The sequence below is a fragment of the Schistocerca americana genome, chromosome 4, assembly GCF_021461395.2.
Source record: "Schistocerca americana isolate TAMUIC-IGC-003095 chromosome 4, iqSchAmer2.1, whole genome shotgun sequence".
Taxonomy (NCBI): Eukaryota; Metazoa; Arthropoda; class Insecta; order Orthoptera; family Acrididae; genus Schistocerca; species Schistocerca americana.
In genome coordinates, this window is record NC_060122.1 from 429,608,198 (window position 1) to 429,752,376 (window position 144,179).

The 144,179-nt window shown below is 40.2% G+C and overlaps 1 protein-coding gene across 2 annotated transcripts; it reads right to left on the reverse strand.

Moving 5' to 3' along the window:
* Nucleotides 1-14,760: 14,760 nt before the first annotated feature.
* Nucleotides 14,761-76,106, reverse strand: LOC124612506 (pinin). Of its 2 annotated transcripts, none has more exons than XM_047140750.1 (10): nucleotides 75,826-76,106; nucleotides 68,252-68,323; nucleotides 53,894-53,983; nucleotides 42,416-42,479; nucleotides 42,220-42,317; nucleotides 39,684-39,759; nucleotides 39,446-39,601; nucleotides 24,853-24,991; nucleotides 24,478-24,654; nucleotides 14,761-15,289 (listed from the first exon to the last, which is right to left on the reverse strand). In XM_047140750.1, the coding sequence occupies exons 1-10, from the start codon at nucleotides 76,011-76,013 to the stop codon at nucleotides 14,934-14,936; spliced, it is 1,416 nt and encodes a 471-aa protein (XP_046996706.1). In that variant the 5' UTR covers nucleotides 76,014-76,106; the 3' UTR covers nucleotides 14,761-14,933. The 2 variants fall into 2 exon arrangements, with proteins under 2 accessions (XP_046996706.1, XP_046996705.1); XM_047140749.1 differs by having other exon boundaries at nucleotides 24,478-24,657.
* Between the last annotated feature and the right edge of the window lie 68,073 nt (nucleotides 76,107-144,179).

Here is a 144,179-nt window from a genome sequence, read left to right on the forward strand (position 1 = left end):
TCTCCTTTCCAGAGCTGAAGCAGCGAGTGTACTTAGCACTGACCCCACTTTATGTGTTTGCCAGTTGAATACCATTTACAGACTTGCACAGTGTCCAGGCTTGGCATCTTCTGAATAGACATTTTATTGAAGAGTGACAGGTTTCTAAATCTTTTGTATCTGTAGGGTTTCAATATTCAAAGTTACTGTTAGCAAATGGTGCAGCAAATACAGTAACAAAGTTATGTATTATTTTTACTATTTGATGTTAGATGTAGAATAAATTAATAACTGAATTCTCTGTTCATGAACAGCATCTGTTCCTTGTTGTGTATCCACTAAAGAACCACAAAGTGTGCAAAGGAAGACATAACAGACTGACGATGAGTGACAGGAGAGTGGAACAAGGAGCTTTGGACACCAGAGCAGGACAATTTTTTCTTTCCACTGCATACTCTTTTGTGTATGCACATGTATTAAGTTGAAATACATACTATGAAATATTTAAGTTGAAACCATGAACCTTGCAGTTGGTGGGGAGGCTTGCGTGCCTCAATGATACAGATAGCCGTACCGTAGGTGCAAGCACAAAGGAGAGCTATCTCTTGAGGGGCCAGACAAATGTGTGGTTCCTGAAGAGGGGCAGCAGCCTTTTCAGTAATTGCAGGGGTAACAGTCTGGATGATTGACTGATATAGCCTTGTAACACTAACCAAAACAGCCTTGCTGTTGTGGTACTGCGAACGGCTGAAAGCAAGGGGAAACTACAGCCGTAATTTTTCCCGAGGGAATGCAGCTTTACTGTATGGTTAAATGATGATGGCTTCCTCTTGGGTAAAATATTCCGGAGGTAAAATAGTCCCCCATTCGGATCTCCGGGGGGGGCTACTCAAGAGGACGTTGTTATCGGGAGAAAGAAAACTGGCATTCTACGGATCGGAGCGTGGAATGTCAGATCCCTTAATCGAGCAGGTAGGTTAGAAAATTTAAAAAGGGAAATGGACAGGTTAAAGTTAGATATAGTGGGAATTAGTGAAGTTCGGTGGCGGGAGGAACAAGACTTTTGGTCAGGTGAATACAGGATTATAAATACAAAATCAAATAGGGGTAATGCAGGAGTAGGTTTAATAATGAATAAAAAAATAGGAGTGGGGGTAGGCTACTACCAACAGCATAGTGAACGTATTATAGTGGCCAAGATAGACACGAAGCCCATGCCTACTACAGTATTACAAGTTTATATGCCAACTAGCTATGCAGATGACAAAGAAATTGAAGAAATGTATGATGAGATAAAAGAAATTACTCAGGTAGTGAAAGGAGACAAAAAATTAATAGTCATGGGTGACTGGAATTCAACAGTAGGAAAAGGGAGAGAAGGAAACGTAGTAGGTGAATATGGGTTGGGGCTAAGAAATGAAAGAGGAAGCTGTCAGGTAGAATTTTGCACAGAGCATAACTTAATCATAGCTAACACTTGGTTCAAGAATCATAAAAGAAGGTTGTATAAATGGAAGAATCCTGGAGATACTAAAAGGTATCAGATAGATTATATAATGGTAAGACAGAGATTTAGGAACCAGGTTTTAAATTGTAAGACATTCCCAGGGGCAGATGTGGACTCTGACCACAATCTATTGGTTATGAACTGTAGATTAAAACTGAGGAAACTGCAAAAAGGTGGGAATTTAAGGAGATGGGACCTGGATAAACTGACTAAACCAGAGGTTGTACAGAGTTTCAGGGAGAGAATAAGGGAACAATTGACACGAATGGGGGAAAGAAATACAGTAGAAGACAAATGGGTAACTTTGAGGGATGAAGTAGTGAAGGCAGCAGAGGATCAAGTAGGTAAAAAGACGAGGGCTAGTAGAAATCCTTGGGTAACAGAAGAAATATTGAATTTAATTGATGAAAGGAGAAAATATAAAAATGCAGTAAATGAAGCAGGCAAAAAGGAATACAAACGTCTCAAAAATGAGATTGACAGGAAGTGCAAAATGGCTAAGCAGACATGGCTAAAGGACAAATGTAAGGATGTAGAGGCTTATCTCACTAGGGGTAAGATAGATACAGCCTACAGGAAAATTAAAGAGACCTTTGGAGAGAAGAGTACCACTTGTATGAATATCAAGAGCTCGGATGGAAACCCAGTTCTAAGCAAAGAAGGGAAGGCAGAAAGATGGAAGGAGTATATAGAGGGTTTATACAAGGGCGATGTACTTGAGGATAATATTATGGAAATGGAAGAGGATGTAGATGAAGATGAACTGGGAGATACGATACTGCGTGAAGAGATTGACAGAGCACTGAAAGACCTGAGTCAAAATCAAAACAAGGCCCCACGAGTAGACAACATTCCATTAATAATAATAATAATAATAATAAAGATTTTATTGTCTTTAGGCCATTACAGCAATTGACAACGTCAAATGAAGTTACAATTTATAATACAGTGTGATAAGGTATTGACTACTGAAATATTTTAGCTTATATTACAATAAATGTACAGTGGGTCATCTGTTGGATTACTGCATTTTACAGTTGAAGAATTCATTGATATCATAGAATGGGTGGGCAATAAACCATTCATGCAGTCTTTCTTTGAATGTATGTTCAGGAAGATCCTGTATGGCATGTGGCAGCTTATTAAATAGCTTGTGCCATGTGACTTCATAGCTATTTATTGATTTTGATAGTCTGTGGTAAGGCGTGTATATGTGTTTGATGCTTCTTGTGTTGTAACAATGTACATTTTCTCTATGTTTCACATCTTGTAGGTTCTTCTTCGTAAAGATTAAGACATTGTATATATAGAGGTTTATTACAGTCATAATTTTTTGTTTAGTAAATAAGGGTTTGCAGTGAGCCTTATGTGAAGAATTTGTAATTATCCTAATGGCTTTCTTCTGCAATAATAGGATGTCATGTATATGACTACAGTTACCCCACAAGATAATGCCATAGGATATTATACTCTGGAAAAATGCAAAATAAGATGATCTGATGTATGTTTCAGGTACACAATTTCTGAGTTGTCTTAATAAATAAATTACTCTAGATAGTTTACTACTAATATAGTTTACATGTTGGCCCCAGGATAACTTTTCGTCTACATAAACTCCCAGGAATTTAACAGAACTAGGGTATTCAGATAGTGGCTTGTCTCTTAGAGTGAAGATTATCTGCTGAGTTTTATTTTCATTTAGCAGGAAACTATTTGCTCTGAACCAATATGCTGCATGAGTGAGTGTATTTTCAGCACAGGTTTTAAGATCATTAAGACTGTTACTGCTATGGAGAAAAGTCGTATCATCTGCATACAATACAGTGGTGGATCTAATAAACGAGGGGAGGTCATTGATCATTATCAGAAACAGGAAGGGCCCCAGTACAGATCCCTGAGGCACACCTACTTTAACATTTTCTATGTTTGACATTTCCTTACCAACACAAACTACCTGTTTACGGTTGTTGAGATAAACTTTTTAGCAGGTTGCATGATATGCCATATATATCTAAGCTATCAGATGATTTCAGTTGTTTTATGACCCCTTGTACATATCTAGGCGATACTTCGGAGAAGGTTACCATGCTTGTTTTTAGTGACTGTCTACCCCAATTTTGGGAGAGTGACTCTGATGGACTAATGTCTGGTTTGATAATTGCGTCTCCTATTTCTTTCACTGAATTAATAAAAAACTCATTGAGTGTTTGTGGTGGGATATTAATTTTGTCCTTTTTAGTATCTCTGGCAGCACTGTTAATTACTTTCCAAGCAGTTTTGCATTTATTGGTGGAATTATGTATGCCGTTGGCATTGTAGGTTTTTTTGGCTTGCAGGATGGCTTTTTTGTATTCATTCCTGCATTACACATAGGCTGATTTGGCACAGTCAGACTTCATACTATTGTATATGTTGTACAGTAACAAAACTTGTTTCTTTAGATCTGTCAGCTGTTTAGTGTACCATATATTTTGTCTGTTTTGAGATCTGGATTTGTGGCTGCTGTCCATTATTTTGATTTTCTTTGTGGGAATACTATGGTTAGATAGGGTCAAGAATGCATTAAAAAATCTATCAAATATTATTTTGGCTGGCAGATCATTACTTGATGTGTAATGTCCATCGACACTACAATGGCCAAACCAGTCTCTGTCAGCAAGGGAATTACGAAATGTGTTAATTTTATCCTCAGTTATGGGTCTGGTAATCACAACTGTTGGGACAGGTCTGTTTGCATTGCTCCTATTGAGGGGAATTTTACTTGCATAATTTAGAGATACAGAGTCATGGTCAGAGAATGGGAACACTACAACTTCGCATGTGTTTTCAGTGGTCTTGAAGTTTACAAAGATGTTATCTAAACATGCTTTGTTTCTTGTGGGCCTGTTATTAACATGATGTAAATTGTATTGTCTTAGCAAGTTTTCCAGGTCTGCAACACTACCCTTACATTTAGTAACATCAAAATCAGCATTCAAATCACCTCCTATTGCAATATCATAATGTAGCCATTTAATATTACTTAATTCACTCAACAGCATGTCCATTTTTTCTAAAAATATGTTAATGCTTCCCTTTGGTGATCTGTCCATGGATACTACTATTAGCTTATGACTATTAATGATTATACCCATAACTTCAAAGTGCTGTTCATCACACAAGGAATTTAGGTCTAGTTTGGTTATTGTACAATTGAGTGACTGATTGGAATAAATTGCCACACCACCTCTAATGTGCTTTTTCCTACAGTAGCTATTTACTATACTAAAATTGTCAAATTTGGCAACTGCAAGTTAATTCTCATTAGCCCAGTGTTCACTCAGACAAAAAATATCAAACTGGTTATCAAGTCCAAACTCATTTATGATAAGTTCTTTATCTTTCAGTCCTTGAACGTTAAGGTAACATATTTTAAGATCCATGCTCTTATTGCTTACACACTGAACACTATGGTGATTGGTTTTCAAACGTTTTTCAGGGCTTATCTTTTGGATTTCTGCCTATTGTTGCCTTTTACTAAAAAATTGTTCACTTGGAGTGGTAGCACATCTACTGTTGTATACCTGCTCTTCCCTCCTTGTGATGATACTGTAGATGAAGCTGCTACTAGAGGAATTGATGTAACTGCTGTTATGCTGTCTGGAGGCACTGTTGTGGCATCTGGTGACTGAGGAGATAAGGTGGTTGCTTCTTCTTCTGCTGCTGTTGAATCTTGCTGGTGAAGTGTGATAGGTACTGCTGGTGCTGCTGCTGTAGGCATTGTTGTGGCAACTGGTGACAGTGGAGATTTGGATGTTGCTTCATCTTCTGCTGCTGTTGAATCCTGTAGATGAAGTGTGGTAGGTATTGCTGCTGCAGCATTTGTTATGTGTGTAGGTACAATTGCTGCTTCCACCTCTACTTCTACTGCTGCAATAGAAGTAACCATTTCTTCAGGCTCTGCTTGCATCAAGCAAGGAACTGGAAGAGCAGCAAAAACTTCTTGGTTGTCAGATGCTTTCAGTATCATGCTGATGTTTTGGCACAGAATCTTCTTGCCTCTGTTATTAAGGTGCATGCCATGTCTCGTGTAACAGTCTCTTTGCAAGGAGTCCATACTTATAAAATATGCATTTTGGTAGGCCCTGCAAATCTTTGAGTATTGCCTGTTTGCTTTTATGATTTCCACGTTCACACATGACCATTCCGAAAGGTCATGCCTATGTGGAATTCCAACTACAAAAACTGATTTCTCTCCTGTTGAATTTAGTATTGCTTTAAGGTTTCGTGTTGCACTGTGGAGGTCGCTTTTATATACATTATTGGCTCCTGCTATGACGACAATATGACGATCATTTTCAGTTTCTATGTTTCTAACGAGTTCTTGGATGGGTGTACCTGGTTTGACAATACTAGTTGCTTGTATACAATGACTGTAACGTAGTATTTTTGCGATCTCACGTCCATGGCTATCAGAGAATATTTTCACTTTGAGTTTGTCTTCACGTTTATTGCGGAAGTTTCTGCTCATGTGCTTGTCACTATATACATTCGGCATGTTGTTGTTGTCGTCACAGTTTTCCGTGGATTCCACATTTATATCTGAATCTAGTGCATGAAAACGGTTTTTTGTTACCACAGTAATTCTACAGTCACTGAGTTTCACACGGCCAACCCTTTTTGGCCTAGTAAACATATGTTGCCTTGTTGTTTCTGCCTTTAGGCCTATATCCACTTCAGAGCACTCGTTTATTGTAGGTAGGACACTGAAACTGCTTTTATTGCCGCAGTTTGTTCCATTCGTTGTATTTCTCACCTTTTCGCTTCTTTCTTCCGTGATCATGCTAGTCCTGTGCTCCCAGTTCCGTGTTTTACTTGCTTTGGCGATCGGGATATTACGCGCCTTTTTCAGTTCGGCATTTTCATTTTCTAAATGCGCAATGTCCCGCCTTAGTACATCTACAATTAATTGCAGGCTTGATACACGTTCATTTAGCTTCACTATTTCACTGTTATAATTTATGTATGTTCCGTTTTTCACCACACAACTATAACTTTTGTTCACTTTCTCACTATAAACAACTGTACCGGACGCCATGTTGAGTGCCGGCCTTCGGAGAGCCAGTCCTGACAAAACTCTACCATCTGCTGAGCAGGATGTACAAGACAGGCGAAATACCCTCAGACTTCAAGAAGAATGTAATAATTCCAATCCCAAAGAAAGCAGGTGTTGACAGATGTGAAAATTACCAAACTATCAGTTTAATAAGTCACAGCTGCAAAATACTAATGCGAATTATTTACAGACGAATGGAAAAACTGGTAGAAGCCAACCTCGGGGAAGATCAGTTTGGACTCCGTAGAAATGTTGGAACACATGAGGCAATACTGACCTTACGACTTATCTTAGAAGAAAGATTAAGGAAAGGCTAACCTATGTTTCTAGCATTAGTAGACTTAGAGAAAGCTTTTGACAATGTTGACTGGAATACTCTCTTTCACATTCTAAAGGTGGCAGGGGTAAAATACAGGGAGCGAAAGGCTATTTACAATTTGTACAGAAACCAGACTGCAGTTATAAGAGTTGAGGGGCATGAAAGGGAAGCAGCAGTTGGGAAGGAAGTGAGACAGGGTTGTAGCCTGTCCCCTGTGTTACTCAATCTGTATATTGAGCAAGCAGTAAAGGAAACAAAAGAAAAATTTGGAGTAGGTATTAAAATCCAGGGAGAAGAAATAAAAACTTTGAGGTTCGCCGATGACATTGTAATTCTGTCAGAGACAGCAAAGGACTTGGAAGAGCAGTTGAACGGAATGGAAAGTGTCTTGAAAGGAGGATATAAGATGAACATCAACAAAAGCAAAACGAGGATAATGGAATGTAGTCGAATTAAGTTGGGTGATGCTGAGGGGATTAGATTAGGAAATGAGACACTTAAAGTAGTAAAGGAGTTTTGCTATTTGGGGAGCAAAATAACTGATGATGGTCGAAGTAGAGAGGATATAAAATGTAGACTGGCAATGGCAAGGAAAGCATTTCTGAAGAAGAGAAATTTGTTAACATCGAGTATAGATTTAAGTGTCAGGAAGTCGTTTCTGAAAGTATTTGTATGGAGTGTAGCCATGTATGGAAGTGAAACATGGACAATAAATAGTTTGGACAAGAAGAGAATAGAAGCTTTCGAAATGTGGTGCTACAGAAGAATGTTGAAGATTAGGTGGGTAGATCACGTAACTAATGAGGAGGTATTGAATAGGGTTGGGGAGAAGAGAAGTTTGTGGCACAACTTGACTAGAAGAAGGGATCGGTTGGTAGGATATGTCCTGAGGCATCAAGGGATCACACATTTAGCATTGGAGGGCAGTGTGGAGAGTAAAAATCGTAGAGGGAGACCAAGAGATGAATACACTAAGCGGATTCAGAAGGATGTAGGTTGCAGTAGGTACTGGGAGATGAAGGAGCTTCCACAGGGTAGATTAGCATGGAGAGCTGCATCAAACCAGTCTCAGGACTGAAGACCATAACAACACAACATTTAAGGAATCACAACAAATCAGGGAAAGCAACATCTAAGTGCTCTGAGCAGCATCTAAAATCTCTTGTTCAGTTTCAGAGTCAGCAAATAACAGAACTGCTGTCAGCAGTTTCTTGCCGCACACAAGTTGTTCATGAGACCCAGAAAATATTAGATACAGGCTCCCAGGTAGATGCTATTTTTCTCGACTTCCGGAAGGCGTTCGATACAGTTCCGCACTGTCGCCTGATGAACAAAGTAAGAGCCTACGGAATATCAGACCAGCTGTGTGGCTGGATTGAAGAGTTTTTAGCAAACAGAACACAGCATGTTGTTATCAATGGAGAGACGTCTACAGACGTTAAAGTAACCTCTGGCGTGCCACAGGGGAGTTTTATGGGACCATTGCTTTTCACAATATATATAAATGACATAGTAGATAGTGTCGGAAGTCCCATGCGGCTTTTCGCGGATGATGCTGTAGTATACAGAGAAGTTGCAGCATTAGAAAATTGTAGCGAAATGCAGGAAGATCTGCAGCGGATAGGCACTTGGTGCAGGGAGTGGCAACTGACCCTTAACATAGACAAATGTAATGTATTGCGAATACATAGAAAGAAGGATCCTTTATTGTATGATTATATGATAGCGGAACAAACACTGGTAGCAGTTACTTCTGTAAAATATCTGGGAGTATGCGTGCGGAACGATTTGAAGTGGAACGATCATATAAAATTAATTGTTGGTAAGGCGGGTACCAGGTTGAGATTCATTGGGAGAGTCCTTAGAAAATGTAGTCCATCAACAAAGGAGGTGGCTTACAAAACACTCATTCGACCTATACTTGAGTATTGCTTATCAGTGTGGGATCCGTACCAGATCGGGTTGACGGAGGAGATAGAGAAGATCCAAAGAAGAGCAGCGCGTTTCGTCACAGGGTTATTTGGTAACCGTGATAGCGTTACGGAGATGTTTAGCAAACTCAAGTGGCAGACTCTGCAAGAGAGGCGCTCTGCATCGCGGTGAAGCTTGCTCGCCAGGTTTCGAGAGGGTGCGTTTCTGGATGAGGTATCGAATATATTGCTTCCCCCTACTTATACCTCCCGAGGAGATCACGAATGTGAAAATTAGAGAGATTAGAGCGCGCACGGAGGCTTTCAGACAGTCGTTCTTCCCGCGAACCATACGCGACTGGGACAGGAAAGGGAGGTAATGACAGTGGCACGTAAAGTGCCCTCCGCCACACACCGTTGGGTGGCTTGCGGAGTATAAATGTAGATGTAGATGTAGATGAAGTGCCAGCAGCCCAGCAGCAAAAGGTGTCTGAAGCTAAAGAAGGAATTCAGCTGCCGCCTGCACCATTTCAACAGTTCGTGAAACGAAGGAATACTGAAAGAATATATATCACGGCTGCATCAACATTTTGCCTACAAAATTGCAGATGAATCACGTCCTGTAGAAGTGTACACCTACTACATCCTACTGAAATTGTTTCCTTTCAGTGAGCCCCAAACACAGACCTACGAGGTCATAATTTTAAGATAAAACAAATCTTTTGAGAATCAAATACATGTTGCTGTTGCACAGTATAAATTTATTATTCATAATCTATCAGATCAGTGATGGAGAGCTGAAATTCTAAATTGTGCAATCCTAGCCTGAGTGAAATGCTTAAAGTTATTGATGCACGCGAAGTTCAAGATGTAACCAAGCCAGGTTTCTGTCTACCAATTATCATTTCACTTGAAACAAACAACCTATGCCCCAGACATGGATCCAGACCCAAACCCAGCCCCAGTACTCGCAAGTCTGCTTCACGTAAATAAGGCCAGAAAAACTACATACAGTGTTTGCTGCACCAGCACAACACTAATTACACTGCTCCAGCTCCACGCAAAGTGAAGTCGTGTGAAATGCTGTGTCACCCATGATCAGATGAACTGCTTCTTCAGACAAGCTGAATGCAAATTTTGTCATTGCACAAGATATACAAAACCAGTCTGCCTGCAAAAGACTAGAAAGCCCTCCTGTGCTTTGTGCAGGAATAAAGCAAAACAGGAATGGATTGAAATCAGTGTCATTTCATTTTCAAATTATTCACCTCCTCCTGCTCAAAAATCAGATAAGTGAAGGAGCAGAAAACATGCACCCATATGTTCAAAGCGAATACCACACACTTCAAAAATGCTCTCCCAGTCTCAAAATTCACAAAAGTGCTTTGTGCATATGCAGAAACAAAGAACAGTTTTTCACATCATGGAATGGACAATTGTATACAGAGAACACACCACAAACTGTGGATTACTTTGCAAATTTTTAACCAGTCAAACAGATACCAGAGCTTCTGTCACACTGCTTAACCTAGACACATATGAAAATTGACAAATCGTCTTTGCAAACATCAAGTCCGCATGTCACCATCTATAATGGCAACGGCATTTCAGTGCCTGGAACATGCCGCTTACCTGCAAAATACAAAAACGTGTCCAAGGAAGTCCCTTTCACTGTAGTCCACTCACGCAAGAGCCCAAATATGCATGATTCCTTCAGATTACACATACAGGACAATGTGGATGCCACTTACACAAAAGTTTCCAGTGCTGCAATTCAGCAACTCTGTGACAAGTACCAACGATAGTTTGATGGTACTCTTGAATGTGCAAAAGATTTTCATGTTCACACTGAACGCTAAGGCACAACCCAAATTTTGCCACAAATGCCTAGTGCTGCATGCATTATGTGATGATGTGGCTACAGAAATTGAAAGACTGGAATCCATTGGTGTCTTCAAACCTACTTCAGAAAATCTGTGGGCATCACCCTTAGTCATCATTGATAAGTCAAATGGGAAGATACATCCTTGTGCGGATTTCAAATGCCTGGTAGGTTCACAGACAGTCATCGATACCTGCCCACTCACACGTCTAGAGGAAATTTTGGATGAGCTAGTGGGAGGACAGTTGCTCACGTTGGCTAGTCTGAATATCAGAGCCTATCTTTCAGAACTGCTTCCACACTTGCATTGTTTCAAAAATTTCTCAAACAAATAATGTCCAAGGTGCCTTTTTGTTTTAATTATCTTTGACGACATCACTGTCTCCAGACAAACACCAGAACACCACCTTAAAAATCCGGACTGTCTTTTTCAATTTTTAACTAAGGTGAGCCTCAAATGTAGCTTGCAGAAATTTTAGGAGATATCATCGACGCCACTGGTGCTTGTCCTTCGATGAAACGTTTGGAAGCAGTTCAGCAGTTGCCATCTCCTAGGAATTTACATGAACTGCAGGCTGTTCTTGGAAAACTGACTTGCTACATAAAGTTCATTCCTAATGCAACATAAATTGCCCACATCAGATGTAAAGATTTCCACTCCACTGTACAAAAGACTGTGACCAAGCTTTTCAAAGATTGAAAATGCTGTGCTTCATCAACCTCGCCCGATACATTACGTCCCGCTCAAACCACTTGTGCTTGGAGTCAATGCCTCGTCCCATGGCACTGGGGCAGTTTTATCTGACAAAATTGACAAACACTCCCATCACACTTGCTTCCAAAACTTTGAACAGTGCTCAGATAAATTACAGTCTGCTGGTGAAGGAAGCCCTGGCTATAATATATGGTGTTACCAAAATTAATTATTTTCATCAGGATCATAGGTACAATTCTATGCCAGTTTTTGGAGTCTTTTCTTCCCCCCCCCCCCCCCCCACTTGCCATTATTTTTGCCTCTGGCAATGTCTGTCAGTGTACAAAATGCTGAGCTGTTAAAGTTTAGGACTCAGAGTAAAACTACATCCTGTGGCAGTTATTATTGCTGCAGCATTTGACCTGTATAATACAATACAGCTGTCTATGCATTGAATCAGGAGCCTGAAATGGATGATACTATCTGTTTATCTGGTAGGAGAACAGCCTGTGAAGGAATTCCAGTACCAACAGAAAATGGTGCTAACAGCAGTCACACTGCAATGAGGGTGATATTTAGTAACAATATATTTACACAAAAAAATTACAAAATTAGAATGAATTTAAACAGTGTCAGTTTAAAAGCCCGATTTATCTGTTCATTTCTTTTTGTTCCAGTTCTTTAGTTTCTCTATTTTCCGTGTTACCATTTTTATTTGCTGGTCTCCATGCAACACTGTACTTTTATTTAACATTTGCATTCGAGGCACTGTAAGCAAATTGGCATTTCACATGAAGGACGTTTTCTATTTTTATTTTTGGGACATGACTGACAGTGCAAATTCTACAACAAAATCCTAGTTCTTGTTCTGTGCATCTGCCTGTAATTAGAGGTTATTTTTAGTTCAAAATAAGTGACATATTACCATTAGTTAACTGACATTTTCATTCTTACTGACCTAACAAACACACACTCTCCTTCATCTTCACTTTCAGACAATCATAAGAAGTTACAGCCGTCTACTTATTTGCTGATGTTGTGAATGAACTGCAGGCTTCAGCATTATTAAAATCTCTATTACAACAAGAACATAATGAGTAATAATATAAACTACCTTTTATGCAGCAAACTGGAAAATCTTCATTGTCATCCTACATGTTGGAAATAGGAATAAATTGTGGCTTCAGACCTGCAATTAACTTCCACCCCTTTTCTGTATCAGTATGTCTGACAAAAATGTTTCCAGTTTTAAGCATTTCAACACTGAAAACTTCTGACATCATTTTTGCTCCATTTACACAGTACATGTAATTACACAGATATTAAATGTAGTTAATTGTAAAATGTGACTTAAATTATACTGTGTCCTGTCCATGCACTCTCTTCATCCTTTTCAGAATGCAGTCATAAAACATTTTCAAACATTTCAAGTCACAATTTGTCCCTATGCTCTGTGAATTAAAGTCAAGAGGATCTTCTTTCCATAACTTTCCTTCACTGTGTATTTGCAATGTATGATTAATATCTGCTGCTGTCCAAGTGTTATAATCATGTTGATAGCTGATTTATGCTAGGTTGTCAAGCATGTTTCGTGCTAATGTAGAACAACACTGAACCTCTGTAAGTGGACTCAAGATATAGAATTATATAATAGCTTGGCATCCTGGACAGAGTTCAATTTCAAAACTAAGATCAAAACTGACATGTAGTCAGCGATTTTCATACAAGTGGCACTTAATATTATGAAGCACGAATTATATAACTTGGCTCAAAGTACTAGTCCAAAGAAAGTAAAAGCTATTCTATATGTTGCGTCCACATGACAATACAAAGGCAAATGGTGTCATTTCTAATGACTTTCTGACCTCTCTAAGTATAATGCTGAAGTACTCACTGAGCACTGGAAACATAGTTATCTATATACAGTGACTGTGTTTTTAGTCTCTTACAAAAGTGTCTAAAATATACTTTTGATCACATTGCAAGTGCAGGTAGAAAAAATTTGTACTTGCAAATCCACAGAATGGAGTGGGGAAGGAAGGTGGATAGAGCATATTATTAAGACGAAAAATAACCAAAACACGCCCAAATATAATCACAATATACCTTAAAACTTTTATTTCAAAAAGTAGCAATATGCATGGTTTTAAAACAAAAAATATTTTTTCTTGAATATAATGTCCAGCAGTTACAAATCATAAATGATTAGCGTAAGATGAACATTACTCATATCCAAAAGTAATGAATTTTTTTGCAGTTAAAAACAAATTACTATGCCAGTGAATTTGAATATTTAACAAAAATTTGTATATTCCATTATAATGGCAACAAAGCATAAATACTGTTTCAAATACAAAAATTTTCTGTTAAGTTCTGTGAAAATAACAAAATCATATAAAACTGAATCATTAGAATAAAATTTAATGTAACGCCTTGCATGAACTTTGTAAAAAAATTTACCATTATGGTAACAGCAGCATGATAAGACAACAAAAGTAAGGACTGTAGCTTGAAGTTGTTCAGTCAGTTTGACACATCGTCATTGTACCACCAATATGGTAGAAAAGACTTCTGTAAGGCATAATTTAACAGGTATTTCCAATAATACCTAAGCTGAAAAATTTCCCCTCCCTGTCCAAAGATGGCAAGGAACTGCAACCTCTCTCATAAATCTAGTTAAGTTCTATTTTAAAATCATCTTGCCTGCTGAACTGTGCAATGTAAGATTCAACTGGTCATGAGAGTGTATTGTAAAAGTTTCCTGTGTACAGTAACCACAAGGAACTGATACATGAACATGGGCTATTTGTTCCTGAAGTGATTGTTGCACTGGAATCTACAATATTTCGTTGTTACATGCACTGTACTCAAAAAACTCACCTGAATCATTCACAGCTCAACATACGGACAATATTCAGTTAAAAAATTGATGAGCACCAAGGTGAACATGACAAAGTAAATTCTGAATTGATATATCTTATACTTTGGAAATAAGTTTTATATTCAAAACAAAACTGCACTAATCTCACACTCCACTTGTGCACAGAATATAATTTTATTTTCTTTCCACTATCATAACAAAACAAAGGACAGGAAGCAAGAATCAACTCAACTACTGGAAAAAAAAGTTTAGAGGTAAATATAGGAATGATAGTCCATCAAAAACTCACACACAAGCACCTTACACACAAACAATTTTCACACTCCACCACATCTTTGTAACTACTGCACCCTCACACGATACTTACCTTTCCTATTCGTCAATTTTCTTACTTAATAAGGGTGTATAATTTGCAGAGAATAATTTTGAAAGGCAACATTACCCCGCCAAATTTGCTCAAAAATCTATGGAAAATTAAGACTGAAATTTAATAAAAATCCACAAATTTGTCAATTTATACATAATACAAAACTATCAAAAGAAATTTGTACAACCCATCTTTATTAATACATCTCGCAGCTGCCCTGACTGCAATTTTGGACTGGTGTCTTTCCTCAATAGCTTTGAGAAATCAGCCTTAAATTTTTCTGCACAAACACGAATATTTTACTCATTTGTTGTACTATTTTCCTCCACTGATTTTTCTCTTTTTATAACTGTCCTTATTTCTACTTCACCTTCCTCAACTTCCCCACTAATTTCATTTGATTCCTCATCATCCTGATCATCTTGATCATCTTGATCATCTTGATCATCCTGCTCATGCTCAGACTCAGCATCCATAGGCTCCTCCCTTTCTTCCCTCCCACCTTCTTTTTTGTACTGTATATCTACCTTTTTAGATTTTGAGTCCCTTGAGCCTAACTTTTCATTATCTTTACTCTTACGGTAATGTTCCCCTTCCTTACCTGATCCTGGTACCTTGACCACACTCTCAATTATACTAACATTCATTTCACCACCTGCAAAATAAATGTCAGATTAAAGTTGCAGTAACAGTTACACTGGTAACAGTAATGTCAATAACAGTATATATGGCTATAATCATTCATATGTATAAAGAATGGCAATGGATTATATAGTTTAGCTGAACAGGATAAAGTTAAGTACAACTTGAGACTTCTGCCTAATGAAATCAGTCTGTGATGGAAAGGGTTCATAGGGCATTCAATGCAAAAATACAGTTATAGTAAATTTGGATGCACTGCTTTTTGTACATGAACTAAGGCAGCATTTATCAAATACTATTGTAGTATTTGATATAAGAAGACTAGCATATGAGCTTGCTACTTCATCTGGGAATTTGCACACAAGTAGAAATATTACACACTGAGATTTATGGCACCACTAGTTTCCAAGTTTAGATATTAAATGTGCTGTATGTTAATATATTCATACAAAATGCTACATTTTGTCTACACTTACTGGACATGGTTAGTCAAAAAGCAGAAATTACACATCATCTGTCAACAACATATGGAGCTCAACTCTTTTTTTAATGTTTTATCAATAGATAAACTATTAAGCTGATGATGATACAATTCACAGCTTCTAATGAGAGTATAACACATAATCTCGCGCTAAGGGGCCCTGGAATCCTAACTTCAAGGATGGTGATGGTTATTGTGTCAGAATGAAAGCATTACATTAAGTTAACACAATAGGAAACCTCTACATCTTATCTATACTCCACAAGCCACCTTACAGTTTGCGGTGCACGACACCTCTGGTTTCATTACCACCTTTCCCCCTTCTCTGTTACATTTGAAAATGATGTGGGTGTAGGACTGTTGATGAACAGCTATATGAAGTAGACTTTCTGGATTTTTTTTCCATCAAAATCATGTTCAGAATGTATGCAGGAGGAAGTAACATGTTACCCAATTATTCTGCAAACATCGGCTCTCAAAAGTTCAACAGCATTTTCCCAACGATACATAACACCTCTCTTGTTGCAACTGCCACTGGAGTTTGTTGAGCATCTCCAAAATGGCTCTCATGCTTACTAAACAATTCCATGACGAACATCTCACTTTTAGTAGAATCTTCTCTTTCTTTCCTGTTAATAATACTTGATGAGGGTCAAAGCAAGGGGAAACTACAGCTGTAATTTTTACAAAGGGCATGCAGCTTTACTGTATGGTTAAATGATGATGGTGTCCTCTTGGGTAAAATATTCCGGAGGTAAAATAGTCCCCCATTCGAATCTCCAGGTGGGGACTACTCAAGAGGACGTCGTTATCAGGAGAAAGAAAACTGGCATTCTATGGATCGGAGCATAGAATGTCACATTACTTAACTGGGCAGGTAGGTTAGAAAATTTAAAAAGGGAAATGGACAGGTTGAAGTTAGATATAGTGGGAATTAGTGAAGTTCGGCGGCAGGAGGAACAAGACTTTTGGTCATGTGAATACAGGGTTATAAATACAAAATCAAATAGGGGTAATGCAGGAGTAGGTTTAATAATGAATAAAAAAAAAAAATAAGAGTGTGAGTAAGCTACTACCAACAGCATAGTGAATGCATTATTGTGGCCAAGATAGACACGAAGCCCATGCCTACTACAGTAGTACAAGTTTAAATGCCAACTAGCTCTGCAGATGACAAAGAAATTGATGAAATGTATGATGAGATAAAAGAAATTATTCAGGTAATGAAGGGAGCTGAAAATTTAATAGTCATGAGTGACTGGAATTCGAGAGTTGGAAAAGGGAGAGAAGGAAGCACAGAAGGTGAATACGGATTGGGGGAGAGAAATGAAAGAGGAAGCTGTCTGGTAGAATTTTGCACAGAGCATAACTTAATCATAGCTAACACTTGATTCAAGAATCATAAAAGAAGGTTGTATACATGGAAGAATCCTGGAGATACTAGAGGGTATCAGATAGATTATATAATGGTAAGACAGAGATTTAGGAACCAGGTTTTAAATTGTAAAGACATTTCAAGGGGCAGATGTGGACTCTGACCACAATCTATTAGTTATGAACTGTAGATTAAAACTGAAGAAAATGCAAAGAGGTGGGAATTTAAGGAGATAGGACCTGAATAAACTGAAATGACCGGAGGTTGTAGAGAGTTTCAGAGAGAGCATTAAGGAACGATTGACAAGAATGGGGAAAAGAAATACAGTAGATGAAGAATGGGTAGCTTTTAGAGATGAAACAGTGAAGACAGCAGAGGATCAAGTAGGTAAAAAGACGAGGGCTAGTAGAAATCCTTGGGAATTTAATTGATGAAAGGAGAAATTATAAAAATGCAGTAAATGAAGCAGGCAAAAGGGAATAGAAATTGTCTCAAAAATGAGATCGACAGGAAGTGCAAAATAGCTAAGCAGGGATGGCTAGAGGACAAATGTAAGGATGGAAAGGCTTATCTCACTAGGGGTAAGATAGATACTGCCTACAGGAAAATTAAAGAGACCTTTGGTGAAAAGAGAGCCACTTGTATGAATATCAAGAGCTCAGATGGAAACCCAGTTCTAAGCAAAGAAGGGAAAGCAGAAAGGTGGAAGGAGTATATAGAGGGTCTATACAAGGGCGATATACTTGAGGACAATATTATGGAAATGGAAGAGCATGTAGATGAAGATGAACTGGGAGATACGATGCTGCGTGAAGAGTCTGACAGAGCACTGAAAGACCTGAGTCGAAACAAGGCCCCGGGAGTAGACAACATTCCATTGGAACTCCTGACGGCCTTGGGAGAGCCAGTCCTGACAAAACTCTATCATCTGGTGAGCAAGACATATGAGACACGCGAAATATCCTCAGACTTCAAGAAGAATATAATAATTCCAATCCCAAAGAAAGCAGGTGTTGACAGGTGTGAAAATTACCGAACTATCAGTTTAATAAGTCACGGCTGCAAAATACTAACGTGGATTCTTTACAGATGAATGGAAAAAGTGGTAGAAGCCGACCATGGCGAAGATCAGTTTGGATTCCGCAGAACACGTGAAGCAATACTGACCCTACGACTTACCTTAGAAAATAGATTAAGGAAAGGCAAACCACATTTCTAGCATTTGTAGACTTAGAGAAAGCATTTGACAATGTTGACTGGAATACTCTCTTTCACATTCTAAAGGTGGCAGGGGTAAAATACAGGGAGCGAAAGGCTATTTACAATTTGTACAGAAACCAGAGGGTAGTCATAAGAGTGGAGTGGCATGAAAAGGAAGCAGCGGTTGGGAAGGAAGTGAGACAGGGTTGTAGCCTGTCCCCTGTGTTATTCAATCTGTATATTGAGCAAGCAGTAAAGGAAACAAAAAAAAATTTGGAGTAGGTATTAAAGTCCATGGAGAAGAAATAAAACGTTGAGGTTCGCCGATGACATTGTAATTCTGTCAGAGACAGCAAAGGACTTGGAAGAGCAATTGAACGGAATGGACAGTGTCTTGAAAGGAGGATATAAGATGAACGTCAACAAAAGCAAAACAAGGATAATGGAATGTAGTCGAATTAAATCGGGTGATGCTGAGGGAATCAGATTAGGAAATGAGACACTTACTTAAAGTAGTAAAGGAGTTTTGCTATTTGGGGAGCAAAATAACTGATGATGGTCGAAGTAGAGAGGATATAAAATGTAGACTGGCAATGGCAAGGAAAGCATTTCTGAAGAAGAGAAATTTGTTAACATCGAGTATAGATATAAGTGTCAGGAAGTTGTTTCTGAAAGTATTTGTATGGAGTGTAGCCATGTATGGAAGTGAAACATGGACGATAAATAGTTTGGACAAGAAGAGAATAGAAGCTTTCGAAATGTGGTGCTACAGAAGAATGCTGAAGATTAGATGGGTAGATCACATAACTAATGAGGAGGTATTGAATAGAATTGGGGAGAAGAGGAGTTTGTGGCACAACTTGACAAGACGAAGGGACCGGTTGGTAGGACATGTTCTGAGGCATCAAGGGATCACAAATTTAGCACTGGAGGGCAGCGTGGAGGGTAGAAATCGTAGAGGGAGACCAACAGATGAACACACTAAGCAGATTCAGAGGGCTGTAGGTTGCAGCAAGTACTGGGAGATGAAGAAGCTTGCACAGGATAGAGTAGCATGGAGAGCTGCATCAAACCAGTCTCAGGACTGAAGACAACAACAACAACAACAACAACAACAACAAGGGTCAAAGTCTGATGAACAACATTCCAAAATTGACCGAACAAGTGCTTTGTAAACCGCTTCTTTTGATGATGAATTATATTTCCTTAAGATTCTTGCCATGACTCTCAGCCTGGCATCTGGTTTGCATACAATGTGTCTTATGTGGTCATTCCACTTTATGTCACTTTGGATGGTCACACTTAGATATATAACAGCTGTTAATGTTTCCAGTGAGTTCCCACAAACAGCATAGCTAAACAGTGATGGACCTCTTAACACACTTACATGCAATATGTTACATTCATTTACGTTCAGAGTCAACTGCCAGTGCCTGTACCAACCATCAATCCTTTGCAGGTCTTCCTGCACTTTGTAGACAATGGTGTTGTCTATAGGAAGGTTGCAACACTGAAAGATTTTAACCTTCTGGTGTTGCAAAATTCCTATTGACAACAGTATTGTCTGCAAAAAGCCTCAAACTTTCTGAGGTCATCCACTAGATCATTTCTACATATTGGGAAAAAAAAAAAAAAAAAAAAAAAAAAAAAAAAAAAAAAAAAAAAAAAAAACACTGAATCAAATACCCAAAAACAAAGCATATACGGTATTGAGCCAAGTACAAGGTGACCTTGAATATAAGACAACTTCCCCAGTTTTAAGCAGCACCTTGAGTACAGTTTATTTTTTAACATATTCTGACTAATTAAAATTACGAACTTTTATTGAGGTAAGGTTTCTGTCTAAAAAGTTAACATTACACCTATTCTAAACTTATGCCATTTACAAAATGTAGACAGTCAGGTCTATATTTCGATAATACAAGGAGAAATAAAATAAACAAAAAGAAATTTTTTACATTAATTTTTATCTTCACTGCCTTTCTTGTTTACTTAATAGACTGTTGTCTGTGATGTCTCTATTTTTTATCATCATACTAACAAGACAGCTGTGAAACTTAGCTGTCACAGATATTTAGCTGATTCTTTTGAATATGTTTCCATTTTCTTTTTCTGAACACTTTAAGGATTTCACTTCTCTACTGACGTGAGAATGTTACAATGTCTTTTGTTTCCAAATATATTATCTGCCCGCCACTCTTTTACTGATTGTTTAGAACCAGTAGCCTACACCACGTATTGTTCCACTCATACCTCATGGTGAGCATCAACAACATTGCTGCACCTTAACACTTAAGTATGCCACTGGCCCCAATCTAGGCTTTTAGCCTCTCCTGCAGAAATGTATGCTATTGTTGAGTATTTGCCCAATTTTACAGTCAGTCTGATTCTGACTGCAAACTGGTTCAAGCACACCAGTTAGAAATGTACAGTACGCCGTACATACTTTAAAATTAACATGATGCAGGTGGGCTCACTACAGTATAGATGTTACTACACAACCAATGACAGTACATACAACACTTTTCAGCCAATGTTGTAAAAGGTGTACTGTATTGCTACTTAGGCATACTGTATTTAACAACCACTATTGCTAGTCAGCCAGTACCAATTAGTGAATGGTCAACAAAGAAAGTGCAAATGCACTCCTAGAAATCTAATGGTACCTGTCCATCTGTAATAAAAATGCATTAGCAGTCAGAGGTCAAAGTTATTTCTGTGCATTATGAACAAAAACCCTAAGTGGGACAGTTTTACCTGCACTGTGCATGAAAAATTGAACGAAAGTTCGAAATGTACCGTATTTACTCGAATCTAAGCCGCACTCGAATCTAAGCCACACCTGAAAAATGAGACTCGAAATCAAGGAAAAAAAATTTTCCCGATTCTAAGCCGCACCTGAAATTTGAGACTCGAAATTCCAAGGGAGAGAAAAGTTTTAGGTCGCACATCCAAATCGAAACAAAGTTGGTCCACTGTAATATGAGACACAATTTAGGTCGAATTAATGACTATAAAGCTACAGTAGTTTGGTTCGAGTCTTAAGCTTAGCAGTTAAGCTTTACCATGTAGCCATTGCTATACGTCAGGTGCTCCGTACATATTTATACGGGTACCATTCCTTTTTCACGTGCTTCGTCTGGTTTGAATTGATTGCTTATTTTTCTTTGATCTGGTAAGTGTCGTTCTCTTTGTTATAGATGTTTACGTCACTCTAAGCTGAAAATGCATTACTGTACTGTGTCATGCATTGTTTGTCGCATTCTGATACTGAGTGTTTACAACCTGTCGCCGCTCGCGGCATGGCTTGCTTTTGTGCGCGCTACCACCACTTACAAAAAAAAAAAAAAAAAGAATCGTCTCATTAGTGAAACAGTGGCAAGAGACTGCTTGCTATTTGCTGTTACTTACACTGCTGCTTTCTTTGATAATGATCAACAAGAACCAAATAATAGACTGTGTATGATAGAAGATGTTCTGAACGAGAGTTTAGCGAATATTTTTCTCCGGTTGAAAATCTTTGCAGACGCCTCTGTAGTACATTACATTCTGCACAGAAATTAGTCATCTTAGATTTAAAAATCTTGTCAATTGTCGTGCTTCATTTCTGACTGTATCACTATCAGGCATAAGAACAATACGAATATAAACATGGCATGATATGTATATTATTCCGCGTTTGCTGTAGTCTTACCCTAGTTTCGTAGTTTATTAGGCAGACAGGATTTAAATGAGATAGCAGCAAACACGAAAGAATACATGGCAACATGTTTATATTCGTACGGTATTATTCTTATGATGAAAAGAATACTGCATGCGATTCACAATTCATAAAAGTTCTTATTAGCAACGATCTCTTGTCACAGGTAGGAAAAAATTCAGAATGTAGATTTGGCCATATTGACAAACATCCCAAACAATCTTGCCAGTCGGATTTTCGTAGTACGTTGAAATGCTGCTACATTCGAAGATGAACAATACGGAATTTGTATTTACTTCGTTGGATAATGTATGAAAATGCAGTGGTCGAAACTCGGGGCGGTGAAAAAAAGCTCTTGTCGCCAGTACCTTTGTGCCTGCAAAGCATGCCTGTGTGGCGCTACATAATTCGACGCCAGAAGTTAGTTGTGGTGGCACCTACCAACATTTTTCAGAACTTCCACTTACTTTGCACTCGATTCTAAGCCGCAGGCGGGTTTTTGGATTACAAAAACCAGAAAAAAAGTGCGGCTTAGATTCGAGTAAATACGGTAAAACATTCAAAGTGCATAAAATGTACATGTGGACAACATGAAAACTAGTTTTTACTGTAGTTTTATGTATAATTATAATTTTCTTAATCCCAGCTTGAATTACATTGAATCTCGAAATACCAGGGCTCAAATTACCAGGACTCTACAATACTGCAATTTATATCTTAGCCACTGCCTTTATTGAGGGTGAGTGGCTAGTGTGGGTAAGTGTCACCCCACAATACCAAGGGTTCAGGATTCAACTGTTGATTAATCCTGCACTTTCTACTGCAACTTCTTGGCCGTTTTGACATGGCAAAAGCTTTGAATATCTGTTAAATGCAAAAAATACCATGGTGATGACTTCCTATTAGGCTGCTGTAACCTCTACAACTGAACACCTTAGTACTATATTCATTCCACTCCAGTAGCAGTAGCTACAAAACTGATATTCCACATCACAGTGTGGTTTACCATTAAAATTTAGAGAGCCTACACTCCTAGAAGAGTCAACCAATATACTATTCCATAAAATATCAGATGAACTGTCAGCTATCTGCCACTTCTTGTAGCAGATATATGGCAGTCACCCAAAATTTTATTGAAAAACCTGTACACCCAGTCAGTTTCAGATTTAAACAGTATATCGCTTCCCTTCTACATACAGGGTGTCCCAAAACAAACTCCATAAAGCTTTAGGGACAGGCCCCTTACACCAAAAACAAGAAAAAAATGTCTAGTACACATGGGCTCTAAAAAACATACCTTAAGAGTTATGAGCACTTTTTCAGTAGAAGGGGTATGTTTCACACTAGTGAAGATGAACATATGCTCAGACCTCTTAAAGTATGTGTTTTAGACCTCATGTTTACTGGACATTTTTTTCCTTGGTTTGGTCCTTCCAAAATATGGAAAGCAGAAGTCACTTCAGTAGAAGAGATCTGTTTCATAGTATTGTAGAGTAATAAATACTCACAGTTCTTAAGGTAGACATTTTGGAGCACATGTTTACTAGACTTTTTTTCTTATTTTTGCATAAAGAACCGGCCCCTAAAGCTTGTCATTTTTATTTTTTTTTTTGGGGGGGGGGTGAAAGGGGGGGGGGGTGAAGGAGGACAATACCCTGCATATTACACGAAGATCATGAACACAAAATAAGGCATATCTGAGCTCACACAGAGGGTTACCAACAATCGGACCATTTGCGATTGGAACAGGAAAGCGGAGGGGGGTGGGGTGGGGGTGACTGGTGCACTAATTACCTTCCACCACAAAGAAAAAGGTGGTTTGTGGAGTACAGATGTAGATATTAGGCCAAATGCCACTCAACACAATTATTGTACATTTTGGTACACGTACAAGTACACAATTTACTGCAGAAAGTATTATTTCGTAAAAGTCATTTGGGTATGGCTACTCTATTCTCCTCCATATGCTATCTTCTTGGGATGGTCAACAAGTGAAATCTGCAGAGTACACAGTGGGCAGATTTTGAGATAAGCTAGCAGACAGCAAACTGAAATTTCACATATGTAACGTCCCAGTCCACTGTTCATCTCAGATTTCTCTCACCCACACTTCTCTACCATTTCATATCTTTATTATTTTGAGCATTTCACATTCCTACAAACATCTGATTCTATTATCTTTTTCATGTGTAAGACTTTATGTTGTCCTTTAGTTCTTCAACTTAAAAAATTACTTGCAATCACTAAATACCATTTAAATATAATCAGTTCCTCAAATTCAACAGCAACTGCATCAACATACTGTAGGTCAGATCTAGCACAGCAGACATGCATCATTTACTTTCATAATTAAGATACTCAACTCATATGTATTGTATAGTGAAAGACTGAGGACTAAAACAACAACATAAAACGTACATAAACTCAAAGCACTGATTAACTTACCCACACTCTGCAAACGGTTTTCCTTATCTCCTACTTCAAGGCTATCCATTTGCTCATCATCACTTGCCTCTTGGGCTAACCCTCCCTCTTGATCCCCTAAGCCCTGCCTCCACCTCCCACGCTTCTCAATTGCTTCCAGTTCCAACCGCACTTCCTCCCTTTTCTTCTCAATCATTTCTGCTCAAAAAAAGAAGGAAATGCACATACAGCACTATATCACTTCACATTTTAAGCATTGTAGTTAGACAAAACACTCCATTCACATCAATTATATGCTCCTGATAAAAACTATGTCTGTTACAACACAAAACTGAAAACGGTCTACATGGCTTAGAACACATACAGCATTAGCATAATAAATAATTATTTACTTACTTGCAACCAACTTCTGGCTAGCTACAAGCCTCTCTTCTGTTTTCGTATTGTGTGTACTTGGAAGGTAGAAAATGTGAGGTTTTGCCTTTGTTTGGATAAAATTTAGAAGATGTCTATGTTTACTTTCCCATTCATCTTGCTAAAAATAAAAATAAAAATTATTAAGATATCCACAGATATAACATGTTTGATAAAATTATACTGCGGTGTGGGGAGGGGGGGGGGGGGGGGGGGGACACATGAAGGACACTGATGCTAAAGCAGGATGGCAAAAATGTTTGAGCAAAAGATGTCCCTGAAATTTCCAATTTCTCTCAGCCAATTTTTAATGCAAGTGAGAGTAACTTTTATTTTACCAATTTTCATTGACAGAAAGGAAATTTTTTTGAGGTTCCACCTCACTTATAAATAATAATTCCATGTTTAGCAGGAAGATTTACAATTTTATCAAGAATTGTGTAAGCTCTTGTCATTTGTGGAAATTCCTCCATTACTGGTGTCTGTCAGCATTCCATGCCAGGTCCTGTCACTACGTGATAACTTCCAATATATGAAAAACCTCCATGGAATCCAAACTATTGTTGCAGGAATGTAACGCCAATAGAGGTTGATAGTAATTATACATATTGTTTCAAACTAGGTGGTCTTCACACTACAACCACTAAACTTTAAACAAGACACTGCGAGAAAGTCTGCACAATACTACTTTGCTTGAAAGTAGCAAAGGAAACAAAACCTGAATATCTACGTGTGTTTAAATGTGGACTGAACTCTCTCTCTCTCTCTCTCTCTCTCTCTCTCAACATGTGACTCTACAACCAATTTTATATGAAGCAGAAACTGAGTTATTTTTAACAAAATGACTCTGAACATGTATTTCCATCAATCAACACTTCAACTAACTTTAATGTCTCTCAGACAAATTCCAAGACTTTACGAATTCCTTGACACTTCCCTGGCTTTTACAGTGTACTTGCTTCCTCTGAGAATCCTAGTTTCCATGTTTACCATAAAAGTTCCTACCAAGTAAAAAATTAAATTTGACACAATGAAGTGAGTTGCACTTAGTTCCTGAAGAAGCTAAAAGTAGGTCAAGCAAACATAAGAACATGGTGCATTAAAACATATTACAATGTTCAGTATTTTCTTACAACAAATGGGAAATCGAAAATGAAATTGTATTTCAGCTGTTAGCTGTTTTCATCAAAATCCTTAAAAATACTGCAAACTGTTTATTCTTATGCGAGTTAAATTAAATTTGGCAGATCTAATTGTCAAAAAGTACCCTGTCAGTTCAAAAAGTTTTGGACTGGCTTAATGAAAACTAGAAGAAAATTAAGATGGTGGTTTTAATGCTTCAGTAGTTGTATATAATCTTCCCTACTCTAGTGCAGTGCATAGAACATTCATACAACCATGTGAAATTGTCGGAGAATCAGAAATGATGTTCAACTTATGCATCACATTCACTTGAATGTTGGTTATGTCGTCAAAGCATTGACCTTCATGTGAATTTCGGCACTTTGTCATTTTGTGGTAGGTTTGTATTGGTAACACAAAGCGTCATCACCTTTGACAATTTTTTCCAGACAAGAATCGACTGCAATTTTCACTTCAGCCAAGTCACAGCAAGTGTCCCTTTGTATCATTTTTGTTCAGAGGTCAAATTATGTGGGACAATCTTTGCACAAAATTGTCCTCTTTTTCGCAACATTCTGGAGATGTTAAGTCCAACTGACAGAAGGAAAGATGACTAAAAACAGGGACTTGGAGAAAAGTCCATAAATAGGCCATACAGAAATGGAGGTCCTGAACTAAAAATTAAATGTCCTTCACCATATTGGTATGATTAAAAAGTAAAGCGCAATCAACAGTCCACACTTCATTCGCTAAAACGGCCGTTAACTCAGAGGCAGCAAACATAATTGAGAATGTAAGTGGTTAAAAAAAGGGCATTCTGTTAGGAAATGGCAAACCATCAAAGGTTGAGGGCAATGAGCACAAAGTGATGGGGGAGCACCACTTAACAAATGCTAATGGCTAAAAAGACAGTGTATAATATGCAACATAGCTAAAATGATCTCTTCATGGTGAGTGCGCCAAGAGCAAGTCATCCAAGCCACTGGAAGAGGCTTAAATTCCCTGAGCTTGTTTCCCTGAAGAGAGAACCAGTGGTGATGCCAAAGTGACACAACCCACTAACAAGGGCATTTTCGGCTCCCTTTCCATTGACAATTTTGCAGTCTGTTGCAGTTCTCCATGGACTTGTCTCCTTGGGTGGCGTCTTCAGTGATGTCTCAATTGTCTTCACTGATGGGGCAGCGACAATGGCTTTCATTTTTCCACTGACAAAACCGTTTGTATGAATTTCTAACAGTGCAATTGGTTTCTTTCACCATCTTTACACCTTGGTGCTGTTGCTCTTCCGGAGCAGATGACACAACTGAAAAGCCTGTGCCTGATACTGGCAATCAAAGGAGTCATCGAAGAGGAGGTATGGGATGCGTGGCTAGGAATGGCACACAAATGGCATGTGTATCTGCTGAGGAGAAAGTCATAGTGGTACGACAGCAGTGGTTTGGTATCCTCTGCATACAGACTCTCAACTGGGGTAGCGTGAAAGGTCCCAGTGGTCAAACGGGTGCCACAATGGTGGATAGTATTGAGACAGCGTAAGAGGGACGGGCGTGCAGATGCATACACAAAAACACCCACAGCCCAGTTTTGAATGGACAAGGGACCGGCAAAAACGGAGGAGCCTGATCTGATCCACTCCCCTGGAAGTACTACTGAGGGCACGTGGACACTTAGGAACCATGTACAGCCGGTGGCCAAGTACGATAAGTGGGAGCAGCAAGGAAGTTTCCTATCAAGCATGAGTCCCAGGAACTTCGTAGTTTCAACGAACGAGCAACAGCACTAAGGTGTAAAGATAGTGAAAGAAAACAAATGCACTGTTAGAAATTCATCAAACGGTTTTGTCAGTGGAAAAACAAAAGCCATTGTCAATGCCCCATCAGTGAAGACAACTGAGACATAGCTGAAGACGCCACCCAAGGAGACAAGTCCGTGAAGAACTGCAACAGACTGCACAATCGTCAATGGAAAGGGGGGAGCTGAAAATGCCCAGCAGGAGACAGGCCATAAAAGGGTTAATGGTGACAGCAAAGAGGATGACACTCGGGACAGAACCCTGAGGCACTCACTTTTCCTGGATAAAGATCTGGTGAGACAGAACCCTCACATACCTTGAAAAATAGGTCTTTTAAAAATTCTTGAAGGAAACAGGGCATGCAGCCATCGAAGTCCCAAGTGTAGAGAGTACGGACGATACCAGTCCTCCAGCAGGTGTCGTAGGCTTTCTCCCACTCGAAAAACGTGGCCACAGTCTGGTATTTCCACAGAAAACCATTCATGACATGGGTTGATAAAATGATGCTATGGTCAACTGCAGAATGGCGCACTCAAAATCCTCACTGTGCAGTTAGTACATTACGAGACTTGAGCCACCACACCAGCCATGCATGAATCATACATTCCATCACCTTGCAAACACAGATGTTGAGAGAAATGGAGGATAACTAGAAGGAAGGTATTTGTCCTTACCAGGCTTAGGTATGGGTATGACAGTGGTTTTACACCAGAGTCTGGGAAATGTACCCTTTGCCTAGATCCAATTGTATATATGAAGAAGAAAGTGCTTGCCCGCAAGAGAAAGGTTCTGCAACATCTGAATGTGAACAATGTCCCGCCCTGGAGCGGAAGATCAGGATGAAGTATGAGCTTGATCCAGCTCCCTCTTAGTACAGGCGGCATTATAGCACTCACGATTTTGAGAAGAGAAGGGTATCACCCAAGCCTCCTCCACTCATATCTGATGGACAAAGGCAGGGCGATAGTTGGCAGAGCTCGAAATCACCGCGAAGTAGCAGCTAGAGGTGTTGGAGATAGCAACAGGGTCCACTATGACATCCGCTACTATCAGGCAAGAAACTGGGGAATGGACCTAGGTCCCAGAGAGCCATCTAAGGTTGGCTCATACAACAGAAGAGGGAGTGGAACTCTTAAAAGAACTAGTAAAGGAAACCCAGCTAGCTTTTTTGCCAGCCCGAAGAATGCAACTGTTTATAACGAATGTAATTTGCCATCATAGGATGACGATTAAAATCGAGGAGAGCATGTCTCCGCATGTGAATTGCGTCACGACATGCCTTAGTGCACCAAGGGACAGAGACATGCCACAGTAAAAAGGAAGTGTGAGGAATGGAACGTTCTGCAGCAGTAAGGATAACATTTCCAAGATATTCTACCCTGTCATCACAATCGGGGAAATTTTGTTTGTCAAAGATCGCCAGGGAAGAGTAAAGCTTCCAGTCGGCCTTAGAAAGCTGCAATTTGAGTGTGCATTTACATAGGGTAGGATCAGAAAATGGATAGCACACGGGAAATGGTTGCGCAAGTATGTGTCAGAGAGAACTTACCACTTGAGATGATGCGCAAGGTGGACAGTGCAGCAGCGGTCCAAATGAGAATAGGTGTGTGCAGAGTCTGAAAGAAACGTAGGTGCTCCCATGTTAAGGCAGGTGAGGTTAATTTGATTGAGAAGGTCAGCCAAGAGGGCACCTCTCTGCCAGGTTTTGGGAGAGCCCCAAAGGGAATGGTGCACATTAAAGTCAACAAGCAGCACAAAGGTGTGAGAGACCTGCCCAATAAGCTGGAGAAAGTCTGCCCTGGTGACACCGAATGATAGAAGGATGTAAAAGGTATGAAGCGAAAAGGTGAAGTGAGGAAGGAAAATGTGGACTGCAACAGCTTGAAGCAGGGCAGTCTGGGAGATGGGATGTCTATGAACATCGTACCGGATGAGCAGCATGACTCCCCCATGAGATGGAATGCCATCCACAGGGGGAAGGTCAAAGAAGATCGGGAAGAAACGTGAGAGCTTGAAATGGTCGTGAGGACACAGTTTTGTTTCCTGGAGGCAGAGAACAAGCGGATGGCTGTGATTCCAAGAGAAACCGCAAGTCCTCTTTGTCGGATCAAAGGCTGCGAATGTTCCACTGAAGGAGTCATGAAAAGAAAGGGGAGGAGAGAAAAAAATAAAGGAGCATCACCTTAGTGGCTGCCGAGTGCCAGCCTTCAAAGACTCACTGCCACAAAGTACAGAAGCTGGAGGATCCTGCTCCATGAAATCTACAGAGGCATTAACAATCTCCTTCTGTCAGTCTGCGGAGTTCAGGGCAGAAAACGATTGGCAGTGCACACCGGCAACACCATCGAAGAGGATCTATGAATCGGCGAAGGAGAAGACCGTTTGCATTTGTTTGATTTCTTGGAATCTTCAGGGTTGGCAGGCGAAGATTCAGATGGTTGTTCGCCAGAGGGATGTAAGTCTTTGCAGGAGTATTCCTTCTGTCCTTTCCAGCCTGCCAGTTGTGTAACAGATCACTTCACTCTGTGAGGCAACATTTTTGTGGCTTGATGCACAACTGGAGGAGGAGATGGGGATGCTACCATGGCAACGGGTGATTTTACAACTGCAGTGCTGAATCTGAGGTTGCGTGTCTGGATGGTCACATCCTTCGTGGAGCGAGATGTAGAAAGAACAGTAGCGTAAGTGCCAGATGGTAGACCGCAGTGTTTCTGACTACCCAACAACTAGCGAACGACCAGGTAAGGTACTTTTTCCTTCACCCGAATCTCATCGATATACACAGGACAATCTCGGGAGGCAGTGACATGGTCCCTACTACAATTGATACAGTGGGGAGGAGGAGGCAGACAATCACCCTTGTGAGCACCCCTACCACAGGCTACACATTTGGCCACATGTCAACAGGACATTTGAGTGTGGTTGTAACGATAAGAATGGTAGCAGCGCATCGGAAAATGTACAGAAGGACCATGATAACTTCATAGCCTGCTTTGCTCTTTGACGGAAGCAACACTCTATCAAAAGTGAGAAAAAGAGTGTGTGTGGGCAGTAAGGATGCATCTACCCTTTTCATCACCCAATGGACAGCAATGACACCCTGTTCACCTCGGTCAGATCATCGAGCAGCCTAGCGTAAATAACACCATGAGGAGAATTCAGCATTCAATGGGCATCGACAGGAACAGGACAGTCGTGGAGGAGCAAAGCTTCAAACAGTTGTTGTGCTTCAGAATCAGAAGTAGTCTCAAAAAGCAAAGTAGCAGTGCATAAACAAGAGCACGATTTCAAAGAGCCGGCAACAGCATCAACATCTTTCTGAATAATAAATAGATTTACTGTAGCAACGGACTGATCATCTTCAGTACGTGAAACCACAAGGCACCGAGGTGCAGCTGGGAGGGTCTTTGAATCGTTAGCCTCATTCAGTTTACATTTAGTAGATGTTGAGTGTGAAGAAGATGATTGGCTCATTGTGAGAAGATCTCCCATGGTTGCCAGAGTCTCTGATGGCGTGTTGCTTCCAGCTGGGACCCCTTCTCAGAGTGGGTGCACCCAGCTTAGGTGACAGTTCACACCTCAGGTCACACCTCCTGAACACCTGACAAAGGGACCAATCGGCAATTTGGTAAGGTAGCAGCTCAGGCAATCATCCTTCCCTGGGCCCAGCCTGTGTCAAGGGGTACAAGCAATCCCTACCTGTCAACCTGGGCATGTGAATTACACGTTACCCAGTCACTTGTTATGCATCAGTTGCATGGGCCAGCCTTCAGGAGCACACAGGGAGAAATAAGAAAACAAGGAACCTCGAACGCCGAAGCGGAGGAGGGATAGAAGAAGGAATACGAAGAAAGAAAAATGGAATGAAAAACAGTGGAGAGACTGTTCTCATATTGGCTACTGAAAATGCAGAACACATTCCCAAAACCATCCCAGACATGCTCCCCAGGGGAGAGGATAAAGAATAGGAAGAGGGTAGACATGCAGTACAAAAGGGAAAGGATGCTGCAAAGGTTGGGGCCCGTGGTAAACAAGCACAAGCCTGTCAAAGAGCAGCAAGCCCCTTGGAAGGGAGGGGGCGGATGGGGAGGGGTAGGGTCCTCCACTATGATTTGCGACGTAACGATGTTAACAGACTAAAGCCACATATCCATAACTAAAAGCTGCCTGCTCATAACTAACTTGTTGAATGCACTTGTTTATTGTCATTGGATCTAAGAAGCTATTGTGCTGACATAGCTCATATACCAGGAACAAAGCCAGTCTCAGAACTTTTTGGATAGACAGCGTATACAAGGAATTACAACACGAGCCTCGGATCAGAAATCTACCTTCAGTAAATGAAAGTGATTTGGCAGCATGCTTGAACATATAGAATCACATCGTGATTGTTGCTGCTTCTATCTCACCACTGAGAGTTCCGACTCTCTCTGGTTATCCAACACGCAGAAAGACCAATCTCTACACAAAAATCACAAGAGCATTCATTCTCTTTGAATTGTCGCTGTTCTACTTTGGATCACCTCAACATTTCTGACATATGTATGCATTCAATGTTGATGATGAGAGGGTTTGAGATAGCTGTCACATACGATCAGTCTAGTAAACTCGCACTGGACCGTGACTGCAGTAACAAATTTACATCAGCGCAAAATTGTTGTTGTTGTTGTGGTCTTCAGTCCTGAGACTGGTTTGATGCAGCTCTCCATGCTACTCTATCCTGTGCAAGCTTCTTCATCTCCCAGTACCAACTGCAACCTACATCCTTCTGAATCTGCTTAGTGTATTCATCTCTTGGTCTCCCTCTACGATTTTTACCCTCCACGCTGCCCTCCAATGCCAAATTTGTGATCCCTTGATGCCTCAAAACATGTCCTACCAACCGATCCCTTCTTCTAGTCAAGTTGTGCCACAAACTTCTCTTCTCCCCAATCCTATTCAATACCTCTTCATTAGTTACGCGATCTACCCACCTTATCTTCAGCATTCTTCTGTAGCACCACATTTCGAAAGCTTCTATTCTCTTCTTGTCCATACTAGTTATCGTCCATGTTTCACTTCCATACATGGCTACACTCCATACAAATACTTTCAGAAACGACTTCCTGACACTTAAATCTATACTCGATGTTAACAAATTTCTCTTCTTCAGAAACGATTTCCTTCCCATTGCCAGTCTACATGTTATATCCTCTCTACTTCGACCATCATCAGTTATTTTGCTCCCCAAATAGCAAAACTCCTTTACTACTTTAAGTGTCTCATTTCCTAATCTGATTCCCTCAGCATCACCCGATTTAATTCGACTACATTCCATTATCCTTGTTTTGCTTTTGTTGACGTTCATCTTATATCCTCCTTTCAAGACACTGTCCATTCCGTTCAATTGCTCTTCCAAGTCCTTTGCTGTCTCTGACAGAATTACAATATCATCGGCGAACCTCAAAGTTTTTACTTCTTCTCCATGAATTTTAATACCTACTCCAAATTTTTCTTTTGTTTCCTTTACTGCTTGCTCAATATACAGACTGAATAACATCGGGGAGAGGCTACAACCCTGTCTCACTCCTTTCCCAACCACTGCTTCCCTTTCATGCCCCTCGACTCTTATAACTGCCATCCGGTTTCTGTACAAATTGTAAATAGCCTTTCGCTCCCTGTATTTTACCCCTGCCACCTTCAGAATGTGAAAGAGAGTATTCCAGTCAACATTGTCAAAAGCTTTCTCTAAGTCTACAAATGCTAGAAACGTAGGTTTGCCTTTTCTTAATCTTTCTCCTAAGATAAGTCGTAAGGTCAGTATTGCCTCACGTGTTCCAACATTTCTACGGAATCCAAACTGATCTTTCCCCGAGGTCCGCTTCTACCAGTTTTTCCATTCGTCTGCAAAGAATTCGCGTTAGTATTTTGCAGGTGTGACTTATTAAACTGATAGTTCGGTAATTTTCACATCTGTCAACACCTGCTTTCTTTGGGATTGGAATTATTATATTCTTCTTGAAGTCTGAGGGTATTTCACCTGTCTCATACGTCTTGCTCACCAGATGGTAGAGTTTTGTCAGGACTGGCTCTCCCAAGGCCGTCAGTAGTTCTAATGGAATGTTGTCTACTCCCGGGGCCTTGTTTCGACTCACGTCTTTCAGTGCTCTGTCAAACTCTTCACGCAGTATCGTATCTCCCATTTCATCTTCATCTTCATCTACATCCTCTTCCATTTCCATAATATTGTCCTCAAGTACATCGCCCTTGTATAAACCCTCTATATACTCCTTCCACCTTTCTGCCTTCCCTTCTTTGCTTAGAACTGGGTTGCCATCTGAGCTCTTGATATTCTAACAAGTGCAGCCAGTCACCTTACAAAGGACTACTTCCAGTTAGCATTCAGCTTAATCTGCTTTAAATCAATACTTAGGGAGTTTCAACATGGAAAAGATAAATCCAATAGTATTTTTATCAATTATCACATTGACCTATACACTAATTTGATAGAATTATTTACAACTGCCAGTAAAACTGATTAGTGAGTACAAATTTTCATCATCTGTTAATCTGCCCTTGAGATACCTTTACACAAGCAAGCACACCTAATGCTTAGATACCGTTGCTTTCAAAAAAATGGGACACTACAAGTGTCACAAGTGCCTGCGTCCACCAAAGAGCTACTATGGGACAACAACCAAGTTAGAAAACTGCTACGGAAGCAAAGGGAACTTCACAGCAAACATAAACATAGCCAAAGCCTTGCAGACAAACAAAAATTACACAAAGCAAAATGTAGTGTAAGGAGGTCTATGCGAGAGGCGTTCAATGAATTCGAAAGTAAAGTTCTATGTACTGACATTGCAGAAAATTCTAAGAAATTTTGGTCTTATGTCAAAGTGGTAGGTGGATCAAAACAAAATGTCCAGATACTCTGTGACCAATGGTACTGAAACAGAGGATGACAGACTAAAGGCCAAAATACTAAATGTATTTTTCCAAAGCTGCACTGTAGTTCCTTCTCTAAATTGTCGCACAGATGACAAAATGGTAGATATCGAAATATATGACAGAGGGATAGAAAAACAATTAAAAACGCTCAAAAGAGGAAAGGCCGCTGGACCTGATGGGATACCAGTTCGATTTTACACAGAATACGCAAAGGAACTTGCCCCCTTTCTTGCAATTGTGTACCGTAGGTCTCTAGAAGAGCGTAGCATTCCAAAAGATTGGAAAAGGGCACAGCTCATCCCTGTTTTCAAGAAGGGACGTCGAACAGATGTGCAGAACTATAGACCTATAACTCTAACATCGATCAGTTGTAGAATTTTGGAACACGTATTACATTCGAGTATAATGACTTTTTTGGAGACTAGAAATCTACAATGTAGGAATCAGCATGGATTTCAAAAAAGACGATTGTGTGAAACCAAGCTTGCGCTATTCGTCCACGAGACTCAGAGGACCATAAACGCGGATTCCTGGGTAGATGCTGTGTTTCTTGACTTCGCAAGGTGTTTTATACAGTTCCCCACAGTCGTTTAATGAACAAAGTAAGAGCATATGGACTATCAGACCAATTGTGTGATTGGACTGAAGAGTTCCTAGATAACAGAATGCAGCAAGTCATTCTCAATGGAGAGGCCTTAGGAAGTAAGAGTGATTTCAGGTGTGCCACAGGGGAGTGTCGTAGGACCGTGGCTATTCACAATATATATAAATGACCTTGTGGATAACATCGGAAGTTCACTGAGGCCTTTTGCACATGACGCTGTAGTATATTGAGAGGTTTTAAAATTGGAAAATTGTACTGGAATGCAGGATGATCTGCAACGAATTGGCGCATGGTGCAGGGAATGGCAACTGAATCTCAATGTAGACAAGTGTAATGTGCTGTGAATACATAGAAAGAAAGATTCTTTATCATTTAGCTACAATATAGCACGTCAGCAACTGGAAGTAGTTAATTCCATAAATTATCTGGGAGTAGGCATTAGGAGTGATTTAAAATGGAATGACCATATAAAATTAATCGCAGGTAAAGCACATGCCAGACTGAGATTCACTGGAAGAATCCTAACGAAATGCAGTTTGAAAACAAAGGAAGTAGGTTACAGTACACTTGTTTGCCCACTGGTTGAATACTGCTCACCGGTGTGGGATACGTACCAGATAGGGTTGATAGAAGAGACAGAGAAGATCCAACGGAGAGCAGTGCACTTCGTTACAGGAAAATTTAGTAATTGTGAAAGCGTTATGGGGAAGATAGTTACCTGCCAGCGGAAGAATCTGCAAGAGAGATGCTCAGTAACTCAGTACGGGCTTTTGTTGAAGTTTCGAGAACATACCTTCACCAAGGAGTCAAGCAGTATATTGCTCCCTCCTACGTATATCTCGCAAAGAGACCATGAGGATAAAATCAGAGAGATTAGAGCCCACACAGAGACATACCGACAATCTTTCTTTCCACGAACAATATGAGACTGGAATAGAAGGGAAAACCGATAGAGGTACTCAAGGTTCCCTCCGCCACACACCGTCAGGTGGCTTGCGGAGTATGGACGTACATGTAGAAGTGTTCAGACACACACTCCATTTGAGTGCACTCCAACAATCAGCCTTTTCTGGTTGATAGATATCTCATATTGCCTTACTGCATGTACCCAACTCCATAAGTAAATAAATTACACCGCACATAGGAAACTGCAGGCTAACTTCTCTCACTGAAGCAGCAAACATAAATCACAGAGCACCAATGATAAAAAATTGTCCGAAGAGTGCCAGAATGGGAAAGTGTACACTCTGATAAATATTCCTATGGTAACTCAGTTTTTAACTCTGCCAAATGGTAGCAACTCAGCTACACAGATGCCTCTAGGAGGTACACCATTTGTGAAAAACTTAAGTCACGTTACATGCAGCTGTCATTTGTTAAGGCTGTAACAAAGATCATAGTGTAACATGAGTACCTACTCTTGCAATTACAGCTTTGTCTCTGGTTTCGAAGTGCTCACTCAATTGCTAACCATACCAACCAATCCAGTCCAAGACGCCGGAGGTGGCCGTCATGTGTACATGACGTGTACTTGCTTGTGTATGAATGGTGTGTGTTTCTCTTTTGTTGATGAAGGCTATGGCAGAAAGCTGTACGTAAGTGTCTTTTAACTGTGCCTGTATGCAGCTTAACATGTCTTCTTTATGATAAGTAGCAATCTATCTTTTCCTACATTGTTGATATTCATACCTTGAGTTTCCATTGTTTGATTTGACCCTACTAATATTTTGAAGAAAAAAACATTTTTATGAATTATTATCTTTCTGCTGAAATAAATGCGTGATTGGCACATTGTATGTAGAAAAACTTTGTGGTTGGCATCCAAGCAAGTCAAGTGGTGGGGCAAGTCATTACCCATTCTCAACTCTTTCTCAAGCTGTTTGGCATTGAAGATTGGGCAAAGGACATGAGAACAACTGTCTGTTACATTTAACGCAGATGTCAAACACAAAGGCACAGAAAACAAAAGGTCATCCGCTGAGATTAGGACAAATCTTACAGAAATAGTTTTCAAAGAAGAACTTCATGGCATTCTCTGCTGCATGGAGTGTTTAATTAAAAAAGAAAAAAACCACAACCTGCTGTCCCATGGCACTCTCACTGATGACAGAAAATATTATAAATCAATCACACTTCAACTGGTATAGCATTACCACAGACTGTTTTGACTGTTGTTTCATATCCAGCATGAAGTGGACGAACATGTTTCATTTATAGTAATGAACTGGCATTCAAATATAATTTTTTGTTTTCAGAATGGTCCAAACATGATCCACTTATTATGTCTACTTTTGGTTAATATTCAATTACCGCAGTCCAATGACAACAACTCCAACTGCCTTGCATAGGACATCTGTTCTGGCACTGCCATGCACTTTTCCTTGATGGAAGACTAGAATGGAATGTACTCAGTTCCATGATGTCAACTGAGGCGCTACTTGAATGAGAAGTAGTGTCAAGGCCTGGATAACATGATGGCTGGAAGAGCAGTGTGTTGATCATATGAAACTCCAAGCGACACCTGAATTATGTCATATGACTGAGGATAAAATGGCAGTTGACATCACATGATTCTCTGGGCCTGATCACATAGTATTCCCTCCCCCCCCCCCCCCCCTCCCCTCCCCCAACCACGCCCACCCCACACCCAAATTAACTCAGCACAAACCTTGTTGAAATATATTTAATAGCAGATTCTTCATTTAAATTCACCATACTCCGGAATGAGATTTTTCACTCTGCAGCGGAGTGTGCCCTGAGAGTAAAACTGTGTACCGGACCGAGACTCAAACTTGGGACCTTTGCCTTTTGTGGGCAAGTGCTCTACCAACTGAGCTACCCAAGCACGACTCACGCTCCGTCCTCACAGCTTTAGTTCTGGAGAGCTTCTCTGAAGTTTGGAAGGTAGGCGACGAGGTAATGGCAGAACTAAAACTGTGAGGATAGGGCACGAGTCGTGCTTGGGTAGCTCAGTTGGTAGAGCACTTGCCCATGAAAGGCAAAGGTCCCAAGTTTGAGTCTCGGTCCGGCACACAGTTTTAATCTGCCAGGAAGTTTCATACCACACACTGTCTGATTTGCCTTTGGTGTCAGCTAGGTCATATACCTCTGATCATTTCTCGTCCAATGCTACACCTCAAATGTTTTCAATACTGTTATCTGAATTTCCAAATTTGAAACTGCCCTTCACAAGTGACATTTTCAAATTTATGCTTAAGAAATAGATAGTTGAATTCAAACATGAGGGCAATGACTCATAAAACTTGACTATATTTGGAGAATTTCTGCTGGCAATAAACCACAGAAACAAGGAATTTTCTGATGTCACAGTGTTCCACCTCATCCACCTGAATGAAAACACAACACGCATATATTTTTAACAATTGCACAAATAAAACTATTCAGCATATCAAACTTACTGTGCAGTATGTTCCAACACTACAAAAAAATTTCTTTGGCATGTACCACCATTCTTGCAGGAGGTTGAGAAATTTTCATTATGCTTTCATGTAAGAGATCAAGGAGGGAAGAATGTGTCATGGGCTGTTTCTGATAGATGAGAGACCAACTTCTAGTAACAAATGTACAGCAACCCTTCATAACAAACACAGTTTCAGATATATCAAGCATCTAACAAGAAACATTATGGAAACACTGTCAGCAAAGATAGTAGCTCAGTGACTGTAGAGTAGACCAATACTGCAATGAGCCTCTAATTATATGTCAATAGTGACAGGCACCTCCACAGCCAAAGAAAGCTGAGAAGCAATTTTAGTGAGTAAGGTAAAACAAATATGATTTCTGAAATAGTATTGGTATCCGGCGACTCCAAACATATATAGATATTTTTTATGGAATCAGAGCAGGACACAGACTCCAATCAGGAAGGTACATATCCACAAACAAATTCTATTGGGTAGTTTACAAGGCAGACTGTACAAATAATTGTGCATTCTCCAAATGAAATACACAACATATGTCAATTTCCAAATGAAAAGTTGCAAAGTAAGTTGACCCTTATGGTACAAAACGATAATAAACAAATTAAAACAACTGAAAATCTGACAAAGGGCAGAAATTTGTATCACAATGTGACAAGGGCAAATGAATAACAACAAAGAACTAACCTCTTTAATCCTAAGCATTTTTAATTCTATTTTTCTTATCTCCGCTTGTTTTCTTTTTCTTTCCAGGAAGAGTTCTTGTCGCTCCTTTTTCAACTCCTCTTTCTCACGCTTTGCATTTTCTTCAAGTTTTTTCTCTACCTTTGCTCTTTTCTCTTCCTTGAAACAAGCAATTAAACATTAAACATTGAATAATTTATACAGCCTATCAGGTCATAGAGCTAATCTGTGTATAACTTACTTTGTCACGCATTCTAGTTTCTTCTTGTCGAAATTTTTGCAGAGTCCCAAGTAAGGCACCAAACATTCTCCTATTTCTGTCAACAAATACCTTTGTTTTAACAGAAGAAAGTCCAGGTTGGAATATCAACACTTATGAAAGGACTGACTGCTACTCACATTAAAGATGATAAGTTGAGTTGCAGACAGGCACAACAGAAAGACTATTATACAATGAGCTTTTCGGCAAAGCCTTCTTCAGAACAGGAAGGAAAACACACACACATTCACAGAAGTAGGCACACCTCACACACACATGACCGCTATCTCTAGATGCTCTGTCCAGACTGCAACTGCTGCGTTGAACAAAAGCAGCCACCTGGAGTGGAGCAGGGAAGGTGGAAGGATAGCAAGCAATGGGTGGGGAGGAGAGAAGAGCACTGTCTGATGAAGCATGCAAGGCTAGAAGTTGGCAGAACAAGGCCACCTGATGAAGGGTTGGGAAGCTGTAGGGGAAAGGGGGGGAGGGGGGGGGGTATAGGAAGGGCAGATGGGGAGCAAAAAATGAATGGAGCAGAAGAGGTGGATACATTGGCAGAGAGTCATACACAATGTGATTGAGGTGACGTGAAGCGAAGTGGAGTAGAAGGAGTTGATAGGACAGAGAGGGTTAAAACTGTTGGGTGGAGGGTGTGGGGACAGCAGATTATCACAGGCTGAGGCCAGGATAATTTCAAGAGCGGAGAATGTTTTGGAAGGATAACTCCCATCTGCACAGTTCAGACAAGCTAGTGGTGGAGGAGAGGATCCAGATGGCCTGGGTTGTGAAGCAGACATTGAGATCACGATTGTTATGTTCAGCTGCATGTAGTGCACCAGGGCAAGAGCAAACTGGACACCTGCGGCACAACATGTAGCAGAATACAACGTGCAGGATTTTGATGGCTGTGGCTGCTCCAAAACATGGGCCATCTGGATCCTCCCCTCCACCACCAACTTCTCTGAACTGTGCAGATGGATGTTACCCTTACAACATATTCTCCACTCCCGAAATTATACTGGCCTCAACCTATAATAACCTACTGTCACCATACCCTCTACCCATCAGTTTCAGCCCTCCTCTGTCCTATGAACTCCTCACAGTTCACATCCCCTCACACTCATTTCGCACTGCTCTCTGCCAAACCACCCGTCAGTCTTTTCCCCCACTCTGCTTCTTTTCCCCTATTCCCCTCTGCTTCCTTTCCCCTACTCCCATTGTCCTGCCACCTTCTAGACCCCGCATGCTCTGCCAGACAGCGCTCTTCTCTCCTCCCCACCCATAGCCTAAAAAGGCACCGATGATGACTGATATCAGTCGAAATTGATTTGCAACAAGATAAGTAAATTATGTTTCCTTGACTGGTTGCTACATTCTTTATAATTTTATCTTCCACGGTCACTGCACAGAAAGGGAACCTTATTGAGCCCAACATTCAAAACTCAGTTTGTCATGGGTGATGAGAGTTACCACCAATAGGAACTACCACAAAATGACAAAAGTGCAGAAATTCACATGAAGTGTCAATGCTTTTGTGACATAACCAACATTCAAGTGAACAAACCAATGAAAATAATCAGTTTTTGACAATACCAAGTAACTGGATAGATAACAAAAATCTACTCACTAAGTGGTGGCAGGAGAATACTACACATAAAAGATTATACTTATACAAGCTCCAGGAACCCTAACAATCAGTTCAGGGTGACTTTCTAAAATCTACCACTTCTCCTAAACTTCTCCAGTCCTCCCCTTCAACCCCTCTGCCAGAAGAAGGATCCACTGGCTCCAAAAGCTTGCATAAGTATAACCTTGTTTTATGAGTGAATGTGAGGCACAAGTGGAACATCATTTCTGTTTTTCTGACAATTTCACCTGGTTCTATGAATGTTCTGTGCACTGCACTCATGTGGGGGAGATTATGTACAATTGAAGCATTAAAACCACCATCATAACCTTATTCTAGTTTTTATTAATGCAGCCTCGAAACTTTTTAAACTGACAGGGTATTTTGATTACTTTTAAACAATTAGATCTACCAAATATTTAATTTAACTCACATAAGAATAAACAATTTGCAGCATTTTCAAGGATTTTGATTGATAGTTTAGTATGTCACACGAAAACAGCCCAATAGCTGAAAACTAATTTCATTTTCGAATTCAGCATCCATGACTTAGCAATGAACACCATTTATATTTATTGTAAGAAAATACTGACTAGTGCAATCTGTTTTAATCCACTGTGTACTTTTGTTTGCTTGACCTACTTTTGACTTCTTCAGGAACTACGGTATTTTCATTGTGCCCGTCTACAACTCAACATGTGACCTACACAATGAGTAAGCAGTCTATCCTTTACATAACTGCTTTATAACAGAGAAATCATGTATATCAACTAAAAAAACTTTTAGCAATTAAACTGCTGACATTAAAACAAACGAGTAATTAAGGTCCTGAATACTTGGCCACTACAGTAACTTGTGTCACCAGTACTGACAACCTGCTTTGGTGTTTACCTTGCTTTGCTCAACTCATCAGTGTTCTGGGCAGCCATAGCTTCCTGTCGAGAAGGTAACTCTTTAGGTGTAGCAATTACCCGAGAAGATATGAGAGGCTATAACAAAAGATAACTGACATTTTACAATCTGCAAAATTATCCTTCAATAAAATATACACTCATGTGAAACAAACACAAAATATGCCATATCACACCTTGTTAGGGAGATCATCATCATCAGGGGTGTCACCTCGTTTGGCCCTTGGTGGCCCAGACAACCTGACAACAAAAAGTATCATAAGTATATAAAAAATAGGCAACCCAACAATCTGTATCCTGATTGACTGCATACTTAAGTTATGGAAAAATGGATTTGAGAGTTTATTATTATGAATGTTATAAACTGTCTACTATGCTACAAGAGTTATTTTGGTACTACTTCTATTTGGTCTCAAGAACACACACATTAAAAGCTGATTTGTTAATTATCTCACAATGTGTCATTCCTAAATTAACGATCTACTCTGGCTAAACGTGTGTGTGTGTGTGTGTGTGTGTGTGTGTGTGTGTGTGTGTGTGTGTGTTTGTTATTTTACCCTAGTTCATAAAAGTATAACTCTACTCTGAAAGCCAGCAAGCTTTTGTGGTGCCTACCAACAACACAGTGCTTCTGCTTTCTGGTGTGTGGTCTCCTTTAATCCTAAAGTATTTTATTTCATATATATTTACGTATCAATAAAATAATTAAGAGCACATAACGATTTCTCTCCACAAACATTTATTCAGTTCTGATCACAAGGAGTGAATTTAAGCAAGAAGCAACAAGCAACTTCACAAGACATGTGAAAGGAAATGTCGGACAGACAGAGTTTTCAAAACATTTTGCAACTTTATGTGATGCTGATGTAAACAAATGGTAAGTGGTCACAATAAGATCAATCTAGCAGTCACAGGCTGCCTCATTTCTGACATCTTTCAACACCACTGAGCTCCACTGTTGCATCCTGTAACTACAAAATATCTCAAGAAAATTTGCTGCTTTCACTGTAAAATGGTGTGTACCAAACTAAAGGCTTGTTTAATTGAGCAAGGAAAGTGGAGAATAGATAATAAAGATTAATTTTAGCACTGACAAGGCCCCCATCAATCCCCTCATTTCCTGGTTATGCCACTGAACATTTCCACAGCCAAATGGTTAGTGTCACTGCCTTCAGTAGATATGGACCTGGGTTTTTTACTAGTACCCCTCAGACTTTTTTCTGAGGTAGTGTAGTCTGGAACAGGTTACACTCAGCTCCACAAGGCCAAATGAGGAACTGCTTGAATTAATAAGCACCTGGACCATCAGGATTCAGTTACTGGAAATAATAGCTGGCAAGTTCGTGACATGCAGTTCAAATGTCCCACGATCATAAATCACTCCTCACACTGCCTTGTAGGTAGCAGTCAGCCTCTCAGAACATGCTATGGCCTAATCCGCGAGTGCTGTTTAAGTTTACCACTGGATCACTAATAAAACAGCTGAGATATAGAAATGACTATAGACTTGTTGAAGGAATGAACCACCACCCACCTGAAGTGATCAACAGGAACCATACAAATCATAAATTTAAATGGTCAGACAAGAGTTTGAACATAAATTCAGTCTCTTTGCTGCCAGTGCAACAACTGTTACAGTCAGACAGGCATTTAGCAAACGACTGTAAGAAACAGAAACTAAATTCTACACTGTTTATAAGCCTAAAGCAGTGGCATGTTTTATTTTTCTTTTAAAATGAAGCTTCAGAAACACAGACGCCTCCTATGTGTGTTATTGTGATGATTTACCACATCATCCAAAAAAAATGAGGTAATCTTTTTAATCTGATGGCACCAACTAGAATCAAGCCAGTAATTTAAGCCACGTGATGAATATTGCATGGACTAAACTTTTCCATATTCAAAGCTTCACTGTCTTCACTCTCTATTGATGAAATTCTTGAATCCTCAAGTTTAAATTTAAAAAATTGTAGGCAGCATGTATGTTACAAATCACATGCATGAAATTTTTTGTATCTTCTAAACAAATGCAGTATCAAAGCTGTGATTTATATTATTCTGGACTCTTAGTACTAAAGTCAAATAGTTCTTACCCCTCTTCTTTTCACGAAAAAATATCCACTCTCATCATTTGTGTGCACCAGGTGATGCACCACAGAATTTTGCTATGCAATGTAATTACATCACCGTCAGTTACGGAAACATTACATGTCAACATCTACCAGCTTCCTTTACTCCTACAGTTGTAGAACGATTTTGATAAAGGCTACCAACCTTGTTTTGATCTCCGGGAGAAGTTTAAATCGTCATAACTCACATACCACTCACGTAACCTTGTAGAAATCTCACTACATGGCAAAACAGAGCCTGTATCTGACCATTGGTCAATATTGCAATGTACAATATGGAATCAAGTAACAGTTACGAGCAGTGTCAAAAACAAGAAATGACACTTCAAATTTAAAACATGATTATTAAGCACATGTAACAGTACACTCAGAACTGAGCTGCCTGCCCTTTCAGAGTGTGCTTCTATTCAACAATATTGTGTCAACAAGTAAGTCTCAGAATCTCCTAGAAACCACAGATGTCAAATGATAAATAATTGCAGATAGCAGGAATATAAGTGGTGATGCAGATATCACCAGCTACTTAAACACTCTTCAAATGAAACAACATTATTCAATTAGCAACGCTATGTCTTCCATTTAAGATGTTAAAACTGGCTGTCAATTATGCATTCAGAGTGCTGAAGTATTAGACAGACCAAACAGCACAGTTTTTAATTCACAGGGACCATTAGTTGCCCTGAAAGTAGCCTTTTCCCAGTCAACCCCTTCAGCCACATCGACAGTGAAGTATACTTCACTCCCTTCAGACAGCCCATGACAACAAGTATACACACTTTTTGGTGACTTTGTCGGTCTGTAATTGATGTGAAAACACCAGATGTCATCTTTCTTCTAAATGAAGATCACAGGGGAGGACTGAGGACACTCTGATAGCTGAATGATGCAGCATAGCATCCACTCCTCTTCCTACTGATGGAGCTATAGGCACCCTATACCAGTTCTGAGATATGAAGGGTATTATCCTCAGTGTTGATATGCACGGTGTTTCATAATTGGTCATTGGGTCTGCTTCCTATCCACTTCGGGCTTGAATGCTCCAGAAGCTAGACACCACTCATTGACAGCATTTATAGAAGTTGGCAATCGAGAGCTCTCTTCGTCCACTTGTGATCAATACAATCTTCACTGACATATACATTTCTTTTGCGAGGCAAAGCACATCTTTGCACTTGGTCTCTAGAAGAGCATAGCGTTCCAAAGGATTGGAAAAGGGCACAGGTCATCCTCGTTTTCAAGAAGGGACGTCGAACAGATGTGCAGAACTATAGACCTATATCTCTAACGTCGATCAGTTGTAGAATTTTGGAACATGTATTATGTTAGAGTATAATGACTTTTCTGGAGACTAGAAATCTACTCTGTAGCATTCAGCATGGGTTTCGAAAACGACGGTCATGTGAAACCCAGCTCACGCTATTTGTCCACGAGACTCAGAGGGGCATAGACACGGGTTCCCAGCAAGATGCCGTGTTTCTTGACTTACGCAAGGCGTTCGATACAGTTCCCCACAGTCGTTTAATGAACAAAGTAAGAGCATATGGACTATCAGACCATAACAGAACGCAGCATGTCATTCTCAAGGGAGAGAAGTCTTCCGAAGTAAGAGGGATTTCAGGTGTGCTGCTGGGGAGTGTCGTAGGACCGTGGCTATTCACAATATACATAAATTACCTTGTGGATGACATTGGAAGTTCACTGAGGCTTTTTGCGGATGATGCTGTGGTATATCGAGAGGTTGTAACAATGGAAAATTGCACTGAAATGCAGGAGGATCTGCAGCGAATTGACGCATGGTGCAGGGAATGGCAATTGAATCTCAATGTAGACAAGTGTAGTGTGCTGTGAGTACATAGAAAGAAATATCCCTTATCATTTAGCTACAATACAGCAGGTCAGCAACTGGAAGCAGTTAATGCCATAAATTATCTGGGAGTACGCATTAGGAGTGATTTAGAATGGAATGATCATATAAAGTTGATTGTCGGTAAAGCAGATGCCTGACTGAGATTCAGTGGAAGAATCCTAAGGAAATGCAATCCGAAAACAAAGGAAATAGGTTACAGTACGCTTGTTCGCCCGCTGCTTGAATACTGCTCAGCAGTGTGGGATCCGTACCAGATAGGGTTGATAGAAGAGATAGAGAAGATCCAACGGAGAGCAGCGCACTTCATTACAGGATCATTTAGTAATCGCGAAAGTGTTACGGAGATGGTAGATAAACTCCAGTGGAAGACTCTGCAGGAGAGACGCTCAGTAGCTCGGTACGGGCTTTTGTTAAAGTTTTGAGAACATACCTTCACCGAAGAGTCAAGGAGTATATTGCTCCCTCCTACGTATATCTCGCAAAGAGACCATGAGGATAAAATCAGAGAGATTAGAGCCCACACAGAGGCATACCGACAATCCTTCTTTCCACGAACAATACAAGACTGGAATAGAAGAGAGAACCGATAGAGGTACTCAAGGTACCCTCCGCCACACACAGTCAGGTGGCTTGCAGAGTATGGATGTAGATGTAGGTGTAGATGTAGACTAGAACTTTACAGTTATACTAAATGTTCAGGCAATTTACCATAGCATGTCTTATTTATGACGGTGGGGGAAAATCTCTTTTCCAGAAACACCGTTGTTGAGTGGACTTGGAATAGCTTCATCAATCTGGAGCTCCAATCTTCCACACTATACGTCAAACAATGGAAAATCTAGGATGGAATGTAACAATACCAGAGAAGCAAAGTTGCTACTCAACATATAGCGGAGATGCTGAGTCGTGGTAGGCACAATAAAAAGATTCACACAAAGCTTTCGGCCATTAAGGCCTTTGTCAGCGGTAGACACATATACACGTGCGCGCGCCCACACACACACACACACACACACACACACACACACACACACACAACTTGCACACATTTCTGCAGTCTCAGCTCTCTGAGACCACACTGTGAACAGCAGCACCAGTGCATGATGGGAGTGGAGACTGAGTGGGGGTAAGGAGGAGGCTGGGGCGGGGAGGGGGAGGGATAGTATGGTGGGAGTGGCGGACAGTCAAGTGTTGCAGTTTAGACGGAGGGCAGGAGAGAAGGTGCGGAGGGGGGTGGGGGGATGGGGGGGGGGGGGAGGGGTAAGTATCGGAAAGGAGAGAAATAAAAGAAATTAAAAGACCGGGTGTGGCAGTGAAATGACGGCTGTTTAGTGCTGGAATGGGAACAGGGAGGGGGCAGGATGGGTGAGGACAGCGACTAATGAAGGTCACTGTCCTCACCCATCCACCCCCCTCCCTGTTCCCATTCCAGCACTAAACAGCCGTCATTTCACTGCCACACCCCGAAGGTCACTGTCCTCATCCATCCAGCCCCCTCCCTGTTCCCATTCCAGCACTAAACAGCCGTCATTTCACTGCCACACCCAGTCTTTTAATTTCTTTTATATCTCTCCTTTCCGCTACTTACCCCCTCCCCCCTTCCCCACCTTCTCTCCTGCCCTCCGTCTAAACTGCAACACTTGACTGTCTGCCACTCCCGCAATACTATCCCTCCCCCTCCCCACCCCAGCCTCCTCCTTACCCCCACCCTGTCTCCACTCCCATCATGCACTGGTGCTGCTGTTCGCAGTATGGTCTCAGCTCTCTGAGACTGCAGGTGTGTGTGTGTGTGTGTGTGTGTGTGTGTGTGTGTGTGTGTGTGTGTGTGCTGCTGCTGCTGACAAAGGCCTTAATGGCCGAAAGCTTTAATTGTGTGAATCTTTTTATTGTGCCTATCACGACTCAGCATCTCCGCTATATGGTAATCCAGCGTGCGCGCGTGTGTGTGTCTACTGCTGACAAAGGCCTTAATGGCGGTGAGTAGCAACTTTCCTTCTCTGGTATTGTTACACTCTATGTCAAGCATTTGATACCAATACAACATGCCCCAAACTTTACTAGCACCTGAACAGGTTGGTTGCCTATGATAATGTCTATGTGAATGCCTAATATTCTGGTAACTGGCATCCATTGAGAACTTTCATCTATGAAGTTCTCACTTCCGCAGATTGTCGTCTCATTAATTTTTCTGTTTTCTGCAACTTGAACCTCTGGCAGTGTAGAATGACTGTCACGCTTTGGAGAGTGGCCTAGTCCAGGACAGGCTGTTGAAAGTCTTTCTTTTCTGTGTATTGTCTCGATGGGCTCCATTTGATGATATTCTCTTTCATCGTAACATCCTTCAAAAGAAACATTTGACAGATGTCCTCTGTTTCACCCTTCCATATGTGTGTAATTTCGTCAGTTTCTGCCATATTCAGGTTCAAGATGAGAAACAGTATGAAAACAGAATATACTGTCTGCATCATCTCCCCGACATTTGGCTCCACTCTTCATTTGTATTGCAGCATTCAGATTTTCTGCTGGTTGCCACTAAATGTTTTTCAATCTCCACCTGAAATTGTCCCACCTCTTGAGCTTCTAGCTGTTTTCAAATCACTACTGGGCTGAACTACCCAAGGACAAGTTGACTAATGGAAGACATATCATGTAATCCCACGTTATACACAGCAACATACTATAATCCCTTCAGCCTTTTCACTGAATATTGGCCAGAGTTTCTCCTGAAACTCTGCTGGTTCCATGATGTGTACCTGACTCATTAATGCTTTCATACCCACTTACTTGCATGTCTGGATGAACAGACATTAATGACAATTGACAGCCATCCCATGTTAATATGAAATAAATTTGCTGACTGTGAATATCTTGGAATTATCTGTGTTAGGTACAGATGACGTCGTCGTTGTTGTCTTCTTCAGTCCAGACTGGTTTGATGCAGCTCTCCATGCTACTCTATCCCGTGCAAGCTGCTTCATCTTCCAGTACCTATGCAACCTACATCCTTCTGAATCTGCTTAGTGTATTCATCTCTTGGTCTCCCTCTAAGATTTTCACCCTCCATGCTGCCCTCCAATACTAAACTGGTGATCCCTTGATGCCTCAGAACATGTCCTACCAACTGATCCCTTCTTCTAGTCAAGTTTTGCCACAAGTTTCTCTTCTCCCCAATTCTACTCAATACCTCCTCATTAGTTATGTGGTCTATCCATCTTATCTTCAACATTCTTTTGTAGCACCGTTTCTATTCTCTTCTTGTCCAAACTATTTATCATCCATGTTTCACTTCCATACATGGCTACACTCCACACAAATACTTTCAGAAACAACGTCCTGACATTTAAATCTATACTCGATGTTAACAAATTTCTCTTCTTCAGAAATGTTTTCCTTCCCATTGCCAGTCTACATTTTATATCCTCTCTCCTTCGACCATCATCAGTTATTTTGCTCCTCAAATAGCACAACTCCTGTACTACTTTAAGTGTCTCATTTCCTAATCTAATTCCCTCAGCATCACCTGGTTTAATTCGACTACATTCCATTATCCTCGTTTTGCTTTTGTTGATGTTCATTTATATCCTCCTTTCAAGACACTGTCCATTCCGTTCAACTGCTCTTTCGAGTCCTTTGCTGTCTCTGACAGAATTACAATGTCATCAGCGAACCTCAAAGTTTTTATTTCTTCTCCATGGATTTTAATACCTACATCAAATTTTTCTTTTGTTTCCTTTACTGCTTGCTCAATATACAGATTGAATAACATCGGGGAGAAGCTACAACCCTGTCTCACTCCCTTCCCAACCGCTGCTTCCCTTTCGTGCCCCTCAACTCATAACTGCCATCTGGTTTCTAGACAAATTGTAAGTAGCCTTTCATTCCCTTTATTTTACCCCTGCCACCTTCAGAATTTGAAAGAGAGTATTCCAGTCAACACTGTCAAAAGCTTTCTCTAAGTCTACAAATGCTAGAAATGTAGGTTTGCCTTTCCTTAATCTATCTTCTAAGATACATCGTAGGGTCAGTATTGCCTCACATGTTCCGACATTTCTACAGAATCCAAACTGATCTTCCCCGAGGTCAGCTTCTACCAGTTTTTCCATTTGTCTGTAAAGAATTCATGCTAGTATTTTGCAGCTGTGACTTAGTAAACTGATAGTTCGGTAATTTTCACATCTGTCGACACCTGCTTTCTTTGGGATTGGAATTATTATATTCTTCTTGAAGTCTGAGGGTATTTTGCCTGTCTTATACATCTTGCTCACCAGATGGTAGAGTTTTGTCAGGGCTGGCTCTCCCAAGGCTATCAGTAGTTCTAATGGAATGTTGTCTACTCCTGGGGCCTTGTTTCGACTTAGATCTTTCAGTGCTCTGTCAAACCCTTCATGCAGCATCATACCTCCCATTTCATCTTCATCTACATGCTCTTCCATTTCCATAATATTGTCCTCAAGTACATCACCCTTGTACAGACCCTCTATATACTCCTTCCCCTTTCTGCTTTCCCTTCTTTGCTTAGAACTGGTTTTCCATCTGGGTTCTTTGATATTCATACACATGGTACTCTTTTCACCAAAAGTCTCTTTAATTTTCCTGCAGGCAGTATCTATCTTACCCCTAGTGATATATGCCTCTACGTCCTTACATTTATCCTCTAGCCATCCCTACTTAGCGATTTTGCACTTCCTGTCGATCTCATTTTTGAGATGTTTGTGTTCCTTTTTGCCTGCTTCATTTACTGCATTTTTTTCTCCTTTCATCAATTAAATCCAATATTTCTTCTGTTATCCAAGGATTTTCACTAGCCATTGTCTTTTTACCTACTTGATCCTCTGCTGCCTTCACTGTTTCATCTCTGAAAGCTGCCCATTCTTCATCTACTGTATTTCTTTCCTCCATTCTTGTCAATCGTTCCCTAATGCTCTCTCTGAAACTCTCTACAACCTCCGGTCATTTCAGTTTATCCAGGTCCTATCTCCTTAAAGTCCCCCCTCTTTGCAGTTTCATCAGTTTTAATCTACAGTTCATAATCAATAGATTGTGGTCAGAGTCCACATTTGCCCCTAAAAATGTCTTACAATTTAAAACATGGTTCCTAAATCTCTGTCTTACCATTATCTGAATAATTTCTTTTATCTCATCATACATTTCATCAATCTCTTCGCCATCTGCGGAGCTAGCTGGCATATAAACTTGTACTACTGTGGTAGGTGTGGGCTTCATATCAATCTTGGCCACAATAATGCGTTCACTGTGCTGTTTGTAGTAGCTTACTCGCACTCCTATTTTTTTTATTCATTATTAAACCTACTCCTGCATTACCCCTATTTGATTTTGTATTTATAACCCCTATAGTCATCTGACCAGAAGTCATGTTCCTCCTGCCACTGAACTTCACTAATTCCCACTATATCTAACTTTAACCTATCCATTTCCCTTTTGAAATTTTCTAACCTACCTGCCCGATTAAGGGATCTGACATTCCACGCTCTGATCCGTAGAACACCAGTTTTCTTTCTCCTGATAATGATGTCCCCCTGAGTAGTCCCCGCTTGGAGATCCGAATGGAGAACTATTTTACCTCAAGAGGACGCCATCATCATGTAACCATACAGTAAAGCTGCATGCCCTTAGGAAAAATTACAGCTGTAGTTTCCCCTTGCTTTCAGCCATTCGCAGTACCAGCACAGCAGGGCCATTTTGGTTAGTGTTACAAGGCCAGATCAGTCAATCATCCAGACTTTTGCCCCTACAACTACTGAAAAGGCTGCTGCCCTCTTCAGGAACTACACGTTTGTCTGGCCTCTCAACAGATACCCCTCCTTTGTGGTTGCACCTATGGTACGGCTATCTGTATCACTGAGGCCCGCAAGCCTCTCCACCAACGGCAAGGTCCAACATTCATGGTGCATATGCTACCTATTTTCACATTCATTGGTACTTTGATAATGCAGATCATACGGACAATGCATTGTCTGTGCTGGATTCCTACCCGTAAAGACAATGGTTTTTGTGAAGGTGTACTGGAGTCACACCGACAGCTACGTGGCATCTTCACCAATCTATGTCACATTGAACACATTTAGTCATTGACTGGCAATTGAACAAGAATCCTGAACATAACTGAGCTTTTGTCCACCTGTCAACAAATAAACTCTTGATGTAACCACTGAGCTGGAAGCAATATTGTCATATAAAGCTCAATTGCCTGCCTTGGCCGAGTATTCTTCTTTATTTGTAAACACAAAAATGTTCTGGTACATTACAGTATCCACAAGTAAGTAAGTCCCAAAACCTTCTAGAACTCACAATAGTCAAACGATAAATAACTGCATGGTGGGAAGCAAACCAGCAACTCCTATATTACCACACTACTATGACACCATGGCAGATGACACATAACACACAGCAATGTACTATGAGGTCATTACTTTACATCTTCACCGATTACTTGCATATGTTCCCAAAATATAATAAAAATTAAGCCTCAGGATGCTGGTTCATAAGTAAGTCAAACAACTTCAGAAAATAAAACACTTCAGTTGAAGAGAAATAACCCATTTTATTTCCTCACTAGTAAACTTTGCTAAGTCTATTTTTATACATTTTTGTGGAGTGCACAAAGAACCAGAACTTTCTCCCAACAGCCTCTTAGTCTAATACTAATTTTCAGGTAAATAACAATTGTTGGAGTTAAATCACAACACACCTTCAAAAATCTGAAATGCAAATAAAAACACTGCGCAAGAGAAAAGAAATGCAACTCTCCATGCTTTGCTGATGTCTTCAGATTACAATTCAGATCACAAGAATACGAAAAGCTCACATAAAGGATTGTCACCAAACCCACATCCAATGCTACACCAGAATCTGTCTTCTTCCCTGCATGCCATAGTAGTATGAACATCTAGGCTTTGCTGAAATTCAAACAACTCTCAAAAATGTTGAACACTTTGACTTTACAGCTAACCAGTGCTCTAACTACAGCTTTACTGGCTTTTGCATCAGCACAGGCTTCCTCATCGGTTTTTCTTCTTTTACTATTTGCAAACCTGTAAATGCTGTCTGCTAGTAGGGGCTAACATTATTTATCATCATGATGTTCCTCTAGAACAATAAGAAAACCTCAAGCAAACATATCAAGTAACTCGTCCAACAGAATCTTTAAGCAATGGAACCTTCCAGAAGCCAAATTACAGTCAGCTTACAGAAACCCAATTCATCAGCAAAATACTGCCAATGTAGTTCAATTATAACTTACAAATATCCAACATTTGGTGGTCTTCTGTGTCTCCCTTAATGTAACTAAAGCCACAGTCCAAATTAAAAACTAGTTTGCTTAATTTACTGTTATGAAAGAATTTCTTTTCATGCTCAGAAATCAAATAAAAAGGTTTTAGCAAATAAATTTTTTAAGACTACATGCACACCGATCTGCAAATCTATCGGGCACCACTACAGTGGATAAAATTATGGAGATTAGGGTGGATTACATATACAGGCAATTGTTTATACTGCCAGCATTCAATAAAAGAAGTGGAGGAAATGATACTGATATTTATTAGAACTTGTGAAGCAAGCTGAGGAAGCTTCCCAGTTTTCCTAAGTCTTCAGTCAAAGTAAAATACGTCAAATTATAAAGTTAACTAATGGGTTACCTGCTAAATACAGTCCTTGGATCTCCTGGCCTCTTCTTCACCGCTGGTGACTCATCCTCTTCTGGTCTTGCACCTGGATCCCGGCGTCCTCTGAATAAATAAATTTCTACTGATTACATAATTGTTTGCTAGGTTCCTACTAACAGCTAAAGGTAATAACAAATTTCAACTAAAAACAGATATTAAGTTACTACTCTACCTGGCTTAGGTATTCTGCACCCTGCAAAAGAACAATATGTACCACATAAATGTGTCAATTTAATGTTCAAAGAACCTCCATAATCACAGTTACTGACACCCCTACACACACAAGTTTTAGTAACAAATACTAGTGGATACTCAAAGATGAAACACTTTCTATCTAGTCCTCAAACAGTAATACTCAGATGACTTCCAGTAAATAGCACACATGCATCAATCTAAATTACTACAACACAGCTGCAACCAAAATATCTGTACTGAAAATTTTAGTTGTTTTATTTAACATTTTTATATGAACAAATACTCAAATTTTTACATGACAGTCTTGACTTTACAGGTAGTCTGCACGAACACTGACTATGAGGCACGTTTCTCTTGTTGACAAAATTAAGTGATGGGGGCACCAACTCCCTGCATTCCACTCCCTCACAAAACACTTCATGGCACACACTCTACCCACCTCCATATCCTCTCTAATGGATGCAAAGAAATGGTAAGCACATAGTAGTGCTTTCAATGGGAGTGCCCAATATAAATTTAATTGTTAGTATCTATCAGACTGTGTAGTTTCAGTATGCAAGTGATAACAACACCCCACTCCTAAAAGAAAATACCATCAGCCATAGCCAACTGCAAAGTGAACACAAAGAGTGTTGAAACAGACATTCTGTGGAGTTGTATCCCACAGCGTTGTGGTGTGATAATAATAGCTTGGTGCTAATGTGGAAAGGGGGCTAGTATTTCACACACCATTACAACTGAAAACATTTGAGAATGAGTAACAATTCTGATGAGGGAGACTATTCATGATGGCATTATTCAAGGAAATATGTTCATATGAGATGATTTGGGAAACTCATAGAAAATCTACACACATACAAGGAATGGTCTACCATTTGTAACCATGAAATGAGACATAAGAACAGTGGTTGTAAAAAGAGCGTAACCGACAGGGACCAGACACAAGAGTTCAAACTCAACAGGGATTGCTGCTGTCACTGAATAAAGGTCGATCTCAGCCAGTATCCTAAAGAATATTGCAAAGAGGACTTATGCCATGGACATTTGGAGTCAGGTACCTCACAAAAAGCCATTGTTCATAGTAGTACACAACGCTTCACATCTTTAATACACCAAACAGCACAGACCGTTAACGGTAGCTGATTTGAAGTTTGTAGGTTAGTCACAATTTATCCTCTTTTCATATGATGGAAGCCAACTGAGTGCACCAATGGCCCAACAAGCCATTCAACTTGCAGTGTATGGAGAGTGAAGTTCAATCAGATTATCCACAATACAATTCAGAATCATACTGAGTGAACAGCCAAGACATGATTATGAATTACTAGACACACACTATAAACTGCTGCAAATACGCTCATCTTCCTAAATGAAAACAGCTGTGTTCACAGCACTATTCTGAAAGGCAAGTGTCACAAGTCAGACCCCAAAATGGTGTATTACGTCAAGCATCTGCATACTGAAGGTGACGCTGCACCATATGCCAGGCTCCCATAATCTAGGTGTGCAGATTGAGAGCTTTGTAGAGCAGCAAAAGTGTAGAGCAGTCTGCATCCCAGCTGGTGTTATTGAGACAGCAAAGTGTATTAAGGTGTGACCAGCATGTTTGCTTAAGTCAGTGAAGAAGGGAAAGCCATGTCAACGATGCACGGAAGTCCAATCCCAAAAGCTGATAAGACTCCACCACACAGACCATTTGGTCATCGAGGTAGAGTTCTGGTTGGAAATGGACAGTACGACAGTGACAGAAGTGCGCGACATGTTGTTGGCAGAAAGCCGGAAGCTATAGGTGAGAGCCTCCAACTTCACCTTTTCATATGGCAACCTGTAGTCGACGTTCAGCAACAGCCACAACTGAGGAGCAATAGTAGATATAAAAAGTCATCAGCATACAGGGAGACCAAATCTGTAGGCCTCACAACTGCAGCTAGACCTCCAATAGCTGCTAGAGAAAGGGGGCACACTCAATACAATGCTCTGGGGGACCCCATTCTCTTGTATATGGGAGTAATGTGGGAAGCACCAAATTGAACCCAGAAAGGATGGCAAGACAAGAAGTTCCAGATCCCAGAGACCCCACTCATAGAGGTAAATGATGACACCATGTAGTGTCATAAGCCCTATGCAAGTCGAAGAAGACAGCAATGAGTTGTTGATGCGAGAAAAAGGTTGGTTGGTTAATTTGGGGGAGGGGACCAACAGTGAGATCATCGGTCCCATCAGATTGGGGACGCAAGTTGGCCATGCCCTTTTAAAGGAACCATACCAGCATTTGACTAAAGTGATTTAGGGAAATTACGGAAAACCTAAATCAGCATGGCCAGACATGGGTTTGAGCCGTCGTCATCCCACAGCGGGGAAAAGGCAGACCAAATATCAGACTCCAGGCAGAACTGTCAGCAGTAGTTGGCAGAAACCGCCCTGGCATGGAACCACAAGTTCCCGAGACTCAAAGTACCAACTAACCCATCCGCTCACCATACATTTAAGTAACTCGCAGAGAACATTAGTGATAGCTGCCCATCTCAAGGGGGTACTTACCCAGCACCAATACTGGAACAATCAAGCTTTCTCACCAATGAGAGGGGAACTCATCCCCACTCCAGATATGGTTGAGAATTGCAAGGATGTGACACTGGCAATCCACTGATAAGTGGTTGACTATTTAGCTATGGATGTGCTCTGGCCCTGGAGCCATGTCAGGGCAAAGGGGTAGGGCAATGAAGAATTCCCATTCACTTAACGGAGCATTACAATGTTCCAGGTGAGGTGTAATAAATGATAAAGGAACTCATTCTAACTGCTGTTTGTGGACATGAAATGCAGGCTGAAAATTCTCAGATGCAGAGGCCCAAGCATAACGAAAAGCACAATTTTTCGCAACAGCATCTGGATCAGTGTAGTCATCATCATTCAAAGAGATACCAGGAGGTGGAGGAGGAGGAGGAGGGAGGAGATTAGTGTTTAACATCCTGTAGACAAAAAGTTCATTAGTGACGGAGCGCAAGCTCGGATTGGAGAAGGATGAGGAGGAAAATTGGCCATGGCCTTTCAAAGGCACCTCCCGACGTTTGCCTGAAGCAATTTAAAAAAATCACACGGAAAACCTAAAACTGGGTGTCTGGACGTGGGTTTTTGCCTGAAGCAATTGAAAAATGTGAGTCCAGTGTGCTAACCACTGCGCCACTTCGCTCATTACAGAGATACCAGGTACACCTGTGGAGAACTGGTGTCCACAGAGGCACCAAAGCTTCACACAAACATGCGAAGCAGTAGAATGTTGTACAATGGTAGCAACATATTGCTCCAAGCACTCTCGTTTCTATTGTTTTTTTGAGATGGCAGTCCTGGGCACAGCCATTTAAAGGCAATGAATTGCTACATTGATGGCTGTTGCTTATGGCATCGGGGAGCCCACCCACAATCTCTAATGGCTGTGGCAATCTTGGGATCCATCGAGATACTGCCTTTCGATTGAGGATCCCAAGGCAGAGTCAGCTGCGGATAGAATGGCTGCAATTGTGCTCTGGACGACTGCCTCATACCACAATGTGGCAGGGTGCAAAGGGTGACAGCACTGGTGAAACATCCCAATCAGCTTTGCACAGAGTCCATCTGTGTGGACATCCAGTCGAGTGACGACGAGAACACGTCAAAATGATTGGAAAATGATCACTGTCACACACGCATCATAGACTCTCCAATGGATGGACAGGACAAGACCTGTGCTGCAAATATAAAGATCGATGGCTGAAAAAGACCCATATGCCACGCTGAATGTGTGGGAACATCAGTATCAAGAGGCAAAGATCGAGCTCAGCGAGCAAGTTTTCAACAACTTTATCATGGCCAGTGGTTGTAGTTCCATGCCACAAAAGGTTGCACACTCTGAAATTGGCAAATCTGCAGTGCTGTGTCTGTGGTCAATGTTCCATTGTGAACACTCCAATTCAAACTAATGCATGTTCAGCAGTGGCTGCTGTGAACACAGTGACCTTGTCCGTCATATGTGGTGAGGGTCAGTCACTGCTGTCTCACAGTGGCTCGGTGACGCAGTGTAGAGTTCTGATTGAACGCTCCACTTCAAACGAATGTATCTCTGTCTGTGACCGTCACTAGTGACCGTCACCAGTGTCCCAGTGTGAAACGGACCTAAGATGGAAGCCTGGCAACAACAGTGCACCAAGGACAAGACCAAAACCCAGTAAATATAGAACAGAGTAGCATGTTCCACAGACCACAAGGTCTGGGTGAGGACACAGACACCATTAAGTATTCGAATAAAGTTAGTCTTCAGGTGACAAATATGGGGCAGCCATGTCAGTTTTTTTATCCACAAGATGTGCCTGAAATCAGGATTGTGCAACAATGTCCAAACACTTGGTACTAAAGTAGAGTCCTGTGTCAAGATGGACTATGGCACAATGTACAAGCACATGAACCACATTTTTGCAAGAGAAAATTGGAAGCCACATGGGTCAGTCCATATGAAAACATCCAATGATGGCTGCTAAACCATTTTTAAATACTTGGATTTTTTTTACTCATAATTACCCTATAGTTGAGAAGTACAGAGATTTTTTTAAAAAAAATTTACCTTGCACTGTTACTGAGTAGCAGGCATTTTTATTTTAAATGCACGGCGGTTTTTCAATTTGGAGACGTTATCGTTAATTTAAATATCTCTGCACTGGGTTAAGTTACAACATTGCAATTCATATGATTGTTTTTAGAAAAGTCTCCTCTACAACATTGTTTATTACCCAAAACACTCTAAATTAAAAAATAACCAGTCGAAGTGACCTGCAAAGTTTGGTATTGAAAATTTAGAAAATCCAATTTTTTAGCCAAAAATAACAACCAAGGCATGATTTATCAGTGTGTGTGTGTGTGTGTGTGTGTGTGTGTGTGTGTGTGTGTCCTCCAGTTAGATATATTTTGTATATACTCAATGGATTTTTGGGATGCCATGAAGAATTCTTCAAAGTCCCCACTGAACGCTCTGACATTGCTTTCTTCCCTGATGTGTTGGGTGGTCTACTTAGGCACGCCGCAGTCACATTCTGGCGAAGGCATCAGTCCCCATTTGAAGAGTGAGTCAGCACATCTTCCATGCCCAGTTCTTATTCGGTTCAGAGTTGACCAGATCTTGCGGGACTGCCTCAGTAATACAAGGCATTAGGTGGAAAACTGTTGGGGCATTTTGGAGCCATTCTCTTCTCCAAGAGTTAATGTCAGCCCCAATGAGGCTGTCGAGAGCACAAGAAGGATGTTTTGAACGAAGCCTCTTGATACTCAGGTATATCAACGTGTACCAGTGGTTCAGGGTTTGCTTCAATCTTTTTGTATTCCCTAAACATGGCTGCTTCTCGTCGAATTTTTGGGGGTGGTATATGACTCAGGACAGGTAGCCATATGTTAGGTGAAGACCTAACTGTTCCGGAAATAATGTGCATGGTTTTGTTAAGTTCAACATCGATTTTGTTCACATGACTACTGTTTAGCCACACTGGTACACAGTACTCCACCGCAAAGTATACCAGGCTCAGCGCAGACGTCCTCAGATTTGTTGCCGTTGATCCCCAGGTGGTTCTGCTGAGTTTGTGGATGAGGTAGTTTCTTGTTCTCATCTTGGCAGCTGCTTTTGTAAGGTGTGATTTAAATGACAAGGTTCTGTCTAATGTGACATTTAGGTACCTTGGCTCCTTGTGGCTGAGGTGTGTGTCGTCAAGGTATACTTCCAGAGCTCTGTCGGCTTCTCTGTTATTGAGGTGGAAGCAAATTACTTCTGTCTTCATGGCGTTACACCCAAGCCTCCATTTACAGAAGTATGCTGCCAGGGCAGATAGATCGGATGTCAGGGTTTCTTCCATTGTGTCAAAATCAGTGTGCCTCGTTGCAATGGCCCAGTCATCAATGTATAGGCTGTAAAGCAGGGGGGCTATGTTTCTAAAATCCAAAGTAAGTTTTTGCAGGGAACTTTACATTAGTGGTGCAGGATGAAATACAAGGGTAGCACTGAATCAGTGACCAGGCAACAGTGAACCCATTTGTTTTGTTTTGTACTTCAAAAATGAGAAAGACAAAGTTTGCAGTTCTTCAATTTGCATTCTACGTGCCTGCTTGGAGCACAACACTTTGGCTGTCCATGTGTTTCAAAAGTATGTAACAAATTACATAAAAGAATGGTTGCCCAAAGTTGAGATGCTCATATACTTTTCAGATGGAAGTGGCAGTCAATACAAGAACAAAAAGAATTTTTCAAATCTTCACTACCACAAAGCAGATTAGCAGATTTTGGTTTGGAGGCCAAATGGCACTTTTCTGCCTCTTGCCATAGTTTTTGTATTTCATTTTATCTGTTTCTACAATCATGTTATAATTTCATGTATTGACTCGTTCCCTGACCATGGAGACTTCTCCTTAATGTGGTCCCACGGAACAATAAATAAATAAAAATGCATGTGATGGTGTAGGAGGTACAATAAACATAAGGCAAGTAATGCCAGCCTACAAAGAAAGACCGCAGACCAAATTCTTACAATACAGGTCATGTATACCTTTTGCAAGGATAATATTAAACGCATCACTTATTTTCTCTCTCAGAAAGAAGAGGTAGTTCTTCATATCAAAACATCATTTAAAACCAGATCTGAAAACTATACAGCGATGAAAGGAACAAAGTAATTCCACACATTCCTTGGCATTATATAAAACTTAGTTCGATGCTACGTAACACCAGAAACTGAAATTTATGAGAATCATTGTGTCAGTAAAATTACACCTGTCTATAACATTGAATGATTCAGTGGCAAGTGTGTATGATGGACAATGGTGGCTTGCACAAGTTGAAAGAACAAGTTTGGAAAACAATGATGTTTTTGTGCACACTGACCACCCTGCTGACCCAAGAACAACATTCAAGAAATCTACTAGTGGCAAAGTTTGGATACCAATGAAAAAGGTATTAAAGAAGTTTTTAGTGCTTTAACGTACCACAGCAACTGGGAGGTCTTTTGCATATAATTCAACACCATAACTTCAATAACAATAGAAGACATCTAGCCAATATCACACAAGAATTAGGCAACAGCCATAAGATCAATTGCAGTGTAATGTGAATTATTTTCTGATCTTCAAAAACTCTTATCTTAGTTCATAGTCAAATATCAATGTTGAAATTTTTAGAGTACATTGCTATCATATTGGTGTACAAAATGTGCAAAAATCAAATTTTTACATTCAGTCCCATCAGAGATAACTAGCCCTGAAATTTATAAAAAATAAAGATACTCAAATTACAAAAATTTATATACAATTAAGGAAATACTTGTCAGTGTTCTTGCTCTATATAAAGCTAGTAGCTTATGTTATCTAACTAGAGAAAAAACACATACTGATGAATCATTCCTTGGTTGTTATTTTTGGATCAAAAAGTGGATTTTCTGAATTTTCAATACCAAACTTTGGAGGTCATTTCGACTAGTTATTTTTAATTTAGGGTATTTTGGGTAATAAACAATTTGAAGGGGAGAATTTTCTAAAAATAATCACATCAACTGCAATGCTGTAACTTAACCCAGTCACAGATATAATAAAAATTTAGTAACGATGCAAGGTAAAAAAAAATTTAAAACTGTTTTGAACTTCTCAGTTACAGGGTAATCATACATTAAAAAAACCAAAATATTTAAAAATGGTCAAGCAACCAACTGAATTTTTACTGGATGACTTGGATCACTTCACTTGGATTGACCCACAGGAAAGGTCCAGTAACGGACCTTTGGATGACTGACCTTTAGATGACTCACTAGCATTCAGCCAGGCTACAGATTAGGAGATATACCAAATACTAAGGTCACCCACATACAGTATAAGGGTAACCATTAGCCCAATAGGGTCACTATCCCACCAATGGCTGTAAGGAACAGTAACACTCAACATGGAGCCCAAGGGGCACCCTTATCTTAAACCTGTGGGGAGCTGAGTGACATACCAACTCCAACCTGAAACGATTGGAGGAATGGAAACTGATGAATAGAATGCGATACAGTACTTTGAAAGCCCTAGTCCAGAAGTTAAGTAAAATCTGATGGCATCAAGCAGTGTTGTATGCCTTATGTTTGGGGGGGGGGGGGGGGGGGGGGGGGAAGGCACAAGGGGGAGGTGGGACTGCACTTAGATGTTGCCATTTAGAAAAAGCCTGTTGGATTGCTGTTCACAACCTAACTGGATAGTTGAGTGTGGATCATCCCCTCCTAGAAACAACACTGATGAGGTCAAATGGCCTTGTCATTCAGCACAATTGTCAGACTAATGTCCTTTCAAGTAGCTGGCGTAGAGCATGTTGGCATACTAATTGGTCAGTAGCAGTCAACGGACACTGAGTTTTTTCCTGACTTACAGATTGAGATGATGGCACTATTTCTCCACTTCAAAGAGGAAACACCCTCTAGCACACCTTCTGGCAAATCCTGAGTAGATGGTGTCTGCAAGCCACATTTGTATATTTAATCACCTGATTATGAATTAAATCACGTCCAGAATCCATATCCTGAGACAACCTGAAGCAGTTCCCATTCTGTGAATGGTTCATTATTCAATTCAGAATTATGGGGAGTAGAGGGTAGCAGGATGTCTTCAAAATGTCCTTTACGCATTCAGAAAGTAGCCGAGTAAGAATAGAACACCATGAGGTGTTCAGCAAGATCTGATACATCAGTAGAAATACTACAATGAAGGAGAAGACCCAGAACAGTTAATCTTCAGTGGCCAAGTAGACTATAGTGCTTGGTCCACACCTGAGATGTACGTTCCCAAGAGGGAGACAAAGTACCCTTAGAATTACTGTTTGCTGTGGTTAATTAGGTAGGGAGCCTTTGAGAGAACTGCTTACAAGTTATGAGGGCAGCCTACAAAGAATATCACTAGAGACACAGAAGTGCCCTTTGATGGTCCTAAACAGCTGTTGCAATATCTTTGGTCCACCAGAAACCAATTGATTGGGCTCTTAGAAAGGGGGATAGCAGTTCCAGCAACACAAGCAAAAATTAAAAATTTTAATTAATTAATTAATTAAATTTTAAAAAATAAATAAATAAAAGCCATTGACAAACATAGTTTCTGAGTCTGCTAGCACGATTTCTTCTTTTTCTCCTTAACTACTTCAGAGAGACAGCACTGTTTCGAGGGCTTCAGTGGGCAGCCCTGGGATTCACAGCCTGTGGCACTTTTACACTCTGGCTGATGTTGGATCACTGATCTGGTGATTTCCAGGGAGAGGAGTCCCTAAAAAAATAGACTTGTCACCAACAGATGCGGGAAGAGGTCACTGCTTCTCTGTCCACGAGCACCCAATCGAAGTCCCTGAATATGGTGGCTTCTAGAATCACAAGAGGGGAGGAGGAGGCCAATCACCCACTGGGGTCAAAATACTCGCACAACTGCCAGAGAGACTATAGGGAGTAAGTACTTGAGGTACTGCAGTTAGCCTGGCCACAGTAGCGGCTAAATTCAACCTTTGTCATGGGGTATAAGTGATCATACTTTTTTTGGGCTTCAAAATATGAGACACTTTCAAAGAGCTTAAATTCCTCGATTTTACGTTCCTTAACTAAGGCAGCATACCTCAGGGATCAGAGGGAGGGGACTACCATCTCAGTAATCTGCACTGCTCTCATGTGGAATTTTTATGAAATTGCTGATCCAGCTCCATAAATTGGGTTGTTCGTACTTCATACAATGGGAGAACATACGCCTAAATGGCATTTACAGCACTGCATCAGGGGTGGGAATACATGGTGAGACCACGATTTTAACTTTCGCAGGAAGTGAATCTCCATCTGAATGAGGATGAATGCCTGGTGTCAACTTTGTTGTCCGACAGGCTTCAACGTACAAGATGCACAAAGTGGATCCTTACTTCTCCAAGGTTTCTTGCAGTCCCTCATCCATCTGAAGCTGCACAATTGCACACAATGTGGGGAAAGTTGCACAATACTCAACATGGTAGCCATTTCATACATGTGGGGCGGGAGGGGGATGGGGGGGGCATCATAGTCAGGTACCTGCACAGCAGTAGCCCCTGGCCATGCAAGGTTTTATGACCAGGTATTACTTCCTCTCATGCATGCTGAGGAGTAGGTGTCTGTTTTGAGGGCAACAGGACTCCAGGCAATGGCTATGAAAGGCAGGGTGGGTGGCAGCCACAGGTAGAGCTCTCGACTGGAGCAGGCAGCATCATGGTAGACGTCTTGCACAATGAAAAGACCCAAGTTACCAGCTAGTGGCCATGAGACACCAACATTCTTTACCGGCAAATGCAAATGTTTCAATGCTGATCATTATAACCTTAAGAATCCATCGATCAATGTAAAGGCCATAAGTTAAATCATACTATCCCAAGCACCGCAGATATTCAACATAACTTCACAGCCTTTTCTTCCAAATCTTTTAGTATCGAATCAATGTTACCCAAGGCAAGCTTATCATTTATATCATTTTCAATTACAGTAGCAAGACTGATCCACCTGATAATGAATAACAAGTTCACACTACCAATCACAGTGCTAAACCAGTTACACGTTTGCATGACAATGCACTGGGCTAGATTGAGTGATACATGTTCACATCACAAAGTCAGATTGATTACTACTACTAATCACTTCCTGCCAGTCCACACCGTGCACACATTTTCATGATAGCTCGGCCATCTCCAATGACATTTGTTAAAGTAGTAATTATGTTTTGCAAGTTAACTTTTGATAAATGATATTCTAATCATAAAGTGTCATTGTTTTTTAAATAAATCACGCATTTAATGTTATTACTGAGAGTTATGCATTCTGCCACTAATTTTGGTGTGAGAGTTCCCCCAGTCTGCTATCACTCAAGGACAAATTCCCCTACTGTCAAAGCTGTCCCACAGTTCAGGCCAAGGTCTCTTGGCCATCTGGCACTGTCAGAGTGGATAACCTGTCTCTCTACCAGAATGTGCAGCTCCAGCAGTGGAATCAATTCTATACAGACAACGAATCATGATCTGTAATAGTATCAGACGACATATTCCAGCAGAATAATGCAAAGTACCACACAGTTCACACGCCACAACCGCCTTGAAGAATGTATGGACCCAATGGGGCTGCACAGTTCTTATTTGTCTTCAATATAGCACGTCCTGGATACAACTGAACAGGGAGATGTATAGTTCATATTAGCTTTCAGCCAGCAATCTTCATGAAGTGACATAGTATATGCTTCAGGCATAGTGAGAAATTCATCCAGACAACATCTGGAGGTTGTTTACTCCCATGCCATAATGAATATATGATACTGACAATGGAAATTTGTTTGTATAGCCACCATTTCTGCATCTTGATCAATAGCAGAAAAAAAAATTAAAATCTCTGGGAAGTACACTAACATGCCGTTAAGCATCTCTAACCTCAGCAATCAGTTGTATGGTTGTTTGTTTTTGAGCACGTGTCAGCCATGAATGTGGAGCCTTCAGACGTGGCTGGCCGCCACCAAGCCAAACTTTGTACTGAAAGTTATGGTCATGTGTCAGAAGAATAGTGAACAACAGCTCACACATTGGGAGTGTCGTCCAAGATTGAAGTTTTATTTGACTCTTATGGCACTATTTTTTTACTATGTTTCCATAATACCTTTTGAAGCAGAATGCAATACATTATTAGTGGAATCTCAATCCACTGTGCTTCACCTAACCGATATTCAAATTATATGAGTGATGAAACACTGCATCATCGTCAAGGGGAAGGGTGATTACCAATGAAGTGAGGCAACAGGAGCAGTAGGAGCTTTCCAGGTTCCAAATGGAATGAAACTTCAATCACTTAAAACCTGTTACAATAAATAAATAAATAATAAATAACGGGCTGGTGCATGATTTTGTAACACTTTCCATTTCAGAGTGGTTTGAAAATTATACTTTACTACACAAGACAGAAAAATCCATTCTGACTGGATAAGTGGCCAAATGGACCTCATTACTGCTCCTATCTAATTCTGTTCCTCAACATCACAATTAAATATAAAAAGCAAATTCACAGAAAAGTAATGTATATAGGAACACTGCTGCACAAGCTAATGTTCATGTACACTGCTAGCCATTAAAATTACAACAACAGGGAGGATAGCAAACAATGTAGGGTAACTTTAATTATTGTGCCTGTAGAGTTTGTATACAACACAACTAAATCTGAAGATGATTTGATGCCACACAATAGGCAAAATTTAGTACACAGTGCTGCCGTCTCTGGCAGCAACAGTTCTAACCCGACTAGGCACCGAGTTTAATTGAAGTTCAATATGGGGACGTCACTCCATGCTGCTTCAATACTGCACAAATATGTGCAAGCCTCTTCATCTCTGAATTACTACTGCAACCCACAGCCTTCTGAATCTGCTAACTGTATTCATCTCTGAGTCTCCCTCTATGATTATAACTCCCTTCAATCCCCTCCAACACTAAACTGGTGACCTCTTGATGTCTCAGAATGAGTCCTATCAACCGATCCTTTCTTTTAATCAAGTTTGTGCTACAATGTTTTTTGTCTCCACAATTCTATTCAGTAACTCTTCACTAATTACAAAATCTACCCATCGAATCTTCAGCATTGTTCCGTAGCACCAGTTTTCAAAAGCTTCTATTCTCTTCTTGTTTAAATTGTTTGTTATCATTGTTTCGGTTCAATAATAACTACAACCCACACAAATACTTTCAGAAAAAACTTCCTAAAACTATATTCGATGTTAACAAATTTCTCTTCGTCACAAATGCTTTTCTTGCCATTGGTAGTAGACATTTACACCCTTTTAATTTCAGCCTTCATCAGTTATTTTTCTGCCCTAATAAAAAGGTTGATCTACTACTTTAAGTGTCTCGTTTCCCAATCTAAAGCCTCAGCATCTCGATTTAATTCAATTACATTCCATTATCCTTGTTTTTGTTGATATTATTCTTGTTATCCTCCTTTCAAGACACTGTTCATTCCATTCAACTGCTCTTCTCAGTCCTTTGCTGTTTCTGACAGAATTACAATATCATTGGCAAATCTCAGACGTTTCATTTCTTCTCCTTTAATTCCTACTTTTAAAAAAATTCCTTTACTGCCTGCTCAATGTACAGGTTGAATAACACTGGAGATAGGCCACAACCATGTCTTACTCCATTCTCAACCACTGCTTCCCTTTTGACAGCCCATAACCAGGGTGAAATATCTGGAGAATGTGTTTCACAGGGTAAAAATCAAACCCCCTTTGTATCTTCTGGTCTTGGAAGAAAGGGTAACATGCAGTATTGCACTATCGTGTCGAACAATAACATCACTGAGACCTTAAAGATAGGGCACAGCCACCAGCCTTAACACATCACAAATCTATTGCCAACTGTCCAAATTACCAGCTACACAAACCAGAGGTTATTACAATACACTGTGTATCCAATGGCACTCCACACCAAGTGCTGGGCCCATCTGACATCAACAACTGCTATCTTTTAATCTATGTTCTCCTCCAGAGCATCCGCACATGGTCTTGTCCATCATGATACTGTACACAAAACCGAGACTCATCCAGCAATACGGTGCAACTCTGGTGTTCAATGTTGCCACTGTCATTGCCTCTCTCTGCTGCTGTTGCAACAACGGCCACCGTGCTAACTGTCCATCATGCTTGAGATGTTGTCAGTGTTGTGGAGGCAACTTTTTCTCATTGCAAACAAGTCTATTTCCTGCCTAAAAGTATGTGACATGGTTGTAAGATCTTGCATGACTGAGTGAACAATTTGTCTCTCCTCTTGGGCATGAGTTTCTGACATCCTGCACAGCCTCAAGTGTGACCATACTGAACCCATCAGTCCCATATTCGCATGACAGTCATGGAATCTGGACCAATGCAAGCAAGAATTTGACAACTGTTACTTGCAACATAATGGTGTTGCAAATTTTAATGGTCAGCAGTGCATACAGATTCAGTCATCAGTGTCAATATGTACTCACAGATTGTGACTTTAAACCAGTGTTTACAAATGCATCACATTTTCTACACAAAGGTAATCACACACTCTGAAAACAATAACATAGATACATCTTGAGATTTTCTGACAAATTGTACCTGTTTAGGGCATAACCTCTGCCTCTGCCCCGGAATTCTTCCTGTTGTCCTGCAGGTCTCTTCACACCAGGGCTGAAATCAATTAAAATAAGTCAAGACTTTCACATGGGCTATGAATTACAAATGGTGTCACTGTACTGCAATGGCTGATGACACTTTTCTATATCCATTTCATGGCAACCAACATTGTGACTGACTTTACCTCAGGCACACATAGTAAATATAATGAACGTACCAGAATACTGTGGTTCAGAAAAGCAGAAAATACTGCGATGTTTTGGTCATTCTTTGGTTGAGAAATCTTTTCCTTTATGTTGCACCATTACGCTACTATCCCTAGGAGGTAACTGTTTTTATCAACAATAATATTCACTACGTAACGGAAAATACCAGCATTTTAACAAAACCATTACTAAAACAATGCTGGGGAATCTAATTAAAACGTCTAAAAATTTTGTGGCAATAAACTGAAACAAGGATTAGGAAAGAGATGGACCACAAAGTGTGCTCATGTGGTTCAATCAAAACAACAGGGCCAAAAAAGGCTGCTATCTATGTTTAAGTCTAGGATTCGCATGCAATTTTAACAGTTAAAGAAGTTTTCATGGCACAAGCTGACTTGGAGAAGAGAAAGATTTGTAGGACATAATAATAATAATAATAATAATAATATAGCAAAGTGGAGGAGAGAGGGTAAAAATTGTAGAGGTAAACCAAGGTTTGAATATAGTAAGCAAGTTCAAGAGAATGACAGTTATAGCTGTTGTGCAGAAGTGAAGGGCTGGTAGGAACAGATTAACCAGAGCAGAGTTTTGATTGAAGACCTACACCGCAACAATGTTTCTACTTTTTGCTTTTAAGTGATCACCCAGCTGCATTAATCTTATTTGTTATTTTAACCATAATTATGTTATTGTAATTATATTTCATCTGTGAAATGAATAAACTAAGCATTTGTAGGTACACTAAATTCTTGCCAATCCAGCACTCAGTAGTTCAGTCTCTCAGTAATCAGGTTCGTATCCAGCCTCTAGTCGCTCAAGAAGAAATGACGAAAACAATAATGAAGTCTCATGAGCAACAATGAGATGTCCGATAATTACAATGTTGAACAATGCTATACGTATTTTAAATTGTGTGTGTGTAATCATGACTCCTTAAAGGATACACATTAGCTTGACCTCAAGCAGAAACTCGAAATTAGAGATACATTGAACTCAGGTTCTTTACAGAGAGCCATTGCTGCAGAGTACAATATTGGATGAGCAACTATTTATAATCAAACTATAACAGACAAAGCGATAATTAAAAGTATACAGGACAGTTATGATGAAACTGAAGACGAAGAGGACATAGAAGGAGAGAAGATGACAGTATCTCAAACTGCTGGTGCTGAAGCTGCAGACATCTTCCTGGAATACATAACGCAACCTTCAGAAACATGTAGTGCCGATGTAATAGTTGTAAAGCTGTTGTGTGATAAAACATTTTTTCCATCGAATGTCATTGTTGCAACAAAAAATTTTGGGATATGTTTCATATAAAGTGATAATATTGTACCATGTACACACTTGAGGACTAAATGTATCTCTGCATTCAATAAAGTATAATCCCTATGTGTTTACACTAAATTTATGACACACTCAATAATCCAGCATGTCTGCTAATCTGGCACCATATGAGCAAGGACTGGCCAGGTTAGCAAGGGTCTAATGCACTGAACCCCCAGGCTGATGCCAATATAGACCTACAACCAATCTTACAGGTGTTGATCAGAGGTTGCTGCAACTACAATCCGCAAGCAACAGTACCACAGGAGATCGTATGCCAACAGACCAACGATAACAAACAAAATGGGGTGGTTTACTAGCTATCACCATGGAATGGAATGGTGGCAGCATTGCCAATGGTGGCATTGTGTTGTAGTATACAGCACTGTGACCATGGGCCCTTCTTCCTTTCAATGAGATCACGTGCTTGCTGTGTCTGTGTGTGTGTGTTTTCTTCTGCCAGGAGGGTCTTTAGGCCACCACCCAGTCAATCCACAGCAGTGTACTTAGCTTGTGCTCACCTTGTACATCAATGGAGTTGGCTGAGGATTAATCAACACTGCGTTCGAGTTGTCAGACTATCATCGAGTGCCTCCTCTTCGTCGCCTTTCTGAATTTCACTCCCCACTCAGCCTCCAGCTGGCCTCCAACTTGCCAGAACTTATGACATTAGCTGACTGGTGTATTGAAACCAGCGTGATGGGCAGTTCTCCTGTTCATTAACAAGGGTAATTTTCATGTCAGTCTTATAAACATTTTCCATTCCAGTTTTATTTTGCACTTCCTCTACAAACTCCAATCGACAGGGCTATTGCCACTGCTGATCACCCAGGATCAGGATGTTCTCTGGCTGTCGAGAGCTGCCACCTCACTGGGCACACTCTGACCGTCCAGGTATTACAGCCTCGCTGACACCACATCCGACCATTCAGGGGCTACCGCATCACTGGACGCCACCCCCTGACCATTCAGGTGGCTTCTGCCTTGCTGGACATCACCCTCTGACTGTCTATGGGGCTTCCGCCTTGCTGGACATCACCCCCCGAGTGGTTGGTTGGTTGGTTTTGGGGGAAGGAGACCAGACAGCGTGGTCATCGGTCTCATCGGATTAGGGAAGGATGGAGAAGGAAGTCGGCCGTGCCCTTTCAGAGGAACCATCCCGGCATTTGCCTGGAGTGATTTAGGGAAATCACGGAAAACCTAAATCAGGATGGCCGGACGCGGGATTGAACCGTCGTCCTCCCGAATGAGAGTCCAGAGTCAAACCACTGCGCCACCTCGCTCGGTCACCCCCCGAGTGTCCAGGGGGCTTCCGCCTTGCTGGACATCACCCCCCGAGTGTCCAGGGGGCTTCCGCCTTGCTGGACATCACCCCGAACTGTCCAGAGGACCACCACCTCGCTGGACACCAATCCCAACCATCCAGGGGGCTGCTGCCTCGATGGACGCTATCCCCGACAGTCCAGGGGGTTGCTGCTTCACTGGATGCCACCCCCGAGCATCCAGGAGGCTGCCATCTCACTTGACTTTAACTGCTACACATCTTCAAGAGATCTACCACTCTCAGCCAAACATGGCCTCACGGCCTAGAACATTGTATTGTATTTCAGTCAATTTGTGTCAATAGGACAGTTATTCTCTGCTAGTTGGACACCTCATCTGCTGCACATCACAGCTTTCATTCATGAATACAAAAGTAAATAACACACAGTTTATTCTGAATGTCTGTACAAGTATGAGGGACAGAGAGAGAGAAAATTTTTAACAAAGTCTTTGAAGTGAATTGAATTTCTTTTAAACCTGCAACTGTATGATGTATTGACAGAACTCGCATAACATGAATCTTAAGATTATGCAATGGCTCTTCAAAGTTCTGATGGACAATTTCTGGTGCATAATGGCACATGTCCTGTTGTTTCATATCCCTGACAGGCTGAATTAGTCCTCGTCTGAAGAAATAAAAAATTGTGGATTCAAAAGTCCTCTTCCGCTTTACTCAGAAATCACAACCAGACCTCAATACACAAAGATTTCAGTTCGTAAGTATAAAGATGCAGGTCTCTTTTTATAACGTTTCAACATGGCAATGTCTGTAATTACCACTCGCACCAATAAAGTGTTGAGATTTCATTTGAATTCATTCCACTCAAACAACTTTTTCTGGCATCCAAACTCTTTTTGGATAGGTATGGCTTTTAATCACTGTAGAGCCCATTTTGTGCCACTTTACCACTAAGTTTTGCATTGCAGGCTTTTGAAAACTCTTCTAGTCTTAAACTCTTGCAGAAACAATTCTGCATACATTTTTCATCTATGCACTGTAGAACATTTGACAATTAACTTGCAACGTATTATCACGGGCATCATACTGTGTTGCATTCAGCTGGTCTTTAAATACCTTCCGCTCACTCAAATGTAATGACACGGTGAAATACTCGGGACAGAGCGTGTGCAGACATATGACATTAGCTGATTGGTGTATTGAAACCAGTGTGATGGGCAGTTCTCCTGTTCATTAACAAGGGTAATTTTCATGTCAGTCTTATAAACATTTTCCATGCCAGTTTTATTTTGCCCTTCCTCTACCAATCTTTCCAATCTTCCATAAAAAATTCATGTGAGTATTCTACAACCATGACCTTTTAAACAGGCGGTTCAGCAATACCTGTCAGCACCTATATTTTTGCATACTGGAATTATTACATTCTTCTTGAACTTTGAGGGTGTTTCTTCTGCCTCACGTATCTTACATACCTGGTGGAGTACTTATGTCATTACAGCCGCCCGGAGTGGCCGAGCAGTTCTAGGCGCTACAGTTTGGAACCGTGCGACCGCTACGGTCTCAGGTTCGAATCCTGCCTCGGGCATGGATGTGTGAGATGTCCTTAGGTTAGTTAGGTTAGTTAGGTTTAAGTAGTTCTAAGTTCTAGGGGACTGATGACCTTAGAAGTTAAGTCCCATAGTGCTCAGAGCCATTTGAACCAATTTATGTCATTACCAGCTTTCCCAAGTCATCTATAATTTGAGGAAACACCTCTACTCCAATGTTTTGTTTTGATGCTGGTCTTTCCGTGCTCTGACAAATTCTTCTTGCAGTATCATATATCCTTTTTCACCTTTATCTACATCCTCTTCTACAACACTGTCATCAAATCGGTTTCCTTTGTACAGCCCTTCTATATCTTCCCCCATTTTTTAGCTTTACCACACTGGCTCACCATCTGAGTTCACTATTTTCACAGAGCAACTCGTACAACTGGTTTCCTTTCTTCCAAAGGTTTCTTTCATTTACCATATAATCAAAATATACCTTCCTTATAATTGTGAAAGCATTTAGATTTCTGCATTCCTCCGGTAAGCTTTCCTGCTGTGCCCATTTTGCACTTTCTGGCAATCTCACAGTCACCTGTACACTCCAAACTTCCCATTTCATTTGCTCAGTTCCATATTTTCTTCTCTAAGTATTTAAATTTAATGTACTGTGTGTAACCTCAGGATTTCTATTTCTTTCTGCCTACTTATTCCCCTGTTGCCTTTACTATTTAATCTCCTACAGCGACCCATCATCTACTGCCCCTATTTCTGTTACTTTTTGCCTACTTTGCTTTTGAAACAACCACCTACAATATGTTTAAGCCCCATCTTCATAGTTTAAACCTCACATTGGCTCCATGTCACTTTCTCACACATAACCCTCTTTCATGAATCTCAGAATCTACAAACTACGGTAAGCGCCTGGAGGAATGGCATAGTTTTATCTCATTTTAAAATAAAATAAACAAAATTGTTCAAATTACTACTACTAATATCAGGGCATATTTGTGCATGACTATTTAACAACCTATAATTGTATGCTCGTGCTGTGTCACACTGCGACAAAAATCGTTCACCTCAGCAGTTTAATGAAGACATGTTTCATGCTTTGCCAGAAAAGTACAAGATCTGACGGAAAAGAAATGGGACCGCAGCTGCAAACTTGTGTACTTACCAAATACTTTCAACAAATCGTGATCACCAGAACAGGATCCTCTTACTACTCAAAATACATATGTGTACTATCTTCTTCAAGGCTGTCCAGGAGCTCCACAACAGGAACTTAAGATAAAACACAGGAAAATGTCCCTCAATGGGAAGCTGGCTTCTGCATTGTCTTAGGCGCCAAAGCAATACTGAATCCACTTTGTCAAAATAATTCGAAACAGAATGACAATCACATCAAACAATTCATGCCAACAAGTCGAAAACAAAAGTCTATATGTGGTAGCATTTGATAATATAAATGTTGCAGTAATTATATGTGAAAAAATTTACAGTACAGTGGTGCAAGGGGGAATTACTGAATGTTGCTGCACACAATTTAAAATGAAACCAGAGACTTAGCAATTATAGCATAGATCAATTTTGATTAACTTGACACAGTTTAATGACACAGATCAAGTCAAAAAACTGTTAGACACTAACACAGCACACCAAATTAACCATTAGAAATGTGACCATTCCTGTATTTTGTATCATGCTGTGACAAAGATTCGAAGAATGGAAAAGGAAATTAAACTCAGTTTGCAACACTTCACAATTACAGTTGTCAATTACTAAAGAGAGGAAACCCGCCTACAATCAGCCACACTCCTAAGTTAAATGTCATTCGTAGATGGTTCACCACAGAAGTCAGCCATGTCTGGTTGAGAGAGGCTTTGCAAACATGAGAGTTGGTGTGCATCACCATTTCTCTTAACATACACTTTGTGCATATCTTAGTGACTGCTGCAGGATACAACTATCTGTAGTGGGTTAATACTACTGGTACCGAATGTCAGCTTTGACCCACGGCATAATGATGATGTGATCTGTGGTGTTATATGTGTGAAATAGAGGTAGAACAGATCACTGGCAATATTTTGTCTGCTGCAGTATTATTTTTTGGAATGTAGGAGGGCTTACAGACTTACATGTAGCACAACCCAAGTTCTAGGTTAGGATGCAAGATGATAGTTTGATTCTGAGCTGCAACGTCAATGAATGCCACATGATGAAAATAATTATAATTTTTGTTACAGCACATATTTCACTTTTATTAGATTTTGGTGCATCATTTACTTTCCCTATCTTGACAACGTCATGGATCACAGCAAATGAGCAGTATAGACAAGTTATTTTCATAACCAGACAGTATCCAGAAGACCTTGCGACCTATGGTTAGTGGAGTAGGAGTGGTTAAGGCTTCAGTATCAACAACAGTGATGAATTCAACCACTTCTCTCTCAAGGGGAAGCTGGTTTCTACATTGTATCAGACACCACAGCAATCTGAAAACCACTACTGACAAAATAATTCCAAGCAGGATGACAATAATCATCTAGTAATTCATACTAGAAAATCGAAATCAGTGATCTATATGCTATAGCACTTGACAATCTAGATGTTATGGTAGGCCTATATGCGAAAAAATTTATAGTATAGCAGCACATGAATTTCTATCAAAGGAGAGAATTAGTGAATGTTGCTATAAATATATTCAAACGGAACCAACGACGTACTAACGATAGCACCAATAGAAATTAAACCGTCCAACTTGATGGTGCAAAAACTTATAACCATTAAAAACAAAAAGTAAAACCGTCAACTCAATGAAGCTCCACATCCAGTGGAGGATGATAACATTTTTCTGTCCTACATTCATTTAACTATCCGAAACAGAGTGGTATGCATTATTTACATTTCTATACTACTAAATCGTGGTTATATCAAAACTAAATATTTATTCAAGGAATAAACAGAGCCTGGTTCCGGTAAGACTAACTGTAGGCCTAAGCAACCTACGAAATTCTAATGCTACAGGAAGCTACTTGCACTTCCATCTAAATCACATGTAGATATTCTCATCGATCACGGCAGAAGAAAAACGCCAGTGATTAAATTTAAAGAATTATATACACAATGTTCTGTTTACACCGCACTTACATTTATATTTGAAATAAAAGTAATACATCTTACAAAGTTTTCAATATGACGACGACAACTTACCGAAGAGGAGGTTCGGCTGGGTCTCTACCAATCAGTTTCTTTATATGCTCATCCACACCCTTCAAACTATCTTTCGCTTTCTCCAGTTCTGCTTGGAGTGCACCAAAAGATTTCATTATTTCAGTCGTCATTTTCGGCGTCTCGAAGATGAAAAGAACAAACTTTTCTAATGTTTTGTAGTGAAGCATTCACATTTACTTCGACAATGTCAACAAACACTCCGCTTACGAGTTTATACTTTTATACAGCATATTACAAAACATGAGGACACAGAAACCCAAAGTTATAACAAGACAAAGTCTATAAACATCATACGCAGAGATACTATTCTCCTGAAATGCTGGAGTAAACAGAATTAGGAGAATGTAGTGCGAAAACAAATTTCACGTCTTTATGTAAGAAAAACGTAAATTCGCTAATAACAGTTCTTATATATAAAGTACTTTCACACGCACTGAATCCATGAAACAAAATTGAGTAACATTCTACGTATGAAGAATGCATTCCTCACTGGCGTGCTCGTTGTTTTTGCATCACTGAACGATCAGTTGAAAGCCCATTCGGGCTCATTTTTATACTTTCCCTGATGGCTGGTAGAGTACTATATAATCTTCTCCCATACTGATACTATTACACATTTATTGCCATTTATCTGTCATCTATCTTTTTAGTATTATACTGTTAGTGGTGACTGATTAGTTGTTCCTCTAGCACTTTGACATTTCTGAGCCCAAACACATTTTTTCCTGGAGAAATCGTCTTATAAGCACTGGATTTTCTTTTACAAGGACACAGCAGTGCGTACTTCTGAGGATCTGCTTAGATCTTACTTGCTGAAGTTCGAAAGCCCACACACTTGTACGGAATACTGTTCTAGAGGTGAATTTCCAAGACTCAATGGTAACATAAAATATTTATCGGCAATAGTGGCTATCTCACTTGTTACAGGTCCTTCATTAAGATATATCACCAAACACTAGTTAAACCATATCGTACTGATCAGAACACCATCTATTCTAATAGATACCTTCATGGTTATTGGAATATTTCCTTTGGGCAATATATAAGCAGTCTTATTACATGCAACAGTCAATTTCTTCCATTTATGCATTGATGATTAACGAATAAAGTTCGGTTTCAGCTTTGGGTGATTTAGCTCTACAATATCCAGCTCTACAGTATCTAATATAACTATTGCACACACACAACACAATTTTAAACTCACGTGAGACATATGAAATATTTCTTTGATTTCAATATTTTTGTTTTACTGTTATTAAAAATGTTAATGGTTATTTATATTCGTATTTGTTGTAATGAAGAACTATAAAGTTGTAAATAGTTGTTATTCTGAGATCAGTAGGACCAAACCAGTAACACTCTGAATCTTTAATGACTCAAACTCTCATATATAAAATGGCTTGAGACTTCTAATTCACTTTGGTGTTAAGTATGTAAACAAGAAATAGTTTGGAAAAGGCTTTAAACTGAGTTTACAGTTTGTTGACAGTCGCAAAGTTTTCTCATTACCAAACAATGGATGAGTATAATCTGGGTAATTTGTGCTCTGTTATAAGCAAATGTAAGTTTCTCACACATCTCAACATTTATCATATCATATCTTCCAAACTAAAGATCGTACTATGATATAACTTTCCAGGTATGTTCACTGGTATATGTGGATACTGTATGGAAAATGTGTTTCGAATATAATTAGCACTAAAGAAGTAATCGACTAAAACATCATGGTGATGCAGCAGTTTCACTAAATGAGCAGCGAAAATTTAGTACGATAAACTTTCTTCTTTAATCATTTTGTTGGGAGTGACAGCGAGAAAAAGTTTTTTAAGAGCTTGGAATTGAGTGTAAGGTTTGTCCAAAGTCGCTGAGTGATTTCATTCGCAAGTACTGGATGAAAATAGTCTGAATACTTTGCATGTTGTGAGTTACATTGCCTCAAGACATATACACTGTTTAAAACTGTAATATCTATCTGACTGTTAAATCTATAACTTAAGGTTGTATCTCTTAATGAGTAGATTTTGCAACATTTTAAATTTTCAAATTGGGCCAGCAATATATTAAAAATTAATTTCCATATTCTCCTAGAAAACGTTAGATAGGTGACCTACAACTGGGACTGTCAATCACAAACCATGAACCATGATAGCTGTTTAGGAATATAGATATTATATACACAGTAGTTCCTGTTAAAGGGTTTGATAAAGTAATTACCATATGATGTACAGATGAAAATATCGTCTTACATTTTAAAAAATCTTCGATTAGGGGAAGCACCTTGGGTAGTGGAGCATGCAGTTTCCTGATAGTGATCTGAGTGCACAGCCACGTCAGCTCTTAATGAGCTTTTCATCGATTGACACAGTGTGTCAACCAATGTTTCAATTTACATTTTCATCATGAACAAAACATTCTCCCACAAACTATAACGTCTACCGAAAAGGCGATTTATCAGAATGGTAAGACTGACACTGGATCTTGTACATCTTTCATTTGTTGTAGCATTTTATTCTTTCTACAATTTATGTCTCATGGTGGAACTTGTGCTCATATTATCTTTCCCACTTCGTTCTGATAGTCAAATTCTTTGCAGCTCTACATCACAATGGACAAGATTAGTACAGTACCAGATCCTTTTGTGTTGCTGTGGAAACTAGTCCCCATTCTACAATCCAACACTGTATCAACACACCAAGAATTTATTTAAGTGCAAATCCAATACTAAATAAAAATGTCTAATGTAATGTGAAGCAGGAACTAAATACTTGCAAAAGTCAGTGTACCATACATTGTGCAAGTATTTGTACTCAGCAGTATCAACATCCAAACAACAGGTAGAGATGCCTCTTTCTCCACATGTACCACTGGACACTTGTCTGTTCACGATAAGCAATTCTGCAAGAGCTTCAAGCCAATTAACTAATCATTGTTGGCACACTAAGAGCACAGCCCCATGAAATTTATATGATGCTGTGATAATGGGTGTTTTATTATATTTTATTTATTTTGTGTTCCTTAGATAAAGTAGCAATTGAAATGCAAGGATATGGGTTGTGTCAAATTGAACAAGGTTCAAATACCGGTATAACATAACAACAAAGATTTAATGTAAACAAAATATCAATAACGGAACATACATTGAATTAATAGAAAATTGTGTTTCACTGTAGAAGGATTAGAAATATATACAGGTATCAAAGGTTTGCTTAATATTACAGTAGATAAGTACATAAAAACAAAAAACCTATTTTCACTTATGTATGATAGAGCTCAAAATAATATAAGGTGGTAAAATTTCGAACTTAATACGTACTTAAGAAGACAATAAAGATGAGCAATATTGTACAGATACCATAGATTACACTGTTCTGCATGGTGCAACATTAACGTGTTTAAAATAGAATTTACGGCATCAAATTAACTAAAACTAATTCCAAAGCAATTGTAAGGTTGCCAGAAGAAAAACATAATACAGATATTGCAGTTTACACTGTTTCTTAAATTGTACATGACAGAAATATTTAAATTAGATCTGCTTACATAAAATTAATCAAATCTAGTGCTAAAATAATTGTAAGCTTAGCAGCAACATTTATTTTTTCTTAGAAATTCAGCAACTGACAAAAAGATTTACTATTGTGTACTCTTTGAAAATTTGTTTTAATTTGGGTAATTGTTTATGGGACATTTATTTTATGATGAGAATGCATTAAACAGCTTAATGTTGAAATAGCAAACTCCTTTATGAAACAGTTTAAGACTTCTTACTTCAAAATGCAGACTCTTTTCGGTTCTTGAGTTGTAGTTTTTGGTTCTTATGTTGTTGTCATGATATTTGCTGTTGTCTTTTAGAAATAAGAGTCATTACAGACAAAAGTCAATAAGGAAAAAATATACTATGATGCAGTGGTAAGGATCCCTCTTCTTCAAAACACATGTATGCATGAATGCCTATGGTGGACACCACTCATAACTTTAATGGCTTTTTTTTGTGCACTGAAATGTTTTTGTGAGAGGTTGGTCCTCCCTGAATATAATCACATATGACATTAATAAATGAAATCAGCAAAGCCACTGAAGTATTAACCCTAGCGAAAATGTAGTTGAGCTAACTCCTTTAAAAAGATGAAGAATGTGGGTTGACCAATTACATTTGCTGTCTGTATAAGCACCCACGAATTTACCCTGAAATCTGTTGATTAATCTCAGTACCATATGTCAATTTCAGCAAGGTTTCTTTGTAGTGTAGCGAACCTCATATTATGGTGTAATCTGCTTTCAATGAGAGACAATTTGAAGAAAGCCAGTTTAAGATTTCAGTGAAAACTTGGTTCAAGACTGTTATCTGGCGATTTGTCGATGTGAATTATACTATCATCTATGAGAAGGGTAAACTCAGTTTTGGCACTGGTGCGAAGTGGCAGGTCAGTAATAAAAATAAGAAATAGCAATTGACCTAAAATAGAACCTTGTGGCACACCACAACTTAACCTCCTGTTAGTCGCTTGGATAGAAGTGTAACCCACATGAACACTAATGTCAGCCTTCACGTTCTAGAGAGGTACATGTCTTGGAACTAGTAGCTCCATGTAGGGGGGTGAGATCGAAGCCATGTAGGTCTGACCTTCAGTGAGTTGACTTGTGCCATATGAAAACAAAATTGCTACAACTACAGTCCATGAACCTTACAGTGTAACCATTTTTAGTGAGTGAATTTTTTCTACTCCATCTAGATTAATAGGTTTAATTACTCTTACTTTAAATACTTTGGGTCATATTTCTTTTTTGTGAGCTGTAGGATATATTAACGTATTCTTCCTCCAAGCATCAGCTAGAAAAATCACTCTTTCATTTTCTAAATTTTAACCATTTCTTATTTTCAGGGAGACATCTCAGAATCCAAAAATCAGCGAGTTGAACATACTTGTGACCCAAATATCATTTTGCAATGGCTGAACGAATATCACACTGATGATAATGACAGTCCTGCAGAATATGGTAACACCAATGATGAAGATGAGTCATAGTATGACGTTTATGAGGAAAGTGCGCATAATATCGAATCAGAACAGGAAATTGATACAAATGAACCTCAGGAAAATTCAAGTGATGAGGAAGATAGTAGTGACTCTGATAAATATTATTTTGGGAAAAACTTAACAAACCTCCCCCTATTGCTAATGGTAGAACCAATATCCATAGTACTGTAAAAATTTTCCCAGACCCTAAAATGAATGCTAAGAAAAAGAAAAACGAAATACAATGTCTGAAATTACTTTTAACAAAAACCAAGGCAGTCACCAATATTCGATTAGGGAAAGGTTCTTAGAGTCATGACTCAAGGGACACAGACAAAATAGAAATTAGAGCTTTTACAGAGATCCTATTTAGATTTGGTAGCCTCCAGAATTCAAGAAAACATTTGCACCAGATTCCAAGAGATCAGGAATAGAATCATATTATTTACAATGAGTGAAAAAATATTTCGATTCCTCCAACGATTTCTAAGAACCAGAATGGAAAGGAAAGAAATAGACAAGTTGACTCCAATTACAAATACAACTGAAATATTTGTAGCCAATTTCTAAAATAATGTTACTGTCAGTGAATATCTAAACATTGATGAACAACTATTAGCTTTTAGAGGGCACTGCTCTTTGAAGCATTATATCCCCAGTAAGCAAGCTAAATATATATTAAAATGTTTGCATTCGTAGATGTTAAAACTGGATACACATTCAGTTTAGAAATCTATCCTGGGATTAAGGCAAAGTTAAGGCACAAGAGTAGTCTACTTTTAGGTTAAGCGTATTTTAAGACAGGATTCAAAATTTCAGGTCACTATCTTTATTAGTTTTTAGCCAAAGTGTACCAGAACATGAAATAATTCAACTTTTGGGGAAATCAATTTAAAGTTAAACCTCGCTTTTTCTATTAAACTTGCATGGCACTAACGCATTCCAGATCCAAATTCATCTTGTTTCTTGTGTTTTTCTTCCTCCCTTCTGTTTTTCACACTTCTTCTTATTCCTGTTGAGGGCTTCCAAAACAGAAAAATATCTGATGAGTGACTGTCAACTACATACCCTCCGACTTGGTGTTGCAATATTAAAAGTTTTGGGTGGTTTCGTTGTCTAGGGGCTGGGGATACGTAGTTGTCGCATTACAGGCTAAATACTGCTGAGTCTACAGTATACAATAAGAATACACATGAATAGAATGGTCGAAGGTTTCTATCACTCGGCAATTGCGAATTATGAAAGTAACATATAAATTTATAAATGAAAGATTGCAATTAAATAAACCGGGTGGTAGTTATCAAAATGACTTTAAATGATGAGTAAATAAAATATAAGTTGAGCAACAAGGAAACAATAGATTCCTACTTCACGCAATTGGTTATGAACAACAACAAAGCTCGCAAGATATTCGCTTCTAAGCGTATACTACGTCTTCACAGCAGAAGCCACTGAAATCACACAAGAGCACAGGTTGGCACTCCAAAATATTTCTACCTCCCGTGACCACGCGCAAACTGCTCCACTCCAAGTTTTTCCCATGACTGTCCGTCCGTCGCACCATCATGTCCAGCACTCCACGTGTTCTGTGCGACCGTCCCTCACGCCACACACTTCCAAACTATCACGTGTCCTCTCGGGAAACTATGCGACTCCCCAACCTCCATATGTCTCTCTTAGTAACGAGCGCTGTGATTGTCAAGAGCGCTCCCTCCATGGCTCCAAGCCAACGTATCCAGACAAACATAATGAAATACATTCGAAATACTGGATTTAGATTTAAATAGCTTGAAATTAAATAAATGTTCCTATGGCTGGACCATAAACACTCTCTAACACACATTATTAAATACATAAACAAATTAAATAAACATGTATCAAAGGAATATCAAAAAAGGTAAGCCTGTGGCCTAATGTCTCTCTGCTTTCTAAAACACAGTAAATATTTAACCAGTTTCTTCATGAATAGTATATATCGGAATCTTTGCATTCATCACCATTCACACACTCATTCATTACACATTCATAACCTACATCATTCCCCACAAATTTATTTCCATTACTTTCACTTAAATCTCTCAGAAATCTATGCTTTCGCCGTTCATTTATTGAAAGAGCCACTTATATAGCCTCCGTCTTTAACATACTCCATATTATTTATTTATTGCCTGTCTCCAAACCTATCATTTCTATCATTACCATTAACTCTAGTGCTTTTCATCACCTGTTTAGATCGCCATCCCCGGATCTGAGATGTGGCCCACATCAGTTTCCCGACCGGTTGTCATGTGATTGCACTTCACGCGAACTTCCTCCGTCAAATCTTCATTCTTTACTCGGACCCCGTGCATGGAAGTTATCACTTCTGTATGTTCTCCAACCATTCTGCTCATTCCAGCTACTATCTCCCTGATCATTACTTTGATTTCTCTCACGATTATTATTTTGGTGGTGATTATTACGATTCCCATTTTGATAACTACCACCCGATTTGCTCTGAGGTTTAAACTTCAAAGCCCTCTCTAATTTTTCTACAAATTCTAGAAATTCTCCACAGGATTAGATGGACTATGGACAAGATCCCACTGCAAATTTTCGGGTGATCGCCTTTTTAACGTGGTGATTTCTGTTAAAACCCCCAACAGATGTTTCACATGTATAAGCTTGCCAAGTTTGCGCTTGCAAAAATCTCTCATCGTCCCATTACCATACCTGTAAATCGACCCCTTCAAAAATTCTTTTTGGATCCGCATCTGCTTTGCCTCGCTCCAAAATTTCTTCAAAGAAACACTTTTCAAACACTTCGTACGATTCGCACTTCAAATGCCGATTAACGTATTTTATTTTCGTTTCGTCCGACATGCTGTGAACAAAGGTGTCCCTAAACGCAGCAAAGAAATTTACTGGGTGATATCTTGCATCATCTGCGTAGCATTTCACAGATCCGGTATTTGCCCAAGGGATATTTATAAGCGCCATGGCCTGTTGGGAGGCTAACGAATTAAAATAACTTTTTATCTGTTGCATTTGTTTTTTTTAAATTCATTTTCACTAGTGATACAGGACTCTATTTTATCTTTAATTTTGCTTACTTCTTTCTCCCCCTCACCTACACGATTGGCAATGTCACTAATTGCTAAATTTATATCGCTTTTATGAGCATCTTGCGCTTTTATTCAGTCGCTTACCTTGCCCCCAAGTTCTGTCTGTATCTTATCCATTTTTTCCCCAAGATCTGTTTCCACTGATTCGATTTTAGATTTTTCTATTACAACTTCGTCTGTAATTTTCCCCATATCCACTCAGTCACATTTTAATTTATCATCAATTGCTTTTTCAAGGTTACCCATAATTTTTTCACCTTCCTCTTTCACAGCGGAACCTATTTCAGTTCGCATTGTACCTATATCAGTTCGAATTGTATCCGTAACTGTTGAATTGTACAGATATTATTTGCCAGTGCTTTTATATTATTTCCCAATCCCTGGATCATTTGCATTAGCTGGGACATCATATCTCACCTACATTAATTCATCTTGAATGGATTCCTACTAGTTACACTTTCGCACTCTTGTTTTGGACTAACTGGCTCACTTCTGTTTTCAGAATTACACATGCTAGGTGACTGTTTTATATTTGCGAGTTCTTTAAGTGGGGATTGAACTTCAGAGTCACACACTATTTGACTATTTGCGCAGGCACTTATCTGATTTTAGATGGTTCCCTCTAGCATGATGATGCCGTCGGTTGTAGTGGAAGAAGACATTGAAGACTGCCCTGGAGTATTCGGAGATGCTGCCGTCGTACTGCTGTTGGATCTGTGTCCGCCACTGGAGAAATAAACTGATGTAACTGTAGCTGCTGCCAGTTACCGCGTGTTCCAACCGTCTTCGATACCGCTGTCTGTTAAACGCGTTAACAGCTACTGTTCCCTGCAATCAACTTTTTAGACTCTGAGCCACCAGGAAAATTGCCTTTAACGTGACAGATTAGGACCTCTATCGATAGCACGTGTCAGTTGTGAAAATTGCTGTGTAATTTCACTATTTCCAGACACTTATTGCGTAAAAAACGGTCTCACATTGTGTTTTGTGAGAGGTTCGCTCTACAGAAACCTCTACTGGTTTTGGAAAGGTTTTTTATGCATCGTATAGTACGCTGGATGACAAAGAGCAAAGGAATTACCACTTTGCAGGACACAGATCCCGGAAGAGCCCCCAATTTTGGGCTTTCAAAACAGAAAAATATGTGATGAGTGGCCCTCAACTACGTACCCTCCGACTCAGTGTTGCAATATTAAAAGTTTTGGATGGTTTCGTTGTTTAGGGGCTGGGATACGTTGTTGTCGCATTACAGGCCAAATACTGCTGGGTCTACAGTATACGATAAGAATACACATGAATCGAATGGTCGAAGGTTTCTACCACTCGGCAATTGCGAATTATGAAAGTAACATATAAATTTATAAATGAAAGATTGCAATTAAATAAATCTGCAGGTATATCTTAATGACTTTAAATGGTGAGTACGATAGTAGAAGTACTTTTAAGAATGCGGTATATTTCTGAAAAACACTTATTGGTGTCGATGGTCCAGTAATTATACAAAATATATGTTGAATAACAGGGAAACAATAGATTCCTACTTCAAGTAATTAGTTGTGAACAACAATATAGGTCGCGAGATATTCGCTTTTGAACGTATACTACGTCTTCACTGCAGAAGCCACTGAAATCACACAAGAGCACAGGTCGGCACTCCGAAATGTTTCTACCTCCCGCGACCACGCGCAAACTGCCAGTCCAAGTTTTTCCCGCGACTGTCCGTCCGTCGCGCCGTCGCGTCCAGCACTCCACGTCTTGTGTGTGACTGTCCTTTGCGCCGCACTCCTCCAAACTACTACGTGTCCTCTCCGGAAACTATACTCCTCCCCAACCTCCACACGTTTCTCTTACTAACGAGCGCTGTGGTTGGCTAGTGCACTCCCTCCATGGCTCCAAGCCAAAATATCCACACAAACATAATGAAACACATTTGAAATACTGGATTTACATTTAAATAACTTGAAATTAAATAAATGTTCCTACAGCTGCACAATAAACACGCTCTAACACACGTTATTAAATACATAAACAAATTACATAAACATATATCAAAGGAATATCAAAAAAAGGTAAGCCCGTGGTCTAATGTCTCTGTGCTTTCTAAAATACAGTAAATATTTAAACAATTTCTGTATGAAAAGTATATATCAGATATAATCAAAGACATAGATGAATAAATATATTTATAACCATGCTCCTACCGGTTTTTCGTGTAACTGTGGAGCACTTAAGGCCTGACGCGATCGGTAGTAATCGGCCACTTTGACCTCCAATAACTAATGTACTATTGAAGTTACATGCCTGTAATTCATACCAATTTAGATTTACGCTAATAGCTTTCTAAACACACGTTGATCGAAGAAATCGGATGAAGTGTTTAGAATTTGGAAATTCGTTGCTAGGTGTTACTTGTATAATTTACCATCACCTAGTAAACTTTAAACTAATAAAGATACCTAAAAATCTAATTACACCATCAGAATACTCGTGCAAATAATCGTAATGTGTGTGTTTCTTTTTGAGGTATCATGATTCATCTGGCTATTATTAATTTCTATACGAACTGTGAAATGTCTGCCATGATGGTTTCACAAAGTCTCTTTGTTGACACAAAACACCATCCTCATCACAGCAGAGTTCCCAGCCATGCGGCTGGACCACGCGCTGAGGCTACCACTCTCATCTGGCTAACGTTTGGCAACACGTGTTTGCTGCTGGGCCCTGGCTGGCCGAGAGGCCCGTGCAGCCGCTCTAACTCCGAACATATAACAATTTCAGGGCACCATAACTCGCCCGTTATCTCACACTGCTTCTTTGGTGGCTTCCAACACTGCATTTTCTGCTTTGAAGAGTGTCCTTCGATCAAGGGCTATTAGAGCTCTATGTGTATTTAGTCCAGCAGGTACTCCCATCACTTCCATAACATTAAGCCTTGACACTGCACTGACATTGAAACATAGAACAGCATTTAGCAGACCTATTTTCAAAGTACTTAGTCCTACCAGAACAGTTTTTGATGTCTGGTCCCATATACAATTGTTGAAACTTTCATTTGGATTTTGTGTCGTAGCATGTAAACATTTCTCTAATTATCTTGTGTCATTAAGATTCCTATATATAGGTTTTATAAGTTCCATTATTGCAAATGGCAAAGAATGTTTATGGTTGTAGGCCTCATCTTGAATAATAGCCCTTTGGTATCCACACCATGAATCACTGCCAGTGGGCAGAGTGGAAGGTTTATGGAAGGAGATAGCTCATACTGCCTTTTTCTTTCCCTCAAGGTCATTTGTATTTTGTCTTTTGGCTTGTCCACAATAACACTGAAAACTGTCTATTTCTTCATCTGTAAGCCGAACACGTCCACTAATGCACTTACCATCAGTTAATTTCTTTCCCTTCAAATTCCTCTTCAAGTTTCTCAATCTTGTATCTACCCTTCTCTGGACATGTCCACCACATTCCATTTTTTTCAATTTTTGTGTCAGCATAAGGTTTGGATTCACAAACTGTTTGGTACTCTTTTGAGTCCTCATCTCCTAGGTAAGATGTGTACATCAAACCATATTTCTCCACTGACTTGTGAAATATCTTCACAATATCTTCCAATCCCATCCCGCCACTAAAACCACTAAAATTAATCAAACATTTACGATTTTCAATGCTTTCAAGTGGAATAAGAAACTCACGTCACAATAAGAAACTCACACACTCAATTACTTCGCTGTAAACAAAATATTCGTGCCAAAATAACCGCAAACAATGACTAAACTCTCTGTACAAACGAAAGATGAAGCTTCCGCATGTTAGCCAACTTAAGGGACTAAAAAGTCATAAAAATGGAACAAATGAGAGCAAATCTTTATTTTTAAAATAACTGACTTTGTGCCATAGGGACGTTGTGATGCATGCAGCCACTTTTAAATGCCTCTAATTTTGATACTTTCTGTGGTCCATTTTCCTGGAAGTAAACTTTTTCTCGTTCAGAAAACTACAGAGAGTTTTTTAACACAAAAATTAAAAAGTCGATTTTTTGACGGTTATTCACATACAAGTCTCCTTAAGCATGCAGAAGAACTGAATATAACTAATTAGGCCAACTTCTTATGTTAGTCATGACACACTCTCAAAGGTAACAGGCAATGTAGCACAACAAATGGAAAATAAAAGGACGTCTCCTTGATAGATGCACGGTGGCACTGAAACTGCCTATTTGCGGAATAAGCAAGCACAAATATGAAATCCACCAAATAGGAAACAATAGCATCGGAAACTGTGTATTGTGGACTGACCCGATAGCCAATCCACTAGGACGGGTAGCTGAAAGGCACGCGTTTAATTACACGCTGAGTGGCGTGAGGTCTGAAACAGGATACGTAATGAATGCTATAAAGAAAAGTACGTAGCTGCTGGAATACTTAACTTTAATCCATAATTGGTGTACATCGCTCTTGTACAGATATAATCTCCATTTCAATATACACTGGTAATGGCGCCTTGCTAGGTCGTAGCAAATGTAGCTGAAGGCTATGCTAACTATCGTCTCGGCAAATGAGAGCGTAATTGTCAGTGAACCATTGCTATTAACGTCGGCTGTACAACTGGGGCGAGTGCCAGGACGTCTCTCTAGACCTGCCGTGTGGTGGCGCTCGGTCTGCTATCACTGACAGTGGCGACACGCGGGTCCGACGTATACTAACGGACCGCGGCCGATTTAAAGGCTACCACCTAGCAAGTGTGGTGTCTGGCGGTGACACCACACTGTGAAACTGAGACTGCGCTGTATGATGTGCTTTTGTTATGCAATCTGAGCAAAGGCCACGTGATCTAGTTAGCCAATTACAGTGAGCATAGCAGACGTAATCTATCCAGCCAACGACAACGTGACTATTTCGTCAAGTGGACACACAAATCAAAAGACGTACAGTATAGTAATAAGAAGGGCTATGGCTTCATGTATAAATCTGGTTCTGTTTTTTTTCCGTCAGAGATGTGATTGGGCTGGGATGTAAGACGACATCTTAAACTGATGAAGTAATTAGTGCTACCCTTGTTTGAGAGAAATATGTGGCTGTTTTATTCCTAATATGTCATGACTTCCATAACGCAATATCCGAGGGTATGGTATGGCTTGGAAGTAAAAACAGAAGTTAATCCTCGAAAATCGAATGGAGCTAAATACAAGGTCTCCAGTGGTATGTCACATACAAAATTAGTACAGAATATCCTGTTTTACGCCATATACTGATAATTTTACTGCGCAAAATGTTGACAGGAACCACGAATTGGTACCATCTGCAATCCTAAATTCTAGTAAGGTTCAGTGACCTAGAGTTAAATTGCTGGGAATGAAGCAGTGACTCTTATATTCTTTGTTGTTACAAATACTTTGTTGTTGTTCTACAAATAGGTCTCGTTTTCCAGGAGTGTGGTTCAGCTGTATTTACCGAATATCTCGCGACTTCCTATGGTGTTGTTAGGCTGGGACATGAGAGTACAGTTTGAATTGTCAGAAAAAAATTTGTTTGTGGTGACAGACTGATCTGCAGCGTTTCCAGAGGTCTAGGTTGGGCTGGAATGCAACAGTTTGGTTGTGCGTTGGGGAAGCGAAATTTGGGAAATGGAAACACAACGAAGACCGTGAAATCGTAGGAAACTTGATGTTCAGTGGTTTTTCAGTAGGAATCGAAAAAATGCTGTTGCGCTCGCAGAATTTCAGACCAAGGAAGTGTTCTTCAGAATAATAAAAGAAAACATACCCTCTGAGTCCACGATCATTAGTGTTTACTTCAGATCATACAACACTCAAGGTAGCGAAGATTCATCTTAAAGGGAACAGTGCTCTGAACTTCAGAGATACGAAACATAGTTCCATTCACACACAGAACGTGGACAGGATGTGGCAGGGCGTCACAGGTACCATCCCACAATATGGCAGAGAGACCAAACATTTCACGTGTTACCTAACTGAGTATGGAAGACATCACCAGAAAGAAATAGTACATCACCTTTACTTTACCCGCCTAGCTGAATTGCAATGCAATAATTCTTTCGAAGAATGTTGCAATCATGAGTTGTTGTTGTTGTGGTTTTCAGTCCAGAGACTGGTTTGATGCAGCTCTCCATGCTACTCTGTCCTGTGCAAGCTTCCACATCTCCCAGTACCTACTGCAACCTACATCCTTCTGAATCTGTTTAGTGTATTCATCTCTTTGTCTCCCTCTACGATTTTTACTCTCCACACTGCCATCCAATTCTAAATTGGTGACCCCTTGATGCCTCAGAACATGTCCTACCAACCGATCCCTAGTCAAGTTGTGCCATAAATTTCTCTTCTCCCCAATTCTCGTCAATACCTCCTCATTAGTTATGCGATCTACCCATATGATCTTCAGCATTCTTCTGTAGCACCACATTTCGAAAGCTTCTATTCTCTTCTTGTCCAAACTATTTATCGTCCGTGTTTCACTTCCGTACATGGCTACACTCCATACAAATACTTTCAGAAACAACTTCCTAACACTTAAATCTATACTCAATGTTAACAAATTTCTCCTCTTCAGCTGAGAGGCACCCACATGCCTTGCTCATACTGTGGCACCAAGCAGTCAGGCCTGCAAGATGAGTGGTCTGCCAAGCGAGTGGATTCATTCTTATTTATCGAGTAACATCAGCTCTCGTACCCACAATTGAGTTACAAATTATCCTCCTATATGAATAATACGCAACGGAAACGCACATCTGACTATCAGTAATTTACAGAACTCTGACTGTTCACTACGCACTGGCAATACCACATTTTTTTTATTTTTATTTAACGGCTTTTATCAACACCTGGCCATCGCACTGAATATGAGTGGCGCACACATTATAAATTTTGGATATCATGACAACATACAATTCGAAGGAAAAGGCCACCAATCTTTTTCTGTTCACTATCTTATTTATACCGATAAATTCTATAACCTAAACACAGAAATTCTATAACCTACAACAATAACACATGAGAAATTCCGCGCAGTGGGCATGGCTTTACATTGGTGATTCTCTACCTTATGGTCTCGTAATTATTTAACGCTACAGTGCACTTTCTGGATAGGATGGTGGATCTTTTGCTATATCTCACACTTCGACTCTCACAACCATCATCACGAAACTTTCCTCCAGACCGAGCGGTACAAAAGGAACACGCATAGCCCACTACCTCTGAAACTACCTTGCTACTCTCCCATGCAAACCACACATACTCAAATTACATGACATACACCACACTACAATATGAAATACAAGACAGGGAATAGTCACAACATTATCACTTTCAGCTTTCCCACTTCAATTAATATTTATCCCAGTTTCACACGACACTGCCCCACTTCGTAATTCTACTTTCCTACTATGAACTCTGGAGATATATGCACGTCTTCCTGTGCAATTCAAGCCAAGTGGCGTTGCTGGATAGACGGCTGACTCACCTTGCTTCTCTCTCAGAGTATTATAGTTTGAATCCAGCGTCACATGGAAACATATCAGGCAAAGTAATATTAAGAACATATTCATCACACACACTGTGACATTACAGCCTTTATCACTGCGATTTTTAACATGTAAAAGTTTTTTTTCTGTATTCGCGTCAGTATGTGCGAACTTTTAACATATACCAATGTATGTTGTAACCAGACATCTTTGCCGCGCTCCTGAAAAGCGCAGAATATCACGATAGCTATAAACTGTTATACGCTGCTATCGATCAGTAAAAAAAAAAAAAAAAGATGCACCTATGTTTCAAAATAACAATTGCCAATTTTTACTACTGCAGGGAGCCGCACCGCTCTCTAGCTGTTCTGTGAATGTGTTGCGAGTCGGACGCAAAATGATTGTGCTCCATACAGATATAATCATTTTATTGTAACTTTAAGACTTTAAGTGATTAAAAAATATATGTAGCCACAAACAAGCGAGAATGTATATCATGAAAATTCGCTCCACCGCCACTATGGGTGGCCATGTTAATGTAAGTTTCCATTTCATAATATAATACTTGAAGCCTTGAAGTTTATTTAATTTCAAAGAAAATCTCTCAACCTTATTTTCATTGATTATACTTGTGATAATCTTTCCTGTTTAAAAGATTTATGCAGCTTATGATCCAGCGTATGTTCTGTCGGAACAGGAGGCTGTCGTGACGACATCGTTATAGTATTTATTCCAAGTTCTTTCAGTTCCGTTTATATGTTCGTACAAATCCAATTAGTTGGTCCCTTAGGTTTCTTTCATGTAACTTCCGTCTGTTTTCTCCGCGCGATCTTCCTCCGAAAAAAATTTCTGTTCATTTTTTTTAGTAATTTTCGATATCGCGAATGAGAAAAGACAGCCGCCTCCTGCTCCGAACGGAACACCACGACTTTTCTAACGTCGGAGAGTACCGCACGAATTTTCCGCTAAAAGGTAATAGAATTTCTTAAAGCTGGATCAATTACACATGTTGCTGCTGTTCTCCGACAAATCTGGTGTGATTAATAGTAATTTATTCTGTCACGACAAAAAGAACCAATTTTATTTTTACCAAAGCAACAAAGCTTTCAATTAAATTAGTAAAAAAAAAATCATACCAGAACACGAGTCCTCAACTGATACCATGGACGAGTACTTCTCTTTATCCTTTGTCTCATACACAGATTGAGACTCACACAGTACTCACCACGTGGAAGTAATCGCCTCTAATTTCAAGTCCTGCACACGCTATTTCTTAAATATTTCAACTTATAGTACACACGCTAGTAATTCAGCTTAACACACGGAAGTATTTCAACTTATTGCTACATGTGGTTTCATTGTGACCGTTGGTCACTTCCGAAGATTACTATGATCCCATTAATATTACCTGCCTGACATTTTATTCTCCCCACAAAAGTTCCTGAAATAGAGAAATTATTATTTCAAACTACTCTTAAATATTCCACATGCATACCATGTCTCCACTCTTTTGTCTTTATGGAGCACACCTAAGACAGGTCTTAACAGCACAAGATCCAGCGGCAGAGTGCTGAAACATGGCCGTTCTTCAGGTCCTCTCGCACCTCTGCCGAAGTGGGGGAGCACTTTGCTACTGTATTGGTCAGCCACATTTCAGGCGCTCAAAGCTCAGGTAAATTTCATCTCTTTGGTCCCACCAAAGGTGACCCAAGTACCGACTCAAAGATGATCATATATTCACATTCACTATCTGCGGTTAGCAGACGACCATACATTCATTCATTTCACAGATCTCACCAAACTGGATGTGGGGATTTATTTTGTGGGAGTGCACATGTGATAAATTAAATAAATAAATTGTCATTCTTTCCCACACTGGTATCCAGCTTCGCTGTATTAATTGAAATTGAGTTATTTTACAAAAAAATGTGTTGTTCTGACAAAAATAATGAAGTATGTTGTACCTATTTTCAATGTCGGGTGGTACTGTACCCTTTCACCACTGGCTACCCATGCAGAAAAAAATGGCACTGTACTATCCTTGCAGTGCGAGGATAGTTCCGAATAATGAAGTATGTTGTACCTATTTTCAATGTCGGGCGGTACTGTACCCTTTCACCACCGGCTACCCATGCAGATAAAAATGGCACGGTACTATCCTTGCAGTGCGAGGATCGTTCCGAACATTTTTTTTTAGGAAAGCTGTATTAGAACAAACGTAGCAAGTCATCAAAATAACCAGGAGGAGATCTTAGCCCCTGGTGACCTCAAATAGACGACCAAATGCTGTTACTTTACCAAATTATTGACACATTTGTTGCATTATTGTACTCTCCACAATCCGGAGTAACGTACACATTCAAATTTACAGCAATCCACATGACAAATAAAACATTACATCATACAAATAAAAAATAATGTTGAGATAAAAATGTGCTTAGTTACTGGGATCTTCGTTATTTTTATGAGTAATCCAGTCTTCACTAATTCTATGACAAATAAAAAAATACTAATTGTACTCATGAAATTTTAAATAGCTCACCGTCCAAACACAGAACAAGTAATCCGACATTCATAAATAGCGTTGTAATAATCTTTACACGGCAATGTCTAAATACAAAACAAAATCAACAAAAGAAAAAATTGCGTACACTAGTTCCTTGTATAATGTCAGGCTCCATATCAGTACTCTAAAATATACATCAAACCTACAGAGATATAAAACTGAGAAGAAAAACAATGAAATATACCACAAGTTACATACTGGTTACGTAATATAGTCAACCTAAGACATCATGTCATACCTCATTAACTATCATCACTTAAGCTATTGCCATCACTACTCGACTGTGAGTTTAACCTTATCCTTGTCCACCAGTACAAATACCTGCTGCTGAGCTAGTCAGTCCATCAACTTTGATCAATACATGGAGTAAATTGTTAGCAATAAGTGCTTGAATCCACCAGTAGCTCTCGTATCTTACTCTACTGCTCATTTCTCTGTTGTTACACATTTAGACGACAAGAACTTGCATTTCGACTAGCCTTCGTTACACTTTAATGTGAAATATCACCACTGTGATAATGCAAATAAGTGGCTTCAGTCAACACACCAACAAGATTATTACTGTCCACGACATCAAAGTGCATCCGTTAATTCTGATATTTGTTGTGCAATGCAAACTTTTGTCCGCTGTGACAACCTTACTGACCGATGCAACAAGAGCCGCTACATTAGTATTACGCCACTGGCTAGTAATTAAAGCATCATTGTACCAAATAATCTAATAAACATGCTACGTGAACTTGATAACCCAGAACAAACAAACAAAAACACTAACTATTCTAAACACAAATGTTAATGAAATACAATTTCACTAGCTGTTCCTTCTGGAATGAAGCATATAAAAAAATTTACACTATTACAAGTACAAATACATTATTCCCTATCTCGTGAGTCACACGGAATCATTTCATTCTGTGATTTTCTTGGGGTCAAAAAAGTTGCTGACAGGTTCCCTAGAAACACTGTCTCGGTGTCAAAGCTCTCCCATGGTTACCCGGACGAAAGTCTTTAGGTCACTCGAATCGGCATTTTGAACACGCACTGAACAGTAAACTGTATCTCACATTAAACACAAATGTCATAGTCACTCTCAGAGTACCATCCACACGAATCTGGTCTTCCAGAAATGGCCCTACAACTACTATTATTCACGGTTCTGTCCTTTCAGTTCATGGTGTAATTAAAAGTCGTAAGTTCCAACAACCAGCACTTATTCCCGCACCAATTAAAGAAATGTCTCCTACTACAAATGCAAATGTCAATGTCCCACTTTAGTTTCTTGCGTTCATATAATAATTAGTCACCAAACGACAACTGTCCTCTTTAAGTATACCAAGCATCCCACATGCAATTCACAAAGCACACTTAACAAGTCACTGCCAAAAGTTTATGGATCACACCGTTCAGTGGTCAAGACAAAACAAAACAATCGTCCTGTCTGCTAAAGACAAAATCTTTTCCACCACTCACAACGTGGTAACACCTGTCCTTCACTTTACACCTTATGGAGACATACGAGCAGTCATCTTGTTTCACGGCTCCACAGTCCAGTACTAGTTAATAGTTGCTCGTAAAAAATGCCCGCCGGACTCTGCCACGCATCATTCATTCTGCCGTGGCGCCGCCTCCGCGCTAGCCGTTGAGCCGAAGAAACCACCCGCTGTTGCCTCCGCAGGATACTGTCTCCAGTCATAAGGGTGGCGGAACTTATGAATGGCAGCCAGTGGTAGGTGCGTGTCGCCCCAGGCCGTTGACCTGCTGTAGTGGTCGCATGGAGTGTACCCCGACCGGCAGTGGAGTGGGGTGTGCCACAGCTCTGTCGCCTCTCCCATGGCGACGTCAGCTCGGCCTCCCGCCTTCTTATGCAGGTACGGGCGCGTTCTGCATGAGCACCTCAGCGCTACGACACCCAATCAGTTAGACCCTTCCGTGCATCTCGCAACATTACAGACAAAAGGATATTCTTACAGTATTTAAATACTGATTGATTATATGTATGATCTATTAGATACATTGGCAATAAAAGAATCTTCGTTCTAAAAAACGTAAAATCATACACCCTAGTTTTCTACACATACAACATCAACATTTATCCCTTTTCTATATACAGCCCACACTTGTGCTATTGATTGTACCTGTCGTCCCTCATACAAAACGTGAAAGTGTAAAAAAGAAAAAAAAAACAAAAGGAATATGAAACAATCTATACAGCTCATAATTACAATATCAAATAGTAGACTACTCTAACATCCTATCACAGTGAAAATATTAGAAACTGTTCATTCTAAAACTACAATATACAGTGAACCTTTGTGCTTGTGACAGACTGAAATTAATACCCCTTGAAAGTGTTCTAACAAAAAAATAAGAAATAATCTACACAGCTCACAATTACCTACCACATGTTATTAAATAGTAAACTACTTTAACATCCTAACACAATAAACATTTTAGAAACTGGTGACTCTAAATCTACAACATGCAATGCACCTTTGTGCTTGTGACAGACTGAAATTAGTATCTCTTTATATATTTTACCTTTTTATTATATATAGCAACATTTCTAGGACATGTATGTACCATCCACATGATGTCAGATCCTGGCCTGCCATCGAGGTTCATCCAAATCAAACAATAAAGCACAATAATGTTTTAGTTATGGATCGGTAGCATCCCCTTTACAGGAGTGTGCGCATTGATCACACTACTCTACGACTCTCATTCACGAGACATCACATTTTCCTTCTCATTCAATCCATTAATACACTTACAGAATAGGTTTAGAAGTCAGCTAACCTTAACACCACCACACTCACGACAACATACCATACCTTTGCTCCCTTATACTCAACCACATAACACATTAAGCTGTTTCGGAGATAGCTTTCCAGTCTCCGAATTCGTCCTTTCACTCTGGCACCTCTCTCCATTGGCTTACCTCTGCATTCACTTTACCGATTATTCATCCTGCTAAATATCAACTTAGAATTGCGACATTTCATCTAAGAACAAACAATACACAAATTATTCATCCTGCAAAATAACTGTACACATTCTTGGTACCGTTTTGATTAGTTATACTGGTACCAGGCTTCAACAACAACAACAAAAGTTATTTTTTTCATATTGCAAATGTTATGGTAAGAATTAGATTTACACTTATATTACATCTTACGTCAGTATTCCACAACGTTCACCATCTGGATCTCATACTCCCTTTATGTCCCTTCACGTTGTGCAGTTGTCCTCATCTCTTCATTCGTATTTCGGCTCTCCGTCCGTCGATTACTCCATCATTTCCTGGTCTTCCTTCGCCATTCGCATCAATCTCGATTGCAGCCATCAATCTCGATTGCAGCATACACAGGCCTCTCTGTAACATACCTCTAAGACATCTCCACATTATTAGTTCTACTCACCTTTATTTACCACTGTTTCATCACGTCGAATCTCTCTTTATTAATCACACTGCTTCACGTCGCTTCTCTCCTTAAATATCACCTTTATCCACTACTATTTATCACGTCGCTTCTCTATCTACCATCTTTATCCACTCATTAATCATCACGTCGTTTCTGCTTGATCCTCATTAATATGACAAAAAATACGTACATACACCACTCTGTCGACTCCTGTTCATGACTCATTCGACCAGTCTATTCCGTCATACTTCCTGACATCCCACCTGAAAATTGTTATGTTCGATTTGACCCTGCACAACGTTACACACCACAAATAAATACACTGATTATGTACCATAAATTGCCTACTTTCGATCTATTCTTAACTTTTCCATAATTTGATGTTAGAAATGTGATGAAGCCCACGAGATTGTTTTCCCTTGATCGTCTCAATCAGAACAGCATTTTCATGGACAATCCGCCTCACTCTGAATGGTCCACTATACACAGCAAAGAATTTGCTAGTTAGGAATCTGTGCTTACATGAAAATTAAATGTGTGCAGAGAATATACAAGCTGGGAGAAATGGGCAGCCCAAGTGTTAGAAGCTTAGGTGCTAGTGGCCTCTTTCCCTAACACCATATTCCGAACAACTATACACAGTACTTCATTATAACTGTCACCACGACAATGACATATTATAGATCAGATGGCAGTTAATCTAAAAACTTCGATCACAATGTTGGCTTTTTACATTAGGTGTTAAGTGCCTGCAATAGTCAAATCGCACTAATTAAACTGGACTCATTGGCATTAACCTAACATTTTTAGCAACTGGTTTTTTGAGGTAACAGTCCTTTTACTTTAGTGTTCCAAATAAAAATTTGCAAATTTTGCTCTGAGAGACCAGCCTAACAGATGCCATTACTGGTGTTTTATTCTCTGATCAGAAGTATGGTATTTGCATTCCTACATACCAGTAGAGTATGTCTGCTACACAGACAATTTTCAGTGCCAGCAGCATGTGTTTTAAAGCAAGATGTTAAGGGCTGATATGTTGGACTTGTTTCTCCTATCCTTCAATCCATTATGACAAGAATGAAATGCCAGGATTCCATGCTCTCCTGTCATTCTAATAATTTATGCCGTTCCTATCCTCGACACTGTCTGACCTATGAGTCGTGTCTCCGATGTTGCTCTCATTACCCAGTTCCTGTAACAAGTGCTCAAATGACGCGGAATCGTCTAAGCCTCTGCCTGCTATCACTATATCTCTGCGCAATCTCACTGGCAACTTCGTTATACAGATCCTAATGAGCTCCCCAGTTTCGTATGGCACATCCAAATACCTATTTCGTCTCAGCATTTCCTGATAACACGCCACTGGATCTCTTATACCACCTTCGTTACAATTTGGCATCATCAATATGCTTTACTTAACCTAGTCCTGCATACTTTTCGACCAGAATTCATTTAAAAACTTGTCACAAAATATCTTGTAGCTACTACAGTTTTTAATAACTTCCTGCATTTTCGCTCTAGCCTCGTCCCTCAAATGATTACACAGAAACTTCATTTTGAGGAGCAGTCCCCACGATAAAGGTAATGAATCTTGAAATTGAGACAGCCTTGGACTATACGCAGTTGGGTTTGCCACCTGCTTTATCCGAGACAACCGTCCTTCTGACTCTCTGAATTCGTCTTCCTCTTTCTGCCTATTTTCCTTTTCTGAATTTATCTCACCCTCCGCCTGCAATCTACCTGGTGGTGCGTCACCTTCGCCACTGCACATTAATTGCAACTGTGCTAGTTTCCTATTTATTTCTAATTGTGCCTCTTTAAACTGTAATGGTGATTGTATGTCCTCCTGGTCGGCATAAACCTCTCGCTGCATACTGTCAGAACCTGTCTCGCCTTTTATACTGATCTTTTCTACATCTGCACTAAGCTTATTCTTTCTGACCACTACCTCCGCAACTTCATCCCCGTGTTTATTTAGCGCCACTTCCTGTCGGGTGACTTGAGCTTCCACGGTGTCTAATGCCCCTTGTTTATCTGCAAGTAAGTCCTCCACTATCTCTTTGATTCGCTCATCCGGCAACACGTCCCTACGTTCTGTAATATCACTCTCTATTGCACTTATTCGTACCTCCAAATTATTGGCTTTTTCTTTCACAGCATCACATACTTGCTTCAACGCATCCAGATTCTTCTCCCCCTCATCTAACCGATTATTAACTGTGGACAGACGCTCATCAATAACTGTGTGTAGCTTCCTCATTGCCTCTTTATTTCCCCTATCCATTGCCTCCAATCTTTCCTTAGTCTCCCTATCTCTCTCCTTATTATCTTTATCCATCACTTCCAATCTTTCCTTATTTGCCTCCAATCTTTCCTTATTATCTCTATTCATCGCTACCAATCTTTCTTTATTATCTCTATCTATCCTCTGTAAAAACTGCAGTAGCACATTCTCATTTGCTACTTTTGGTGTGCTCACCTCGTTCGCCTGAGAAACCGTAGCTTCGCCAAGGGTAGCTTCACTTTCACTGCATACCTGACCTAGTCCCAGCTCGCCTGCGTCGTCGGGAAAAGCCCCCGGTTGTGGACAAAGCTCGCCGCTTAAAGGATCACCTAGCCGCGGTCCGCTGAACAATTGAGCCCCTTCCGAGTGTTTGCCGTTCTCGCTCATTAACCCAAGGTCGACACCTACTGCCTGCTACACTGCTACGTTCACCCCAGAATCACTATTCTCCATGGTGACTACACTTTTCGACTGTGACCTAGTTACTACGGACATTACGCAAAAAAAATTATGCAACGATCTTCCAGCCTTGGACGATATAACAATAAATTACATAAAAAAATAAAAGATCCTCACCAATCCAGAAAGAAATTGCAAACAAAAAAATTTTTACTTCTTAGCGCTATCACAATATATTCCATCAAATGAAAAAATCTTAACAGCAAACCCTAACAGCAAAAATATCCTGGCAAAATATCCTGGCAGGGTCGAAATTATGAGGCACCCACATGTTTTTGCTCATACTGTGGCATCAAGCAGTCAGGCCTGCAAGATGAGTGGTCTGCCAAGCGAGTGGATTCATTCTTATTTATCGAGTAACATGAACTCTCGTACTCACAATTGAGTTACAAATTATCCTCCTATATGAATAATACGCAACGGAAACGCACATCTGACTATCAATAATTTACAGAACTCTGACTGTTCACTACGCACTGGCAATACCACATTTTTTTTTTATTTAACGGCTTTTTTCAACACCTGGCCATCGCACTGAATATGAGTGGCGCGCACATTATAAATTTTGGATATCATGACAACATACAATTCGAAGGAAAAGGTCACCAATCTTTTTCTTTTCGTTATCTTATTTATTCCAATAAATTCTATAACCTAAACACAGAAATTCTATAACCTACAACAATAACACATGAGAAATTCCGCGCAGTGGGCATGGCTTTACATTGGTGATTCTCTACCTTATGGTCTCGTAATTATTTAACGCTACAGTGCACTTTCTGGATAGGATGGTGGATCTTTTGCTATATCTCACACTTCGACTCTCACAACCATCATCACGAAACTTTCCTCCAGACCGAGTGGTACAAAAGGAACATGCATAACCCACTGCCTCTGAAACTACCTTGCTACTCTCTCATGCAAACCACACATACTCAAATTACATGACATACACCACACTGCAACATGAAATACAACACAGAGAATAGTCACAACATTATCACTTTCAGCTTTCCCACTTCAATTAATATTTATCCCAGTTTCACACGACACTGCCCCACTATGTAATTCTACTTTCCTACTATGAACTCTGGAGATATATGCACGTCTTCCTGTGCAATTCAAGCCAAGTGGCATTGCTGGATAGATGGCTGACTCACCTTGCTTCTCTCTCAGAGTATTATAGTTTGAATCCAGCGTCACACGGAAACATATCAGGCAAAGTAATATTAAGAACATATTCATCACACACACGAGTCCTCAACTGATACCATGGACGAGTACTTCTCTTTATCCTTTGTCTCATACACAGATTGAGACTCACACAGTACTCACCACGTGGAAGTAATCGCCTCTAATTTCAAGTCCTGCACACGCTATTTCTTAAATATTTCAACTTATAGTACACACGCTAGTAATTCAGCTTAACACACGGAAGTATTTCAACTTATTGCTACACGTGGTTTCATTGTGACCGTTGGTCACTTCCGAAGATTACTATGATCCCATTAATATTACCTGCCTGACATTTTATTCTCCCCACAAAAGTTCCTGAAATAGAGAAATTATTATTTCAAACTACTCTTAAATATTCCACATGCATACCATGTCTCCACTCTTTTGTCTTTATGGAGCACACCTAAGACAGGTCTTAACAGCACAAGATCCAGCGGCAGAGTGCTGAAACATGGCCGTTCTTCAGGTCCTCTTGCACCTCTGCCGAAGTGGGGGAGCACTTTGCTACTGTATTGGTCAGCCACATTTCAGGCGCTCAAAGCTCAGGTAAATTTCATCTCTTTGGTCCCACCAAAGGTGACCCAAGTACTGTCTCAAAGATGATCATATATTCACATTCACTATCTGCGGTTAGCAGACGACCATACATTCATTCATTTCACAGATCTCACCAAACTGGATGTGGGGATTTGTTTTGTGGGAGAGCACATGTGATAAATTAAATAAATAAATTGTCATTCTTTCCCACACTGGTATCCGGCTTTGCTGTATTAATTGAAATTGAGTCATTTTACAAAAAAAGTGTTGTTCTGACAAAAATAATGAAGTATGTTGTACCTATTTTCAATGTCGGGCGGTACTGTACCCTTTCACAGCAACGCATTTCTTTCAATTGCCAGTCTACATTTTATATCCTCTCTACTTCGACCATCATTAGTTATTTTGCTCCCCAAATAACGAAACTCCTTTACTACTTTAAGGGGAGTCGTACCGCCCAAAATGACAAAATTGGACATTTTTACTTTTATGCAAATTATTAAAATATGGATGTTTATGCTTAATTTGGTGTTGGTTTTATTGACATATTCGATTATTTACTATTTTAAATAAATATTTGAAAATAATCATGCAATGACATTTCTGAGAATTTTGATTTCCATCATTTCCATATTGGCATTTTTCTCTGGAACTATATAGTCTAGAAGACTATGGTTTCTTTTGTTTTTTATAGAGAACTGTCCGTTTCATAAGCTGCCTACACTGGCGGTACTTTGTGGTAAACTCTTTGAACTGTACATTTGTTTGTGTTCGACAACAACAGCAACAGTTATCAACTAGCCGCGTTTTAGTTCTTTGTGGCTTGCTGAACCTCCCTAGTCCCCCTGCAAAATCTATCAAATACAACTCCATAGTAAGAAGTAGTGTCAAGGCGTGTGCAATGGAGTTAATGACTACAGCAGCAGAGCATGCTGTAGCAGAAAATGATAGTTCTAACACAGCAGTATCATTCGACGGATCCTGGCAAAAAAGAAGTTTCCAGTCAAAGAATTTATGTGTATCTATTATCAGCAGCGACAATGGGAAAGTCTTCGATGTTGATGTGTTGACCATGTACTGTCAGGGTTGTAGGCAAGCAGGCAAGAGTATTGAAAAGCAAACTAAGCATGAAATGAATTGTCAGAGAAACTATGAAGGAACTAGTGGAGGGATGGAGGTTGCCTCTGCAGAGAAAATGTTCCAACGTTGCCAGCATCACCGTGCTGTTCGCTACATGAGTTTTCTTGTTAATGGAGACTCACGATTGTATAAGGCAGTGGTGGAGAGTAAACCCTATGGTGATTTGTCAATTACAAAACTAGAGTGCGTTAATCATGTACAAAAGAGGATATTCACGAGACTATGTAGATTCAAACAGCAGTTGGGAAGTACCAAGTTATCTGATGGTCTAAGACATCGACTGATTGACAAATTGATCAGATTACACAATATTATGGTATGGTTATTAGAAGTAACAGAGATAATTTAGATGGTATGAAGAGAGCTGTCTGGGCAATTTATTTTCACAAGCTGTCTACAGATGTTGAGCCAATACACAACCTGTGTTCCACTGAATGGTGTAAATAGTTGAAGGCAAAAGAGGAGAGTAGAGTAGACACTTTCTCACACAAAATTACTATAACAATTGCTGTTATGCTTGGCATGAAACCTGTGTTTCAGGATCTTGCCCAACCAGAGCTGTTGAAGAAATGTCTCAAGGGCAAAACACAAAATGCGAATGAATCATTTAACAATGTTGTATGGTCAAGGACACCAAAAAATGTGTTTGTTGGAAGGTCAGTCTTTGAACTTGGTGTTTTGGATGCTGTTCTTACTTTTAATGATGGCTATTCTCGAAGACTACAGGTTTTGGAATATCTTGGCATTCATAAAGATTACAACACCACTAAAAGTGTGATGGACTTGGACCAACTACGAATCATGTAGACAGAGATTGCAACAAACAATGTGTCAAAAGAAGCCAGATCCAAGAGAGGGAGGGCAGCACTGGGTGAGGAAGATGAAGGAGGAGATGAGGATTACCATCCAGGAGGATTCTAACATATATTTTATGTATCAGTTGGCTGTGTATTAAAATTTTTTCTTTAAACACAATTTTCTCAACATGACATTTTTCAGTATAAAAGCCCCTTTTTATCAGAAACTTCTGAATCTACATCAATGAATTATTTACCACATAACATAGACAGTACAATGATGTTGTAACTCTACTTTAGTAATATTTATTGTAATAGTTAAAATTCAAGAAATTAAAATTGTGAAAATTTACACCAAAAAATATATGTTTAGGGAAAAAATTGTAACTTTTTTCCAGTTGTTATTTTAAAGTGATTGTAGAGCAATACAGTCTCAAAACATGGGAGAATATGTGATAAAAACACTACTTTTATGTACACAACAGGTCCTGAGAAAACGGGGCAGTTATATAGCCAATTTAACATAGTCGAGATAGGGCGGTATGACTCCCCTTAAGTATCTCATTTCCTAATCTAATTCCCTCAGCATTGCCCAACTTAATTCGACTACATTCCATTATCCTCCTTTTGCTTTTGTTGATGTTCATCTTATCCCCCTTTCAAGACACTGTCCATTCCATTCAACTGCTCTTCCAGTGCTGCCTCTGACAGAATTACAATGTCATCGGCGAACCTCAAAATTTTTATTTCTTCTCTGTGGATTTTAATACCTACTCCGAATTTTTCTTTTGTTTCCTTTACTGCTTGCTCAGTATACAGATTGAATAAAATCGGGGGTAGGCCACAACCCTGTCTCACTCCCTTCCCGACCAGTGTTTCCCTTTCATGTCCCTCGACTCTTATAACTGCCTTCTGGTTTCTGTACAAATTGTAAATAGCCTTTCGCTCCCTGTATTTTACCCCTTCCACCTTCAGGATTCGAAAGAGAGTATTCCAGTCAACATTGTCAAAAGCCTTTTCTAAGTCTACAAATGCTAGAAACGTAGGTTTGCCTTTCCTTGATGTATCTTCTAAGATAAGTCGTGGAGTCAGTATTGCCTCCCGTGTTCCAATATTTTTACGGAATCCAAACTGATCTTCCCCGAGGTCGGCTTCTACCAGTTTTTCCATTCGTCTGTAAAAAATTCACGTTAGTATTATGCAGCAATCATGAGTAGCGACTACAATTCTTGCCTTTTGGGGGGTCTGGCGCATTCAGTTTTTTCTATATTACAGGTTTGTTATAGCATGGCTGGGCTTGGTACTGTACATTTTGTACATTACACTGTAGTATCTACTTTATTCGTGTTTCGTTGCAAAAATGTTTTCATCGTTTACGTTTTTGTGCATTGAAAAAATGTAAATATTCCCTCATTTAAAACCTTCTCAAGCACCATTTTAGAAGGGGTTGAGATACGAATCATGGTATACACAAAAAAGTAAGGAACGATAATGATTCAAAATTATTGCTATTATCATAAGTGACGCAAGCTTTTGGAGGCTATGCAAATAACAGCAGTTTGCAGTCAAAAGGCCTTCTACAAACTTTATCGACTGTGTTTGTTCTAAATTATTGCTCACAATATTCTAAAAATGCGTCAGCAACTTGAAACGTGCGATGTTAACGTCGCACCGTTATGTAAATACGTGAAATGTACATTCAATCTGTGCAGTTGCTTTTCTGGAAACTATGGGTTGCAAAAATAAAAACTCGTTACCAGCTACACCACAACAAACACATGCACAACACAACTGTCCTATCAGAGGAGGAAGAAATAAGGAACTTTTATTACCAAATATCTCTTAAACTGTATAAGACCTGGGCTGCCAAGGTCCTACATGGAAGGCTGGGTTAATGCAATCGGCAGCGATCGCGCGCTTCCGCGTGACGTCTCTGTACAGAAGCGTCAGCAGCGAGAGACGTATTCTCACGTTCGCGTACGGTACTATTCCGCTCATACTGACATCAATTTACGAAAACTAAAGGCGATGTAAGCAATGATGGGTTCGATAGAAGTTTACCTTAACAGGGACTGAATGTTCCTAGTTACTACGACTATAAAACTCTTATATTGTCTTTCTAGTAATGGCAAACCTATTGCTTGTGGCCCCCTTAAAATGTATATTCTGTTATTCAATATTTTCTTTTATATAGCTCATAACCTGGCATCCTTCAGTCTGTTTTCAAATATTATACATTTTTTATCGTATGTAAACGTAAAACTCACAGGAGCTTTCATTTTAGTAAAAATTTTGTGTGTCACAGTTGGAAATCGTATATAACACTTTTCTCATGCATTATATTAAGTAGTAAGGAAACACTGGAAGTCCAGATACTTGACATATTACTCCGCATGATGATACAGAAGCTAGACTATTAATCGCCTCTTTTTCAACAGTTTGAAGAAGAATTTAAATACCTTAATCCGATATGGGTTGAACTGCTTAAGCTCGCCACTTGCGAGCTGTTTTCTGCTGCTGCTGTTTGGCCCTCTGTGCCTTCAATGAAGAGTTTAGATGTCTTATACGGATAAGGATTCTGGTCTTAGCATACATTGTGAGGACCTCTTAAGAAATAGCTGGAAACTTTGGGAACTGGCCACCATGTCGTCACAAGAAAGTTACAGTTTATTATGCAAATGATTGCAATTTAGACTTGAAATTCGAAGAATTAACCCAAGAGAGGAGCATACTAAATTGCACAACACCCTGTCTGCAATTGCTATGTTCACCCTGTTGTGCAACTAACTTAAGTGTGACCAGTTTCCTCATATAAGATTATGTAAATCTTTATCTTTTTCTACAACCCTCCAAAATTTATGATATTCTGAACAGATAAGTGCTTCGAGGACCAGCATAATTACTGAATTCAGTTCAGCAGAGACAAATCAATTAGATAGTTATTAAAAGTTTTTCCTATGCGGTAAGAAGACAACAGTTAAAATCTACAAAGTAAACCTATCCAGATGTACCGCACAAAATTCTACGTGCATCAAAATAGAACGTAAAGTGGCGATCACGAATGGTACGAACTGGTAATCAAATGTCGCGAGTTCTGTCGCTCCAGCAAGATGGACCAAGGCTGATCAAAGGACGCCGGTGCTACCCGGTGTTGCCGTCCACAGCCTTCGTTGCTCGATGGGTTGCTATGTAGATGACCGACGGAGCTGCAACTGTGACGATGCGTGATCGTGGTAAACAATGTGTTCCTACATAAAACTACTATCTCTGTACTCCGTAGTGGACAATACAGAGTACTGCAACTCGCTGAAGTGGTCAGAACACGAATCTCTTTTTCTCAGATCGAGTGCAGCCTCACTTTCTCCTACTCTGCACCAGCGCTGGCCCAATCATCTTCTTGCTACAAAATTTCCGCCAATCCATGTCTTCCCTACTAACATTGTGTGCGCGGGAATCATCGACCCACGGCACACAATTTGAGTCAGTGGATGGCTTTTGGGAGGCGTTTTAAGTTGAAACATTCCCGAGTTTTCTGCATCGCTAACAGAAACATCGGAATGTTTCTGCGGAGACGCACGCCAAGAGCAGGACCGTGATGGGCTTACAAGGAACGCGCCTCGCCAACAAGGCTCATAGTGGCACCAGACCCGTCTTTTGTGTTAACACTTTGCCGTCCGACCGAGCGAGGTGGCGCAGTGGTTAGCACACTGGACTCGCATTTGGGAGGACGACGGTTCAATCCCGCGTCCGGCCATCCTGATTTAGGTTTTCCGTGATTTCCCTAAATCGCTCCAGGCAAATGCCGGGATGGTTCCTCTGAAAGGGCACGGCCGACTTCCTTCCCCGTCCTTCCCTAATCCAATGAGACCGATGACCTCGCTGTCTGGTCTTCCCCAAACAACCCCAACCCACTTTCCCGTCTGCACATCTCGTACAAATTTATTCGCTTGGCGCCGGCAGCGCTAGTTCGTATTACTTGGCTTGTCACCGGATGCTTGTCACCTTTCCGTTGATGGCAAGCTTCTAACACATTGACTTCTGCGCGCTTTAATTTTCCTGAAATCCTCTATTTTGCCGTATCGTTCCAGAAACTGGAATTTTCTTTTCAAGTAACTTCTCTGCAAGTTCTACACTGTTATAAAAATCATCCAGGCAGAGGTGATGCCACTTTCCATCGCCGGCCTGGGTGGCCGAGCGGTTCTAGGCGCTACAGTCGCAGGTTCGAATCCTGCCTCGGGCATGGATGTGTGTGATGTCCTTAGGTTAGTTAGGTTTAATTAGTTCTAAATTCTAGGGGACTGATGAGCTCAGAAGTTAAGTCCCATAGTGCTCAAAGCCATTTGAACCATTTTGAACTTTCCATTACAAGGTGTCAATAGTTCCATCACTGTTTTTGCTAAAGGCTGTCCAGCACAGGAACATATCTTGAATGAGGAAATGTATCTCGTACTCGAATCACACAGCATCCAAATGAGTATGCCGTATTTCGTAATTTTCGACGGATTGTAAACTTTAAAATTTAACTGTCCACGCCACAGTATCATTCCTTCATCAATTGAGATGTTTTGACTTAGATTAAAAGTTTCTTTAAACTTTTTGGAAAAATAATCAGTTACGAATTGCACTTTGACAAGCCGGTCTGCATTATCCGGTTTATTGTTGCTGTCGGAAAAATGTAAAAATGATAATATTTCTCTGAATCGGTTGTGGGACATCGTTTTGTGAAATACTGGTGTGTCTATCAACTGATTCGTTGACCAAAATCATCGATTCATGCTTTTTTTACAATTACCATAAGGATAGCAAGCCCAAACCATTTTCTAAGTTCGGGTCCCGTAACGTCGACAAATTTGGCATTTTTTAATCCAGCTTCCTTCTATTGCAATTTTGACTGTAGTACTTGTTGTTTTCGTTGCTAATATATTCAATTAGATCGTTCCCAATATAAAATTCTACGATATCCTTGACGCTCTGAGTATTTTTGGGAAATATGTTTGGACCCAGGGCGAAAGTGCTGTCGCCGGCCACTGAGCGATACTATGCACACGACACCGCTGTGGAGTCGCCGGCCGTTGACCGCTATTTCGCGCACGACACCACTGTGGTGTCGCCGGATGGCGTAGTGTTAATACGGCACCTTGGCAGCAAAAACTGAGTCTGGGCCAGCTTTCCACGTAGTGGAAAAATCGCAGTTTTGAGTTTTACGGTTCGGGACGAGGACGCCGCCCCACTTCCGTTCTATACAAAGGCTACCACCCGCTGGAGGGCGACGTGTCCATTGGCTTTCTCTCAGGCCACCCGTGGAGGCCGCTATAAACCGCCCCAGTTCGGCTGTTCCCTCGTTGTGGCTCACTCACAGAAACCGACGCTAACTGAATTATTTTCATCTGCTACAAAATTTGCTATTTGTGTGAAATGCGACATGTAATCACCACTTGCACTCTTAGTTACTCCAGTGTGAAGATAACTAGAAATATTCAGCATTATTACGCAAAACCATAAGCAAAGTGCATAGTTGTGTATTAAAAATGTAAGGTGAGCGAGTGGTGTGGGTCTTGTAGTTATTGTGGAGGGGACAGATCGGTTGTCACCTTGCTTTACCCCATCTTTTACATCATATTTTTGTGCAGCGTGTGACACAGTTGAAAATTATCTATGTGGTGTGTCACTGAGCAAATAAAAATCTAAACTACGACTCGATGAAACCGTTGATAAACATACTGACATTGTCGAGTAAAACATCCATATAAATCTGTCAATCGTTACAGTGTTGAGTGAACATACACAGACAGACCAAAAACATGTACACTGGTGTTGAAATGAGATTTAATAAATATGCATATCCGTCCCCAAATGATGGCCAGTCAGCCAAGAGTGGACCTAAGTCCTGACAAATGTTCTGTGAGAGAAAATTATAATAACACAAGAGATGAGAGATTCTGGCATACAAAAATGTCCCCAGACTTAGGATAAATTAGGTGTAGCCCTTTCCACCGTGTGTTATTTTTCTGGGTGATTTATGTTTCATGGATCACAGTGATTCTAGTAACTAGCTGAACTTCAGTTTATAGTGAAAAGAATAGATTCATAAATGAGCATAAGGAACATACAAAATGTAATTTTGGGTTGATCAAATATCTGTCAATGAAGTACTGTATATAGTGTCCTATATATGAAAGAAACAAGAATGTATTACAGTATAAGTGCAGTGTGTGGACATTTAAATGAATGTTTACATAACCTTTTAGGTATGTTTGAAATTATTTAAATAACATGTAAAATAAAATTTACAAAAGTTTCCTATAAATGTGAAATTTTTGGCGCTAATTATTCAAAGTATTACAAAAAGTTTGAAATTACATAACCACTAATAATGTCGAAAAAGATGTAAAATGTATGGATTTAATATAGACAAACATTAATAAAGGGCAAAAATAAATATAGAGGAAAATTGAAAGAGAACATATTCAGCAATGTACAAATGTAAATACCGAAAAACATGACACAAATAAGTTATATTAGGTTTGTGGCGAACAATGAAGTATTTTCCCTAATCTTGGTGTCACTGATACATTGTCACAAACAAGCCTCCACACAAACATGGTTAGTCACATGAACAGTGTTTTGTTGCGTGGTATGTCCAGGCATGGGGCAGGTTCAGGGCATGGCAAGAGAGAGATGATGGTGAAGAGGTACGGTAAAGTGATTTCCTGGATCATGCTCATTAAGGGAGCATGAGAAGCCAGTTGGACAGAACACTGAAGATTACCTCACCAGGGATGTCTGACAGCATGTGTTTTGTGGTGTGGCTTGGCCCGTACGACGACTGGACATATGGTCATTTCGTGTACCATCGGCCTGACATCTGTCGTGGTGTGCACACATTTTACAGACAATGTTTCCCCTATGTTGTGCATCCACCTTTCGTGGTCTATGGCGAAGCTGAGACGTCAGAGGCTGCAGAGCGGCAGCCGTCAAAGGGTTGTATGCCCCCAGGGTTGTCTTGTAGAGGGCAGTGGCAGCGGTTGACTCCCCATTGCAAGACCAGGGACTGGGTCAGTGTGTCAGTATGGCTCATGCCGTCCTTCTTGAGAGAATCCCAGCACCGGTGAGTCAGGCCGGCATCAAGAGGGCTATAGGGCTCAGGTAGGTAACTTGCCCCATCCCATTGAAAAGGAAAGTAGGCGCCAGCATCATCTGTGCACATCCACCCTCGGCCATTCCTCCAAGGAATGCAGCAGTCATCTGTGGGCTGCTTGATCCCCACCATCTCTGCTCTCCACAGGCCTGAGAGGAACATGGTTTGCTCCCCATGCAGAGTGGAGCAAAAACAAGTGAATAAATAAAGCATATCACCTACTCAACAGCAACTTTTTGATACTGGAAACTGAGCCACAACCCTTTACAGTTCAAAGTAAATGACATAAAGTAAAAGATCAAGTATATGAAATGTAATTTCTTTCCACAGTCTTCAGCAAACGTAATTTGACAGTACTAGTTTATTTACTGGGAAAAAAATGTAATATATACGAAGTGTACATACAAACAAAATTGAGGTATTAAAATTGCGTACAGCATACGGTTTTTTCTATGATACAGAAACTGATGGCTTCACCAAACAAAATACCAAGTATTACTTAAGAAACTAAAGTGGTGTACACCTTGATTTAAAAGTAAATACATAAGTTTCTGCCTGTGAACTCTAACATGGATAGACATACAATGTTCTAGAAAATTACAGTAATGGTGCAGATAAAGAACATGTGAAGTAGAACATCTTAAACTATACTTAAGTAGCGGTACTAATCCTAGAACATATTTTACAATAATATGTTGTTGGCTGCTATAGTTTGTGGTACCCCTTCCCCTAATAAGTGTACTATAAATAAGTGTACTATAAATACTGATTTCTAACTTGGAAACTACATCAACCCTCCACCAAATGATGTACAATGGAATGTAATAGCATCATCATACCATAAGTGTTAATGGAACCATGCACTTATCCTAACACACTGTTAATAACTTTTTTGTTTCCTCCCTCATCGCCGTCGCCAAAAGCTATGGATCAACTGATTAGGCAACACAGAAATGCACTTGGTGGATATAGAGAATGTCAGAAAGTTAACCCAAGCACTATCTTGAAATAGTTCACTCAGTCCACCAATGGTGAAGTCACAGCAGCTCCCTGTGCCGACATCAGGGTGGCGACTGCAGAGACCCCCTCCCCCTACATGAGGGATTTTTTTTTCCACACAATGGCACCGTCCACGCATAGCAGTGCCACTGCCAAAAATTGCCTGAAACTTATGATGTCAAACCAGACTATCTGTAGTACCACAAATGCTGCAAAGAATAGCAGACCCATTATTAAAAGGTATTGTGCGGAATGTGTCGAGTTGAGGGCCGTGTCATGAAGAATTTTTTTTTCTAAATCGTGACTTGCCTGGTCACAACCACACTCGCACATGCAGCTTTGTCAATGTGCCGTCGTGGCGCCGCAAATAAATCCCGTGTACCAACGCGACTGTGGCGTGAACAGAAATAAAGCAACAGCAATACTGGCAGAGCTCAGCACTCACAAACAAGACGAGGCCATTTGTGCTCCTACCCAATTAGTCAGTTGCCAAGGGCAACGGTGGCACGTTTCTGTTGAATTGGCACTCGCACAGGTGATGTGGCCGTATCAAGCTGAATGTCATCGTCGATGGCCCTTTGCATACTGTATTAAGAGTGGACCATGAAGGCATAGCTGCCAGATTCCGAGAGTTGTGCAGCTCAAGTGAGGCTTGCAACAAATTCTTACAATGATCCTCGCAATAGACTCCCCAGTGCATGACTTGAAAAAATGACAAATGTAATGGAGCAACTTTGTTGTGAGACGAGTGTAATAAGTGGTGATGCAGCATGTCAAACTCCGACAGTAAATCTGCACTGGATGTGAGTGGACTATACATGATGAGATACTGCTAAACAACCCAAAATGAAAATATGCCTACATGTGTGGTCCCTAATCTGGAAGATCGTCCCTCCTATGACTAAAGCATACAGAAAGACTCACTGAATAAGTACTAAGGTGCCTGTGAAAGTAACAAGTAAACATAAGAAAAGAAAAAAAAAACATATTCCTAATTCTAATGGAAATAGAATACAGCGACAGGCAACGACATGCAATCTGCCCATCGTGATAAGCCTAAGAAACTGAAAATAAAGTAACACGATGGATACCAGAACTCAGACATGACCTGGGTCTTGCGCACTCCAGGGAACACAGATTCTAAGAGGTGCATACAAGTTCTAAGGCCTCCGATTTTTTTTCTCCAGACTGGAAAGAGATAGAAACATGCGCATTGTTTTAAAATGAGGCCGCTTCTTTGTCAATATGTCCCAGAGATGGCAGCTCCATATGGCAGATGGAATTTTACCGCCAACGGCGAGAATGAGAACCGTTTTAAATACTTAAAATGGCGACGTTTTCCTTACTTGAACAGCGTGCAATCATTCGTTTTCTGAATTTGCGTGGTGTGAAACCACTTGAAATTCATCGACAGTTGAAGGAGACATATGGTGATGGAGTTATGGATGTGTCGAAAGTGCGTTCGTGGGTGTGACAGTTTAATGAAGGCAGAACATTGTGTGACAACAAACCGAAACAACCTCGGGCTCGCACAAGCCGGTCTGACGACATGATCGAGAAAGTGGAGAGAATTGTTTTGGGGGATCGCCGAATGACTGTTGAACAGATCGCCTCCAGAGTTGGCATTTCTGTGGGTTCTGTGCACACAATCCTGCATGACGACCTGAAAATGCGAAAAGTGTCATCCAGGTGGGTGCCACGAATGCTGACAGACGACCACATGGCTGCCCGTGTGGCATGTTGCCAAGCAATGTTGACACGCAACGACAGCATGAATGGGACTTTCTTTTCGTCGGTTGTGACAATGGATGAGACGTGGATGCCATTTTTCAATCCAGAAACAAAGCGCCAGTCAGCTCAATGGAAGCACACAGATTCACCAACACCAAACAAATTTTGGGTAACCGCCAGTGCTGAAAAGATAATGGTGTCCATGTTCTGGGACAGTGAGGGCGTAATCCTTACCCATTGCGTTCCAAAGGGCACTACGGTAACAGGTGCATCCTACGAAAATGTTTTGAAGAACAAATTCCTTCCTGCACTGCAACAAAAACGTCTGGGAAGGGCTGTGAGTGTGCTGTTTCACCAAGAAAACGCACCCGCACATCGAGCTAACGTTATGCAACAGTTTCTTCGTGATAACAACTTTCAAGTGATTCCTCATGCTCCCTACTCACCTGACCTGGCTCCTAGTGACTTTTGGCTTTTTCCAACAATGAAAGACACTCTCTGTGGCCGCACATTCACCAGCCTTGCTGCTGTTGCCTCAGCGATTTTCCAATGATCAAAACAGACTCCTAAAGAAGCCTTCGCCGCTGCCATGGAATCATGGCGTCAGCGTTGTGAAAAATGTGTACGTCTGCAGGGCGATTACATCGAGAAGTAACGCCAGTTTCATCGATTTCGGGTGAGTAGTTAATTAGAAAAGAAATCGGAGGCCTTAGAACTTGAATGCACCTCGTACATCTACATATATACTCCGCTAGCCACAAAGCGGCGCGAGCGGAGGGCACAATTCTCGCAAAAGTCATATCCTCCCTCTCCCCCCCCCCCCCCCCCCCCTCTGTTCCACTCGCGGATCGCACGAGGGAAAAACGACTGTCTGAACGCCTATGTACGAGCTTTAATTTCCCTTATCTTTGAATGGTGATCATTGCGCGATTTGAAAGCTGGTGGTAATAATATATGCTCTACATCCTCGGCGAAGATTGGATTTCGGAATTTAGTGAGCAGCCCCTTCCGTTTAGCGCGTCGTCTATCTACAAGTGTATCCCACTTTAAATTTTCTATGTGATTTGTAACGCTCCCGCAATGGCTAAATGTACCAGTCACGAATCTTGCCGCTCTTATTTGGACCTTCTCAATCTCCTGAATGAGACCCAAATGCTAAGGGTCCCATACAGACGAACAATACTCTAAGACTGGACGAACTAACGTACTGTAAGCAATTTCCTTTGTTGAAGGACTGCATCGCTTCAGGATTCTACCCAATAAACCACAATCTAGAGTTCGCCTTGCCCATTACTTTTGTAATCTGATCATTACATTTGAGATCATTTCCAATAGTCACACCCAGATACTTGAAGGATGTTACCACTTCCAAAGACTGGGCATTTATTTTGTACTCGTACATTAATGGGGATTTTCGCCTTGTTATAAGCAGTAGGTTACACTTACTAATATTGGGAGATAACTGCCAATCATTACACCATGGATTTATTTTCTGAAAATTCTCATTGATTTGTTCACAACATTCGTGTGATACTACTTTCCTGTAGACTACAGCATCATCGGCAAGCAGTCTAATGCCGCTGTCAATACCATCAACCAGATCGTTTATGTAAATCATAAAAAGCAGCGGACCTGTTACACTGCCCTGGGGCACATCTGAAGTTACGCTTGTTTCTGTTGAAGTCATGCCATTCAGGACGACATACTGCTCTCTGTCTGTTAGAAAACTTTGTATCCAACCGCATATGTCATCGGATAGACTGTAAGCGCACACTTTTTGGAGCAAGCGACAGTGCGGAACTGAGTCGATCGCCTTTCAAAAGTCGAGAAATATGGCATCAACCTGGGAGCCGGTATCTAGAGCCTGTTGTATATCATGCACAAAGGGGGTCAGCTGTGTCTCGCATGACAGCAGTTTCCTAAAACCGTGCTGGTTTCTGCAGATGAGCTTCTCAGAGTTTAGAAAGGTCATTATGTCTGAACACTAAATATGTTCCATGATCCTTGAACAGATCGATGTCAGTGAAATTGGTCTGTAATTATGTGCATCCGATTTTCTACCCTTTTTATAGATTGCTATGACCTGGGCGTCCTTACAGTCCCGTGGAACTTTCCGCAGTTCCAGTGATGTCTGATAGATGATGGATAAAAATGGTGCTATATTTGTAACATAGCAACAATAATCTTACGGGGATACCGTCTGGGCCAGATGCCTCCCTGGCGTCTAAGGATCTTAACTGTTTTACAATCCCAAATACATTAACACTATGTCAGCCATTCTTGCGTTTTCTCTATAATTGAAAGGGGGAATGGTGCTGCAGTGCTCTACCGTAAACGAGTTTTTGAAAGCTAGGTTTAGAATTTCGGCCTTCTGTTTATCAACGTCCGTTACATTACCCGTACTGTCAGCAAGTGGAGGTATTGAATTATTTGTAGCATTCATAGATTTTACGTATGACGAAAATTGTTTGGGGTTATTTTTAGAATCTGCAGATAAAATATTGCTTTCAAATTCGTCAAAAGAATCTCTCATTGACCTTTTGACAACTGCTTTGATTTCGCATAATTTCTGTTTGTCAGCGGGGCAAAATTCTCTGCTTTCTCAACAACTTCGTAATATGTTTGTTGTACCAAGGTAGATCCTTTCCCTCCCCTATATTTTTGCTAGGCACATACTTCTCTAGCACGTGATGGACAATACTTTTAAATTCCAACCAAAGATGCTCAATATCTTTGTGTCCTGCGGTGAATGCTTGGAGCTGATTATGAAGATATCCATTAATGACGCTTTTATTTGCTTTCCCAAACAAGACAACTTTGTTTCTTTTTTTTTCAAATTCCACTGAAACAGAAGCCACAATGACATTATGGTCGCTAATACCTTCTTCTAGATTAACTTCTTCAAAAAGATAAGGTCTGTTTGTCGCCAAGATATCTAATATGCTCCCATCTCGAGTTGGTTTTCTAACCAATTGCTCAAGGTTGTATGTTGAGAGCGCTCCTAGAATAACTTCACATGAGTCTTTGCTTCTGCCCCCTGTGATAAACATGTAATTTTCCCAGTCAATGGATGCCAGATTAAAGTCTCCGCCTATAACTAATGAATAATTTGGATATTAATTTCCTATGTACTCAAGACTTCCTCTGAAACGTTCTGAGACGTTTGTTGCGGATGTTGGTGGTCTATACAATGGTCAATTCTTGTCTGATTGACAGCTTCATCCAGACTATTTCACAGTCCGACCAAGTATCGATCTCAACTGCGTTTAAACAGCTTTTAACTGCAGTGAACACACCACCTTCCATAGCATCAGTCCTATCCTTCCTAAACATTGTTCATTCTGAGTTCAAAATTTCACTGCTATTTATGTCTGATTTCAACCAGCTTTCGGTACCCAATATATTATTGGCATTGCTACTGTTTATACTAACGCGAATTTTTTACAGACGAATGGAAAAACTGATAAAAGCCGACCTCGGGGAAGATCAGTTTGGAATCCATAGAAATGTTGGAACACTGAGGCAATACTGACCCTACGACTTATCTTAGAAGAAATATTAAGAAAAGGCAAACCTACGTTTCTAGCATTTGTAGACTTAGAGAAAGCTTTTGATAATGTTGATTGGAATACTCTCTTTCAAATTCTGAAGGTGGCAGGGGTAAAATACAATTTGTACAGAAAGGAGATGGCAGTTATAAGAGTTGAGGGGTATGAAAGGGAAGCAGTGTTTGTGAAGGGAGTGAGACAGGGTTGTAGCCTATCCCCGATGTTATTCAATCTGTATATTGAGCAAGCAATAAAGGAAACAAAAGAAAATTTCGGAGTAGGTATTAAAATCCATGGAGAAGAAATAAAAACTTTGAGGTTCGCCGACGACATTGTAATTCTGTCAGAGACAGCAAAGGACTTGGAAGAGCAGTTCAACGAAATGGACAGTGTCTTGAAAGAAGGGTATAAGATGAACATCAACAAAAGCAAAATTCGGATAATGGACTGTAGTCGAATTAAGTCGAGTGATACTGAGGGAATTAGATTAGAAAATGAGACACTTAAAGTAGTAAAGGAGTTTTGCGCTTTGGGGAGCAAAATAACTGATGATGGTCGAAGTAGAGAGGATATAAAATGTAGACTGGCAATGGCGAGGAAAGCGTTTCTGAAGAAGAAAAGTTTGTTAAGATCGAGTGTAGTTTTAAGTGTCAGGAAGTCGTTTCTGAAGGTACTTGTATGGAGTGTGGCCATGTATGGAAGTGAAACGTGGACGATAAATAGTTTAGACAAGAAGAGAATAGAAGCTTTCGAAATGTGGTGCTACAGAAGAATGCTGAAGATTAGATGGGTAGATCACATAACTAATGAGGAGGTATTGGATAGAGTTGGGGAGAAGAGGAGCTTGTGGCACAACTTGACTAGAAGAAGGGATCGGTTTGTAGGACATGTTCTGAGACATCGAGGGATCACCAATTTAGTATTGGAGGGCAGCGTGGAGGGTAAAAATCATAGAGGGAGACCAAGAGATGAATACACTAAGCAGATTCAGAAGGATGTAGGCTGCAGTAGGTACTGGGAGATGAAGAAGCTTGCACAGGATAGAGTAACATGGAGAGCTGCATCAAACCAGTCTCAGGACTGAAGACCACAACAACAACAACTGTTTATTTCGGAGAGTAACTCGGGGATCTTGCTACAGACACTTCGACAATTTACCAACATGAGATTTAGCATATTTAAATCCTTTGGATAGACCTGTTTAGGCGAAATAACAATTTTTACAGTTTGCACACCCACATCAGTGTCATGAACTGGTAATTTTTCAGGCCAACGGTATGTTTCCCGTGGGGAGGAACCTAATCTAAAACCCTATGTGCACGCTACAAGTACTGTGCTACCCACTCCAGAAAAGGTTTAATATGGCATACATGGTGTAGTCTGATTGACTTTTTGGAGCGAACGTATTCGAGCTCCAAATACACTCCTGGAAAATGAAATAAGAACACCGTGAATTCATTGTCCCAGGAAGGGGAAACTTTATTGACACATTCCTGGGGTCAGATACATCACATGATCACACTGACAGAACCACAGGCACATAGACACAGGCAACAGAGCATGCACAATGTCGGCACTAGTACAGTGCATATCCACCTTTCGCAGCAATGCAGGCTGCTATTCTCCCATGGAGACGATCGTAGAGATGCTGGATGTAGTCCTGTGGAACGGCTTGCCATGCCATTTCCACCTGGCGCCTCAGTTGGCCCAGCGTTCGTGCTGGACGTGCAGACCGCGTGAGATGACGCTTCATCCAGTCCCAAACATGCTCAATGGGGGACAGATCCGGAGATCTTGCTGGCCAGGGTAGTTGACTTACACCTTCTAGAGCACGTTGGGTGGCACGGGATACATGCGGACGTGCATTGTCCTGTTGGAACAGCAAGTTCCCTTGCCGGTCTAGGAATGGTAGAACGATGGGTTCGATGACGGTTTGGATGTACCGTGCACTATTCAGTGTCCCCTCGACGATCATCAGTGGTGTACGGCCAGTGTAGGAGATCGCTCCCCACACCATGATGCCGGGTGTTGGCCCTGTGTGCCTCGGTCGTATGCAGTCCTGATTGTGGCGCTCACCTGCACGGCGCCAAACACGCATACGACCATCATTGGCACCAAGGCAGAAGCGACTCTCATCGCTGAAGACGACACGTCTCCATTCGTCCCTCCATTCACGCCTGTCGCGACACCACTGGAGGCGGGCTGCACGATGTTGGGGCGTGAGCGGAAGACGGCCTAACGGTGTGCGGGACCGTAGCCCAGCTTCATGGAGACGGTTGCGAATGGTCCTCGCCGATACCCCAGGAGCAACAGTGTCCGTAATTTGCTGGGAAGTGGCGGTGCGGTCCCCTACGGCACTGCGTAGGATCCTACGGTCTTGGCGTGCATCCGTGCGTCGCTGCGGTCCGATCCCAGGTCGACGGGCACGTGCACCTTCCACCGACCACTGGCGACAACATCGATGTACTGTGGAGACCTCACGCCCCACGTGTTGAGCAATTCGGCGGTACGTCCACCCGGCCTCCCGCATGCCCACTATACGCCCTCGCTCAAAGTCCGTCAACTGCACATACGGTTCACGTCGACGCTGTCGCGGCATGCTACCAGTGTTAAAGACTGCGATGGAGCTCCGTATGCCACGGCAAACTGGCTGACACTGACGGCGGCGGTGCACAAATGCTGCGCAGCTAGCGCCATTCGACGGCCAACACCGCGGTTCCTGGTGTGTCCGCTGTGCCGTGTGTGTGATCATTGCTTGTACAGCCCTCTCGCGGTGTCCGGAGCAAGTATGGTGGGTCTGACACACCGGTGTCAATGTGTTCTTTTTTCCATTTCCAGGAGTGTAGTTCCCATGTGTCACTCTCCCGACGCGGGAAGGCCCACTGTAGACAGAGAAGAACTTAGGTATTTTTTCTGCGCCTTATTGGAGAATCTAAATAATTTTACTAACACCTCATTGCCGATGTTGAAGGTCCGCACATGTGCTTTCTTATCCGCACGTGCCTTCCTGCTTATGGCAGCTACTTTTATCCTTTTCAGTGCCATTTCTACAATTTTCTGGTGCTGTAACCGCTCTCTGGGTGAGAAATCAACCAGTTTCCGAATATGCTCCTGTGGTTGCCCATTCCTGAGCACAGTGACCAGAGCGAGACGGGTGACACCATGTGGGGCTTCGATCACTACGTCCTGGAAGTCTTTAATGAAAAGGTCCAACGATGCATGTTGTTCCGAACAATACACTCTGCATAGATTACCTAATTCCTTCATTACACGATTGGAACTTGGGTAATGTGAGGATATGAAGATAGGTTTGACCTTATGTCTGTGTGGAGTAACCTTCCATAAGTTAGCAGGAAATTGCGGACCATTGTCGGAAATTAGGATTTCATCGCGTCCAACCGGAGGCAGAAAATCAGTTACGAAAGCCCGTGAGACCGTCAGTGTTGTCACCCTTTCTAGGGGCATAAGTGTCACGAATTTTGAAGTTAATTCAGCGAAAAAAGTATGTGACAATGCCGTCTCTTCGTGCGAGGCAACGGACCCATTAGATCCGTTGCAGCCATTTGTTTCAGTTTGGTGGGTATGATCGGGTATAAGGGTGTCTGCATGCTCACTGTCGTGTGTTTTGCCTTTTGGCATCTTCTAAGAGGTCCGAGCAGATGTAATTTCGATGTATTGCTCATGCGCTGCCTGTGATATGCAAGGTCTCTGACCAGAGAGCAGTGTTGACTTCAGTAGGAACTGTGTAGCTGTAGCAGTAAGTTGTTGCTAGTCTGGAGTCTACTCTGGTCTGGTATGGTGTATCGTGTTGGCTGGCCTGGTCGCGGTGCAGCGATGTCGGAGCCTGAGTATTATTGTACAAGGTAAAAAAGCAGCCTCGCGCATATGTAGTAATGTTATCTCAAGTCGCATGTAAATGTTTTAAAACTCTCGTAATAATAATTTTCCTTATAAAAAGTAACCTTTAACTACCATTCATTTCAATTTAAAGGATTTACTAATTTCTCCCATCCATGATCATCCCGATTATTGCAATAGAAAAATCAGTTGCTTCCTTTCATAAATGAGAGATATATCGGCCAGCATTGCGCAGGGCTGTGCCGGAAAACTTTATTGTAAGAGCAGATATATCCGGCGACTTTATTGAGGTAAGAAGTTTTCCTTTTTTTTATTCAGAATGATCTTTGAGGGCCATTACGCAGCACTGCTGTCGTCCAAAATGTACCAGGTTAAATTCACAGTGAATTATTGAAAAGTCATAAGTGAGCGACAGTTCAATTGAGAGGTTAGTTACATTGTTTTATTACCAGGTTACTGAATTTATTTTTTTATTGGGATGTTATACTGAATGTAAACGACATAATTATAATTTTTACTGTTGAGAGGTTTAGGAATTTTTCTGTTTTGAGGTTACGCTAAATGTGAATGAATTTTCAGCTTAGATTAAATGAGAAAGAATTTTGTAGGGAGGTTACAAATGAGAAAGAATTTTGTGGGAAGGTTACACTTGACGACAACTGGCCAGGATCGTATTTTCATTGTGAATTTCTGAGAAGTAGTCATATATCTGCTCTTATTTACTTAAATGTAGTTTGCATCTGGCGCAACGCATTTACTAATTTGTTACTTTTCTTTTACAGATCATCGGCAATTTATTGCTCTTTGTTGTAATTGTGTTTGTTCCATTTTTACTTCGTCTTTGTTTCATATTTGTGCTTAATTTTGATTTGTGAAAAATGCCGTGAAAAACTGTTAACAGTACATTGCGATGTGCAATGAATGAAATAGCCGACTTGACCAATATACTAGCGACACTCAGTGCAATAGTGATAATCCTCTAGTTACAGGTAATCAGTGTGTACCGACCACTAGTAATGATTTTAATCCTAATGATCAACAAACAAAGTCAATTGTGTCCACTGTTAATTTAACGACAATTGATGACGTGTCACGTTCCGTTACAATGAACGGAAATTTTGGCTGGGATCAAGTTATGGCAGTATTGCTACAAATTACTGAATTGCGTAAACAACTTAGTGAAAATCTCAAACAACAACTTAATGAAAGACTAGAAAATAATTCCAAACAGTCGAATGAAAAACAAGACAACAATTACAAATAACTTAATGAAAAACTAGATAACAATTCCAAACAGCTTAGTGAACAGATTACAGCCGTTGCCGTGCAATGTCATGATACTAAGGAACAATTACATGAGGAAATTAAGGCTTGTGCTAGGAACAATAGTGAAAAAATTAGACCTGTGGCACAAGAATTAAGTAATACACATGCAGCCACAACTAAATTACTTAGAGATGAAATTAGTGCAGTCGCTAAACAATGCTCTGAAAACGCAACACAGTTACGCGACGAGTTTAAATTAATGTCAGCAGAACTTTCACGCACGCTGGATGCGAAAGTAGACGCGAAATTTGACCAACAGAACAGCCAAATTGACGAACGTTTTAATCACCACCTACACAACAGTGAAAAGCGTTACAGTAAATTTATACGGGAACAGAATAAAGTAAAGCAACAAGTCACGGAAACAATTACTGTACAAAGACAGGAAGATAAGCGTAAATTGTTTACGAAAGCAAAAACATACGTAGACAACAATATTGCTACAGTATCAGACAATTAACAGTATCATACAGTTGAATAACGAATTGCATGATGAAATCTCCGATCTCAAAACAAAAACAGACACACATACATTAGACTTCCAGCCAATGACAAACAGACTTGAAAAATTGGAACTAATACAGGATTCCGATGCCATCAAAGCAGACGTTAAAAAATTGAACAAAACCACACGTAAAATACAAAAACAAATTAATGTTTGTGATACTAAAAACGATGATCACGTAAAAGCACTGACTGAAAAATATGATGAATTGGCCAGTCGTGTTGATGTTATCGAAAATAATAATGACACCAAATCAGACGATACGTCACCAGTTTCGCTTAATCAAACACCCGAATTCCAAAATTTACAGCAGACGATCAGTGAGATAGGTTCATCCAATAATACATTACGTAGAAAATTGTCATATTTACAGCAAGAAGTGACGGAGATGAAAAATATTTCAGCCTTTAACACATCACAACATATGCCACTTTCCGAACATTTGTCACACTCACACAGCCAGTATAACTTAAGTAATTTACAGAGACCACGCGACTTAGAATCCGAAGAGACACAGACAAATAGATTCTCATACAACCCTGAACCTGTTCAGACATACAGAGACGATAATTTTTATTACAAACACTTTCTATCTGTTAGGAAATTTAAAGTACTTAATAATGACAGAACACAGATTCACGCTTTGGACTGGATACGACAATTTGCTTTTGTATTTTCATCAGCTTGGCCTGTAACGCAGAAACTAGAATTTGATTGGATACAACAACTTGCTTTTGAATTTTCATAGGCATTGCCTGTAACGCAGAAACTAAAATTTATTTGTAGTGTGTAATTGACCTCAGGGGATTCGTTACACTCCGATGAATATGTGCCGTAGCGTGCACAGGGCCCCGAGCTGTAGTAGTGCTATTTCATATTTAGTTTTCTGCACTGCTGCCTTCTCTTCTACTATCCTTTATATGTATCAAAACAGGTCTTCAACTATCGATCTATCTAGGATTAAGGGTGAGTAAAGAAAACCTGATATGACAAGTTTTACCGAAAGTGACAGTTTTCTTTAGACACTCCCGAAATGACAACTACCGGCGTAATTTTAATAACAGACAAAATTGTAATATCAGTATGTACAACATTTTGAGCAATCGTCAAAATTATCAGCATCCACATTTTGGTAACAATAGAGGTTTTTCACAACAACAGCATAAAGCCAGTCGGTTAGCATACCTAACCAACAATGTAATGTGCAAGGTCAACCAAGCTTTAATGTTTCACCGCCTACACATATAGCGTCGGCTCCACCAAATAGTAACGCACAGCAACAAGGAAATAGCTACGTACAGAAAACACACCATTTCAACTCATATCGCAATGCGCCGTATAGCAATGACTATCATGACAGACGTAAAAGTAATGAGCACAATTTTCAGCGTACGTTTAATAACAGTTGGTCTTATCAGCAACAGAATCATCCGCAACAACAGATTATCATTAATGAACCAGACAGTCGGTATCATCCCGAACATAATACGTCAGGAAGAAATAACAGAACAGTACAAATAGTCGAAATGCCACAGCATCCTCCCGCAAATAACAGCACATCAGAAAGAAATACAGTACAGATTGCATCTTCCAGCAACGCAAGCAATACTTTTGACACACAGAATCTTGTTCACGAAAATGTTATTAGTTTTGATGACATCCGATACACACTTTTGCATGAAAGACAGAATCACAACGTATGTAGACGACATTCTTATTGCAGAAACTAACTGGTCTGAACATAACTTGATTCTTGAACAACTGTTACGAACTTTTTGTGCACAAGGACTCACAGTCAATCTTAGCAAATCGCACTTTGGCAAAACTTCTATAAAATTTCTTGGACATGTAATTTCAGCAGAAGGCATTGCGCCTTACATGGAAAAACTTCAAGCCTTACGTGACATTACTGTTCCTACGACGAAGAAACAACTACGCAGCTTTTTGGGTTTAATTAACTTTTTTCGTAAATTTATTCATTACTCTGCTTTAGACACCCCTAGATTATGTCAATTGACGGGTAAAAACACTATTTGGTCCTGGGATAGCCAAGCACAGTCTGAATTTGTCAATCTGAAACAAGCTTTGTTGAATGCACCACTTTTATCACATCCAGATCTTACTAGCAATTTTTCCATTTCCACCGACAGTTCTAACACCGCTTTACGCGAACACATTTTTCAGAAAATTGAAGAAGACGGTAATACAGTAATTAAAAATATCGCCTTTGTGAGTCGCATTCTGTCACCTGCTGAACGCAATTATTCTGTTACAGAACTTGAAACATTATGTGTTGTATGGGCATTTACGAGATTTAGGCATTTTCTTTATGGAAGACATACGACCGTTTACACAGATCATAGAGCGATACAGTTTTTACTTTCAGCAAAATTTACACATGACAGGTTAAGCAGATGGAAACTTTATTTACGGGAATTTAATTTTACAATTGTTCACATTCTCGGTACACAAAATATTGTAGCAGAGGCACTATCCCGTTCTCTCAGCAACAATCAGCAAGACATCGCAACCAACTTCTGCAAAGCAAATTCTAGCGTCATGTATATTCAACAAGTTGCATTTGAAAATTTCATTTCGTCGTCAATACGAGATATAGCACAAGAGCAGAGCAAAGACAACGTATGGAAAGAAATTAAATACCTTTGGCAAGATAGGAATAATGTTACCGTTAGAAACCATTACACTGTACGCAATAACATTCTATTTCGCCGCCCTCACCCTGACAGCAACAATTGGTTACTATGCATTCCTGACGAGCTTGTTAACAAATTAATTTGGTATACTCATTTAAGTTACGCACATTACGGAGCCAGAAAATGTTTTCTTATACTGAGACAGAATTGTTATTTTGCCAACATGGAGAAACGTATTCGACGAGTTTTAGCGTCATGTAAAATCTGCTAGAAAGCTAAGTCAGACACGACTTCACATATTCCTCCGTTACTTCCCATTGTACCTGTTAAATTGAGACACATGGCCGCTGTAGACATTTTTGGTCCGATTCCCAGAACTAATAGAAGTTTTTGTTACATCTTTGTCGCTGTTGAACTCACTTCGAAATTTGTTACCTTCATTCCATTACGCAAAGCTACTGCTAAATCTGTTTCGAATGCATTTGTAAAACATTTTCTATTTCATGTAGGGCATGTATTGAAAGTAATTTTCGACAATGGACCACAATTTCGATCTGCTATATGGACACGTATGTTACGAGCAAGAAACATTTCTCTGATTTATATATCCAAGTATCACGCTTCTTCGAACCCTTGTGAACGTCTAATGAAAGAAATTGGTAAACTATGTAGAATATACTGCCATAAAAAACATATCGATTGGGATACACACATACTGTCATTCCAGGATGTAATTAACTCGATACCAAATGAATCTACTATGCTATCTCCGACTGTTATATTGAAAAATGTTGAACCACCTAACAAAATTAAAGAATTAGTATCCTTTCCTACATCTCGTCGACTACGACACCATGAAATAATTGACATTGCGCTGAACAACATCAAACGTGCCACAGAGCGCCGGAGAAGACAGCAAAAACAGGTTTGTACACGCCGTGACTTTCACATTGGACAGAAGATATTAGTATGCACACATTATTTATCCAACAGAGGAAAGAGTAGATGCAGTAAATTTGAGCTTCTATACGCGGGTCCATACAGAATTCGCAGCATTCCCTCACCCCAATGTAGTACACGTCGAAACTCTGAGAACCAGAAAAAGTAAAGGCAATCACCATGTCTCCAATATTAAACCCTTTATTCAATGAACATACTTTATGATTTATCACGCTGTAATGCCATTTGCAGATATTTATATGAACACTTACTGATGATTATCATATTTTTTCTTGGCAAGTGCCCGGCAAGGTAAGGTTAGCAGGTCGCTTTTCTTGTCGTTATACATCAGACCGTGCACACTTTTTCAGATAAACTAACATATTTTTATGACCACTTATGCAGTTATATTTATATGAACAATTACTGATGATTATCATATTTTTTCTTGGCAAGTGCCCGGCAAGGTAAGGTTAGCAGGTCGCTTTTCTTGTCGTTACACATCAGACCGTGCACATTTTTCTAGATAAACTTACATATTTTATGACCAATTATGCAATTCTATTTGGTGACATATTAATTTAATCAAATTCTTTCTCCATTAAAGTCTTTAACTCTCGCCTCTATAAACTACACAACATACAAGCTGAACACAAAGAAAGTCAATTCTTGTTGTTATATATCAGACCGTGCACATTTTCCATTTTTCGTGTATGTATGATTGTTTTCCTGTTTTGTTTGTTTGCGCTGCGAAATCTTTAAGATATAACAAACACCAGTTGACTTCAACATTTTTCCTTATGATATCTCAATATCTTGACAATTCTACACTCTTGGCTACTGCATTATGAGACTGTGTGTACATTTTTGCACCTGAACGCTCTCTATGTTTTTGACATAATACGTTTTCTGTCATGCTATGCTGTATGCTTAATTATATCACTAGAAACCAGTTTTTATTTAATGGGTATATGATTTAAGTGCAAGATATTCATCCTTATTCATCATTTTCAGAAAGCAATAACGTGTAAAAGAAATAAATTAAACAAACCACAGTGGATTACTATGAAATGGGAATTTCACCTTCAGAATGAACGAAAGAAAATGGAATACCTTGTGATGAAGAATAAATGGATCAGAATTAACAAGCATTAACATGAATATACTGTACACATTGTATGATAGCAGTCTTAACTAATTTTTTCTTTCAGAATACGAGGCGATTGTTGCAGGCTGACAGAAAGAACTACACATCTTAGTTTTAGTGATGAAATATGCGAGAAATAAGAAACTCTATACTATGAATAGTTGTATGAGTAAATGGTAATATGAATAATGAATAATGAAGTGTCTTTTTTGCAGATGATAATGAATGATGATGAATAGTTATATGAAGAATATGCTAATATGAATAATGAAGTTTTTCTTTGCAGGTGATGATAGTAATGAAGTTTTTATATTTACTGTTAGTTAAGGGATGGTATGTAGTTATTTAAGTATTTGTTGCAGTTCGTTTTGACAGTATGTCTTATGTTGCATGGTATAATGACTGAATGTTTTGGAAAGGACAGCTAGAGTACACAAATATTGAGTACACGTTTCATTACCTGTTAATTCGAAGTTCACTACTTTTCAGCATAATATGCATTTCTTCTTTCAGCTTAATAATCCATTTTTTATTTTTTCGAGGAGAAGCTATTCATGAAATTAATGTGCTATAAGCAGTTAGTTATTAAACCTGTTCTAGTACTTGCATTTTTTTTACCCATTTGTGGGTGTCATTCATGAATGTGATCACATATACTCTGCTTGTTCCATAACCTTACTACAGCTGACTCATGACGAATGATGTTACTAATCCTTATATGCAGCAATAAGTCAAAAGCAAATATTTTCATCCCCCAGCAATTTATTATCGATCCCAACGCAATGCATTGCTAGAACACAAAAAAATGTATTACCAGTCCCAAATAAGGCTACTAGTTTAAGAGATATTTATAGTACTAAATATAATGTAGATTTGTCAGATGTATTGAATCCATTATATCTATGTATTATTGAACCTCAGACCTTGAGTAATAGTTATAGCGTGTTACATTTTAAATATGTCCTATGTCACTTGAATGATGAGTTCTGAGTAATACTGAATGATGTTTTGTAATAATGCATAAATACTATGCCCATAATTTCTGTAAATAATATTTTTGTTATACTCTATAAATGCTATAGCAATAATTAACTCTTATTTTTAATGATGACTTCTGAATAATACTGAATAATGTTTTATAAAACTATATGAATACTTTGTAACTGGCCAATGAATGCCACTGTTTCTTACATTTTAAATTTGTCTTATGTCACTTACATGCTATTATATATGAATACCAGTAGCTTGATGCTACACTCATTAACTCCTGTTTTGAATGATGACTTCTGAACAATGCATAAAAATGTTTAATAACTGGCCAATGAATGCCAATGATTACTATAACTAGATGAATTATGTAAATGGTATGCCATTAATTAACTCTTGCTTTGAATGATCACTTCTGAATAATGCATAAAAATGGTTTGTAACTGGCCAATGAGTGCCAATGATTACTATAACTAGATGAATTATGTAAATGGTATGCCAATAATTAACTCTTGCTTTGAATGATCACTTCTGAATAATGCATAAAAATGGTTTGCAACTGGCCAATGAGTGCCAATGATTACTATAACCAGATGAATTATGTTAATGCTATGCCATTAATTAACTCTTGTTTTGAATAATGTCTTCTGAACAATGCATAAATATGGTTTGTAACTGGCCAATGAGTGTCAATATTCAGTGTAATCAGATGACTTGTGAATAATGTTCTGTAATACTCCATACATAGTACAGAAATATTTAGTAACTAGGCAATGAGTGCCAACAATTACTCAAATCGGTTGATAGACTAATGTAATTCTCAATGATGACTAGTATAAGACTTAATGTCCTTCATCTTCTGACCTAATTACCAGAAATTACTGCAATATCCGTTGTCCCGTCCATCCTCATGATCATGGAGCCCTATATTTGGATTTTGCACTAATTCTACGTTGGTGAGAAAGTATTAATTCTGTAGGAGTGTGGTGTTGACACATCATGCTGTCTACCACCTTGAACGATGGAGATGTTATTATGGTCCCACTGTTTGGTGTACCTAATGTACTACCAAAATGATAACATTGAATATTAATATGACATTTCAGTGTCTTGGCTACACTGATTAATACTTCAGGGAAGAGAACTTCAGATTGTCTCACCTGGTGTTGTGCTTCTGTAGAAAGATATGGACTTTGAGTGCAGCTACGTGCAACCTACTGTGCTACAACCATGATGCAATCCTTCCTTTTCCTTTCCTAGTTCTTGTAAAATGGTAGAGACATATACAGTGCGTGTGCACTTTATGTCATTTATTAATATGTTTTGTACTCATTGAGTATCCTAGTTCTTGTAAAATGGTAAAAAATATATACAGTGCGTGTGCACTTTATGTCATTTGTTAATGTGTTTTGCACTCATTGCGTATACATTTTGTCATCGCTTGAAATGTTCTGTACTCAGTGCATGTGCACTCTGTTTCATTTCATGTTCTGCGCTTATATATATGTATATACTCTGTGACTGTAAACTTACTTAATTAAGTAGGTTCTAGAAAAATTTGTTGGGTCATGGCAAGTCCAATTGGCTCACCATCGCTGCCAAATTTTTGCCCTCCCCCCCCCCCCCCCCCCCCCCCAGTGGAGGGTTATGTAAGAGGTCCGAGCAGATGTAATTTCGATGTATTGCTCATTCGCTGCCTGCGATATGCAAGGTCTCTGACCAGAGAGCAGTGTTGACTTCAGTAGGAACTGTGTAGCTGTAGCAGTATGTTGATGCTAGTCTGGAGTCTGCTCTGGTCTGGTGTATCGTGTTGGCTGGCCCGATCACGGTGCAGCGATGTCGGAGCCTGAGTATTATTGTATAAGGTAAAAAGGAAGCATCCCGCATATGTAGTAATTTTATCTCAAGTCGCATATAAATGTTTTAAAACTCTCGTAATAATAATTTTCCTTATAAAAAGTAAATTTTAACGACCATTCATTTCAATTTAAAGGATTTACTAATTTCTCCTATCCATGATCATCCCAATTATTGCAACAGAAAAATCAGTTGCTTCTTTTCGTAAATGAGAGATATATCGGCCAGCATTGCGCAGGGCTGTGCCGGAAAACTTTATTGTAAGAGCAGATATATCCGGCGACTTTATTGAGGTAAGAATTTTTCCTTTTTTTTATTCAGAATGATCTTTGAGGGCCATTACGCAGCACTGCTGTCGTCCAAAATGTACCAGGTTAAATTCACAGTGAATTATTGAAAAGTCATAAGTGAGTGACAATTTAATTGAGAGGTTAGTTACATTGTTTTATTACCAGGTTACTGAATTTATTTTTTTATTGGTATGTCATACTGAATGTGAACGACATAATTATAATTTTTACTGTTGAGAGGTTTAGGAATTTTTCTGTTTTGAGGTTACGCTAAATGTGAATGAATTTTCAGCTTAGATTAAATGAGAAAGAATTTTGTAGGGAGGTTACAAATGAGAAAGAATTTTGTGGGGAGGTTACACTAAATTAGAGTCATACTCATATTATTATTTATTAAAATTTTTATGGGGAGGTTACAATCTTTTGCATACAGACAACACACGCCGGAGTCTCCACTCCACGTTATTGAAATGGCCACTGGTTCTCACTTTCAGAAAGTATTATCTTCCGGAAAAATGGCCATAACTGTAGTGAGTGTGCCAGATGACCTTGTCAGTTAGGTGCTCTGGTATGCACAGCCTCCACAGCGAGTCATCAGCAATCCCCCTGTGGAACAGTATCCCCATGCGAAGGAGGTAAAACTGCCGAATGTTGGCTTCTCGCCTATCTTTCTATTTGATTTTAAGTTTGACTTGTTGAGGGTCCTTGTCTTGTTGATTTCTGATGACTTTCATGGCCGTGTTTATACCCTCCTCGAATGCAACTTTTCTCATGTAATAGAAGATGACGTGCTACAGACGTGAAATTTAACCGACAGGAAGAAGACGCTGAGGAATGCATATGATTAGTTTTTCAGAGCATTCACACAAGGTTGGCGCCGGTGGCGACACCTAAAACGTGCTGACATGAGGAAAGTTTCCAACCGATTTCTCATACACAAACAGCAGTTGACCGGCGTTGCCTGGTGAAACGTTGTTGTGATGTCTCGTGTAAGGAGGAGAAATCCTTACCATCACGTTTCTGACTTTGATAAAAGTCGGATTGTCGCCTATCGCGATTGCAGTTTATGGTATCGCGACATTGCTGCTCGCGTTGGTCGAGATCCAATGACTGTTAGCAGAATATGGAATCGGTGGGTTCAGGAGGGTAATACGGAATGCCGTGCTGGCTCCCAACGGTCTCGCATCACTAGCAGTAGAGATGACAGGCATTTTATCCGCATGGCTGTAACGGATCGTGCAGCCACGTCTCGATCCCTGAGTCAACAGATGGGGACGTTTGCAAGACAACAAACATCTGCACGAACAGTTCGACGACGTTTGCAGCAGCATGGACTATCAGCTCGGAGACCATTGCTGCGGTTACCCTTGACGCTGCATCACAGACAGGAGCGCCTGCGATCGTGTACTCAACGACGAACCTGGGTGCACGAATGGCAAAACGTCATTTTTTTCGGATGACACCAGGTTCTGTTTGCAGCATCATGATGGTCTCATCCGTGTTTGGCGACATCGCGGTGAACGCACCTTGGAAGCGTGTATTCGTCATCGCCATACTGGCGTATCACCCTGCGTGATGGTATGAGTTGCCACTGGTTACACGTCTCGGTCATCTCTTGTTCACACTGATAGCACTTTGAACAGTGGACGTTACATTTCAGATGTGTTACGACCCGTGGCTCTATCCTTCATTCGATCCCTGCGAAACCCTACATTTCAGCAGTATAATGCACGACCGCATGTTGCAGGTCCTGTACAGGCGTTTCTGGATACAGAAAATATTCGACTGCTGCCCTGATCAGCACATTCTCCAGATCTCTCACCAACTGAAAACGTCTGGTCAATGGTGGCCGAGCAACTGGCTCGTCACAATACGCCAGTCACTACTCTTGATGAACTGTGGTATCGTGTTGAAGCTGCATGGGCAGCTGTACCTGTACACTCCACCCAAGGTCTGTTTGACTCAATGCCCAGGCGTATCAAGGCCGTTATTACGGCAAGAGGTGTTAGTTCTAGGTACTGATTTCTCAGGATCTATGCACCCAAATTGCGTGAAAATGTAATCACATGTCAGTTCTAGTATAATATATTTGCACAATGAATACCCGTTTATCATCTGCATTTCTTCTTGGTGCAGCAATTTTAATTGCCAGTAGTGTATTTAGCAAATGGGAGAATGCAACAGGGTGTCAGCAATCGTGTTGGCGCTCCCCTTAATGTGGATAGTATCAAACTGGTGTCCTTGTAGTAAGAGTACCCATCGTGTCAGTCTCCTGTTGTTACTTTCATCATAAGCAAGAATTCAGGGGGCTTATGTTCGGTATATACCCTAGTCTTGCGGCCATACAGGAAGTATCGGAATTTCTGAAATGCCCACGCAACGGCGAGTGCCTCCAATTCGATAATAGAATAACTATTTTCGCTCTTTGTGGTTCAAATGGCTCTGAGCACTGTGGGACTTAACTTCTTAGGTCATCAGTCCCCTAGAACTTAGAACTACTTAAACCTAACTAACATAAGGACATCACACACATCCATGCCCGAGGCAGGATTCGAACCTGCGACCGTAGCGGTCGCGCGGTTCCAGACTGAAGCGCCTAGAACCGCTCGGCCACTCCCGCCTGCTCACTCTTTGTGGGTACACGGCTGCTGAAATCAGTTGTCTTCCAAAGGAGATTTCCGCTGTCCATATACTGCTGAAAAATCATGAAGCCTAATTCTGTAAGCGAAGAGTTCGATCATCATACAGAAATCTTCATTCAGGTTGGGGCGTGACAGGATGGGCGCTTTCACTAGCGCAGTCTTTAGATCTGCGAACTCCATTCCTGCCGCATCATCCCAATGCCAGGCTGTATAAAAACCCGTTAGCTTGTTAAGACGCGGACTACCCAGAGTTTTAGTGTGCAAGTGCTTTTTACTGTCACACCGTGATCTTTAAAAGTGCGGAGAAGTTCCTGAAGCACGAAATTGTGCTCTTCCCAGTCTTTTCATCTATCAAGTCATCGACGTGTTTCGTTAATCTTCCCTGGAGAAAATCGCTTAGAATTTCATGACGACCTCTAATAAAGGCAGCAGAGGAAACGTTCAGACCGATTGGCAGCCTCTTGAATTGGTAACATTTTCCAAATGCTAAGAACACTGTGTACTGCCTGCATTCCGGATGTAGTTCTATCTGCCAGAAGCTGGTGCGGAAGTCGATTGATGTAAATATTGAAACTTCATGGAAATTTTGTAAAAAGTTTTTCCAGTTTCTTTGATTTATCTGTTTCTGTGTTAATTTGTCGATAATTTAGCAGTAGTCGAATCGACCTGTCTTTTCTATACCGCTTTGATTGGGTTGTTATATGTTGACCTGACTGGCTCTGTTACCCCGTCGGTGAACACTCGTGAAATTTCGATAGGCACTCTCTCCCGGAAAACGTGTGGTATGACAAAGGCGCGATAAATTTAGAGTGTGGCTTGACTTCAAATTTATAAGCGAAGTTCTTGATGGTGCCAGGCTTTGGCATGAAGACTTTCGTTGAAAGGTCTCTGTTGGATTCCTTTCATGTTAATTTCTTAAATCTGTTGTCATTTATGGCATACATTCCACTTCTAAATTTACTATGGTGTTTCTGACTATCTGGGAGGAGCCTGAGCAGTGAAACGTGTTACTTTTACATATAAACAAGAACGATCTGTCACACTACTACACTTTAAAACACAGTTTACATGTAGTTCATGTCACACAGTCTCATACGGAGCCTACATCCGCTTTCTTTTATATACTGTATATGATAAGATACTGTCATCCCCCTTCCCTTCTGTGTGAAAGAATGAATGAGCAAAGGTATTTCTAGTTGCATGCTTGATGGTAGCAGACAAGCCTGTCGGCTAGAGAACAGTAGGACCAACGTCGGAACAGGTAGCTACGCTTTCTAGAAGCAAAGAGGTTTCTATTCTTAGTATGGTCCTGTCTGTCCCTTGTCATGTTGGTATAGGAAGCTGCCTCTCTGGTCACTTCCGTTTGTATCTGTTAAGCACGCTCGGTAGGAGCCCAGGTCAGTCTGTCTGCGGTGGAGCGTCTGAAGTGGTAAGATCTCCGGCTAAGCGCATGTCTGCTAAGTCTGTAGCACAATGGATTTCTTAAGTTCAGCCTAACTGAAAATTTAATCACCTTTATTTCAGGTTTATCTCTAAAACATCTAATGTTATCTTAAATTGCAACACAGTGTATTTAGAGTGTGAAGTTCAGAATATCTTTGTCACTACTTTGTGAGTAAAGTGGAACCACGTGTTGATCAGTAACTCTAACTAAGATCATCAATCTTAAATGCGAATGTGCGTGAGATTATAACGTCTCGTCTTGACAATATTTTTCAATATAGCAACTTTTCTTTATGTTCAACCCACGTGGGCTGTACTTTGTGAGACCAGTACCACGTGCTTATACAATTGTTTGACCCATCAGGTTAATAGTAAGACGATAGTAACCAGTTTGCGGTTTTTCTTTAGTAAATTACTTTTCGATCTAATTTATTTTAATTATCAAAATTAATGTGGAGTTACACTCTTTATGTAAACCAAGTTGAACACGTGAAGCATGTGGTGTAATCATAAAAGTAGTCCTCAGCTATTCTTTTCGGGAAGATTTCACAGAGAGTTAGTATGAATTTAGTATACCAGTGTGTGGTAATTACATGACGGACAGGATTGTGCTACGAGCGTAACTTCTTTGGGTGAAAATTGAATCAGTTGGTTGTGGTTAATTTCCTCTTGGATATGTTATTTTATGAATGCAGTGTTGTATGCAGTCTGCCAATCATGGCTCCATATTTGATGTGTTCCGTAAGATTACAAACTCACATTTTCACAATCCTAAATAAGGCACCAGTTCAGTTATGAATCAAGTTTAATATGCTGAAATTTCAATGATCAATGTTAAAATAAATTTCCAAATATAAACTGATTTATTTCTTTTTATTTAAATTCTCTTTATATATATATATATATATATATATATATATATATATATATATATATATATATCACCGGTTGTCGTATGACGATTAAAAGGCTATAATTAATGTTAGTCTGGTTGGTAAGCTAGACTGGATACCTGGTGAAACAGTTGCTCAACAATGCAAGGTTAACTTCCCCAGACAGCTCACAGCTTTTAACCCACTTTTATGGTCTTGAATATCAGCACCGCTTACACCACAAATTAATGCAACAATATTACATCGTGTTTTTCATCAGAATATGTTGGAATTGTTGTTTGTCTTTCTCCCGTACATTTTGCGCAAACGCCACTTTTTCATTTATGACCTCCTGTATCTGCTCTGTCCAGGCTTCGTGTTCAAGAAAATTGTCTCCGCTATCGTTAGGTGATTGTTCAATGTTGGTTATTATTTATATAGCACAGTTTCAAGGTATCACCAGGAAGTTGCGCTTTGATAGCTTATTCATCAAAACGTATTACTATTTCGCCATCTTTGTTTAGTGTAACTAAGCCTCGTCCAAAATCAATAATTGCTTGAGGGTCTTTGAGGAAATTCATGCCAATTACCATTGGAACTTAGCGTTTGATAGCACCAGAAAATTATATTCCAGGTGGTGACTTCGGCATACGAACTCCAGCCGAGTTTGGAGCCACACTTCCGTGCTCCTACCCGTAAATGGCGCCTTTAATTTTAGCCTTCCGCATTGCTAGTGTGGGCCAAGTGTTGCCCGCGCTACACATACGGAATGCATTCTCAGAGATAGCTGTGACGCGGCTGCCGCTGTTCACAATTGCGCGCAAATCCATGGATCCTACGTTTATGAATATCACCTGCTGTAGATCGTCCCTGAACGTTTCGCCTTTCTCGTCTGCGAGTACATCTCGTATGTCTTCTATCCAATGCGATTAACTCCGGTACTTGTGTGTCTGTTATTGGGTTCGTAACGAGACGACATCGCACGCCTTTGGCGTTAACTATGGTTAGAACTATTGTTCTGCGAGCCATTAGATGGGCTTGGATCGCGTAATTCAACTTATTCGCTGTTGCAGTCAATGTACCGCTGGCCATTGCTCATCGTCACGTCGGTTGCTATTAAATCTGTTGTTAATTTAATGGCCTCGGTTGTGTTGCTGCTTGTTGTTCCTTACGTTATTTTGATTAATACGCTGTTGCCTGCTCTGATGTTCACGCTGTCCGTTATTTCCGCGCGACTGGAAATAGTCATTTGATCGTATGTTGCCCTGAGTTTTGCGTCTCTGTAGGACTAGCTCTACATCGCGCGTTAGAGTTTTGAATGTTTCGATACTCCCATTACACCGCCCAGTTAACGCTTGTTGGTACGGGTAGGGGAGTTTCGAGTTGCAAATGCGCACCATCCCCTCATCTGAGTAAGGTGTGTCCAGATATTGGTTCTTGCTCATCAGTGCATCGACAGCGGGGTTTTATAGCCAGACGCCTCTACGCTAAGACACACCATTATTTCATGTTTTGCGTCTCACGGGACCAATAAGTTGCCATGAACGCGTTTTTAAATTCCTAATGGGTATTGCAGCGCGCCGCGATGTTGCGCATCTTGTGGGCCATCCCGTTGTCCAAATAGGAATTCTAATTTTGCGCTTAGTGACCACGAGGACGGGAATGCTCCTGCAAATTGGCCGTACAATGCCTTGGGGTGAAGTGAGCCTCCCTCCTTGAATGTCTGAAATTTCAGTGCTCTCAAATAATGTTCATAGTCGAAAGATAAGTCGACTCCCTCTCCTGAATATGTCGGCGATTGTGCGCTTAGAATTTCGTCGATCTGAAGGTTGGCACTGTGCGTATTTAGACTGCTACCCTTGCTGTAGTCGCCTGTAGCCTCGTGTGTTTGCCTGCAGTGTGATGGCGACGGAGCACTCGACGCTGGCCTGTGCACAATGTGCAAGAATGCTTGCACTTCTATGCAGGCAGCTAGCGGGTCCTGTCCAAGAGGTGTGTTGGTATTGATTGCCTCGTGGTTATTTACACTGGGCGTACGAGAGACAGTTGCTTGCTCAAGAGCTGTAAGCCGCGAGTCAGTATTCGCGAGTTTAGTTGATGTTTGCTCGTCTATTTTCGGAATGTTCTGCGTGTTCTGTTGTACCGTTAGGAGTTGCTATTTTTGCGAGCTGATTCATGTGTTGTTCAGTAGCATGTTGCCCGACTCTCCAACCTTTGGTATTGCCTGCGACGCTTTGGTCGCGGTCCTAATTGCTTGTTTAGCGCGGTTACTTGCGACCTGAGCCGTCTTTTTCGTGATTGCCGCTTCTGATTGCGTCAAACGTTTTTTTTTCGCGGCAATCACGGTATTTTAAACTTCCAGCAACTTGTCTTCCAGTACCGTGATCTGAGCTACAAGTTTTTGGTGTTGCTCTTCCGTAACGTCTATTATTTGCTTACTTAATACTTTCGTAATTTCTTCCCGTTTCTTACAGTTTTGTTCTACTGCCGTCAGAAAGGCGAGTATGGAATCTCGTGGAAGCTCACATTCCCTGTCTGTGACGGGAGAACGTACACGGGATTCTGGTGCACTATTGAGCTGGCACCTACTGACCGCACGATGTGGCGTGGATAACTGCTCGTGATTAGTTACGAGCTTATTTACGACTTGTCTACACTGACTGCCATCAAAATGTCGGCCATTCCTTTGGAATGTGCATTTGCTCTTGCTGCCTAATTCGTCTGAGCGCGAGTTACCTTTGCGTGGACCTCATATTTCATCATTGATCGTCACGCGATTACTGTCAAAGTTTTCGATTTGGATGTCGTCGTAAGGTAGGCCGGATAATTTTTCGCTGGTGAACTCTGTGTCATCGCCCAACAAATCCTCGTCTCTGCCCTCAAGCTACTCCATTGTATAAGACGTCGAATTACAACAATTTGCTATTAGTAATTGCGCCTGACTCCTCGTTAACATTCAGGAAAGGATGGCATAACCTGACCTGACCGTAATGTACAAATTGTACTGCTATACCATCACTTAAATATTCACATAAAGTTGGATATACACCTAACAGTACACTAAGTATAAAATTGGTACAGAAATTACGACGCTGTTACAACGCTGTTGTGCCGTCAAAACTGAATCATAGACGCGGCGCAGAAGCCGCGAAACCCCTAATTACCGTGGAAACCAATTGCTAAAGAAACAAAACACATATATATTTTTAAATATGCGCAAGCAGATTAATACTACTGCGATTCAAGGCCAGCCAACATTTACGGAACAAACCGCACTGGATTGGTTGATGGGGCAAAAATTTAAAACCTAGAAAATTCCGGATTAAAAATTATTATCGGAAGATACGGAAGGGACGTTTCAGGAGCAGGGTCGCCAATTATGGGAACCGGCCACGGACTCGCCACAAGACAGTTACAATTTAATATGAAAATGATTGCAATTTAGACTTGGAATTGTAAAAAAAAAGTGAAATGATTGTATGGCATTGTTGGTCAGGAGGCCCCATCCGAGGAAGTTCGGCCGACGAGTGCAATTTTAATTTCAGTCGACGCCACGTTGGACGACTTGAGTGCCGGTGATGATGAAATGATGATGGGGACAACATAACACCCAGTCCACGAGCGTCGAAAATCTCCAACCTGGCTGAGAATCGAACACATGGGAGGCAAGCACATTACCACTCATCTAAGCAGGGGGACTTAAAACTCGAAGAATTAACCCAAGGGAGGAGCATATTTTATTGCACAACATCCTATCTGACATTGCTATGTTCACCCTGCTATGCAACTAACTTGAGTGTGACCAGTTTCCTCACATAAGATTATGTAAATCTTTACCTTTTCTTTATAACCCTCCAAAGGTAATTATTGGTAGGAGCCAAAGAACGGATATTCTGAACAGATAAGTGCTGTGAGAACCAGAATAATTATTGAATTTATTTATTTCAACAGAGACAAAGCAATTAGATAGTTATTAAAAGTTTTCCCTAAGTGGTACGAAGAGATCAGTTACAATCTACACAGTAAATTTTGAAATAGCTTCTGTGACGCCTGGCATTCTCCCTATACAGATGTAACGCACAAAATTCTATGTGCATCCTGTCAAAAGTCTATAAAAATGCACGTTAAGTGGCCATCACGAATGGTGTGAACTGGTAATCAAATGTCGTGAGTTCTATCGCTCTAGCAAGATGGAGCAAAGTTGATCAAAGTACGCCGGTGATGCGTGTATTTTCTAGTAATAACTGCAGCTCTTCCGGGTGTTGCCGTCCACAGCCTGCATTGCTCAATGGGTTACTATGTAGATGACGGACAGAGCTGCAACTGCGACAATGGCGATCGCAGTAAACATGTTCAAAAATGGCTGTAAGCACTATGGGACTTTACTTATGAGGTCATCAGTCCCCTAGAACTTAGAACTACTTAAACCTAACTAACCTAAGGACATCACACACATCCATGGCCGAGGCAGGATTCGAACCTGCGATCATAGCGGTCGCGCGGTTCCAGACTGTAGCCCCTAGAAGCGCTCAGCCACACCGGCCGGCAACGTGACGTGTTCCTAGGTTCAAGTACTGTCTCCGTACTCTGTAGCGGGCGTCTCCCAGTCTTTGTGCAGAATGAAATTTTCCGATCCGGTGGTGGCTGGCGTGTGAAACTGGAACTCCAATCTTGTTCTCACGTGTTCTGTGTTGCGACAGCGCCCAGTGCTGATTGCAACCTTCATAGCGAATTGATCAGCCATTTTGCTGCATTCCTTCAGAAGCCAGCTCTCTGTGAGGCCTGGGAATGCATCATCATCAGTTCCGCCTTAAATGTGCCCCCTTGTCCTCAGTGCCTGCTGGTGAAGTATTACACAACTCCTTAGCCTGCCTGTTAAGCTCTTGTTACAGAAGATGGAGAATCGTGGCGATGTAGTTCGTTTACCCTCACTCGGTCCGTCGCACACACTTCCTACTCGTATTTATAAAAAAAGAGGTATCCACTTCTTAATAATTATAAAATACATTGCACATTACTCGCAAACTTTCGGGATTTGTAGGTATGTGACTCCTTTATTAGTTGTGCCCCAGCTTGTCAAATCTGTCAACTATCTTTACTAACAACTGCCCTTAATAAATCATTACTTGGGATACACAAATTAACATGTAAGGATCAACTACATGCAAACAACACAGTAAGAACATAAATTAGATTGAACGGGATGACAATGTCACAAATCAACACCCAAAAAAATAAGAAAAAATTACACTAGACATTTAGAATTAAGGCATATAAAAAAGAAAAATATACACTATGCAGAAATTTGTAGAATTCTAGGATGTCCACCTGAGCCACATCTTAATTCCTCCATGATATATAGGCAAACAGGTTCATCACCATCTTCAGGTTGTACCTGATGACTGCTTGTCCACTGTTGTTGGCGCCCTGCACACTCTGGGCTTTACCCACTCCATCACTGCACTTCTATCACTGACCATGCGGTCAATATCCACCACAGTGCCTGCGAGGACATCGAGAGTGTGCAGGAAGCCAACAACAGCGCAGCAGCATTCATGAGGGATTACCTGAAGCTGGCAAAGAGTCTGCTTTCCGATATATCGTGGAGGAATTACGAAACGACTCAGGTGTACACCTGAGAATTCTACAACTTAGAAACACGCCAGGCAACCATTGGTTTGCAATGTGCAGTTTTAATATTGAGGACACACGTTGTTACATTATCATTGACTAAGTCCGAAAGGATAGGATGGGTAACAATAAAACATTATAAAGAATAGTGTACCACATTCCTCCTCAGTACATTTAATTGAGACAATCTCAGTAAATACAAAGAGAAAATCATTGCCTTCAATTCCACCACACCAACTGCAATCATCAGTTGTAAGGTGCACATCACACATCTTTGGAGACCACCACTTCATAACTATACATTACAGTGTCAGCTGTACAAGCCATACAAATTGATTCGAATGTCAAATCAAAAAGATAAAACTCATGTGTGTATGTGTGTACCAAAGTTCTCAGAATCTATTCTTACATTTTAACATTCAAAATAAACCTAACATGCCAAAATCTAGTTTCCTTTCACTGCTTCAAAAAATGAAAATATTTTCACTGACGATCACATGGTGGTCTTAGTGTGTCAATGCACCACAACAGTAAACCAGTAAGATCTATTGTGGGTGTTGCGCTGATCGTCATCGCTACCATCGTCCAAGTCTACACATCTTAAAGCAACAATAAAGCATGGGTGCATCAGATTTATGTTAAGCATAAGAAACAAAAATGATGGAAATTAAATAGCAATGCATTAGCAGGACATGCATTATAATCCATCTGAATGTTAAGTCCCATGCTATCATATGCAGCTCCTCTTGGCCCCGTGCTTCATGGTGCATCAGCATATGGATCACATGCTTATAAATTTATGCACTCAACATCCCTACCAACTACCCCATGGTCCACATCACACGCACATGCACACGCATAAACACACACACACACACACACACACACACACACACACACACACACAGGAAGAGAAAGAGAGAGAGAGAGAGAGAGAGAAATTACAATTTAAATACAATAAAGACACATTATAACATAATTGGTTCAACATATGATATTCGCAAAAAACTGAGCGTTCTTATTATTAATCACCTGCATCCAGATGAGGCATCCCTATCTTTCCTATATCACTTTGACACATGGAAAAACTCGCAGTCTTCTGACACAACTGACTGACTTCTGTAACCATTTCTGCCATGGACGGAACAGCATTAAATAACATTATTTTTAGCTACTGGTGGGGAGGCGTTTCTATAGTTTCACTGCGCACCACAAAGTGCCACAGTATGACTTGTTTCGTATTCTCCACTCCATATGAACTTCCCTGTTGTTGTGAGAGCTTCCTCTGAAGCCTTTGTTTTTGTCTTGGCACACTTATCGTCTCGTGGTTAGATTGCAGTCTCACACTTCATACTGTGAAGTTTTTTTCGGCATGTGACTTTCATATTCACATGAGTGGTGTGGCGTGTCATATACTAATCAGCAATCCTCTAAGCTTATAAGTACTCGTGCAAGCCTCTCTAACCAACTGGCAGTAGCAACATGTCTCTCAGATAAACGGTTAGGTGCCTCTAACAATCATCATGATCCATGGTCAGCAATCTGACCTCATCTGGAACCCTTGACCATTTGATAAATTGCCTTTTAGCTCTTGTGGCCCATCTATAAAAACCCTCTTGTTCTCCTTACACTTTACTAAACTAAAGGCACCCTTTGTGCCCTTTGCACTCGATGCAGCTAGATCTTTAAACAAATTAACAACAGATTTCACAGTCTGGTCCAGTACATGACCACAGCTCTGCAAGAGAGTAATCACTATTGATCATAAATGATGAATGCACGCTCTACATAAGGAATAAAGTGTACGTGCATTGCACTATACCTTTCTTCCTCCGTTAACTATTGCTTTCAGTGGAAAGTTACTTCTTCTGTCGCTTAACGACTCTTCTTCTTCACCCCAAATGCGGGAATTAGTGAAATTTCTTTTACAGGTATCTTAGCTAATTTGCTGCAGCTGTCAACCAGTTTTCAAAAAAAGGTGGCCAAAAGTGCTGTCACTTTCCACCAGAACTCAGACATACCCTAGTCTCAATTTCTTACATGTGTACCTCGGTGAGGGGACGCCGACTCTCTGCCTTTTCGTGCAACTCCAGGTCATTACAATACCGATCAATGACGTCTTATGTTGTGATTGCCAGTATCGTACATCGCTTATCTGATGTCCCTTCTCTAGTGAGGCGTCCCCTGGGAACAATCTTCCCTTTGGTCATGTACTTCAACAATCTCACGCACCTCTGCTTGAGGTGAGGCCAGAGGCAGCAGACATACAGTTCTCTCATGCACTCCCTCATTACCCATTGCTTGTACACAACTGACACGGCATCCATGGTCTTGGTGCTTCGTCCTGGCCTTGATCTCTCAGGTGTGGATCACGGCATCTGTCCCCTCTTCTTCAGTTATTATTGTGCCAATTCGGCACATGTGCACCAATGGGCGACATTTCTTGATTCTGTTCGTCCGCTGTGTCGTCCAAGGACCTTAAAATACACCGACGTATAAAAGTCATGGTATAGCGATATGCACATATATAGATGGTGGTAGTACCATGTACACGAGGTATAAAAGGACACTGTATTGGCGGTCCTAGCATATGTACTCAGGTGATTTGTGTGAAAAGGTTTCAGACGTGGTTATGGATGCACAACGGGAAATAACAGACTGTACACGGAATGGTAGCTGGAGCTAGACGCATGGGACATTCCATTTCGGTAATCGTTGGGGAATTCAGTA

Excerpts from the sequence above, each read along its gene's own strand:
- LOC124612506 (XM_047140749.1), bottom strand. The coding sequence starts at position 76,013 with ATGCTTCACTACAAAACATTAGAAAAGTTTGTTCTTTTCATCTTCGAG. Across the intron at positions 68,324-75,825 it reads CCAGCCGAACCTCCTCTTCG|CCCTGGTGTGAAGAGACCTG; the intron begins GTAAGTTGTCGT and ends AATTGATTTCAG. Across the intron at positions 42,318-42,415 it reads ATGATGATCTCCCTAACAAG|CCTCTCATATCTTCTCGGGT; the intron begins GTGTGATATGGC and ends CTTTTGTTATAG.